At 38.5% G+C, this 144,179-nt stretch overlaps 11 protein-coding genes and 1 pseudogene across 19 annotated transcripts in view; 6 read left to right on the top strand and 6 right to left on the bottom strand.

The window, feature by feature from the left end:
• Positions 1-5,573: 5,573 nt before the first annotated feature.
• Positions 5,574-6,431, top strand: LOC310739215 (odorant receptor 131-2-like; the record flags this gene model as incomplete). The annotated part of the gene is made up of 1 exon (XM_083564939.1): positions 5,574-6,431. The coding sequence occupies one exon, from the start codon at positions 5,574-5,576 to the stop codon at positions 6,429-6,431; it is 858 nt and encodes a 285-aa protein (XP_083421065.1).
• A 9,531-nt stretch (positions 6,432-15,962) lies between these two features.
• On the top strand, positions 15,963-16,934 carry LOC310739470 (odorant receptor 131-2-like; the record flags this gene model as incomplete). Its single annotated transcript, XM_083565394.1, has 1 exon — positions 15,963-16,934. One exon carries the CDS (start codon positions 15,963-15,965, stop codon positions 16,932-16,934), a length of 972 nt encoding a protein of 323 aa, XP_083421520.1.
• A 2,942-nt stretch (positions 16,935-19,876) lies between these two features.
• Positions 19,877-20,734, top strand: LOC310739469 (odorant receptor 131-2-like; the record flags this gene model as incomplete). Its single annotated transcript, XM_083565393.1, has 1 exon — positions 19,877-20,734. One exon carries the CDS (start codon positions 19,877-19,879, stop codon positions 20,732-20,734), a length of 858 nt encoding a protein of 285 aa, XP_083421519.1.
• A 5,889-nt stretch (positions 20,735-26,623) lies between these two features.
• On the top strand, positions 26,624-27,595 carry LOC310738863 (odorant receptor 131-2-like; annotated as a pseudogene). Its single transcript has one exon. The product of its transcript is annotated as an odorant receptor 131-2-like (transcript).
• Positions 27,596-36,739: 9,144 nt separating this feature from the next.
• Positions 36,740-37,601, top strand: LOC310739562 (odorant receptor 131-2-like; the record flags this gene model as incomplete). Of its 2 annotated transcripts, none has more annotated exons than XM_083565553.1 (2): positions 36,740-37,309; positions 37,398-37,601. In XM_083565553.1, the coding sequence occupies 2 exons, from the start codon at positions 36,740-36,742 to the stop codon at positions 37,461-37,463; spliced, it is 636 nt and encodes a 211-aa protein (XP_083421679.1). In that variant the 3' UTR covers positions 37,464-37,601. The 2 variants fall into 2 exon arrangements, with proteins under 2 accessions (XP_083421679.1, XP_083421680.1); XM_083565554.1 differs by having other exon boundaries at positions 37,402-37,566.
• An 8,111-nt stretch (positions 37,602-45,712) lies between these two features.
• ppme1 (protein phosphatase methylesterase 1) lies at positions 45,713-54,003 on the bottom strand (the record flags this gene model as incomplete). Of its 2 annotated transcripts, XM_083563572.1 has the most annotated exons (14): positions 53,661-54,003; positions 52,364-52,457; positions 50,889-50,981; positions 50,692-50,749; positions 50,544-50,595; positions 50,291-50,445; positions 49,997-50,087; positions 48,951-49,016; positions 48,737-48,863; positions 47,440-47,569; positions 47,165-47,209; positions 46,969-47,033; positions 46,253-46,320; positions 45,713-46,143 (listed from the first exon to the last, which is right to left on the bottom strand). In XM_083563572.1, coding segments are annotated over exons 1-14 (1,131 nt in total). In that variant the 5' UTR covers positions 53,747-54,003. The 2 variants fall into 2 exon arrangements, with proteins under 2 accessions (XP_083419698.1, XP_083419697.1); XM_083563571.1 differs by lacking the exon at positions 45,713-46,143 and having other exon boundaries at positions 46,249-46,320; positions 53,661-53,952.
• Positions 54,004-56,279: 2,276 nt separating this feature from the next.
• On the bottom strand, positions 56,280-66,123 carry sms (spermine synthase). The gene is made up of 11 exons (XM_083563478.1): positions 65,943-66,123; positions 63,583-63,703; positions 61,817-61,904; positions 60,501-60,565; positions 58,191-58,366; positions 57,933-58,087; positions 57,662-57,751; positions 57,378-57,492; positions 57,145-57,224; positions 56,834-56,949; positions 56,280-56,539 (listed from the first exon to the last, which is right to left on the bottom strand). Exons 1-11 carry the CDS (start codon positions 65,986-65,988, stop codon positions 56,509-56,511), a joined length of 1,083 nt encoding a protein of 360 aa, XP_083419604.1. The 5' UTR covers positions 65,989-66,123; the 3' UTR covers positions 56,280-56,508.
• Positions 66,124-67,899: 1,776 nt separating this feature from the next.
• Positions 67,900-110,807, bottom strand: cnksr2b (connector enhancer of kinase suppressor of Ras 2b). Of its 4 annotated transcripts, none has more exons than XM_083565358.1 (23): positions 109,853-110,637; positions 98,565-98,728; positions 95,630-95,832; positions 91,322-91,409; positions 90,299-90,340; positions 89,257-89,376; positions 87,613-87,672; positions 86,182-86,250; positions 85,862-86,008; positions 84,738-84,871; positions 83,898-84,085; positions 82,541-82,630; positions 81,632-81,837; positions 80,970-81,018; positions 80,708-80,883; positions 79,703-79,776; positions 79,524-79,595; positions 79,333-79,400; positions 77,933-78,024; positions 76,312-76,816; positions 73,416-73,615; positions 69,941-72,121; positions 67,900-69,809 (listed from the first exon to the last, which is right to left on the bottom strand). In XM_083565358.1, the coding sequence occupies exons 1-22, from the start codon at positions 109,914-109,916 to the stop codon at positions 72,071-72,073; spliced, it is 2,862 nt and encodes a 953-aa protein (XP_083421484.1). In that variant the 5' UTR covers positions 109,917-110,637; the 3' UTR covers positions 67,900-69,809; positions 69,941-72,070. The 4 variants fall into 4 exon arrangements, with proteins under 4 accessions (XP_083421484.1, XP_083421483.1, XP_083421485.1 ...); XM_083565357.1 differs by having other exon boundaries at positions 91,322-91,427; positions 109,853-110,597; XM_083565359.1 differs by lacking the exon at positions 82,541-82,630 and having other exon boundaries at positions 91,322-91,427; positions 109,853-110,807.
• A 5,310-nt stretch (positions 110,808-116,117) lies between these two features.
• On the top strand, positions 116,118-122,297 carry nlrc3l1 (NLR family, CARD domain containing 3-like 1). 3 transcript variants are annotated; one of them, XM_083564755.1, is made up of 6 exons: positions 116,118-116,549; positions 116,783-116,954; positions 118,813-118,998; positions 119,102-119,204; positions 119,353-119,593; positions 119,855-122,297. In XM_083564755.1, exons 2-6 carry the CDS (start codon positions 116,803-116,805, stop codon positions 121,399-121,401), a joined length of 2,229 nt encoding a protein of 742 aa, XP_083420881.1. In that variant the 5' UTR covers positions 116,118-116,549; positions 116,783-116,802; the 3' UTR covers positions 121,402-122,297. The 3 variants fall into 3 exon arrangements, with proteins under 3 accessions (XP_083420881.1, XP_083420882.1, XP_083420883.1); XM_083564756.1 differs by having other exon boundaries at positions 116,772-116,954; XM_083564757.1 differs by lacking the exon at positions 116,118-116,549 and having other exon boundaries at positions 116,556-116,954.
• Positions 122,298-122,495: 198 nt separating this feature from the next.
• mrps12 (mitochondrial ribosomal protein S12) lies at positions 122,496-123,886 on the bottom strand. Its single transcript, XM_083564803.1, has 3 exons — positions 123,712-123,886; positions 123,499-123,557; positions 122,496-123,066 (listed from the first exon to the last, which is right to left on the bottom strand). The coding sequence occupies exons 2-3, from the start codon at positions 123,545-123,547 to the stop codon at positions 122,684-122,686; spliced, it is 432 nt and encodes a 143-aa protein (XP_083420929.1). The 5' UTR covers positions 123,548-123,557; positions 123,712-123,886; the 3' UTR covers positions 122,496-122,683.
• A 2,690-nt stretch (positions 123,887-126,576) lies between these two features.
• Positions 126,577-130,968, bottom strand: npas4b (neuronal PAS domain protein 4b). Its single transcript, XM_083564754.1, has 8 exons — positions 130,448-130,968; positions 129,990-130,147; positions 129,684-129,786; positions 129,293-129,584; positions 129,081-129,190; positions 128,832-128,967; positions 127,182-128,704; positions 126,577-127,081 (listed from the first exon to the last, which is right to left on the bottom strand). Exons 1-8 carry the CDS (start codon positions 130,620-130,622, stop codon positions 127,056-127,058), a joined length of 2,523 nt encoding a protein of 840 aa, XP_083420880.1. The 5' UTR covers positions 130,623-130,968; the 3' UTR covers positions 126,577-127,055.
• An 11,563-nt stretch (positions 130,969-142,531) lies between these two features.
• Positions 142,532-144,179, bottom strand: part of efemp2b (EGF containing fibulin extracellular matrix protein 2b) — a 10,568-nt gene continuing 8,920 nt past the window's right edge. Inside the window, exons 10-11 of the mRNA XM_083564768.1 lie at positions 143,552-143,747; positions 142,532-143,418 (exon numbers count right to left, since the gene is read on the bottom strand). Coding sequence (XP_083420894.1) covers positions 143,257-143,418; positions 143,552-143,747 — 358 coding nt within the window. The 3' untranslated portion in view covers positions 142,532-143,256. The remainder of the gene's footprint in view (positions 143,419-143,551; positions 143,748-144,179) is intronic.

Here is a 144,179-nt window from a genome sequence, read left to right as displayed (position 1 = left end):
GGACGGAGCGTAGCAGGAGAAGCATACGCGGAGAGAAGCACCACCGGAAACCTGCACAGAAGTACACACACACACGTACATGCACAATAACAGACCCCGTGAGGGTGTGAGTGTGGGGTTTATATAGGTGGTGTGATGGGCCACGGAAATGAGCCTCAGCTGCTCCTCATGAAGCCCGATTGCGAGCAGCTCCGAGCGGGCAGGGCACGCACGCGAGCGGGAGCGCGATGCGTAAGGGAATCCCGGGATATGACAGCCTCCGAAGGGGGCGTGGCAGGGGGATTCCTGACAATGTCATTCCCATTAGTCATTGTTTACAAACAAAATCATCAAAATGTTTAGTCATGTTGTCAGTATGATGGTGAACAGTTTCATGATTTCTTGATATGAAAAGTTTGGTTTAAAGTGGAGGTTGGATTGCATCAAAGATTGGCTCTGAGCCCTTCCCTGCTTGCAGTGGTGATGGACAGGTTGATGGACGAGGTCAGACAGCAGTCTCCATAGACTATGATGTTTGCGGATGATGTGATTTGTGGTGAGAGTAGAGAGCAGGTTAAGAAGAGTCTGGAGCACTGGAGGTAAGCACTGGAGAGAAGGGGAATTAAAGTCAGTAGGAGTAAGACAGAGTACATGTGTATAAAAGAGCGGGAGGGCAGTGGAGTGGTGCTAGTGCAGGGAGAAGAAGTGGTGAAGGTGGATGAGTTTAGGTACCTGAGGTAAACAATTCAAAGTTATTGAGTGTGTTAGAGAAGTGAAGAAAAGAGTGCAGGCAGGATGGAGTGGGTAGAGAAAAGTGGCAGGAGTGATTTGTGATAAAAGGGTATCTGCACGAGTGAAAGGGAAAGTTTATAGAACTGTGGTGAAACCTGCTATGTTGTATGGTTTAGAGACAGTGGCACTAACTAAAAGACAGGAGGTGGAGCTGGAGGTAGCAGAGCTGAAGATGTTAAGATTTTTATTAAAAGTAATGAGGATGGACAGGTCTAGAAACAAGATTATTGGTGGGACTGTGCATGTAGGACGTTTGGAGACAAGGTGAGGGTGGCACGATTGAGATGGTTTGGACATGTGCAGAGGAGGGACATGGGGTATATAGGTAGGAGAATCACTGGTTGATCTGATGCTGTACTCTTCCATTCTTCAGTGACATTCATCAAGATTCATCTGCACAATTCATTAATTCAATATACATTTACAAAAAAAAAAGTTTAATATAAATTTAAGCTTTACAAATTATGACAATTTAGGCTTTAGGAATTTAGGCTTCACAGATCATGACAACTGGATTAACCATTTTGCATTCAATGACTTTTCTGGCTTAGGTCTTCTTTGACTGATCACTATCAGTTTGTTGATGTAAATAGTGAGTTCTCCACACTCTCTGAGGTAAATTTTGGTGTTTCGCAAGGATCTGCTTTAGGCCCACTGCTTTTTTTTCTTTATATATGCTGCCTTTGGGTGAGATTATACATAAACATGGTATTTGCTTTCATTGCTATGCTGATGATACACAGCTGTATATTTCAGCAAAGCCAAATGAGAGAGATCAGCTTAAAAGTGTTCAGGAGTGTGTAAATGACATTAGAAAGTGGTTGCTTGATAACTTCCTTTTGCTCAACTTTTACTAGGACTACATGCAGCTAGAAGTAAACTTTCTGATTACGTAGCATCTCTGGATGGTGTTTCTATCTCGGTGTGAACAGCAATCAAAGACCTTGGTGTAATTATTGACCCTAGTCTTTCCTTGAGCTCATGTGAATATTATTACCAGGATTGCCTCCTTTCACCTTAGAAATATTGCTAAAATTAGAAATATTATGTTGTTACAGGATGAAGAAAAGCTAGTTCATGCTTTTGTTACACCTAGATTAGACTACTGTAATGCTTTACTCTCTGGTTGTTCAAGTAAGTAAATAAATAAATAAATAAATAAATAAATAAATAAATAAATAAATAAGCTTCAGTTAGTTCAGAATGCAGCAGCAAGGGTCTTTACTAGATCTTGAAAATATGACCACATCACCCCTGTTTTAATTAGTCTACACTGGCTCCCAATTTAATCTCACTAATAATACTAAATAATACTACTGATGTATAAATTAGTTAACGGTCTCACGCCGCATTATCTGAGTGAACTTCTGTACTAATATGATCCTCCATGCCTACTTAGATCAAAAGGTGCAGGCTATTTGTTGGTACCTCAAATAATAATGACTACAGCCGGGGGCTTTCTCTTATAAAGCCCCACAGTTATGAAACAGCCTTCCAAACAGTGTTCGGAACTCAGACAGAGTCTTAGTGTTCAAGTCATGGCTGAAAACATATTTATTTAGTCTTTTAATCAGTAGATTTTTCTTAGGTAAAGGAGCATATCTGGAGGGGATCATGGATATAGAGTGTTCGGTAAACTGGGATATTTGTATGCTGTCGTCCCCTCTCTCTCACACGTTCACTCAGGTTTGTTGACGGTGGTGTGGTGGGTCGTCTCTTATCCCAGAGATCCCTCATGTCTGTGTTACCTTCTGGTTCTCCCTTTTAGTTGTGCTGCCATAGCGAGTCTTGCTGGAGTCCCCAACTGTGTCCTTAAATTTCATACAACAATAAGGACACATAATAATCCATAACTTTCTCTTTTTGTCACCCCTCTCTCTCTCTCTCTCTCTCTCTCTCTCTCTCTCTCTCTCTCTCTCTCTCTCTCTCTCTGAGTCGATTTAAACATGCTTCTGAGGTTCCAGTGACCTCTGTTCCTGCCCCTCTTCCCTCTGTGAACCTTCCCACTTTGTCCAATGCCTGCCTCTGGATAGTGTCCTCTTTGATTGGAGGCCACTCTGTGCAGCTGAGGACGGTTTCTCATCAACACATTGGGTGATTCCATGATATTCTGGAGTAAGAATGGGAGCTTTGAGAATGGATTTGGACTGTAGTTAATGTTTAAAATTAAAAACAGTCTGCTACACTGACTCAGGACTACAGTTTGCTTCTGATCACCCTCACTGTACCCTGCAACATTGTTTATCTGTAATAAATGGACATTCAGTGCTACCCAGATGAGGATGGGTTCCCTCTTGAGTCTGGTTCCTCTCAAGGTTTCTTCCATATGCCATCTCGGGGAGTTTTTCCTTGCCACACTAGCCACCAGCATGCTTATTAGGGAAAAACTTAGACTTATAAAGAACATCTTATTTATTTTTACCACCACATTATCTGTGTAAAGTTGCTTTGAGACAATGTATATTCAATTTATAAAAATGAATTGAATTGAAATTTAACTCATGCCTACACGTTTTGGGGGATAAGACAAGTCAGAGATTATGGTTCTGTTAGATTTTTAAAATGCCTAATCAAAACTTCATATTCGGAGAGGTTTTCCATGCAATCTACGATGCCCGTGGTGTCTTTTCTAATCAGGGAAGAATCACACAGCACACAAAATGGCACATATGTTCTTCTTCAGTTTAATGCAAATAACAGACAAGAATATATACACACTGGTAAAAACCTGAGCTAAAACGGTTTCTGATTAGGTTAGAAGACATGACTAACGAGAGATATGTGAGCCCACAACTCTTCTCTGAGACACCTCTGCTGGACGCCCCTGTAGTGTCGGTGGCCTGTTCGGCGATGCAATGATTACGGTCGTGGAAAAAATCCAGGAGGTCAAGAAACAGTCTGTGGTGTTTCAAAGGTTTCTCCCTCACCGCTCTCATGGGGCTGCTTGGCAGGCGCAGGTGCAGGTGCAGGCGCAGGCGCAGGCGCAGGCCCAACCCCAGCCCTGTGGGTGAGCATCATGAAATTCAGAGACGGAGTGTTGCCACAAGTAATCCCTCAGAAACTATGGACACTGGGTGGCACTACAGGCAGAGGCCCAAGGAGAAAGGAGCTGAGAATCATCTTTAATAGATGGGCTTCAGCCAAAAGATCCTGACAGCCAGGAGTTTTTTTGGGGGGGTCTCCACTGGGGGGGCACCCTCAGGGGATTGGTTTGTTAACCCTTCCACGAAGAGTGCTTCAGGGCACAGTTATCTCCAGCATGTAATATTTGCAAATACGTCCACACTGCCGTGTGGAGAAAGTCAGACCAACTGCTTGTCTGCTACGGTCAAATAAATAAAGGGTTTTTCTGCCAATAAGCAGACCCTCAGTAGGTGAATTGTGGATGCTATCCACTTCCTTTATGAGTCCTCTGGTCTCCCCGCTCCTTTCGGGGTCAGAGCTCACTCAACCCTGGGCGTGGTGGCCTCTAAGGCCTTGTCCTCTAGGGTATCTTTCCAAGACATTTGCAATGCTGCGCAAACTTTGTCAGGTCCCACAGCCTTGACCTTAGTGTCACTCCTGGCCCTTCAGTCCTTTGACCTAGCTGTGCCCATCCACACTAAGCAGGGATCAGTATTTGACACTCGTTAACAAAGCGTTGTGAAAGGGAACATCTTTAGGTTACGTATGTAACCCTGGTTCCCTGAAAGAACGAGACGCTGCATCTTCCTGGCCACTCTCCCTGAATCCCTGCAAACACTTTCTTCACTTTTGAAGCTAGCGCTGTCTCTATGGCATGTGCTTTTATAGCTTCCTGGTCGTGACATTACCCGCCGGTGACATTATTCTTTTCTTTTGGACCAATTACACATGTTATTCAGAGCGCGGAAACTCCTTTCCAGGACGTCTCCTTGAACAGCAAAAAAAAATTATTTGCATTATTTGGTTTCATATTCTGTCAAATACTGATAGCAATAGCTATATAGATAATGATTTTTTTTTTTTTAAGTACTTGCAAATACAAAGAAACAAAACACAAAAAAACCTTAAAAGAAAATAAGACTCATAACATTTAATGTGTACAAGGAGCTCACTCATGATGTGCAAGGGCCAATGGGTAATATAATTCATAGCCTGGGAGTCTTGGTAAAAAGTTTAGTTTGTTTGTTAAAACATCTTTCTACATCCAAGATAACCAAAAGAAAAGAAAGAAAAAAAAAGGATTGATTTGACTGTATGCTAGCCAAAATTTTAGACAGCTATTTTTTTATAAAGTTTCTTACTAGGATGGCACTCGTTCTGAATGTAATTGAAAATCTGAAACACCTTAGGTATGAGCTACCACAGAAAGTCATCTAGTTACAGTACCTCCAGGGCAACTCTAGTTTCATTTCTAGTTTCTCTTAAATTTTGTTAAATTTTTGTTGAGGGGATCTTCACATCAGGGCAGGGAGTACTTTTTACACAAGGTGTAATAACATCGCTCTCTAGGGCTTGCATGGCATCTATTATAAACATTAGCTCACATCAATATTATTCTTTAGAGCTGGGCTACAATCAGGAGTTCTGCATCAGACTGCACATTAGTTCAAACATTTCAAATATTGACCCTCATTGTCAGCTTCTTTTTTTCTTTTTTTTACATTGTTAAAACCTGAATCCTGTATTAGTCATATCTGTAAATATTGTATGGTTCTATTTGGTATCATATTATGTCACTTTCTAATGATAGCACAGCTGAAGTCTCGCTTGTATATTCGCAAATACTGCAGGTTGTGCTGACTGAAGGACTAATATCAAAAGTTATATTTGTAATATTTATGTCTATGTTCTTTACTTATTTGAATGCTATCATGTTCTACACTCTTTGCAGCAAGTCTGTGTTTAAAGAGACTCCACGATATATTCTGTTTAACCACATGCTTATTAATGACTCTATTCAGCTCATTGTTACTGCTTTGTTGTATATTTTAATTCTAGCCTATGTCAAGTTAGTCATGGCTGCTTGTGTTTTTATTGTTTTTGTTTTAAGTACAACTTTCCATAACACCCCTTTAAACCTGGCTCTGATGTCTCTAGAGCGTTATGTGTCTGTACGCTATCCTCTAAGACATGCTGAAATAGCAACTCAGAAAAGAATGTATATGGGCATTGGAATTATTTGGTTTTTGGGTTTGGTGCACTTTATAATTGACCTGCTTTATGTAGCAGTGACAAATCCTAAAATTTTAACTTCACAAATATTTTGCACAAGAGATAGGTTTTTCGTAAAGCAATGGCAAGTAGATGTTTATCGGGGCTTTAACATATTGTACTTTGTGTCAGTGTCTTTGATCATCCTTTTCACTTATATCAGCATTTTGATCACAGCCAGGTCAGTTTCCTCCAATAAAGACTCTGCTGTAAAAGCCCACAAAACCGTAATGATACACCTCGTTCAGCTGGGCCTGTGTCTTACCTCCTTTCTCTATAGCTTTATAGAGCAAGCTGTAGCAATGGCTGGCAACAGCAGCCTTTTCAGAGACATTCGTTATCTAAACTATTTATTTTTGTTGATCTTGCCTCGCTGTCTAAGCCCACTCATCTATGGACTGAGAGACGAGGTTGTACGCCCTTTATTCATCTACTACTTTCGCTGTGCCACAGGCAAACGCAAGTCTGCAGGCAATGTACACTAAATTGGATCTTTTTTTAGTTGCTTATATATATTTAAACCTGTTCAATGATGTTTAGAAAAATGTCATGGACACAAAATTTCAAAATACAAATTTTAACTCAATATTCTTGTTGCTAGGGGTTAAACACATCTGACAACAAATCTCTGTTTTTGATTAAAGCTGAAACAAAGCATAAACAAACACAAGTTCACTGTCAATATACATTAAATTATGTACTTTTTTCAGATGTTAATGGATATCTTAACCTCTTTAATGTTGTGAAACTAAAATAATTCCAAAGGAAATTCAATGAAATATATTAAAAAATGATTATACACATTTACCTCCTAAATCAGAATTCGTGTTTCTTTTGGTTAAGCACATCTGACATAACTTTCAATGTTTTGAGTTCAACAATTTCAACAATGATAAAAAAAAAAAAAAGAAAAAAAAAAAACAGTCCTATTTTTTCACTCATGGAATTACCACCAGAATATCTGGTCTAAAACCATGTTAACTATCTGTTAACTATAATGTCATGTATTTGTTTTAGAATGCACTTTTGACTACAGTATATACTTCTGGCTAGTAAACTTAAAAGCATGTCAATAAACATACGTATGAGAGACACTACTAAAAAAATAATTTATAAAATGCTAATAGATATTGTTTGTTTATGTACTGTATAATGTTAATGTTTTTGTCAATTTAGACTTATATGGACAGCATACAATCGTACTGGGTATACATTCACAATAGTCTTACCATCCTGAAAACAAAGGTTTTTGTTTATTTAATTTAGACTTATATGCACAGCATATGGGACTACTGGCTACACATTCACAATAGAGCATTTGGCAATGTAGCGTATTCTTTATTAGGTAATAAAGGCAGATTTATTTGGGGATATTTTGCATTCATCTTAATGTTTATACAGGTATACAAAATAAAGTACATTAAATTTTCAATCACATATTTAATCTGCATCTACAATGTACAAAAATGTACAAACAAAGGGGAATCATAATAAAAATTTATTCTGAACTTTCTCTTTGTACTTTTACTGATAGCCTTATTGGTTTGTTTGTATATTAACATTTGTTGTTGACAAACAGGAAAAATCCCAGTTGATCAGCAGTTTTTTCAATATTCGAACCAAGGTATCTTGTTCCAACAGCCATGATGTAAGTAATTAATTTATCCTTAGCCACCTGGGCAGGATTCACGTCTGTCGTCTAGATAGGATTTACGTCTGTCTTTTAAAAAGGATTCTCTCAAATACAGCCTTTCCTCTCGATCTCTGCTCTCCTACATATACAGGGAAGTCTCAATGAAACACACAAGTCAGCTTTCAGAGAGAAGTTCCATAGCTTTATTGTGTCATACATGAATATATACAGTGGAACCCACTTATCTCGACCTCAGTTATCTCGACAACCCTATTAAGTCGATATTTTTGAAGTGGAACCGCCAAATTCTCGCTTTGTCTAAGCATTTTTTAATCGGTTATGTCGACATTTTTATGTTGCCGAACCCTAATATCTCGAGCACAAGGGGGGGCAAATTTGGCATTTAACGTCAATTATCTCGATCGGCGCTGTGCAGCCACAGAAGAACTCGCGAAAGTAGCGGAAAAATCAAGCCTTACAGATGTTACAGGTCTCTGTATTCTACTCTGTATGTAGAATCTCTGCTGTTAGTTAGTGCACATATGCCTTTTGTTGTTAAATGTTATGCGAGGAACGGGAGGCGAAAGCCGCGCTTGGTAGGAGCGCATAGGATGAGCAGCAAGAGCACAGAATTAACAACAGCAGGATCAGGGGAATCCGCGATGCGATTTGGGAAGAAAAGCGCAGCCGTTGAGAGAGTGCCGGTGGGAAGGCACGTACCGGGATACGCATGAGCGATAACAACGACCGCCGTGAAACAACATATACTAACAATAACGGACGGTGAGAGTGTGAAAATTTAAATAGGAGCTGGTGATGAGTGATAAACGAGCACCATATGTCAAGTCAAGTCAAGTCAAGTTTATTTGTATAGCGCTTTTCACAACAGACATTGTCTCAAAGCAGCTTTACACAAATCAACAGTTAAGGTGAATGGTGTGAATTTGTCCCTAATGAGCAAGCTGTGGCGACTGTGGCAAGGAAAAACTCCCTTAGATGTTATGAGGAAGAAACCTTAAGAGGAACCAGACTCAAAAGGGGAACCCATCCTCATTTGGGTGACATCAAGAGTTTGATCATAAATCTTTCAACAATACAGAACACTGGAGAGTGAGAACTAACATGATTACTGGAGTATAAGATTATAAGTGATGTTCTTTCTGCAGTCTTATACAGTCTATATGGTTAGTAGCTCCTAGTTTTATAAGCTCAGCATTTGTGATTATCACAGATCCAGCATCAGCTTCTCCATGCCAGAGCCTTTGAACACTCCAGGAGGTCCAATGTCAAACTCCACACATGTAGCGGGATCCAAATGGCACTGGTACGTCTCTAGATGGTTCGGGATGTTTGCGAGTTCGGCATCTACTTCTTCAAAGGTCCGTAATCATCACTAGGTGGGAGGTGACTGGAGCTGGCCAAACCTCAGGGTGTCTCGGGATGGGGAGAAAAAGAGAAGCAGTGGAGAGGAATTAGCGCAGCTGCTGTTCATGATATTAACAGCACAAGTTGATAATGTGCATGTGATCAGATGTTATGGAACACAAAGTTATGATATGTGATGTGTGTTATGTGTAGGCTTTGCTAAAAAGATATGTTTTTAATCTGCACTTAAACTGGGTGAGTGTGTCTGAGCCCCGAACACTGTCAGGAAGACTATTCCAGAGTTTAGGAGCTAAATGTGAAAATGCTCTACCACCTTTAGTGGACTTTGCTATTCTAGGAACTACTAGAAGCCCAGAGTTTTAAAATCTCAGGGAGCGTGGCGGATTGTAGCGTGTTAAAAGACTGGATAGATACATAGAAGTCAAACCATTTAGTGCTTTATAAGTGAGAAGTAATAGTTTGTAGTCTATTCAAAACTTAACAGGAAGCCAATGTAGGGACGATAGGATTGGGGTTATGTGATCATATTTTCTTGACCTTGTGAGAACTCTGGCTGCTGCATTCTGGACTAACTAAAGCTTTTTTATTAATGATGCAGGACATCCACCTAGTAATGCATTACAGTAGTCTATTCTGGAGGTCATAAACGCATAAACGAGCTTCTCTGCATCGGATATAGACAACATGTTTCTTAACTTAGAAATATTTCTAAGGTGAAAGAAGGCTGTTTTTGTAACTTGGTTGATATGATATTTGAAAGACAAGTTGCTGTCTAAAATAACTCCCAGGTCTTTTACCGTTGAACTAGTGGTTACAGAACATCCGTCTAAATGCAGGTTGAGATGCTGGAGCTTCTGTATACTAGTTTTTGGGCCAATGAGCAAAATCTCAGTCTTATCAGAATTTAAAAGTAGAAAGTTATGGGTCATCCAATCTTTATCTCCTTAACACACTTAGTTATCCGAGTTAATTGAGCTGTATCGCCTGCTTTAGATGAGATATATAGCTGAGTATCATCAGCATAACAATATGTGCGCGATTGAAGCCTGGAGCTTCAGAGAAAGCGGCCGAGAAAGCACCTGCCACGCCGAAGGGGGTGTGGCAGGTGGATTCCTGACAGTTAACAAACATGTACTGTATGTACATTTTTATAGCATGCCTTCATCAAACAAATCGCAGCAACGCTGTTGTGTAAAAAAAACCTCCAAAAACACGTGCATGCACATTCTCATTTATTAACGCACCTCATGTACATAAAGAAATTTCAAGCACGTTAATATATTGCCGCCATATTGATTTTCGTTTATTTCGATAATCGGTTATTTTGATGCTTTTTGGCAACCCCCTAGGACATTGACATAACCGGGTTCCACTGTACTATATGATAGGAGGGGAAGGGCTGACAGATGCAGAACAGAAGAAACGGTTGAACATGGCAACTCCATATATGATCATATTATACATGATAAGAAGAAGAAGCCATGAAAAACAGGCACCACCCAAGTGAGACAGAAGAAGACAAAGATAGAAATGTGTCGAAATGTTCTAGTCACACAAATATTATTCTCGTGACCAATGTCTAACTAATGCTTAAAGATATTTAACAATTCCCACACATGACATAGTTAAATTCAAACTCACCAGACCTGAACCCCATAGAGAATCTATGGTATATTGTCAAGAGGAAAATGTAAAACAAGACACCAAAAAATGTAAATGAGCTGAAGGCGACTGTCAAAGAAACCTGTGTTTTCATACCACCTCAGCAGTGCCACAGACTGATCACCTCCATGCCACGCCAAATTAAGGCAGTAATTAAAGCAAAAGGAGCCGCTACCAAGTGTTGAGTACATATATAGTAAATAAACATTATTTTTCAGAGGGCCAACAATTCAGTAAAAATCTTTTTCTGATTGGTCTTATGAAGCATTAACATTTTTTGAGACGTGAATTGATGGGTTTTTGTTAAATGTGAGCCAAAATTATAAAAATTAAAAGAAATAAACACTTAAAATTTATCAGTCTGTAATGAATCATCACTAGGTTACATATGTAACCCTAGTTCCCCAAGGCAACGAAATCTGCATCGAAAATGCTTTGGGAACTCCTCGCGTTGTCCACGCTCTGAATCACGTGTGAAATCCGGGCCAATAGGCAAGTCGTGACATCTTTGGTGGGCGACGTCGCGCAAACTTGAAAGCTACAAAATGGGAGCGACATTAGCTCCTGAAAAAGGAGATGATAAGCACTGCAGGGATGCAGGAAGTATGGCCCGTTGAAGCAGCTCTCAATCCCTCAGAGAACTGGGGTTACATACGTAACCCAGTGACGTTGCCTTTCAGGAACTCGAGCTGCGTCGACGCTTTGGGAACGAGTGTCCAATCAGGTCATACTGACTAGTCTCTGAATAGTGTGTCTGAGCACCATCTGCATGCAGGACAGAAGAGCCAGGAGTGGCTCTGATGTTAAGGTCGTAGAACCTGACAAAGGTCAGCGGGGTGGATCAGCCCGCAGCGGTACAAATGTCCTGGAACGACATCAGGGAGCCGTAGGCACAATAGGCACATACCCTGGTATAGGGTAACCTAAGGACCACCTCGGCCAAGGGCTCAAAGGGGAGGCTCAGATAGAGCTGCCAGCACAATGGCCAAGTCCCACACAGGCACTCTGGGTTGTGACCCGGGCCTTAGCCTCCGGGTGCCCCGTAGGAAACGTGTCATGAGGGTGGGTGTTTTCCCAGCGACTGCCCCACTAGCGGGGTACAAGAAGCCGTGGTAGCGGACACATAAACCCTCGGAGTTGACAAAGCCAATCCTGTGGCAAACAGTGGGATCAGTGACTGGTCTACTTTTACTCTCTTGACTGCAGTGAGGATGACTTCGATCCGGGCAGGAGACAATTGTGCCCACAACACAGTCGTACTGGAGAAAGCACACTCTTCGATCTCGATCTCGATGCCGGACCACCTGAAGCTCTGATCGAGCTAATTCCAACCAATCGTTGATAGTTTAGAATGCGGATGCATTCTAAACTATGCAGAACACAACTCGTTGTGGGACACAACTCGTTGAAGAGGGGAAGAGAGGACCTGAACTGAATCGAGCTGCCCGAAAGTCTGATCGGGGAACCAGCCTCTCGATGCTGGCTTCTGCCCCTTTAATAACAGCTGGGGAGATCCCCTGCAGCTGTGAATGCTTTCCAAGCAGGCCTGGGTCCCCTCCATCCCCTCCATCCCGCAGACTTCAGCACATCTGCGGCCACAGGACAGCACTAGTCTCTCACACTGCTCTGGTGAGATTTTGGTCCACTCTTCTTTCAGTCTCCTCCACAGTTCGGTGACTGTAGTGGGTTTCTTGGCCATAACTTTGTCGCCAAGGATTTTCCAGAGATTCTCTATTGGATTGAGATCAGGACTCTGGGCAGGCCACGCCATCATTACAATGTTTTCAGTTTCAAGGTACTGCTTTACCCGTTTTGCTGTGTGACATGAACACTGCGGGCTGATTGGGTGATGAACACAGGGAAGGAACCATATGTTGTTGAAGAAGGTTCTGATGAACATTTGCATTCACTCACTGCCATGTAGCTGTATAAGAGGCCCAACTCCTGGTTTGGAGCAGAAAACATGCTCCAAACCATGACACTTCCTCCTCCACTTTTCACTGACTTCTTTACACACTTTGGGTTCAGTCTTTCTCCAGTTTGTCGCCAAACATAATGTTTCCCATTAGACCCAAATAAATTAAACTTGCTTTTATCACTTAAGTGAACTTTGGACCAATTCTCTTCTGTCCACACAACATGCTCCTCAGTTATTTTGTGGAAAAGGTGTTCTGGTAGCATGGTATAGACAGGACAAAAACTCCCTCAACTGTTGAGCAGTGAAGATGACATTATTTCAGAATTGTTCAATTTTTATAAATTGTTCTCTAATTTTGTTTGCCAGTATATATATATATATATATATATATATATATATATATATATATATATATATATATATATATATACACAGTAAGGAAAATAAGTATTTGAACACTCTGCTGGGGTCTGAAATTGTCATCGTAGGTGCATGTGCACTGTGAGAGACATAATCTAAAAAGAAAATCCAGAAATCACAATATATGATTTTTAAACTATTTATTTGTATGATACAGCGGCAAATAAGTATTTGAACACCTGTCTATCAGCTAGAAATCTGACCCTCAAAGACCTGTTATTCTGCCTTTAAAATGTCCACCTCCAGTACATTTATTATCCTAAATTAGATGCACCTGTTTGAGGTCGTTAGCTGCATAAAGACACCTGTCCACCCCATACAATCAGTAAGAATCCAACTACTTACATGGCCAAGACCAAAGAGCTGTCCCAAGACACTAGAGACAAAATTGTACACCTCCACAAGGCTGGAAAAGGCTATGGGGAAATTGCCAAGCAGCTTGGTGAAAAACGGTCCACTGTTGGAGCAATCATTAGAAAATGGAAGAAGCTAAACATGACTGTCAATCTCCCTCGGACTGGGGCTTCATGCAAGATCTCACCTCGTGGGGTCTCAGTGATCCTAAGGAAGGTAAGAAATCAGCCCAGAACTACACGGGAGGAGCTGGTCAATGACCTGAAAAGAGCTGGGACCACCGTTTCCAAGGTTACTGTTGGTAATACACTAAGACTCATGGTTTGAAATCATGCATGGCACGGAAGGTTCCCCTGCTTAAACCAGCACATGTCCAGGCACGTCTTAAGTTTGCCAATGACCATTTGGATGATCCAGAGGAGTCATGGAAGAAAGTCATGTGGTCAGATGAGACCAAAATAGAACTTTTGGGTCATAATTCCACTAAACGTGTATAGTATCTTAAATATGTAATATCTTTAATATGCAATATCTTTGATCTGTGTTCGACTTTGTTCTGTGTTGCTGGAGGCAGACCAGATGGTTCTCGTTAAGCCAAGTATGAAAGGCCTAGTGTTAAGAACCATGACTGGGAAAATGAGACTGTCGTCCTTAAATCAGTATGAGTCGAAGTATAGTATATGATCCAGGATGCATGTCCTTTTGGGAGATGACCTCTGACCCGTTCATTAGATAATTAAGATGAATGATCTGGGAAAGGGAGCTCCGATACTTCTGGGATACATTAGTCTGGGCAAAGACAGACTTCGCTTTGTGTTAAAGCATTATTGCAGAAATGAGGTCATATACATTAATAGGCGGACCCAGAGATCGGGCAAAAGTATTTAACATGGGTGAAGCTATAATTCGGGAGTCTTCGACTCATCGATACGGCGGCTCCGAGCTGATCCAGGGGCTCGTGAAGATGCTGAATGTCTGTGTTAAATAAAAACTTTATTTACAAAGATATATCAGTGTCGGCGAGGATTCATTTCAAGAAACAGCTACACTCCATCCAGACAAGAAATATACATCACGTGTTTGGAGGAAGAAGAATGATGAGTACCATCCCAAGAACACCATCCCTACTGTGAAGCATGGGGGTGGTAGCATCATGCTTTGGGGGTGTTTGTCTGCACATGGGACAGGGCGACTGCACTGTATTAAGGAGAGGATGACCGGGGCCATGTATTGCGAGATTTTGGGGAACAACCTCCTTCCCTCAGTTAGAGCATTAAAATGGGTCGAGGCTGGGTCTTCCAACATGTCAATGACCCGAAGCACACAGCCAGGATAACCAAGGAGTGGCTCTGTAAGAAGCATATCAAGGTTCTGGCGTGGCCTATCCAGTCTCCAGACCTAAACCCAATAGAGAATCTTTGGAGGGAGCGCAAACTCCGTGTTTCTCAACAACAGGCCAGAAATCTGACTGATCTAGAGAAGATCTGTGTGGAGGAGTGGGCCAAAATCTCTCCTGCAGTGTGTGCAAACCTGGTGAAAAACTACAGGAAATGTTTGACCTCTGTAATTGCAAACAAAGGCCACTGTACCAAATATTAACATTGACTTTCTAAGGTGTTCAAATACTTATTTGCAGCTGTATCATACAAATAAATAGTAAAAAATCATACATTGTGATTTCTGGATTTTTTTTTTTTTTTAGATTATGTCTCTCACAGTGGACATGCACCTACGATGACAATTTCAGACCCCTCCATAATTTCTAAGTGGGAGAACTTGCAAAATAGCAGGGTGTTCAAATACTTATTTTCCTCACTGTATATACTGTATATATATATATATATATACAGTATATATATATATATATATATATATATATATATATATATATATATATATATATATATATATATATATATACATACTTATAGCATCTGTCACAAAATGTTAAGTGAAATTTCTAAAAACAATTACACCTAAGCCAAAATCTACAAAACTGACTACTTCACCAAAGACAGGTATTTTTCTTCCAGTAACAGTATATTCATGTTTAATAACTTGATTACTTGATTACTGGCTCAGGAACACAGGAACAATATAGCATCTTCCAAGAGGATAATATATGTTTGTTGTTGCTTGGTTGCTACTGCATATCCCCTTGTCTGTTTTGCACCACACTGGAGAGACCCCCACTGTCAAAATATGCTGTTAGAGACTGAAAAACAAATAGCAAATATTTGTGTGGGGTGGGGCATGCATTTCTAATTGGCATGCTGACTAGGAAACATTGACCCTTATGCTCCTCTTTACTGTATGCACTTGTCACATAAAGGTCTAGAGGTATAATTAGATAACATTGCACAAATGTATTGCACTGCATGAACATTAGACAATACCTTGCTATACAGTGAACAGAACTGAATGCATGATCATCACATTTGGTCTATGATTAACCCTAAGGCGTGTGCCATCATTACTCTCTGGGGTTTGCATGGTGCCTGGCATATACACTGCAGCTTATATAAGTATTACTCTTTAGAGCTGGACTCACATTGGAAAGTGGGTTTCAGTACCAGATGCAACAGATTTGTAAAACAAGTCCGTGATATCTGTAAATATTTGATTTCTATTTTGTATCATAGTATGTCAGTTATTAATGATAGCACAGCTGAGGTTTCTCTTATATATCAACAAATATACCTGGTGACACTAACTGAGGGAACAATTTTAAAACTTGTATTTATAATAATAATGTCTCTGTTCTTTATCTATGTGAATGCCATCATGGTCTACACTCTCTGGAGCAAACCTGTTTTTAAAGAGACTCCACGCTACATTCTGTTTAACCACATGATCCTTAATGACTCAATTCAGCTCTTTGTTACAGCTTTGTTGTATATTTTGGCTGTAGCCTATATCAAGGTATTTATGGCTGGATGTGCTTTTGCAGTTATTGCTTCAGGTGCAACTTTCCGTAATACACCTTTAAACCTGGCTCTGATGTCACTGGAGCGTTATGTGGCAATATGTTTTCCTCTAAGACATGCTGAAATAGCCACTCAGAAAAGAACTTACATTGCCATTGGAGTCATTTGGTTTTTAGGTTTGGTGCAGTATCTTATTGACTTGTTTTACGGTACTTTGATGAATCCTACTTTTTTATCTATACAAACGTTTTGCACAAGAGAGATGCTCTTTATAAAACAATGGCAAGTAGATCTTGAGAAGGGTGTTAACATATTTTTCTTTGTGTCAGTGTCTACAATAATCCTTTTCACTTATGTCAGCATTTTGATAACAACCAGGTCTGCAATTTCCTCCAAAAAAGATACTGCTACAAAAGCTCACAAAACCGTGCTGCTGCACCTGATTCAGCTGGGCTTTTGCCTTACCTCTTTTTTCTACAGCATTATTGAGCGAGCTGCAGCAATGGCCAGCAGCAACAGCAGCCTCTTAATTGAACTGCAATATATAACCTATTTATTAATGCTGATTTTGCCACGTTGTCTAAGCCCACTCATTTATGGACTGAGAGACAATGCTGTACGGCCCTTATTCATCTACTACTTTCGCTGTACCCCATGCAAATGTAGGTCTACAGTCAGTGTTCATTGAATTCAAGCCCTTTTTCAGATTCCGCTATTCAGATGCTTATGGAGCTGTTAATATTCATAGGTGTGTCTCAGTTACAGCCAACTTCATTTGATTTAAAATTAAATGTGTAAACTATTTAACTAATTCATCAATTTTACAGATTTGAATGGAGCTTATTAGACCTAATAGAGTGAGTATATGTTCTGCAACAAAGTTCATACACAGTTAATTAAACTCAAAACAGCAACTTAACAGTAATACTTAAAAGTCCATATTAAAAAAATGCTTGCAGCAATCATGTTTATTATATCCAGTTTTCCTATTGAAAATGTTTTTTAAACCTGTGCTTTTACAAGTAGGATATATAGAAAAAAATATTGATTTAGTACACATAATTAAAAATTGTTAACTGTCGTACTCCTGCCTGGGCCTTTACTGATTAACACTGTGCTGAAGCTTTTATCATTTAGACTAAGAATTTGTTTTTCTTTGGGGATGGTCAAGTGAAAATTGCTTTCTCTTTAAACAATTTGATTTAGCAATGTTATATGAAGCCAAGAAATCATGTCTGTGTAGTTACCACAAAAATTTTGATTATGTAGTTATAAGCAAAATATAAGCACTCCTAACAAAATGCTTTGTATGTAAAATAATTTTTTTTTTAAATGAAAAGAAAGGCAAATGGGCACATTAGTAGTCATTTAGCTTTAGATTTAATGAATTCTCAACCTCTTTTCTTAGTAGAATTATTCTAGTTGTATGATATTTTTGGTCTGTTATGCATTTACCACGTGTGTAAGATTTAAAATAGTAATCATTCTGCACAGTAAAATAGTTCACAACCACTACTATGTCATTTAACTCTTCCATCAGTGCCATAGTTTTATTAGATATTCCTTTGCCTTATAAATCAACTTTGTTGATATGTTTTTTAAAGACTACCTCTGTTTTGTAGGCATCTGATAAGAAAATTTAATTGATGTTGAGTGTGGGCACAAGGTTTGAAGAACCAGAGAATGTATTATACTCTATTGCTATGGGTACAAATTGCTGACTTCACTTATTTATGTTTGTCACTTAAAGCCATACACTGATTGTTTGTATAAGGCTACTATATTATCACTCAAAGAGGACTTATATTTGGTCTAAAGTTAAAAGTCCGTAATGTTTAACTGTTTTAACTAACTCATGTCATGCATACATGTTTTAAATTAACAATAAACTGCTGACCATTTTATATGAATGTAATAAAAAAATCCATGTCATTAACAATTTTAAGTTTATAGTTATTTTATGTATGACTTATAAGAGCAGCATATGTGCTTACTAAATGTACACTTAATGACTAATGTATATATCCTCACAGTTCACAACACTTCAGGACTTTGGTTTGGCATCTCTCATTTCATGTTAATGGTTGGTTTCCTTGTTTTTTACACCTGGGTTATGTTTGCACTATGTCTACTGCTCTGTTTATTTTCTTTTGTGTTCTTTTAAAAAAAACAAGTGAACACAGAGCTTGAAAGGCTAAGAATAGGTATTTCTATGGAAGATAGTCAAGTGAAAATTAGTTGAAAATGCATAATCCCATTATAAGCTTATAAGAGACAACCACTTTTAATTAGCAATTTAATTGTATGCCAATTTTGAAACAATGATAAGAAGGACGTAGTCTGTTCTAAGAGTCAGCATATTGAGCACAGACAAATAGCCTAACAATATTTATCATGTCATAGTCACAGTGTTAAAGGTGAACACAAAATAGGTAATATTATTAAATGTCCTGTCTGCTACCGCTTCTTCGGTCATAACCAACTAGAACAACAAAGACAACACAAATGTTCATGGGGCAAAGTGTGCCCTGTAATAAAAGCTATCTGCCAAATGATTAACATTCAGAAATATAAATAGAACATTACCTTTTATTTGTCCACTAGCAGCATTCATACCAGGTAATTAAGACTTAATGTGAAGTTTATTAGGAATAATGTACACCTGATCCTTTATTTTATTACATTCATGTGGCATTTTTAGTTTATTAATTTAGTTATTTAGTTATTTAGTTCAGTTAATGAAATTAACCACCTAAATGGAGAAAATTGTTATTTCAGACCATTAATAATATGGCCATTCAATAAACCAATAAAAATGTTCTAAATATTTTTGGAACTCCTAAACTTTTGTGATTTTCATGTACATCAATCATGAGAGTTTACAATAGAATGGTGATTGAGTGAACAAAGTAAAGGAAACCACACAGGCCAGTTAGCAAACAAACCTTGATGTCTCCATTCACATGTCAAAGCACAATTTACATTTTCCATTGTTGCACAGGCAAGTATTTCACAACACTACTTTTTTTTTTATTTTTTTTTATTTATTTTTTTTTTTTTTTATGAAATCTCAATTAATTTTATTCTATTTCATCATTCAAAGGCCTGACAGGTTGGAGTAGATCCCTGACACCAAGAGTACCTTGTACCCCCTTCTAGTGACATATTTGCTTTATTTGTAGTCATGTGTCCTCTCACTAAGCCATGGTTCTGTTGGCAGCAGATGGGAATGCCGACTAGGGAATGCTGACCCATAGGCTCTTCATTATGCTCTGCACTTGTCACAACAATGTACAAAAACAGTCTAGGGGAGCGTCATTGTCTCTGAAGATGCCATGGTGTCTTTTATAAACCTCAGCTCACAATAGTATTACTCTTTAGAGCTGGACTCACATTGGAAATTGGGGTTTCTGTACCAGATTTTTGCAAACGTTGCCAAAATCTGTAGGCAAGTGGTGGTAATTAGTAGAGACTTGTCAGTGATAAGTGTAAATATTTGATAGTTATATTTTGTATCATAGTATGTCAGTTATTAACAGTAGTTCAGCTGAGGTTTCCCTTATACATCAACAAATATACAAGGTGGCACTGACGGAGGGACCAGTATCAAAACTTATTTTTGCAACATTAATGTCTCTGTTCTTTATTTATGTGAATGCCATCATGTTCTACACTCTTTTGAGCAAGCCTGTTTTCAAAGAGACTCCACGCTACATTCTGTTTAACCACATGATCCTTAATGACTCAATTCAGCTCTTTGTGACAGCGTTGTTGTATATTTTGGGTGTAGCCTATTTCAAGGTATTTATGGCTGGATGTGCTTTTACAGTTATCGTTTCAGGTGCAACTTTCCGTAATGCACCTTTAAACCTGGCTCTGATGTCACTAGAGCGTTATGTGGCCATAAGATTTCCTCTAAGACATGCTGAAATAGCCACTCAGAAAAGAACTTACATTGCCATTGGAGTCATTTGGTTTTTAGGTTTGGTGCAGTATCTTATTGACTTGTTTTACACAACTCTGATGGATCCTAAATTTTTAATTTCACAAATGTTTTGCACAAGAGAGAGGCTCTTCATAAAACAATGGCAAGTAGATCTTCATAAGGGCGTTAACATATTCTTCTTTGTGTCAGTGTCTACAATAATCCTTTTCACTTATATCAGCATTTTGATAACAACCAGGTCTGCCATTTCCTCTAATAAAGACTCAAAAGCTCACAAGACTGTGCTACTACATCTCATTCAGCTGAGCTTTTGCCTTACCTCTTTTCTCTACAGCATTATTGCGCAAGCTGCAGCAATGGCCAGCAGCAACAGCAGCCTCTTTATTGAACTGCAATATGTAACCTTTTTATTAATGGTTATCTTGCCACGTTGTCTAAGCCCACTCATCTATGGACTGAGAGACAATGCTATACGGCCCTTATTCATCTACTACTTTTGCTGTACCACATGCAAACACAAGTCTAAAGTCAATGTTCACTGAATTACTGCCATTTTTTAGATACCACTTATCAAATGCTTATGGAGCTGTCAATATTTATCCATGTATATCAGTTACAGCCAACTTTATTTGATTTAAAGTTAAAAGTGTATAATGTTTAACCTATTAAAATCACATCAATTGTATAGCTATGAACGGGGATTATTACACCTACAGTAATAGACTGATTATGTTTTGCAGAAAAGTTTATACAATGTAAATTAAACTCAAAATAGTAATTTTATATGTTAAGTACATAGTTCTGAAAATTCCAGATTGAAGAAACACTTGTAGCGATTATGTATTTAGAGTTTATACCAAGTTTTTCTCTTAAAAAACCTTTTATGCTTATTTAAAATAAAACTCATACAGGTAGGATATGAGTTACCTAGATATAAATTCACACACTTTTATTTATTTATTTATTTATCAGGAAGAATTAATGATTTAGTGCACTTAACTGGTAATTCTTGGGAATTTATTGTATTTATATGCGTGTATATATTTGGCATCAAAGGTGAGTCAAAGCTTTGGAAATTTGTTAATTGTTGTACTCCTACCTGTGCATTTACTGATTAGCACTGTCCTCAAGCTTTTATTATTTAGGCCTCGAATTATTTTCTCTTTGGGAGTTGATCATGCAAAAATTGCTATCACTTTTACAATTTGGCTTTAGTAGTGTTTAAGATTTTGTAGTTATAAGCAAAATATACTGTAAGCACTCCTAAACAATTACACGTTTTGAATGTAATTTATTTGTCTTCTAAACCGAACAGAAAAGCAAAAAGTTATGACTAAGTTGTTGTCTTTCTTTTCAGAAATAATAGATTATTACCCGCTTGTCTTTAGCATAATTATTTTAATTATATTCCTGTAAGATCTAACTACATGTTTTTTAGTGATGTTCAGGTGTCTGTGAGGAACTTGACCAAAAAATTTGAGCTTGTGTTTTCAAAAATTGCAATCAATTCTGTATAGTAAAATTGTTCACCACTACTCCCGTGTAGGTCCATAGTATTATCAGGGAGGTTTTTTTTGTATTTATGCCCAACTATCTGAGAATTTTATTGACCTTGACTTCCACACTTCCCCTTAACTTGTGATGCCTGTGCACATTTAGATTCATATAACAATACAAACAATGCATAAAAATTAAATTAACCCCATTATAAGCGTGTTATAATGAGTGTCAAGCAAATGTAATAAATAATTTAATTGTATGCCCATTTTTAACCAAAGATAAGAAGAATGTAATCTGTTCTAAGTGTCAGCATGCATAGCACAGACAAATAGCCTGACAAAAATCTTAATGCCATAGTCACAGTGTTAAAGGTAAACACAAAATATATAATACTATGAACTGTCCTGTCTGCTGCATTTTTCTCAGGCATAACCACCACCACCAACAAGGTCATGACAAAAGTTAATGGGGAAGCGTAGGCCCTATAATAATAATAATAGCTACTATCTGCCAAATGGTAAACATTCTGAAATATGAACAGAACATGACATTTTATCTGTCCAGTAGCAGCATTAATAGTGTCAGGGTTCTACCTGCCATGCCCCCCTCGGTGACTGACATGCTGCCACTATCTCTGCCGCTCCCGGCTTAACCCACAAACACCTGAACCTCGTTACGGACCAGCCTTTATAAACGCTAGTTCCAGAGTCACAGGCTGTCGGTTCTTAAAGATCATGACAGAGATCTCTTGGTTCCCCGACTGCCAGCATTTCCCACTGGTCCCTCCGTGAAGTGTCTCCGCTCCGTGGAACATCTCCGCTCCGCTCCGTAGATCATCTCCGCTCCGTGGATCATCCCCGGTTTAGTGGATTACTCTCCTCCCGTAAATTACTTTCCTCATGTGGATTACTTTTCTCCCGTGGTTTACATTCCTTCCATGGATTACTTTCCTAACGTGGATTCTACCCATGCCGTGGATTTTCCCCGCACCAAACCCATAAGACACTCTTAACTCTCTGACTTCTGTGTGTGTGTGTGTGTGTGTGTGTGTGTGTGTCTATCACTGATTAAAGACATGATAGAGTTACTCCTGCTTCCGGCTCATGGACACCTGCTCATTTATTTTATTGCAATTATGTGGCATCTTCAGTTTACTAATTTAGTTATTCAGTAATTTAGTTCAGTTAATGAAATTATCCACCACAATAGAGAACATTTTTGACCTTTCAAATCCATCTATGGCAATGGCATAAAACATAAAAAATGACTGCTTTGAGTATTTTAGGAACTCCTGATCTTTTGTGATTTTCATGTACATAAATTATGAAAGTTTAACACGAATGATATCAGGAACTATAAAATGCACATGGAGTGAAGCCGGCTTCAGCTTCTGTAACCGAGAAGGAAGCGAAGGGAACCCCGGAGGTGTGGCATAGAGACACAGCGTCTCGTTCCCTCAGGGAACTAGGGTTACATACGTAACCTAGAGACATTCCCTCCCAGGAACTCAAACTGTGTCTGAATGCTTTGGGAACGAGAGTCCAATACCACCACACTGACCAGTCCCAGACTAGTGTGAAAGAGCACAGCTAGGTTGAAGGACAGAGGTGCCAGGAGTGGCACAGATGTCAAGGTTGTAAAACCTGACAAAGGTGAATGGGGTGGACCAGCCCACAGCATTGTAGAGGTCTTGGAGGGACACTCCAGAGAACCAAGCCCTAGAGGCTGCCACAAGTCGGGGCAAGTTTTCTCTCACCCCGAATGAAACTGGTAGACCAAAGGACCCGTAAGAGGACGCAATAGCATCAATAATCCATCTGCTGAAGGTCTGTTTATGAGCAGGAGGGCCTCTCCTCGGAGGGCTGTGGCAGTCCTCCAAGGACTTTAATAACAGTCCAGTGCTCGGACGGGACGGAGCCAGGTCAATCTCTCCTGGTCTGGGGTCTGGAATGGAGAAAGATTGCCTAGAGCCTGAGAGGTCGTTGGATTACCGGGGGCACCTTGGGGACGTGACCCGTGCAGGAAGGAACAGGCCAAGCCTGTAGTGAACTCCAGAAAGGAGAGGGCCACAGAGAGGGCCTGTAGATCACCTACTCTGCTCAGAGCGCAGAAAGCCAGCAAGAATGCGGTCTTAATAGATCGCATTCCTGACTATTCCTGACCCCGTGAGGGACGCATCCTTCGGTAGCACTATGCGACAACCAGGGACTCCCAACACGGGGCCTTGAAATAGAAACATCTCCCCACGCACCTAAGACACATGCATCACCGAATGACCTTGATGGTACAGAGGGGATTGCCCTTCTGTGAGAACCCATGGGCCCTGAGCCACCATCAAAGAGGTCCCATGTACAAGTGGCCAAGTGAAATGACATTGGACCCTGCTGCCATGAACCCGAGCAGTCTCTGGAACTGCCTGACAGTGAGTGACTGCCCTTCTCTGACCTTCCTGACCACCATAAGGATGGAAGCAATGCGAGCAGAAGAAAGCTTTGCGCGCTGAGTTGTCGAATCCCATATGAAACTGAGATAGGTGGTTCTCTGTGATGGAGAAATCACACTCTTCCCGGCATTCAGCCGAAACCCCAGTTCCTTCATGCTGGGTATTTAGTTACACGGTAGGGACGTAGTAGCGTCAAGCTATTACAGGCTTAGCGCGTCAAGGCGAAGCCTTCGAAGGGCTAACTACCCTGCGAACATCGGCAGACTAACGTGTTGTGACGAGTCTAATATTCTCCGTACTCAGCCATGTCGACGGTCATCCCCCCCACCAAAGGGAATGAGTCGAAGATCAGGGAGGCTGCATCCCGCCCGTGTCCATCATCATGTGGAGCAACCATCTCGGGCAGGGACCCTCACCCGATGTGTATCACGTGCATGGGCCCGAAGCACGCTCAAACGTCGCTCGCGGACCCGCAAGCATGCGCTCACTGCGCGTCATTGCCGGTGAAACATTTGGAGAGACGGCTGAGAGTAGCGGTGGCTAACCAACAGGACCCGTGTCTGTCTGGCGCCGCCGCGAGGTCTACGGCAGTTGAACATCAGCCGCGAGCTACCACGAGCTGGGCGGACCTGATGGAGGCCGAATCGCCGGTCATGCCGCCTCTGTTCGGCGACCTCCTCGCGGAGGATGAGGAAAGACCGTGCGACGAGGACGCGGATGCGAACTCAGACCTCCTCGACTTGGACATGGAGGACGAGGATGAGGACGACAGTGGTCCCTTCCCGGCTCAACAGTCGAGGCCCCAGAGCGCGGGCGATGCAACCTCACAGGCTGAAGGTAACCTGCACGAGGTATGCAAGCGAGCCGCGGCTAAGCTAGGACTAGCGTGGCCCGCGGCCCAGGACGCGGAGGGAGCTGTGAGAGACCTTTACGACGGGAAAAGGCTGCCGCCTGCTCAACCCGCTACTAGACAGCTCCTGCCCGCCGTGCCGGCTTGCATGAAGGAAATGGCCCGTTACTGGTCTAGCCCCTTCAAAAGCAAGCTTCCAGCAAAAGGGTGCTCCAAGCTGGAGATTCAAGGGATGGAGGAGCTGGGGTTGGCCGGACCCCCAGCTGTGGAGCCTTCGGTGGCTTATCACCTCCATCTGAATCGGCGTTCTATCTCTGCCTCCTCTCAAATTGCGCTGCCTGGAAAAATCGAGAGATTGACGGCGTCCATCCATCAGAGGATGTATAAATACGCAGCGCAGTCAGTGTGCTCGCTAAACGCGGTGACGTTGCTGTCCGCGTACCAGGCGGAGATTTTGGAGGAGATGGGACGACAGCTCGACACGGGAGTACCTAACCCGGTGCTTTGGGACGAGATCTGTGTGGTGAGCACTCTCAGGAAACAGGAGGATGAAGCATTCAACCTCTGTTTGCCTCGTAAGCTGTCTCAGAACCCGCCCCCTCAGCCAGCGCGACGGAGTTTTGCTGCAGCCGCGGCTGCGAGAGGGAGACCGATGAGCGCGAGAAGTGCGAGATCGGCTCCCGGCGGACAACAAGCTGGCCAACGTCCAGCGTGTTAGCGAGCTGCAGGCCCTGTCTGTCAGTCCATCCTGTTTGCAGTTTGCCCCTGGGCTCACGAAAGTTTCCTTTCGCCCTAACCCGGCGTTTGTACCTAAAGTGATGGATTCTTCTTATAGATGTCCCGTTACAGAACTTTTGGCTTTTCACCCTCCTCCGTTCTCATCACAGGAGGAGGAGAGGTTGAGTTCCTTGTGCCCAGTGCGGGCTCTCCGTACATACGTCAGGAGAGCAGCGGATTTCAGAAAGTCTGACCGGCTGTTTGTGTCTTGGGCTACCCCCCACAAAGGGAAGCCGTTATCGAGACAACGGCTGTCCCACTGGATTGTAGAGGCTATATCTCTAGCGTATAAATGCTGTGGTTCTCAAGCACCTGAGGGTCTGAGGGCCCACTCGACTAGAGGGATGGCGACTTCATGGGCCCTGCTTAAGGGAGTTTCTGTTCAGGAAATTTGTGCGGCGGCTGGTTGGGCCACGCCACACACATTTGTGCGGTTTTATAGACTGGATGTGTCTGAGACTGGGTTTTACAGACTGGGTGTAGCGGGATCATGTGCAATCCGGGAGTAGTCTAGATCTCCCATAGTGAAACACCGAGCGAAGTTAGAAAAAGAACGATGGGTTACTTAACGTAATCCCGGGTTCTTTGATAACAGAGTGAGGTGTTTTACCAGCACTTCCCTCCTTGCACGAGGACGGGAAGAAATCTCATTGCAATGATGTTAGATGGGGTCGACCTGAGAGATAAAGGTGGGGCGGAGCCTGATCTCAGGTCGACCTGTCTGTCAAGACAGACGTGGTGTCATAAGAGCTTCTGTAGTTGGTCACGCCCAAAGCGATTCCCATAGTGAAACACCTCACTCTGTTATCAAAGAACCCGGGATTACGTTAAGAAACCCATCGTTCTGTTTTGTATTATAGTATGTCAGTTATTAATGATAGCACAGCTGAGGTTTCGCTTATATATCAACAAATATACCAGGTGGCACTAACAGAGGGGCCAGTTTTCAAACTCGTATTTACAATATTAATGTCTCTTTTCTTTATTTATGTGAATGCCGTCTTGGTCTACACTTTCTGGAGCAAACCTGTTTTCAAAGAGACTCCACGCTACATTCTGTTTAACCACATGATCCTTAATGACTCAATTCAGCTCTTTGTTACAGCTTTGTTGTATATTTTGGGTGTAGCCTATATCAAGTTAGTCATGGCTGTATGTGCTTTCATAGTTATTGCTTCAGGTGCAACTTTCCGTAATGCACCTTTAAACCTGGCTCTGATGTCACTAGAGCGTTATGTGGCCATAAGTTTTCCTCTAAGACATGCTGAAATAGCCACTCAGAAAAGAACTTACATTCCTATTTGAGTAATTTGGTTTTTAGGTTTGGTGCAGTATCTTATTGACTTGTTTTACAGTTCACAGGTGAATCCTAAATTTTTAACTTCACAAACATTTTGCCTAAGAGAGATGCTCTTTATAAAACAATGGCAAGTAGATCTTGAGGGCATCATTAACATATTCTTCTTTGTGTCAGTGTCTATAATAATACTTTTCACTTATGTCAGCATTTTGATAACAACCAGGTCTGCTATTTCCTCCAATAAAGACTCAGCTACAAAAGCTCACAAGACCGTGCTGCTACACGTCATTCAGCTGGGCTTGTGCCTTACCTCTTTTTTCTTCGGCCTTATTGAGCGAGCTGCAGCAATGTTCAGCAGCAACAGCAGCCTCTTCATTGAACTGCAATATGTAAACTTTTTATTAATGGTGATCTTACCACGTTGTTTAAGCCCACTCATCTATGGGCTGAGAGACAATGCCATACGGCCCTTGTTCATTTACTACTTCCACTGTACCACAGGCAAACATAAGTCTACAGTCAATGTTCACTGAAACAAGGCCCTTTCTCAGATGCTTATTAATACTTAAACCTTGGGTTGTTGTTTTTTTATTCTAAGCTAATTGAGAAAATATACTATGAACTGTTGTATATACTGCTAAACTCTTTAAAATTGATCAGTGTGTGCCAGTTACAGCCAACTTGGTTTAAAGTTAATTGTTTATAATGTTTCTTCTTCTTCTTCTTTCGGCTGCTCCCATTAGGGGTCGCCACAGCGGATCATCCGTCTCCATACCACCCTGTCCTCTATATCTGCCTCTTTTACACCAACTACCTGCATGTCTTCCCTCACCACATCCATGAACCTCCTCCTTGGCCTTCCTCTTTTCCTCCTACCTGGTGGCTCCATCTTCAGCATTTTTCTACCAATATAATTCATGTCCCTTCTCTGCACATGTCCAAACCATCTCAATCTCGCCTCCCTCACCTTGTCACCAAAACATCCTACATGTGCTGTCCCTCTAATAAACTCATTTCTAATCTTGTCCATCCTCGTCACTCCCAACGAAAACCTCAACATCTTCAGCTCTGCTACCTCCAGCTCCACCTCCTGTCTTTTACTCAATGCCACTGTCTCTAATCCATACAACATCGCAGGTCTCACCACAGTCCTATAAACTTTCCCTTTCATTCTTGCAGATACTCTTCTATCACAAATCACTCCTGTCACTCTTCTCCACCCACTCCACCCTGCCTGCACTCTTTTCTTTACTTCCCTAACACACTCTCCATTACTTTGCACTGTTGACCCCAGGTACCTGAACTCCTCCACCTTCTCCACCTCTTCTCCCTGCAACCGCATCACTCCACTGCCCTCCCTCTCATTCACACACATGTACTCTGTCTTACTCCTACTGACTTTCATTCCCCTTCTCTCCAGCGCAAATCTCCACCTCTCCAGGCTCTTCTCAACCTGCTCTCTACTCTCACCACAAATCACAATATCATCTGCAAACATCATAGTCCAGGGAGACTCCTGTCTGACCTCGTCCGTCAACCTGTCCATCACCACTGCAAACAGGAAAGGGCTCAGGGCCGATCCTTGATGCAGTCCAACCTTCACCCTGAACCAGTCTGTCGTACCTACTGCACACTTTACTGCCGTCACACTGTTCTCATACATGTCCTGCACCACCCTCACATACTTCTCTGACACACCTGACTTCCTCATACAATACCACAACTCCTCTCTCGGCACCCTGTCGTACACTTTCTCTAAATCCACAAATACACAATGCAGCTCCTTCTGTCCTTCTCTATACTTCTCCATCAACATCCTTAAAGCAAATAAGGCATCTGTGGTGCTCTTCCTCGGCATGAAACCATACTGTTGCTCACAGATGGTCACCTCTTCTCTCAACCTGGCTTCCACTACTCTTTCCCATAACTTCATGGTGTGACTGATCAACTTAATTCCCCTGTAGTTACTGCAGGTCTGCACATCTCCCTTATGCTTAAAGATCGGTACCAGCACACTCCTTCTCCATTCCTCAGGCATCCTCTCCCCTTCCAGAATCCTGTTAAACAATCTGGTTAAAAACTCCACTGCCATCTCTCCTAAACATCTCCACGCTTCTACCGGTATGTCATCTGGTCCAACCGACTTTCCATTCTTCATCCTCTTAATCGCTGCTCTCACTTCCTCCTTACTAATCCTATCTACATCCTGCTTCACCAACTCCACATCCTCCAACCTTATCTCTCTCTGATTTTCCTCATTCATCAGCTGCTCAAAATACTCCCTCCATCTTCTCAACACACTCTCCTCACTAGTCAACACATTTCCCTCTCCATCCTTTATTGCTCTAACTTGCAGTACATCCTTCCCCGCTCGGTCCCTCTGCTTGGCCAATCGGTATAAATCCTTTTCTCCTTCCTTAGTGTCCAACCTCTTATACAGTTCCTCATATGCCTTTTCCTTGGCTTTCGCCACATCCCTTTTAACCTGCTGCCGCATCTCCTTGTACTCCTGCTTACTTTTCTCATCACTCTGTCGATCCCACTTCTGTTTTGCCAACCTCTTTCCCCTAATGCTCTCCTGCACTTCCTCATTCCACCACCACGTCTCCTTGTCTTGCTTTCTATTTCCAGATGTTACACCAAGTACTTTTCTAGCTGCCTCATCCCTCATCACTCCTGCAGTAGTTGCCCAATCATCCGGCACCTCTTCACCACCACCGAGCCCCTGTCTGACCTCTTCCCTGAACCTCACACTACACTCTTCCTCCTTCAGTTTCCACCATCTTATTCTTCTTTCAAACCTTACTTTCCTCCTCTTCTTCTTCGCCTCCAAAACCATCCTACAGACCACCATCCGATGCTGTCTAGCTACACTGTCCCCCGCCAACACCTTACAGTCTCCAATCTCCTTCAGGTTGCATCTCCTACACAGAAGATAATCCACCTGTGTGCACCTTCCTCCACTCTTATACGTCACCCTATGATCCTCCTTCTTCTTAAAATACGTGTTCACCACTGCCATTTCCATCCTTTTAGCAAAATCTACCACCATCTGCCCTTTCACATTCCTCTCCTTAAAACCATACCTACCCATCACCTCCTCATCACCTCTGTTCCCTTCACCTACATGCCCATTAAAGTCTGCCCCAATCACCAATCGTTCTTTCCTAGGTACACCATCTACCACTTCATCTAATTCACTCCAGAATCTTTCTTTCTCCTCCATCTCACAGCCAACTTGTGGAGCATAGGCACTGATGACATTTATCATCATCCCTTCAACTTCCACCTTCACGATCATCACCCTATCAGAAACTCTCTTCACCTCCACTACACTCTTACTGTACGCTTCCTTCAGAATCACCCCTACACCATTTCTCTTCCCATCCACACCATGATAAAACAGTTTAAACCCACCTCCAATGTTCCTGGCCTTACTCCCTTTCCACTTGGTCTCCTGAACACACAACACATCTACCTTTCTCCTCTCCATCATATCAGCTATCTCTCTCCCTTTACCCGTCATAGTACCAACATTTAAAGTACCAACCGAACCTCTACTCTCCTACACTGCTCCTTTTCCTGCCGTCTCTGTAGACGCCTTCCTCCTCTCCTTCTCCTCCTTCGGCCAACAGTAGCCCAATTTCCACCGGTACCCTGTCGGCTAACGATACCTGTGGCGGTCGTTGTTAACCCGGGCCTCGACCGATCCAGTATGAAATTTTCATTTGTGATCCGCATATTTGATTTGGCACATGTTTTAAGCTGGATGCCCTTACTAACGCAACCCTCCCCATTTACCCGGGCTTGGGACCGGCACTAAGAGTACACTGGCTTGTGCCCCCCTAATGGCTGGGTTATTGTTTATAATGTTTAACATCTTTAATTAAATAATGTTAAATAAAACCTTTTTTTTTTTTTTGCTTTATTACACCTAATATTCTGGCTAGCAGGAGAGTTCTTACAGAGTGAATAAAAATAGCAGCTTTTAATGTTCAGTACAGAATGCTGAAATGGCCAGATTAAATTAATTTTGTAGATACTGTGTGCTTAAACCACTACAAGCTTGTGTTTATTTAAAATAAAACTTAACTTACACTTAATTGATAATTACTTGATTTTTTACATATTTATTCACAGGTATTTATTTGGCAACGGATGTGAGTCAAAGTGATTTGACTGAGATTATGTAGTGGTGGGTAGAATATAACCTGACCAAATTACACTCTGTATGTAATCTTTTTTAAATTGATGCAAAAATGGCAAAGGCCTGAAGTTAGTTGTCTTTTTGTTCATGTTGTATGATTTTTTTTTTTTACCCACTTCAGGTGACTGCTATGACTTTGACCAAAAATCTGAGCTTGTGATTTTTAAAATTGCACTCAATTCTGCACAGTAAAATTGTTAACCACCACTTCTGTGTCAGTTAAATCTTCTATGCAGGTCCATAGTCTTATTCAAGAGTTTTCCGTCATGTTTATGCTGAGGTATATGAGAATTTTCTTGTCTTCCAAATATTACTTTGACCTCCACACTTCCCCTTTACTGTCATTTTTAACAACATTTCAGAAAGGGAAAGCTTCTTTGATGTCTTTAGATTAACTCTACAAGGGGTAAGGATGATTTGGAGGCATCTGCTTAGAAAAGCTTATGGTAATTGAGTGTAGACTTGATATTTGAGGAATCACATAATCATATCTTCAAAATGTTTAGCCTGATGATAAATCCTGACCTACCATATGAATCCTAACAAATCTATTAAAGTAAAAAATGCTACTAAACTTTACTGAAAGGGTGTCTGAAATTTTGCATATTTATTGTTTTTGGGGTTTTTTTTGTGAAATGTATTTGTTGTAATGTTCATTAATAAAAAGTAAAGCTTCATTATTATTATTATTTGTCAAAAAATAAAGAAAGAAAGAAAGAAATATTATATATATATATATATATATATATATATATATATATATATATATATATATATATATATATATATATATATATATATATATATATGGATGCCCTTCCAAATGTAAGGCTCCCCATTTATCCAGGCCTGGACCAGCACTAAGAGTGCACTGGCTTGTGCAACCCTAATGGCTGGGTTAATATATGGGTCTATACATATATTGGTATATCCAAACTGTACACGAAGTGGCTCGGCATCTACTTCTTTAAAGGTCCAAAATCTTCATAGGGCGTGACTGGAGCTGGCACAACCTCAGGATGCCTCGGTATGGGTTTAAGAAAGAGAAGCAGTGGAAAGAAATTACCGTAGCTGCTGTTCATAATTAACAAGCAAAAGTGTAAAATGTGCATGTGATCAGATGTACTGGAGCACAAGATTATGATATGTTATATGTGTTATGTGTAGGCCTTACTAAAAAAGATACGTCTTTAATTTTGCTTTTAACTTAAACTGGGAGAGTATCAGTGTCTGAGCCCCAAACACTGTCAGGAAGGCTTTTTCAAAGTTTAGAAGCTAATTGTGAGAATGCTCTCCCGCCTTTGGCGCACTTTGCTATTCTAGGAACTACTAGAAGTCCAGAGTTTGGGGATCTTAAGGAGCATGATGGATTGTAGTGTGTTAGAAGACTGTATTGATACATGTGAGCTAAATCATTTAGGGCTTTGTAGGTAAGTAGCAATAGCTTGTAGTCAATTTGAAACTTAACATGTAGCTAGTGTAGGGATGATAAGATTGGGTATATAAGGTCATTTTCCTCAACCTTGTGAGAACCCTAGCTTGGTAATTAATGATGCAGGACAACAGCCTAGTAATGCATTACAATAGTCTGGAGGTCATAAATGCATAGACGAGCTTCTCTGCATCAGATATAGACAACATGTTTCTTAGCTTAGCAATATTTCTAAGATGGAAGAACCCTGTTTTTGTAATATGGGTGATATGATTTTCAAAAGACAAGTTGCTGTCTAAAATAACTCCCAGGTCTTTAACTGTTGAACTAGTAGTTACAGTACATCCTTCTACATGCAAGCTTCTGTGTACTGGTTTTTGGGCCGATGAGCAAAATCTCTGTCTTATCGGAATTTAATTATATAAATGAATGCATCATCCAATCTTTTAATTCTTTAGCACAGTCAGTTAATTGTGCGAATTGAGATGTTTCATCTGGTTTTGATGAGATAAATAGCTGGGTATCATCAGCATAACAGTAAAAGCTAATCCCATGACTTCTGATAATATTTCCCAAGGGAAGCGTGTATATTGTGAAAAGCAGAGGTCCTTGAACTGAACCTTGTGGCACCCCATAATTTACTTGCATTAACCTGTGTAGTTCTCCATTTAAATCTACAAAATGGTAACGATCAGGCAGGTAGGATTTAAACCAGCTTAATGCCTGTCCCTGAATGCTGATGTAATTCTGTAAGTGATCCAGGAGATCATGATCTATAAGGTTAAATGCAGCGCTAAGATCTAGCAAAACTAACAGAGAGATGTAGCCTTGGTCTTAAGCTAAAAACAGGTCATTTGTGATTTTAACTAGAGCAGTTTCTGTGCTATGATGGGGCCTGAAACCTGACTGAAGCTCTTCAAAGATATTTTTTTCTTGTAAGAAGGAACATAACTGGGCAGACACGATCTTTTCTAAAATCTTAGACATAATGGAAGGTTTGAAATGGGTCTGTAATTTAATAGTTCATTTGGATCCAAATTAAGTTTCTTAATTAGGGGCTAAATAACTGCCAACTTGAGGGGTTTAGGGACATGACCTTAAGATAGTAAGGAGCAAATAATATTTAGAAAAGGCTCACCAGCTGTATGTAACACTTCTTTCAGCAGTTTAGTTAGAATGGGATCTAACAGGCATGTTGTTAATTTGGCTTTGGTAATAACATTGTAAAGCTCTTCCTGTCCTATACGTGTAAAGAATTTTAATTGTAATTATGTTTAGCAATTAGTTTTAGGTGAGACTGAATCATGAGATGCTGTCAGAGGTTGGATCTCCTCAATTGTGTTTCTAATACTATAAATGTTTTCAGTGAAAAAATTCATAAAGTCCTCACTATTAAACTTTGATGGAATGTGGCGGGCCGTGCATGTGGTAATTGGTCCTTCATTGGGGACTTACGAAACTTAATCGACCTCTTAATACCACCACTCTCATGTCACAATTATAGAAACCATCAATACAATACAAAACGCAATATAACAATGCGTGGAATTACAGAGAAAGAGACATTTTGTGTATGGAGGGTGAATACCATTTTACTAAAGCACGAAACCCAGTTAAGACAACTCCAAACTTCTACACTACCACTGCAACTGTGCCACCTACATAATCTGGAACAGTTCAAAATCAATATTTTGTCTGATAACATGACAAAATTAAAATTTAAACAAAATACAACCTACTCACCAGAGGTGCATACTTATAATTTGCACCACTCTTCAGAGGCTGTAAGCCAATAGTACCGCTTGTATTTACTGTTCTGGAAGTGTTGAACAATTTCTTTCCCGGTATAAGACAAACTAACTAGCTTCGGGGTTGGCCGACCTTTCCTCACGATGTCTAGCTTTTTTTAAAATGGATTTTTAAGTATATCCGAGACCAAATCAATTTCTCTTCCTCTGTAGGCATAAAAAAGTCTTACTCAGATGTATTCATGTGTGCAGAGCGCTACACACATGTTTTGGCAGTCGAACTTGGCTGTAACAGTTTACCTCTGACCAACCAACCAGAGGACAGAGAAATGCTGATGCTATTCTGGGCCAGCTAGTTGGCCCTGTGAGGCGAATTTGAAATCTGATTGGTCAATAAAACAAACCCATTGATTATAGAGACTATGGTAAAAGGGCCACCAGTACAGACTTTGAAGGCCCTGTGCAGATTAGATTGACATAGCAGCACATAGAGGCTGACATATGATTGGACAAAAAATCTAACTTCCACATACACGTACTGAAAGCATTGCAGCCAAGAGAAACACTACAAAAATTAAGACAACAATCTGTTGGAAATAAATTAATACAATTTCATATAACAAATATTAGAATTTAGGTTGTAAATGTAGGTCAGTGCTTTGGATAGTGTTTAGACCGCCCGTCATTAGTAGCCACTGTACTAAAAAGCCCAGGATTGTTTCTGTCAATTTTTATGAGTTTGCTCAGGTGTTTAAATCAAGCAGCATTTAACACCTTTTTGTAGCTGAGCATACTGTCTTTATACACAGTTCTAAAAACCTCCAATTTAGTTTTTCTTATTTTCTTATACGATGGTGCAGGTGTTTTTTCTCTAAACTTTTTTAATCGGCTGGGGTCAACAATGTCTAATGTACTAGTGAGGATAGTATCTATGTTGTTAGCCATTTTATCAAGATATTCAAAATTTAGGGGTTTAGTGAGAAGTTGAGATAAATCAGGCAGATTATTTGTGAAACTGTCCTTATTAGTCGAAACAATAGTCCTACCAAGTCTGTAACGTGGTGAGACGCAGCTAATTTGCTCTACTGGTAGTGTGTACAATATAAGGTATAATCTGTGATTTTACTCTGAGGTAAAATATCTATATCAGTGATGTCTGCTCCGTGGGATATTATTGAATCTGGTGAGGGGTGTACTTACTTTTGTGTGATACTGTATGTACTGAAGATGAAGATCACCAAAATTTCAAATGCCTGTGACTTAGCACTTAGGCTTTTTGTGTGTGGCCCAACAGTACCTCCTGGTGGAGAAAAGCAGGACCACACCCAGGCTAAAAGAAAATTCAAATATACAGTTTTCCTCTTCTTTTCTATAGAAAACCTTCTATTCTTTGAAATCTCTAGACAGAGATTTTTTTTTTCTTTCTTTCAAATTAGCCATCAATTACTGAACTCTGCAACACATTGTCCACCAAATAGTACTGTTTTCTGTATTTCACTTTGCTGTCTGGCCATTTCTCTGTTAGTCATATGATTCTGCATGAGGGAAGTGTAAAGATAATCCCAAGCATACTCATCCACTAAAACAAACACATCATAACATTTACAAGAAAATATATGTTTTTGATGCATAACCAAACAATAATGTGGATGTACATTTAATCAGTGAATACCTCAAGTAATCAATGGCCAAAATAAAAATAGTAGAAAAATTCTTCATTTGATCTGTGAGCTATTCAACAAATGAGTAATTAAAAGGTAAAAGCATTCTATAAAATTATATTTTTTAACAGAACATGGAAGATTGATTTTGTCTATAAGCAATGCTTTGTTTACAACAATTTGATCTATTTAAATATTGTTTTATTGTACTTGTTCTGTGTTACGAATTAATTTTGTAAATGTTTATGTTAGAACTGTTATTCAAGTGTGAATAATCATTTGTGAAAAATGTGTCAAAAATGTGTCATTTGCATAACTATTTTAGTTTCTGTTAGAAGGTGTGTCATCATCTCTCTCTGGGGGTTTGGTTGTACTTTATAAAGGTCCATTTATAACTGTCTTACTCTTTAGAGCTGGGCTCACATTCAAATGGATCCCTTTAATCTCACTTCTCCAGCACTAGATATACATTTATTTATGCACAAAAATTCTAATTTGTTATAAAATGTATATTGTGTTTGTACCTTGAGAACGTCATGGTAAATTGTATTGGCTGATACTGTTCTGTTATAAGTTTTATTGCTTTGGGTCTGTAAATATCATTGCATGCTCATGGTTTGTTCAAGATTATGGCATCCACTAATTATAGTACAGCTGAGGATTCGTTGATATATCAGCAATTGTTTCAGGTTGCACTGACGGAGGGGCCGATATCAAAAGTCAGCGTTGCAATAATAATGTCGCTCTTCTTTACGTATTTGAATGCTGTCATGGTCTATACTCTTTGGAGCAAGCCTATTTTTAAAGAGACTCCACGCTATATTCTGTTTAACCACATGCTTCTTAATGACTCCATACAGCTCCTTATTACCTCTTTGTTGTATATTTTAGGTCTGGCTTATCTCAAGCTAGCTATGGCTGCTTGTGCTTTTATGGTTTTTGTTTCAAGTACGACTTTCAATAATGCTCCTTTAAACCTGGCTCTGATGTCACTAGAGCGTTATGTGGCTATAAGATTTCCTCTAAGACATGCTGAAATGGTAACTCAGAAAAGAACTCATATTGCTATTGGAGTCATTTGGTTCATTGGGTCTATAAACTTCATAATTGATTTGCTTTATGGTGTAGCGATGGATTCTAACTATTTAATCTCACAAATGTTGTGCACAAGGGAAAAGCTTTTCATAAAGCAATGGCAGGTGGATGTTAATCGAGGTTTTAACATATTTTACTTTGTGTCAGTGTCTTTGATCATCCTTTTTACTTATGTCAGCATTTTTATTACAGCCAGGTCAGTTTCCTCCAATAAAGACTCTGCTGCAAAAGCTCACAAGACCGTGCTGCTACATCTAGTTCAGCTGGGACTGTGCCTTACCTCCTTTCTATACAGTCTAATGGAGCGAGCAGCAGCAGTGGCCGGCAGCAGCAGCCTTTTCAGGGACCTGCGTTATCTAAACTATTTATTTGTTCTGATCTTGCCACGCTGTCTATCTCCACTCATCTATGGACTGAGAGACGATGCTGTACGGCCTTTATTCATCTACTACTTTCGCTGTGCCACAGGCAAACGCAAGAATGCAGTAAATATACACTAAAATAAGGCTTTTTGTTCAGATGTTAAAACATGCAATTTAATTGTTATATGTACTGTTATTTGTATCCCAAGGAGTTATTTTGTAAAAAAAATAAATAAAAATTAATTAAATGTAGGAGTGCTATACATAATTACCCAGTAATTTAAAGGCTGTAGTTCAGCTCTGGCATTTGCCAGGACTTAGACCCTAATACAAATTATTACTGAAATAATTATTAATCTTTTTTACATGTGATGATCAGGTAATTAATTAAAATAAATATAAATTAAATTAAATCCATAACATATGTTCAGTTCGACAAATTTAAAAACAAATTCTAGAAATATATTCTCCATCTGGGAGTCCTTTATTTACCTTTTCTTCACAAGTACTTGTCAAAATTGAGCTAATTTAGAAAAAAAGGACTGGGTTATCCTGCAGAATGAAGGAATAAATTAATGCCTAATACACCAATCTGCTCATTTGGCATCAAATTGGTTATGATTGCATTATGGCAGTGTTAATCGGTGCATTTACTAATAATCCTTGCCAGTGCATTGCATCTGCGGTTGAGAATATGAACCTTTTGGGCCTCTTTGGGGAAAAGATTGTTGAGTGCAATCACCTTTTTTGCATTTATAATTGTTATATAAGTCAAGATTCCTTCTATTATCACAATGTTGGTTTCAGATGTTTATTAGCACACTATTAAACCTGTCTGTGATGTCACTAGAGCATTATGTGTTCTTACGCTTTTCTCTAAGACATGCTGGAATAGCCTCAGAAAGGAACCCGTAGTGCTGTTGGTCATTTGGTTTGTGGGTTATAAAAACTTAATATTTGACTTGCTTTCAAGACTAGTGATGGATTCCACTTTTTTAACCTCATAAATAATGTGCACTAGAAAAAGGCTTATATAATAAAATGGCAGGTAGATGATGCTTTAACATATTTTTCTTTGTATCTGAATCTGATCATCTTTTTTTTCCACTTATATCTGCATTGCAATCACAGCCGGGTCTATTTTCTTTAATAAAGACTCTGCTACTCAAGTCCACAGAACTGTACTGCTGCATCTCATTCAGCATTTACATTATCTAAAATATTTGTGCTGATCTTGCCTCACTGCATAAGACTACTCAAATATGGACTGATAGATCATGCTGAAAGGCTTTTATTCATCTACTATGTGCACTGAATTAAAAACTATTTATTCAGGTGTATAATCTTACTAATTGAATGTCATATTTACTGCTATGGATAACTGAGTAGAGAAAACACTGTAGGAGTGTTGTTTAACATTATAAAAGGATTAAATGTTTAACAATGTATTATTAAATCAATTCTACTACTGAGTGTCTGAGTGCATAAGACTAAAACAACCTTTGTGCTCACTAAAACATTTTTTTTTAAATAAAAAACTGGTTGTTTAAGAAAGCCATGCCTTGAATATTGCTTTAGAAATAAGCTCCTCATACATATTGCAGTCCAAAGTTTCCTACTGAAATTTAATGACAATGATACTTGTCTAGTTTTGCTAGTTGCTAATTTTACATTTAGCTCTTGCAGCTAATTCGTTGCATTTTACAACATACATATATATATATATATATATATATATATATATATATATATATATATATATATATATATATATATATATATATGTATACAGTGAGGAAAATAAGTATTTGAACACCCTGCTATTTTGCAAGTTCTCCCACTTAGAAATCATGGAGGTCTGAAATTGTCATCGTAGGTGCATGTCCACTGTGAGAGACATAATCTAAAAAAAAAAAAAATTAAGAAATCACAATATATGATTTTTAAACTATTTATTTGTATGATACAGCTGCAAATAAGTATTTGAACACCTGTCTATCAGACCCTCAAAGACCTGTTAGTCTGCCTTTAAAATGTCCACCTCCACTACATTTATTATCCTAAATTAGATGCACCTGTTTGAGGTCGTTAGCTGCATAAAGACACCTGTCCACCCCATACAATCAGTAAGAATCCAACTACTAACATGGCCAAGACCAAAGAGCTGTCCAAAGACACTAGAGACAAAATTGTACACCTCCACAAGGCTGGTAAGGGCTACGGGGAAATTGCCAAGCAGCTTGGAGAAAAAAGGTCCACTGTTGGAGCAATCATTAGAACATGGAAGAAGCTAAACATGACTGTCAATCTCCCTCAGACTGGGGCTCCATGCAAGATCTCACCTCGTGGGGTCTCAATGATTCTAAGGAAGGTGAGAAATCAGCCCAGAACTACATGGGAGGAGCTGGTCAATGACCTGAAAAGAGCTGGGACCACCGTTTCCAAGGTTCCAGTTGGTAATACACTAAGACGTCATGGTTTGAAATCATGCATGGCACGGAAGGTTCCCCTGCTTAAACCAGCACATGTCCAGGCACGTCTTAAGTTTGCCAATGACCATTTGGATGATCCAGAGAAGTCATGGGAGAAAGTCATGTGGTCAGATGAGACCAAAAAAGAACTTTTGGGTCAAAATTCCACTAAACGTGTTTGGAGGAAGAAGAATGATGAGTACCATCCCAAGAACACCATCCCTACTGTGAAGCATGGGGGTGGTAGCATCATGCTTTGGGGGTGTTTTTCTGCACATGGGACAGGGCGACTGCACTGTATTAAGTAGAGGATGACCGGGGCCATGTATTGCGAGATTTTGGGGAACAACCTCCTTCCCTCAGTTAGAGCATTGAAGATGGGTCGAGGCTGGGTCTTCCAACATGACAATGGCCCGAAGCACACAGCCAGGATAAACAAGGAGTGGCTCTGTAAGAAGCATATCAAGGTTCTGGCGTGGCCTAGCCAGTCTTCAGACCTAAACCCAATAGAGAATCTTTGGAGGGAGCTCAAACTCTGTGTTTCTCAGCAACAGGCCAGAAACCTGACTGATCTAGAGAAGATCTGTGTGGAGGCGTGGGCCAAAATCCCTCCTGCAGTGTGTGCAAACCTGGTGAAAAACTACAGGAAACGTTTGACCTCTGTAATTGCAAACAAAGGCTACTGTACCAAATATTAACATTGACTTTCTCAGGTGTTCAAATACTTATTTGCAGCTGTATCATACAAATAAATAGTTAAAAAAATCATACATTTTTATTTCTCAATTTTTTTTTTAGATTATGTCTCTCACAGTGGACATGCCCCTACGATGACAATTTCAGACCCCTCCATGATTTCTAAGTGGGAGAACTTGCAAAATAGCAGGGTGTTCAAATATTTATTTTCCCCACTGTATGTGTGTGTGTGTATATATATATATATATATATACAGTACAGACCAAAAGTTTGGACACACCTTCTCATTCAAAGAGTTTTCTTTATTTTCATGACTATGAAAATTGTAGAGTCACACTGAAGGCATCAAAACTATGAATTAACACATGGAATTATATACATAACAAAAAAGTGTGAAACAACTAAAAAAATGTCATATTCTATGTTCTTCAAAGTAGCCACCTTTTGCTTTGATTACTGCTTTGCACACTCTTGGCATTCTCTTGATGAGCTTCAAGAGGTAGTCACCTGAAATGTTCTTCCAACAGTCTTGAAGGAGTTCCCCGAGAGATGCTTGGCACTTGTTGGCCCTTTTGCCTTTACTCTGCGGTCCAGCTCACCCCTAAACCATCTCGATTGGGTTCAGGTCCGGTGACTGTGGAGGCCAGGTCATCTGGCGCAGCACCCCATCACTCTCCTTCTTGGTCAAATAGCCCTTGATGCCTTCAGTGTGACTCTACAATTTTTTATAGTCATGAAAATAAATAAGACTCTTTGAATGAGAAGGTGTGTCCAAACCTTTGGTCTGTACTGTATGTATATATATATATATATATATATATATATATATATATATATATATATATATATATATATATATATATATATATACTTCGTTCTACATAACCCCTGTCCTGTACATCTGCCTTTTTAAACCTAACCACCTGCATGTCTTTCCTCACCATAAACCTCCTCTTTGGCCAATCCTCAGCATTCTCCTACAGATATACCCCATGTCCCTCCTCTGCACATCTCCAAACCATCTCAATCGAGCCTCCCTCACCTTGTCTCTAAAACAACCTACATGCGCTGTCCCTCTAATAAACTCGTTTCTAATCCTGTCCATCCTCGTCACTCCCAACGAAAAGCTCAACATCTTCAGATCCGCTACCTCCAGCTTCACCTCCTGTTTTTTACTCAATGCCATCATACACCATAAACCATACAACATGGCAGGCCTCACCACGGTCCTATAAACTTTCCCTTTCACTTTTGCAGATACTCTTCTATCACAAATCACTCCTCCCTGCCTGCACTCTTTTCTTCACTTCTCTAACACACTCTCCTTTACTTTGCACTGTTGACCCCAGGTACCTGAACTCCTCCACCTTCTCCATCTATTTTCCCTGCACAGACACCACTCCACTGCCCTCCCTCTCATTCACACACATGTACTCTGTCTTACTCTAACTGACTTTCATTCCCCTTCTCTCCAGCGCATATCTCCACCTCTCCAGGCTCTTCTCAACCTCCCACCACAAATAACAATATCATCTGCAAAAATCATGGTCCACAGAGACTCCTGTCTGACCTCGTCCGTCAACCTGTCCATCACCACTACACACTTTACTGCTGTCCCACTGTCCTCATACATGTCTTACACCACCCTTACATACTTCACTGACACACGTGACTTCCTCATACAATACCACAACTCCTCTCTCGGCACCATCATACGCTTTCTCTAAATCCACAAACACACAATGCAACTCCTTCTTACCTTCTTTATACTTCTCCATCAACATTCTCAAAGCAAATAATGCATCTGTAGTGCGCTTCCTCAATCTACTGCCGCGCCGCCATCTTGGATCAACCTTTATTGCTCTAACTTGCAGCACATCCTTCCCAGCTCGGCCTCCCTCTGCCTGGCCCATCGGTACAAATCCTTTTCTCCTTCCTTAATGTCCAACTTCTCATAGAGCTCCTCATATGCCTTTTCCTTAGCTTTCGCCACATCCCTCTTTATCTGCTGCTGCATCTCCTTGTACTCCTGCCTACCTTCCTCATCACACTGTTGATCCCAATTCTGTTTTTTCAACCTCTTTCTCTTTATGCTCTCCTGCACTTCCTCATTTCACCACCACATCTCTTTGTCTTTCCTTTCTATTTCCAGAGGTCACACCAAGTACCTTTCTAGCTGTCTCCCTTAACACTTCTGCAGTAGTTGCCCAATCATCCAGCACCTCTCCACCACCACCGAGCCCATCTGACCTCTTCCCTGAATCTCATACTACAGTCTTCCTCCTTCAGTTTCCACCATCTTATTCTTCTTTCAGGCCTCACTCTCCTCCTCTTCTTTTTCATCTCCAAAACCATCCTAAAGACCACCATCCGATGCTGTCTAGTCACACGTCCCCTGCCATCACCTTATAGTCTCCAATCTCCTTCAGGTTGCATCTCCTGCATAGAACATAGCCCACCTGTGTGCACCTTCCTCCGCTCTTATACATCAACCTATGTTCCTCCTTCTTCTTAAAATAAGTATTTACCACTGCCATTTCCATCCTTTTAGCAAAATCTACCACCATCTGCCCTTCCACATGTCTCTCCTCAAGGCCATACCTACCCATCACCTCCTCCTTACCTCTGTTCCCTTCACATGCCCATTAAAGTCTGCCATAGGTACACCTTCTACCACTCCATCTAACTTACTCCAGAATTGTTCCTTCTCCTCCATCTATTAGAAACTCTCTTTATCTCCACTACACTTTTACTTTTACTTTTCCTTCAGAATCACCTCAAAACCATTTCTCTTTCTATCCACACCATGATAGAACAATTTAAAGGAGGACTCATAAGATGATGAGATGGCATCCACTTCCCACCTGAACAGAGTCTGTTTATTGGCAGGTAAACCTTTCCTGTTAGGGCAAGGGCAGACAAACAGCTGCTCCGACGTCCTCCATGGACTCGTCCCGGGCACAGCCGGTTCTGCTTCTCCTGGTCAAGAAATTAGTCCAACCGGCGGTGTTCACACCATACCGTGAAGTCTCCCGAGTCGCAAACAGATCCACCTGGGCTCTGTAAAACCTCTGCCATATCTGCTCCATCACCTCATGGTGGAGTCTCCATTCCCCAGGCCTCGGCCCTTGCCTCGAAAGGGCGTCCGCGCTCCAATTCAACCATCCTGGGATATAAACAGCTCTCAGTGAGAGAAGTTTCCCAAGGGACCACAGGAGGATCCGTCGCGCCAGCTTGTATAAGGGGCGAGAATGAAGGCCCTCCCAGGTGGTTGATATAAGAGACCACCGCTGTATTTTCTGTGTTGACCAACACATGACGGCCCCTAAAATCTTGGAGGAAGTGTTTCAGAACCAGAAACACTGCCATCATCTCCAGGCAGTTTATGTGCCACGAGAGGTGCGGCCCACTCCACAGACCCTGGGCGGACCCACCCCGTGAGGGAAGCGTCTGTCGTTAGCATTACGCAACAACAAGGAGTACCCAAAACGGTTCTCTCCACACATCCAAGGCTCAAAGGGCTCGCCGTGAGACCTTAAAGGTACAGTGTGGATTGACCTTCCGGAGAACCCTTCCTCGGACTTGATCTGAGACACGACCTCTTTGAGAGTGAGCATCCTGAACCTGAGCCTCATTAGTGAGCGGTTCTAGAAGCGCAGATCCAGTGTCGGACGCAAACCGCAATCGTTATGGTGGGACACACCCCGTTGAACCAGGGAGGACCCGATTTGAATTCGAGTAGCCCCTCTCTATAGAACGCAGGGCCCACTGAGACACGTCCAGCAGCCTTTCCCAGGTCGTCAGAAAATCCCTCAAGGGAACCAGCCCCTCGGGGCTGGCCTCCGACCCACTCGGAGCAGCTGGAGCAATGCCCTGCAGCCGTTGAAGCCTCGGGAGAGGTGGCAGGCCTCCCCCATCCACAGCGATAGTTCAGGAGGAAATAGAGGGAGGAATCCACTGGAGGGTGCCCTGAAGCACATCCTGTGACAGGGCTAACAGACCGGCCTCCTGTACCCGAACGGCTGGAGCAGCACCCTTGCAGCTGTCGGCGCCTCCTGCGAGGCGGCGGGCCTCCCCCATACACAGTGATCTTTTGGGCAGAGGTGGAGGGAGACACCCGCTGAAGGGAGGCCGTGCTCTCATCTTGTGTGCTCCTCATGTAGCACAGGCTGTGAGGAGTCCACGGGCTCGCTAGCGTCCATCATCTCATCCTCCTCGGAGGGAGAGATATGTAACACTGCGCTGCTCGCACTTGGAGAGGAAGCAGAAACCGTGCGTGCTTCCCTGTGAGAGCAGGCGCTCGACCCGGTAGGGGAGGCCAAAGAGAACTCTTCTCACTCCATGCCTTCTGCCAGATCGGCCTGCGAGCCCCACGCCTCTCGGGGAGCGAAGCGCGCGCATAGCCATGCAACTACAATGTAAACAATCGACTCTCGAGAGAGAGCTGATTGAGCATGCTCCACTCCCAAACAAACAACGCCTGCCCATGATGTCACGACATGCCTATTGGCCAGATTTCAGACGTAGTTCAGAGCATGGACAACGCGAGGCGTTCCCAAAGCGTTGTGACGCAGCTCGAGTCCCCAAATGGGGAACAACTCTTAATTAATTTCAAACAAACAAACACAAGACTTATGTGTTAACTGTAAAATAGACCACAAATCAGAAACCAATACAATACATTAAGTTACATTGATCACTTGGTTAAGTTCTGTGGAAGTGTTTTCTTAGGCCAAATCAAACTAAAAATGCTCTCAAGGTTTACAAGTTTCAGTAATGCATAGTTTTCTTCATACTCATTTATACATTATTACACAAATTTACTCTGCCTGTTTTTGGAAAAGTTACAGAAGTAGTTTTATAAATACTGTGTTCAAGCAAGTATTCTTGTATGGATATCATTGTACATGTTTTTGTATGTGAGCAAAATACATGCAATCAAAAATCCTGTAATGTACATCACAAAAAAAAAGACACTTTTCAAACATCCTTTTTTATTTTCCATCTTGAAAATTGACTATGAAGAACATATAGAACACATGTTGCAATTATTCTAACTTTAACAACAGACAAGCAAGGCCTAGGATGAAATGCAAATGAAGAAAATACTTATAGAAGAAAAGAAAATAAATAAATAAACACTGCCTGTTTCAGTGATTTTACAATCTTGGTGTAAGATCTGCATCTTCTACAGTCATGACCATAACAATAAGAATTATAGCTAATTACATAAAAATTAACAAAATATTTTCAAGAATGAAGTGCTAAGAAGGATTTGCAACAGGGATGTTGGCATGTTGGTGGTTGTACTGTAATTTCCGATGAAGAGCGACAAATAGAAGTGTGGGTTTCATAACTTTCATTGCACCAAGCTGATGGATGAAGTCTAGCAGGAGACTGTACATCGTCTACAAAACAAAGATAGAGAAAGAGGAAAAACTAACTTAAAAAAACTTTAAGATCACAAACATACCAAAATCACAACATATTTACTTTGCTAAAGTAGCCATCCCTTACCAGGGGTAGTCCTCCTTGAATTCGGTGAACTTATGCCGCACCATGAAGGTGGCTAAAGCATCAGCTACCTGTTAGAAAAAGAAATAAGCCACTGAGAGCAGATAATTAAATATAACTAAATGTCGTTAAAATTACACATCAATCATTTAGTAAAGGTGTGTGCTGAGGTTTACGCAGGCCTGAGTAAAAAATTATAATAAATCAGGACAGATTCAAAAAGTTTCAGGTATGCTGATTTTCTTCATATTAATAAAAGGCACTTAAAAATGTCCATTCATAGCATGGATACGTGCTATGGCATAGCATGGCTACATAGCATAGGCCTTTTTATGACACTCACAATACAAAGCTAAAAATGACAACTAAAATGTCAACGTGTAGCTCTTGATTGTGTCATGTGCACTAGATTTTTCAAGAAATACAGCTTAGCCACTAAGGCACCTCAACCAACACAGTAACACTTTATTCTTACATAGTATCCTATTACTTTTATAATGTCTTCCTGTTTTAATTTTAATATTAATAAAAAAATAATAATAAACACATCTGCAAATGAGCTAATGAAAACATTTGCTTGCATCCAGTTTGATAAATGAGGCTCAATGTTTTAGGAATTTATGAATGTTAAGTAATTTGTGATCATTGTAGAAAAGAAAATGAGGAATTTCAACAGGAGTCCAAGAAAAGAAGCATTTTTATACGTGCAACAACCATACTTTATCAGGTGCATCCTCATGTACAGCATGGCCACACTGTGGAAGAACCTGCATCTGGAACTTTCCTGCAAAAGATTAAAGATCATAATTTATAAGGTACTCTAACAGAAACATATAAATCAAGCAGAAACATTTCATACCACAGCTACTGTACTGTTGTTTTTTTTGTTTGTTTGTTTTTCAAATGAAGACATACCCTGCATCTGTCCGATGGTAAGGTCTTTATCCAGTCGGTCAATGCCTGTAGTAAAAAAAAAAAAATAAATAAAATAAAATAAAATAAATTAAATACCCCCCCCCCCCCCCCCCTTCAATAATACACTTTAAATCAACAATTAAAGAAACAATAGTCAAATATATTTTACACCCAAATTAGATCTATCAACTATATAGTAAAAACATGTTTAGCTAGTTTTTCTTATTTTATATTAATACATTCCCGTCTAGTGTGAGATAAGATGGTCTACTCACCAGCCAGCAACAGTAGCTTTGGCACAGGGCATGTGAGGAAGAGAGAAGACAGGCCTCTGAACCAGCCATCCCAATACTTTTCAGTCTTAGACAGCTCAATGCGCCAGGTGTACAGACTCTCCTTCTTCACCTAAGGATCAAATCCATAGTGATTAACATGATAATACACTGCACCCTTTCTACTGGCATGCTGGTGTTGGAAACCTGGAACTTATTTCAAGAACTTGCTGAGGCTTCCAACAGTTACAAAAGTCATGCTTGTACATAAGAGCTGCATTTCTAGTGCCAACCAAAGTCAAACCCTTCGAGTGCTAACATATTCTGTTTCAAGTGCCTATAAAAAAACAGGACATGTTTCATGGCTGTGGTGTTTATTTCACTAGATTAAATCACTCAAGCTGTTGCCGTGGCAACCATCTCATACTGCCATTTAGACCAAAGCCCATCTAAGGTGTCCCAAGTTCTCATTCCAGAGGTTTTTCTGAAATTCCTTTGTTTTGTAGTTTGTCTTATATGAAAGAGCACCACACTGCAATGCATATCTGTAATTGCAAGCATCCAAAAAAAAAATGTACCAAGGGAATGTGCAAAAGTTTCAGAGCCCTGATCAACTGAAAACTACTGCACCACAAACACACATCATATGTACATATTATTTATAGACAATAGCTTTTTTCAACACTAACATCTGGCATATTGCAATGATTCCAGACTTGTTATGTAACTGGGATATTAATAAATCATCAAACTGTGAATGTATTAACAAAGTCGTCTTCTTCTTTCGGCTGCTCCCATTAGGGGTCGCCACCATACCCCCTTACCTCTACATCTGCTTCTTTCGAACAAACTACCTGCATGTCTTCCCTCACCACATCCATAAACCTCCTCTTTGGACTTTCTCGTTTCCTCCTTACTGGTGGCTCCATCCTTAGCGTTCTCCTACCAATATACCCCATGTCCCTCCTCTGCACATGTCCAAACCATCTCAATCGCACCTCTCTCTCTTTGTCCCCAAAACGTACTGCTCTAATAAACTAATTTCCAATCCTGTACATCCTCATCACTTTCAATGAAAATCTCAACATTATTTATTGACTGAAAGTAATGTCTTATTATTTATGTCAAAATTAAAACCTATTTCTATTATGGATTCTATAGAACTATGGAGTAATACAGTAAGAGAATGTTGACTAGGTAGGGATAAAAACTGCAGACAGTAAAAAAAAAAAAAGATTTATGAAAATAAACTGGAATACTACATTATCAGGCCATTTCTATAGTAAAATGTTTATGTTACCTCTTGATCATCATCTTTCTTCCTTTTATAGTTGGACTCGCCATCTTCCTCTTCTTCCTCCTCTTCCTCAATGATCCCTTCACTGATACTTTTAGAAATGCCAGGGCTACTCACAGGCTCATCACATCTTAAAACAAAAAATAACTTTATACTGCACTTATTATTTTTAGTAGCTTTTTAAGCAGAATGTACCATAAATGTTTGAAGTACTTACTTTTTAACTTGTCCAACCATAGACACACGTGCAGACTCGATATTCCTGATCTGTCCGCTCTTCACACTGTCATTTAAATACACAATTAATAGGGAATTCCAGATATGCCATACATTCAGAAATTATTCAAATTACAAAAGAGCACCTGTATATATCAAATAGTATTTCACATTGTCATTTCCATAGTAGAAGTTAATTCACAGGCCTTTATTTTTTAAAGTCTTCAGTGCCAGTTACTTCAGCGGAAAAAAACTAAAAGAGATGGTGGTTCCTAATTCCTAACATCATCCTATCATCACCCCATTGAAAATGAAATGGGCTACAATTAATAGAATCGCATGGTGTTAAACTAAGCCTCCAAACCCTGGAGAGGTCTCTGTCTACAGCTCTGGAGGAGTCAGAACAAGACAGATGAAGCAGAGAAGCCTCATTCATACACCAACAGCTTCAAACTTCAGGCCGACAACATACCGGTGGATGCACCAGAAATGTCAGATGTTTTTGAGAAATAAAGCCAGAATTGCATAAGGAATGAAGTCAGAATTGCGAGAACAAAGTGTAATCTAAAATTTATTTTATTTATAATTTGTTTAATGTATATATTTTTATTTACATTTTGATTTAGCATGGCAATTAAATGCACTAAATGGGTTCAGTTTTCACATATTCTTGTATGCAATTTCATCAATAAAAATATACATTTTTCTAAAAATGGAAACAAGCCATTTGTCTAATTTAAAAAGACCTGTATTATTTCCAATTGTATATTTAGTATTGCTCTTTTTTTAAAGGAAAAGTACTTTTCCGATTACTCGAATAATCGCTGAAATAATCCGTAGAATACTTGATTACTAAAATAACCTATAGCGACCTTTAAAACTGTACATAGATAATGAGACCTGTACTAAAATACACATTGCCTTATTGACAGAAGTAATATAGAACTTAAAAACAATACAGTGCAAATGTTCTCTACATACATAATAGTTTTCAGCCAGAAAGATGCTATTATACTTAAAAATAATAAAATAAGTATTGTAGCATACCTCCATTCAATCGCATTCTCCACTGACTTGAAAGTTTTTGGTCGACTCCTTAAAAAATTCTGCATACTGTTTAAGGCATCCATCGCTGTACCTAAACAAAATGAATAAAGGGAGCGCATATTAAATCAAACATGCACTGACAGCTTAAAGAATGCAACATAAATAAACTTAACAAAAAAATGGGAACCAGAAGAGATTGTGCTCTAATTTCCTAAAATGCTTTGACCAATATCTAGCAGGAAATAGAATCATCTCTAAAAGGACAAAAAAAAAAATTTTGAAAAAAAGCTCTACCTTCCACTACATCAATCACACACAGGCCCATCAATGATGGCACGTGATTGGCTGCGGCAGTGTGGACCGCTATTGCTCCACCCATGCTGTGGCCGATCATCATTATTGGAGGTGGGTTTTCACCATAGAGAGCTTCCACAACTTTCCCAATATCCCTGTATGATGTTAAAACTCAAATATTGGTGCACAGATATACACAAAGTCCCATAATACTTGTATATATTTTTTCTTTTTTTTAAGTCTAAAGACTTACTTGGCCATTGTTTCAGCTGAAAGGTCTTCTGGGTTTTTCACTTTTGTGTCTCCTACAAGTTATTATAATAAAACAGAGCATGTAAGTACAATTGTATTTTTTATTTATACATTTATTTTTTAGCAAAAAGGGATTAGTTATTGCTTACCGTGTGCCCTGAGATCCATAGCTACAACCCTGCACTTAATCCTGCTACATATAACACCCTAAAAAAGCAAGAAAAACAACAAACAGAGACCCTTTAAGTCCATTTTCAATGCCACTAAACTGTATTGAAAACTATAAAGTATATCTTAAGGACACCATATGTATATAAGGTCTCTATGAGACAATGAGGACACTAACAGTGAAGACAGCCCAGGAGAGAGCAGAGTGGCCTCCTCCATGAAGCAGAAGCAGCACTGGACCCTGAGAACCACTGCTGTAGACTCTGAATGTGTGCACAGGAGTCAGGGAAGGGCAAACAGTTCAAAGCAGAAAATAAAGTTTAATCCAACAATGACACACAGTAGGTCTGGAAACTACCAATGCAACCATTCTAAAAATGTTCAGTGAATCTAAGTTAATGCACAAATAAAGCCTGAATATGAATAAACAAAGGTGGAAAAATCACGAACAGACTGCATATCAGGGCTTATTTTTTTTTTCCCCCGTTCATAGTTGCCTTACAGACTATAGATGTAGGGCTGCAGCTATCAATTAATTTAGTAATCGAGTATTCTACCGATTATTCCATTGATTGATTGAATAAGAAGTACTTTTTCTTTATTTAAAAGCAACACTAAAAAATACAAGAGAAAATAAGAAAGGTTACTTAAAATAAACAAATTTTTCTTTCTTTTTAGACAAATTAAAATTTTTATTGCTGAAATTACATACAAGAATATGTGTGAAAACTATGGCTGTCAAAATTAATGCATAAATAAAGCAAATTCATTTTAATGGAACTAATTATAGTAACGTGTGATTAATGCAGCGCTCATTTCTGTGACCACTTTTGATAAAAATATCAATAAATAAATATAAAAGAGGTCAAATATAAACCTTCAACTCCACACACATTTATTCATGATGTCCCTTCTTTACTCAAATATAAACAAAATAAATTAACTAGACTAAAAAAATTATTTTTAATAAATAAACATTTGTTTTAGTGATGTGCCAAGTCTCAAATGAAGCACCAAAAGTCACATGATGCACATATCCGGCAATTAAAACCGTCCGTGTGGAAACATAGAAAACAAAAGTTCCGTTTGGTGTTCTGATGACTTATGTAATTTATAATAATAATAATAATAATAATAATAATAATAATAAACACACATTTGCATTAAGCATCCATATTTGTCCATGCCAATGTTGATTAGAGTATTAGAAAACTTGGAAAGTATTAATGTATGGTATATTTAGAGCAGAAAAAAATTGGTATTATATTGATTGTTATCAAAAAACAAAGTTTTAATTTGAATCTAATTTTTTAAAATATATTAAATATTTTATATTTAGTTTTTAGTTTAAAACTTTATTTATCCCCTTGGGGCAATTAATTAAAGCTATCATGGTTTAATGAGGAAGAAACATTTGATTTTTACATCAAATTAGCTACTTATTATTAAAATTAACATTATTATTATTAATTTTTTCTGATAACCACGGAAATATACTGAAATGTGATGTCAAAAACTAGACGATATCTAGATAATTCATATAGTTACATATTTCAACCCATCTCAGCATCACATTTAGCCCATGTATTTCTTATATAAATGTATAATTCAAAACATCATATCTGAATGCAATTAAAATTAAATAAAGGATATGTCTTTGCTGTTGTCATTGTCCACTTCCACATCTTCCATGGTTTCAAAATACTGACTCCAGAGCAAGGGAGAGAAGTCACGCTTTCTTCCAGGTCTGTTGACACAACAGGGAAGAAAAGTGCAAGTGTCGGAAGGGATTATAGGAAGTATTAGTGGCTGAAAACATTTATTTTGCTCCAATGTAGAATTGTAGGCTTAATATAAAAGCCTTGAAAGAGCTAATGTGTCCCGTTTTGGCTGATCTAGACCCAGGAAGGAAGAAAGATAAAAATTCAATATGCTTATATTTTTGGTGTACACATGCTGCCCAACGTGGCTAAATATTGACAATTATCTTAATGAATGCTCTGAATTCAATTAATCTCAGTAGAATTCAATGTAAGGTCAGGGAAAATTGTAGAGGAAGAATTGATTTTAGGGACACTTCAAAGAGAGAACTGGAGGTTTAGGGTTAATAGGGTTAACGGTGCAATGATTTATAGTTGTTTATTCTTCATTTCTGCTGCTCCTGACAACACATTTTGAATAGACATGCCAACCAATCATATCATATAGCAGCATTAGTTTTGTGCAAACATTTTGCCCTCATTCTCCCCCATAAATAAATGATAGAACTGGATTTTGGGATCTGCTGTGCATGAATCTGTTTTCCACTGGATGTTAAGTGCAGATATAATAAATATAAAATAGCATATAAGGCTTGGAAGACATTTCTGTATTATAGAATAACTTCCAGAAAAGTAACAGCATAATTTACCATTAAATGTAGGGGGGTTTAACCTTTGAAATTTAGAACTGTACAAAACATAAAATAATCTGGTTCCAATCTGTATATAACCTAATTCTAATCTTGTTAAAATCATACAGATATTTTCATCAGATCGGCTGGCCATTAGATATAAAGCACAGGCTTGAAAAAGTAAGCTGAAGTAGACAGATAAAGATACAGTAAGCATGTAGCCAAATAGGTAGGTACGTAGGAAGGCAGGGAGATAAACAGGTAGATAGGCAGGCAGACAGACAGATAGTTAAGTAAGGTAGGTAGGTAGACAGATAGAAAGCTGGGTGGGTATGTAGATCTTTTTCAGTTCACACTGTGACAACTGAATTAAAGTCGTGACATTTAGTCTTTCAGGGGATGAGAGAAGCCGGCTAACTAAGCTAGCTAACGCACGCACGCACACACGCACGCACGCACACCGAACACGTAGGATCAACAACGCGCTGACACGGTTAGCTTAACAAATATGCAAATGTTCATGCTTGCGTATTTCTATTTCTTGAACATCAAACTTACCCCATTTTCATTTTTGAGCCCGACTGTAAACCCCCTGCCATCGGGGGTCTGGAAGATAACAAATTCAAATGCAACTGTCTTTCCATTCTGTGACTAATTTACCAAAAGCTCCTCAGCAAGAGCCGCTTGTCGCTGCACCAAATAAGTGATTATCCTTTTTTTTCTAAACTGTATGTCACTAGTTCAAACCTAGTTAACAGCTAGTTTTTCAAAGGTAGCTACGGAAATCTACCCAAACCTCGCACAAGCAAAAGCCACCACCCACCAGCGGGATTTCTCAGCGTAGCATTGTGGGAAATAGAGGCGGCTACTGCCGCCTAATTGAACCATCTATTTGCGCTGTGGTGAATAAAAACTACATTTCCCATAAAACACCACATTGGGACTGCAAAGACGTACAGAAGATGAGGTAATGCTCAAATGACATGCTGAGCGTGTTTTTAGACACGACACTGGAGTTTTGTTTTTGTTTTTCTTCACTATGCAGGATACATGCTGCTACATTTCCTTAAAGCTTGTTTATTAATAAAGTCGAATAAAATCGCTTGCTTCATTATAACTTTATGTCTAACAGTGACCTTGTCAGAGCCTGTTCCTGCAAAAATACTAGAGTGATGTGTCGATTGAGATTGAGTCGATTCTTTAAGCCCAGTTTTATGAGGAACCCGAATCGCATTTATGATGAGTCAAATGAAAACATTACTTATTTTGCATAATTATTGCAAATAGTTTCTATTCTAGGATCTAATGAGAACAATATACAAGTAGTACATGTACTTCGTATAGTGTCTCTAATATGACACATATGACTCACGTTCACACAGCTCCTGGGATGATTGATCAACGATTACATAAATTAAAGCGTGCATTTTGTTGAACTATATAAGTGATGGATGGGATTCTTAAAATAATACTATACTATTAAAATACTATACTTATATTAATATACAGATAGTTGAAGTGTATTTACAAAGTTTGTTGAACAGTTTTGAGCAGTGCAGAGTTATACTAAAAAAGTAATTCTAGACTCCAACTGATGGTTTTAAGTGTTATCTTGTGCAATGCTAATAATAATAATAATAATAATAATAATAATAATAAACTAAAATGTGAACGAGGTAACTATTAACTAGGGAAGTAGTAGTGAATAAGATGTTGGACTTCTGATCAGAAGGTTATGGATGCAAATCCCAGCACCACCAAGCCCTTGAGCAAGGCCATTAACACGCAATTGCTACGCTGTATAAGTGGGATAACTGTAAATCACTCTGGATAAGGGCATCTGCCAAATGCAATAAATGTAACAAAAAAATCTATAGTTCCCTTTGAATAATGCATAATGTCTTTTAACCTCTTCCAGGTTAAAAGACATGGCACAACAGATAGATGCATACTGACACGGATTTCAAAAATTCCAAAAAGACCTTATTTGATTTAAATGGGATTGGTCTATAGTCCAGAACACTACAAATAAATCCTTAACGGAAATTGTTTTAGAATGTGTGTACATGCATTTGGGGGTAAAATTTGAGCTTGCATAATTTGACTATATGGGATTAGTATTAATTTTGGATTTAATGGTTTTAATTAGCTATAAAAACGGCAGCTCATTGTACATGAAAATATGCACACTGTGATAAAACATTTAGAATGTAAATTTTTTTAAATGTACCCAATTACATTTTCACAAAAATTACGTAAGTTTAATCAAATATTAAATGTTAAAAATGACTCATTTGCCATGTAGTGAAATAGCATAGGTCATGGGTATATTTTAAATACAATATTAAGCGTTCCTTGTTATGCTCTTATTACATTTCTTTATAATTATGTTAATTGGATCTTCAATATAAAATACATATATGTTGAACATTACAGAAAAAAAAAAACAAGACCAAAAAAATTTCTCTCCAAGTTTCTTTAATAGATTTTTATCACTCTGATGACCTCAATGTATTTTCAGAGGAAGATTACTGTGTATTTGCTGAAATAAAGTCAAATAAATAAGGTCAATAAAGCACCTTAATATGAAACATGAATGTAAATATGCAGAAACTACATTCATACATACATAAAAGCCTCTTTCCTTCAAGCACATGTGCCAAACATACTTAGAGAATAAAAGGCGCTTAAAAAAACAACATTCACAGTACAGCAAAAGAAATCTAGAATGAACTTTGCCGCTAGAGAACAGTTTATCCCTTTTAAAACATATAATCGAACTTAAAGGATCATCCTGGAGCACCCTCAGCATCAGCACTGCTTTTAACTTTCCAGTGAGTCAACTCACTCTCAAAGCTCAATAACAAAAGGAAGAAGGAAAAAAAGAAAATAAACACCGTCAAATCAGTGAAGTTACAATAAAAAGCATAATTTATCACAAAACCAGAATGCAAACAAGCGGTTGTCTGATTGTTCGCTGCACTCAGAGGTGAAAAACATCCTTAATTACCCTCCAGGCTTCAGTGTCAGCTTCAGCATCACATCTTACACACACACACACACACACACACACACACACACACACACACACACACACACACACACACACACACACACACACACACACACACACACACACACACACACACACACACACACACACACAGCACTATAGTGCTTACTAGAGGGTCAAGACAGAACAAACCGCACAATAAACCATCTGCCAAACTAAAAAATACATACAATCATCGTGTGATTTTCAGGAATCAAATTAAAAACTGGCATCTAAAAAAAAAAAAAGGAGTGCACAGAGAGGCAGTAAAACAGTGCATGGAGAAATGTGTGCATGTCTGCCCTCAGTGCATCGAAGGGTGAGGCTTCAGCAAGCAGAATATAATGGCAAGCACTACTTCTTCCAAATGGTGTAGAATATCCACCTGAGGTTACATTGTTAAGGACACTTTCTAATAACTATTAAAAAAAAAAAAAGTAAATAAATACATTATCCCGTACTACAGGGTTGTGAGGACTCTCTGCAGGAAATTATTATTAGGTACACTCTTTTATTTGACAATTTACATTACTACCCTATATTTATTTAAACAGAATAAAATGTATTTTAATATTTAAATACAATACATTTTAATTATAAATCATTATATATTAGATGTACTGCCACACTCAAAGTTGAGCAAAGTTTGTGTAGGTAAGAAGTTGCTGGCAAAGGATACAGCTCTAGGTAGGAGGGAACACATACCACTTCTTTGGAGAAATCCACCTTGCTTGAAAGCTTTCTTAGCAACCCCTCATACTCGCTAAGTGCCTCAGTGAGATTCACACAGTTACCCTGCAGAAAGAGCATCGTCTCAAATCAACAAGGGGAGGATAAACACTTATTTCATGATTCTCTTCTGAGAGACTCAGTAACGGTGCACTAAATATCAGATTTTCATTTCTTTCAAGCATCAAGGTAAAAAAAAAAAGTAGGCTGTATAAATCCTATATATAGTGTTGATAACATTAACTTGCGTCATGCACTCACCTGGGAGAAGTACTTGCCGCTAGGCCGTAGAACTTTGATTGATAGATCAAGAATGAGCCTTAGGAATTCCCACGTTGACTCTGCAAAAAAAAAAGCAGATTATCAGAAGCTAAGCAGCTGTATACGTTTCGTGTTATTCCACTTTAGAAATCCAAACAGTTTCTAAACAGTTTAAATCTTTCAGCATTTAGTCTGAACTAGGTTTACACAAAGGAACACATATGAACACGAACCCTCCTCAGGTGCTGTGGAAATGGGGATTGCAGTTAGATCATTGATGACATAATCAAATGTCCTTCCCTCTTCAACAAACTTTTTAAGTATCGGAACACAGTCCTCTACCAAAACCTGTGAATGATGTGGGTAGAGATAAAAGAAAACAGGAAGCTACATATTTGACTCAGGTTTCATAGATAAAAAAAAATAAAAAAAATATGATACGAAATAATAATATAATAAATGAAGCTTAATGTTTAGTTCGTTCTCGTTATTCTCAAAACATATCATGTGGTCTTACTTCATAACAATCCCCTTTCAAGTTATCAAGAACATTCCCACAGGTTTTTCTCATATGCTTGCTGCATGCGTCAATCACCATCTGGTCTATGTACAGGCGCTATTAAGGAAATAAACACTGCACCTCTTAACTGCAATTAATTTTTGCTATTAAACCTTTTATTTTTTATGTTTGATTTATTATACATTTTATATTTATCATTATATTTAACATGTTTCTTAAATTCTACAAGTCAAGTATGCTTAAAATTAAACTGAAGTGTAAAGGATATTTCCACCATGGTGATCATCTTTGGTTTGAGCTTGACCGCCTCAAAAAGGATGCCTCCGTCTCCTCCACCCAGGATCAGAATCTCCTTCCCAGCATAGTGCTCTCGGCCATTGCCCATGATGGCCTGTGTGTAGGGCAAATCACTTTCTGCTAAATCTACAAAGATTTTAGACACAAACATGTCCAAGTGTTCATATATGTCTGATCAAAAAGTCATTATGGAAGCTGGAAAAACTAAACAGAGGCATGTGCAACGTACTAACGTCCCCGTTGAGGATGAGGATATTGCCAAACTGGTGTGAGTGCAGGATTTTGATGTTCTGGTAAGCAGAGTCTTTATCAAACAAGACTTCATCAATATCGTACTCTATGAGCCTGCCGTCAGCTGTCGGCCAGTACCTGTCCACTTCTCCCCCACGCCGCAATGCCGGGAGCCTTAGAGAAACATAAAAGAATTCCATACAAATAATTGGTAATGAAAAACATAAAGCAGGTTACAGGATATTATATAATCCTACTGTTATGCAAGTAATGGCAAGACAGTATTTTGCTACTGTTTTAAAAAAAATTTCAGCTGTTAGCCCATAATCACCAGTGTGTGGATTGAGATGTAATATGGGAGCGTTTGCTATCTGATTAACTTTGTCATGAAGGCTTCTTTAAAACCAAAGGCTACCTCTAAACCAAAAGCCTGTCTAAAGTCTTCATTCACAACAACATCTGGTGTTTTAGCAGAGAGACTGAATTGCTTTAGATAATGAAATTATAGTGACATGACTGGTTAACGGATTGATATTTATTATATATTATTGAAGTCCAACTATTCAATTGTTACATTGCTTTGCACACCACTCTGAACACAGTGAGTCACTAAGAATGTGGGGTAGAGATTTAATAGCCTGTTCTATGATGTGGTACAATTAATGAGATGTCTGGTGTTGTAACAATGATGACAGAGATGTTAGAGAACTGACTGGCTCCTCTCTGTATCTGGAGGACATGTTTTCCCGATATTTCATGCTTGAAATGTCCTTCCAATGTGTATCAGTTTTATTTGGCAATTTACCCTGCAATTTCACACCAGTCCCAGGCTATCGGCATTGATATAATTCCAGTAAAGTCAGGACCTGTCAGTAACCTACATGTCCGCTGTAGATTATAGCTGCTTGAACAATGGTGAGTAGATCATTTATAATGCATTCTAGGACTTATGTCACTTTCCAAGGGCCATTCTACAGCTGGCCGATATGTGCTATAAATTGAATCTCCAATTTTTTTTAATTCAATTTTCGATATTCAATATTTTAAATAAAAAAATTAAAAGTGCAATGTGCCAACATACTTTTGCTAAAAAGTTTTGTTATTTTAGAAAAACATTTGTCAATACAAAATAAAAACTATTTTTGGGATTAATAAAGTACAAACTTTCACCATTATTTAAAATTTTCTGATTATTCTAGCAAAATAAAGTAATATAACCAAATATGAGGGATTTGTAAAGTACAAACTTGAATCATTTTTTATAAAATAAATAGTTGTCACATGGAAAAAAAACACTGAAGAAAAACTATTTTGTAAATCAGGTGCCAGAGGGCATTTTACATGTTTTTAGGAAGGTGCTGGAATAAATTAGTTGTGCTGCTTCCTTTAGTTGCCACAAACTTCAGACATTTCCACAGCAGGCTTTGGTTCCTTCAATGTCTGAAGTTGCAAAATAGAACCATTTCCATATGACTGAAGGATCCACGCCTCTCTTGGAAACAAGCTCTGGTTTTGTCAGAGCACGCTGCCATTTTGTATTTCGTATTAAGTGAGACGGGGGGCATCGCAGAACTACGGAAGCTCGCTGTGCCAAATCAAAGTAAAATTGTAAAAAATCGATTTTCGTTTTTCAACATGGACATAAACCATGAATTCGAATTAATCGATAATAACGATTAATCGTGCAGCTCTAGGCCATTCCTTGTCCACTCAACTAAAGGGACACATGAATCATTCAGACCTGACCAGCCTAATGGGACCCTAAAGCCATCAGAAAAGGCATCAAGTTTCTTATTGGCCTCCTTTAGAATTAAAAGAAATGAGGGTCAGATTTCCCTGCTAATGGCACCTTGTATCATTTTGAATCCAGAAACAAAAAACAGAAAGCAAGTCCTGTAACATTTCAGTTGTCATTGTCCATATTAAATTTGGTACCCAAAGTTCACCTCTCCACCAGGGTCGAATATTTTTTCCTCAGGTACAGTGTGTGTTCAATCAAAACCATTTTTGCAGTAAACTCAATGTTTATATATTATTCATTTACTTGAGTGCATTCTGTTGAATAATGGACCTTGCAAAATAAAGTACTTTAGACAGTGCAATTTGTCTAATAGCTCCCATCTTAATGGGAAGGGGTAGAAGGCAGCTGCCAATCAGATTCATGGATGTCAACTCAGCAAATATGTTCTTCACTTGCTTCATTTCTCATACATTGTGGAGGATTTTTGTACACAAAACACACACAAATACACATTCAAAGTGTGTATTTTATGATGTAAATGTTGTAATATGAATTATAAAGTCTCACCTCTTTACCCTTTGGAGAGTTCCATGTAGTAGACTCCTCAGTTTCTTCTCCAGTGCATCCAGTAGCTGTAGAAAAACATTTTATCCGCAGTTAATTACATTCTGACAGTGTGATGGCAAAACAAATCAATAGAATTTGGCAGGATTAGGTGGGTTCAGAAACATTCGAATCACATCCAATTCAAAGGCCATTGTAAAAGCCAAGTAATAAGACTCTAAACACACAACAATTATGAGAATGATCGTGAGCGCCTTTTTTGTCCTGGTTTTGTTTGTAATAATGTCACAAGAGCCTAAAAAGTGTCAGAATTAGCATGGTAGTGTTAGGAGATTATTAAAACATATGTTTTACAAGTTTGGCTCAGACAAATCTACTGTACATTTTTCCAGCAAACTTTAGGAACACAGCTATATAAACATCACATCCTGTAGACAACAGTGTGTGTTTAATAGCAAGTCCCAGTAAGATCAATGATCGCTTTTACAAGAAAAAATCAGTCAAGGTATAGTAGCAGTTTTGATAAAATTCCACATTAAAGTGCACACCTTAAAATTAGAACACAACATACGCAAAACCTATTTAACACAGAGGTCTCTTACTAAAAGCAATCACATGCCTCCTACGCCACATTCTTTACGAGAATGTTGTGGCCAATTCAAATCCAATAACAAAGTTTAAATGCCAAATAAAGAAATCAACAAAATTCAGGATCCAGGGTTGTTGTATCAAAGTTCAAGATTTTATTCAGCAGAAATAAAGCCAGACTGTTTCATGGGAGCACCAAAAACACAGTCACCACACAGTCTTGATATACTGTACCCTCTTCAGCCATATGTGTAATGCCCACATTCCTCATTATTTTTTTAAAAAGTAGCATTTAATTCACGTATGCCCACTTCATGACCATCTACTGTACCACAACCAACTCCTGGCTATCTGTTCTTTTGACACTTTTATTACTCTTGACAAATCACCCCTCAAGAATAGGATCTGTTGTGCGCATTGCTGCTGCAAGTGTGCTGATTCTACTCAACCATTAAGCACTTCTTTGAATATACTGACTTAGCCATGTAGCAAGAAAATATATTTCCTAAAAATAAAACACACAATAATAAAAAACCTGAAAAGGTTTAAAAAAAAAATAAAAAATTCATACATTGGTATACTTAATTTATTTATACCTATTCCATGGCCAAGGTATAATAGCAAAATGCAATCTCTCTCTCTCTCTCTCCCACACACACACACACAAAACACCCCCCCCCCCCCCCAATGCAGTTTTCTCTGATGAAAAAATGTGACCAGTAATAACTCACATTGTCCACTTGTGCTAAGTCATCTCGTTCACTACATTGCAGGTCGAATGTCACCAGACCGTGCGAGTGCAGTCTCAGGATAGCAAGTCTGTTTAAGGACAAAATAGTAAATTCAATAATCTGGGCAACACAGGAACATGTAAATTACACCTAAACCTGAGTAACCAAAACAATATCAGGGAAAAATAATTCTGTACAAAGCAATACTTCATCGACCTCATGTTTTTTTTTTTTTTAACTGAAAAGAACACATGTAACAATTTTTTTAGATATTACTAAGCTTTCAGACTAAACATTTGTTGGAGCAGTGGCTAAAATCTCTCACTCTCAAAAACTAGAATTTAAATAATAATTAAAATGAAAAGCTGGTATTTGAGTAAAACTAAATCATTGAAACTCAAACAAATTGTTATATTAAAATGTATAGGTTAGCTAACAACTGTCTCTTTGCTAGTGTTCATACTGTATTGCAAAAACTGCAAGAGGAATAACATGTTCATTATGTATCCCCAAGATGGATATCTGCACATGGCACACTGCACCACTGGGACCAAAGAAATACATTTAGGCAAGTGATTTTATTTTTTAAACCTTTAGACTTAATATGTTATTGTTTAACTAAACAACATGAGCTTTGTGATCATGTGATGTTTGCTGTAAATCAGAGGCTTAGCCTACAATGTCAACAAAATAATCTTTTGACAACAATTACAATCCGCCATTTAAAATGTCAAATTAAAGTGATTGTTTTGTTTAGTGTATTCTCTTTGGTTTTAAAATAAAAAACATAAGAATATGTTGTTTTATTGTTTTGTATTTTGTTTTATTCATGATCCAGCTGTGTAAAAACACCATGCTGACAGGACCACATTAGGATGAACACTCAAAACCCTCAAAAACATTGATGCAATGGAGGGGTAAATTTGGAGGGTAAAATTTTCTTTGTCATGACCTTCCAGAAGCATGTTATCCCAAATAAAATGTAGGCCAGCTTTATACCAACTACAGTCAACACAATGGCTTGTCAGCTGTGTTACTATGAGTCACACACAAAACCGGAAGTGTGTGCCAAAGCCTTTAAGCCAAATACACAAAAGGTCCTAAAGTGGCTCTGTGCCCATCTAAACACAGTCCATTGTTGTCCAGAGGATGCACTTAACTGACCAATCATTGGTTTTACCAAAAATGGCTCTTTACATATAAGAACACCTGCTGTTCTTAGAGAAAAGGCATAGAGGACCTGAGGGCATTTGAACTTTGAGGCAAGTCTTCATTCAGGATACATTTCTTTCAGCAAGAGCCTAACATACAGATAAAATGCACCTACCTATGAACCTATATAGAATTATAAAATGAACCTATACAGAATTAAATGGGCTTAGTTTGCTTGCTGCTGAATAGATAGGAATTCAGACATCATAAAGATTCTACAAGATAATGACTCTTGGTGACGCTGGTGAAACAAGCTTTTAATAGTGGAAAGGTGCAATAAGGTGCTCGACTGCATTTTTTGGATTACAGCAATAACTGGTTTGAGGGTGTGTTACATGCCTTTCAAATCTTCAGAAGTTCATTCCAATGTACACCACTGCTGCATTTCATTTACTGGTTTTCTATAGATTTAATATACCTGGTGTTTGATGACAGATCCACTGACCTGCCCCGAAAACAGCAATGATAAAATCTTGCATCAGCTTCTACCTCGGGTCCTTAAAACCTCAAGTATAATCTGGCATAATATAACATTTGTTGGCAATGGTACTTACCTGCCATTCTTGCCAATAAATGTGGCTAAATATCCATGCCCTTCTGTGTCATGGACAGTTTCTGTCATTTCCTGCTCTTGAAATATAGACTGCAGGCCACGAACTGTTGCAGAATGGTCAGCTGGAACAAGAGAAGGCAAGCAGATGGAAGATATGCTGACAACATAGTAATCAGCCTAACTATTGTATGACCTCTCCCTTAGGAAGGAAAATTAGTGCTTCTGTCTTACTGACCCTGGGAGCAAATCCATCTTATCTTATACAGCTCAAATTACTTATCTGATAATAGAGGCTCATTACATAAGATGATATGTGTTGACAATCAACTGCTCCTTGACTGAGGTTCATTCTTGTGTTTGCATAAGGCAAATAAGGCTCTGGAATGAAATCGCACATCAATACCAAAACCCAGGAATGAAATTTGCATACTCTGACTCACTACATTTTAAACATTCTGTGGAATATTATTGCATTTCTTGCATTAATGGTTTTCAGGGTACATTTTGTTTGTATACAAAGCCATATTTAGATTAAATATCAAACGTCCCCTAATACTATACCAAAAGCCACCACTGCTACAGAACTAACATTCCCAGCATTCAACGGCAGGTGATTTCTCCCTTAAGATGTTTGTATTTTGGTGACAAAAGACGAAGACTACAATACATTCTGGAAACAAATTAGGGAAAAACTACATGTTTTATTACTGCTTTATTAAAAATTTATAATTGATTCTTACATAGAATTAGCCAATGATGTTCACCATACTGAACTTAAAAAAATCAGTTAATTTGTTTTGAAAGTATTAGATTTGTCTTTTTTCTTGTTTTTAAACATTAGGCTGCTTCTGTAACCTGGCTGTCTGTCTGGCGGCCAAACGAAGCAAAGTAAATCATGCAATTGTTTTCATACATTGCTGTTTACCATGTTGTTGTTTATTAAATACACAGTATCATATTTCATGACATTTAGGAAAACTGCAGTTTCCTTGGTAACCCTTCTCTAGCTTTCAACATTTTTTTTTTATTTTGACTTCATTGTCAATTAAAAATTTGATAGTGAGTTATTCTGTTAATTGAACAATTTCTTTTTTCCAGAAAACTCTACCACTGCTTTATTTTATCCACATTGCTTATAAAAAATATAAAAAGTTGGCTTGATTAGTGTTTTGCTAACATGAGCATTTTTTTTTTCAAGAAATCAATTATTTTATTCCCAAACCCATTTACTCTTTTCTATTGTACTGTATTTCTATTCATTAACTCTTCTATTCTTCGATAACACATTTTGCTATGCAAATGAGCCTGACGACACAAAGACATGCAAATTACTTTGTGAGAGTTGACTTGGAATATTATACTGGCTCTAGTCTGGAGCTTTTGCATGCGTATATATGCACATACATACACACACATATATACACACACACACACACACACACACACACACACACACACACACACACACATACATACATACACTATATATATATATATATATATATATATATATATATATATATATATATATATATATATATAGCATCAGACACATGAAGAACTGAAAGCAAAGCACAGTTAGTTGTGAGTATCGCCTCATGTAGGTACATTAAAGCAAAGTTTCTCCAGGTGCAGAAGATGAATAAGAAATGATCAAGCGTGTCTGCTGAGTCTACGTGCGATGCTTCTGCCACCACAAAAGAGACAGGGATTAAACCAGATTAACTGTCATGGACTAACTGACTGATTGACTGCTTAAATCCAGGAGATTCGACCAGTCAGTCGAGTTTGGGGTTTTGAGTGTTTTTTTTTTTTACACTATAATACCTTGATAAGCGTTATCTGATCTGTGCAGGTGCTTAATATAGCAATTATTCCTAAAAATACACGGCTGCTAGCAGTACGCTAGTTACTGCACTGTCTGTATTTTAGCACATTGTTACAAACGCATTAAAGAAAAGAAAAAAGAATTTATAAAGACATCCATGAGCTACTGTAGCATCCTGTTTTGCCTGGCGAGTGTGTGAATGTGTGTGTGTGTGTGTGTGTGCGCTGTAAATTCATTATAAGCATGAGAAGAATTAGCATTAGCGCACATGCTATGTCCTTAAGGTCAAGCAGCATGCGGTTCAAAACGCCGCATGTTGACCTTTTTTTTTTCAAAACAGTTATTTGGCGAATGTGCGTAAGCGCTTGCATGTGATTGCACTCGTCCATTCGACAAACAATAACACGGCACCGCGAGTGAAGAGGAGAGGAGAGGAGTGAAGTGGAGTGGAGAAGAGGCCCGGGTTTGTGCTGTCTAAGCACCGAGACGCCTCCTCCTCTCCTCCATTCATTTCCCCCCATGTCACTGCTTACCTGGTGCAGAGAGTTTAAAGTCAAGGGTGTAATGTCGCACTTCCATGATGCTACAAGGCCGTCTGCCATGCCTGGAGAAGGCGGCCGGTGTGGAAAAATGGACGAACGTGTAGCGGTATTTAAACGCGAACCGGAGGCGAGAAGTGAAAGTGGAGCGGTGGTGCTAGGGAAGTAGTACGCAGAGGGGGCAGCTCTCTCTCTCTCTCTCTCTCTCTCTCTCTCTCTCTCACTCACACACACACACACACACACACACTGCGGGACAGACCGTAAAGAAGACCGAGTAGTGCACTGCATGCAGCATGGACAGCTCATAGCTTTTGCCTCACAGTTCGATAAAGAGCAATGGGGTCAATCACAGAGGAGACCAAACACTGTCAACATTTAATAAACACCAAAAAAGAGAGGATAAAAAAATAAAAAGAAAAAAGAAAACAGTTAGGAAAACTGCAGTACATTCCGCTCTTATGCACATTTTCCCTGAACAAGATGCTTGGCATCGTTTCTTGCCTGGCAGTTCATTCATGTTTGGGGTTTTGGGCTTCGGTTCTGGTTTGGGACAACTGTCAGGATAGTGTGATGGTGTGCATCAGTGCATCTGGGTGTGCTTTTGTTCATCTTCAGAATAAAGAAAAATTGCTCACACAGATATGTACTGGCAAACATGGAGAGCTGGGGCATCATTTCAGGGATGAAGCTTGGAAACAAACATTGCCAGTTTTCATAGAAATATTTTACCTTGCAGGTTATATCAAAGAAATTAATGGATCTGCTGGAGTGTGACATTTCTTATATAGAGCTTTACTCCTGTGCTCGTACTTCAATCCAAGTGCCTACACTCCTGGTCCTTCAGTTTCCTCTTACCTCTGAAAAACATGAATATAGATGAATTGGCAACACATAATTGGCCCTAGATATTATTTTATTGATTTACTGATTGTGTGATTGATTCATTCCTTTATGCATTCGTTCCTCATGCAGGATGTTTACCAGATCCATAGCCTATCCCTGATTAGACAGGAATACATAGTGTTAATTTGCTGTCATCCAAGTTCCCTATGTATCACACCTTGCATTAAAATGCATCCTTGTACAGATGTGAATGGGTTAATTTCTTGAAGACATTGTGAATGAGTCCACATTCAGCGGTAGTCTCAAATGCATGTGGAAAGTGTGAACATAAATATAGCAATATAAAATGAACATTTGAATTTATAATATTTTTGTAATTATTTAGTACTTACATATAGAGAATTATTCTTAAATATAGATATGGCTTTTGAATTGATATCCATGCATTGTGTTGCATGACCATCATGTATGTAACAACAGCAGAAACAATTCATTCTACAGCTTATACTTTGTGTATAAGAAAATAGTGTATTATTATTGTAATTCTGTATGTGGGGAGAATGGCTGGGCTCTGATTAATTAGGGTCAAGGCAGGATCAAGCAGTAGCCTCTTTTATAATCAACTGTAGTAGGAGGCTTCTACAGGGCTGGAATGAAAACATGCAGATACAGCTGCCCTTCAGTGTTTTTCTCAATAAATGTTTTTCCAAAACCCCTTTTACATTCTCATATATCAGCACCTTACCCACAGCCAGCTAATTCTTATTATTCCATGTATTTAAGCCATTGTGTGCCTTGGTTTCCAACAACTGAAGAAGTTTATATATATATATACTGTGTATATATATATATATATATATATATATATATATATATATATATATATATATATATATATATATATATATATATATATACAGTATATATATATATACAGTATATAAATAAAAATGTTTTAAATTTATCAAATAAATGTCACCTTATATTTTTAAAAAGCATGAAAGGCAATGTATTAGCACAAATGCAATCATATAAACCTATGATTTGATAGGACTTTATGACCAATCAAAATCTAGTATCTTACAAGTGCTGTGCTATAAAAACATTTAACAAAACATCAATTCTTTTATTGTTAAAATTATTTTTCATCTCAGAGATACAGTACACCAGTATAATTGCTTATAGGTTTCATCCTGTCAAAGGGATTGACACCATCAGTTATCTTTCAAATAAGACACAACTCATAATATAAAACCACATACAAACTGGTGGATAAATATCATGCTTACAAAAATAGACAGCGTTTCACTGGTTAACCATTTCAGTTTAGCATTGGTGTGTAATTAACACTGAAACCTTAAATGTTCAACATGGTACTATGGGTTGATTCCAGGGTCAAAAGTCATAAGTCACACAGGAGACAGCCAGATGGAAGCAAGGACAATGATGACATGTTAGATATACAACCATCTTTCTTTCTTTTGTTTTACAACAATTACACATAGTCATTCCTTATGTTATAACTATTGACATACACGGTTTTACAGCTACAAAGATTAAAGAAAAGGCAATTTCCATTGAGAACTTAAACACACAAAATCCATATCTTTGACTGTAGCCATGCAAAGTAAAATAATAATCATAATCATAATCATAATAATCATAATAATAACACAATGAGTAGTTAAGGAACATCCATAGAGGCAATTCTGTTTTTCTTGTTCAGTCAGTGTTGAGGAGCTCAAAGGAAGTGCATTCACTTCTCCAAGGCCAATACGCGTTAAACAATACATAAACTTCAAAGGTTTCAACAGACCATAATTTACCAATATACAAAATAATGCCTTCATATCCACATATTAACATTGTGCAATTACAGAACCAAATCAATAAAGAGCAGGAAGACATGGCATAAATATGGCCGGTAAAAGGAGCTCAGAGGATATTAATAAAGATCTGATAAATACACTGACAATAAAATGTTTTTGAGCAAACAACTTTACATGAACAATTCTGATGGCACATAAGGATGCACAGCTGTATCAGAGCTTCAGGGTGACTGCTTAGTTAAAAGATTGTGTGCCATTTCACAAGTTCACAAGTCTATGTGTTTCCTCTGGGTTTTCCAGCCAACTCTCAATATGGTAAGTGTGTATGATTGTGTATTGGACTCCAATGTTTGTATTTCTGCCGCATACCTAGTTGAATTTCTGACCAGAGTAAAGTAATTACTGAAAAATAATAACAAATTAATGTCTATATTTCAGTTATTTCTCAGTTGTTCTGGAGCATTTCTCAAATCATCCTTAATACTGTATTTGCAAACCAGTAAGTGCATTTCTTAAAACAATTAGTACAAACAGCACAACACATTTCTTGCAAAAAATCTTTAGTTCATCTCTAAAAAAGTAAGTATTTGTGTCTATAAACAATTCATAGCCATTGGAAATAACATCATAAATACGTCCTTTTGTCATTGTTCACAAGTAAGACAGTCAAAATGTTTATTGTCAATATGACAGTGCATGGTTTCAGTATTTCCTGATATAAGCTACGGTCTGGATTACAATGATTGAAAAAATGCATAAGGCTGAATTTCTTCTCTATGGCATCTAAGAATTTCAGCAGCACACATTTATTTATTTGTTTGCATATTTAATTTATATTGATGAGACCAGACAGGATTTACAATTTTACTTTACTAGTGTTCATTAGTTTCTTGGTTGTTCACCCAAATTCAGAAATTGTTAATCCGTGTTTTGCTCTGTCTGTATATTCTTATTTAGTAACCAAATTACTAAATAATGGTTCATAAGATTCACCTTTGACCTATTTTGGAAAACTATTTGTTCACTGGTTGATCATGGCGCTGTACACTCTCCTTCATTAGTAAAATTTAAACACAACACATCTGCACAATTCTTCAATTCAAGTCACATTTACTAAAAAAAAAAGTTTAATAAAAATTGAAGCTTGACAGATTGACAACTTTTTGACCAATGCAATAAACTCATGCTTAGATATTTTAGCTGAAACTAGTATAATATATTTTGATCAACATGACAAACAGTTGATAATGTAACAGTAGACAGTTGTACACAATCAATTAAATGAATGTACCAAAGCATTTGGAATTTGTTCAAAGCAACAAGAAATGTTTATATGATGTGCACAAGTGAGTACATAATGTCGAGGTTTAACAACCAGTTTTCAGAATTTAATTTCTAATTTGAGAAACGCTCCAAAGCAAATGAAAAAACTATAATAACTTTTTTTTAGTTTAGAATCATATAAGAAATAATAAGAAATACATAAGTAACAAATGGTACCAGTAAACTGAGAATAGTTATAGTATATACAGTATCTCACAAAAGTGAGTACACCCCTAACATTTCAGCAACAATATTAGTATATCTTCTCAAGGAACAATACTATAGAAATAACACTTGGATATATTTTAGAGTAGTCAATGTGCAGCTTGTATGACAGTATAGATTTACTATCCTCTGAAAATAACTCAACATGCAGACATTATTGTAAACATTAAGTGAACATGTCAACACTGTGTCCAAAGTGTCAATATTTTGTGTGAGCATCATTGTTATTTGGCAGAACCTTAATCCTGGAAATCCTTAATCTCTAGCAGAACCTTAAAGCATGGAATATACCAGAGCAGCACAGGTTCTTGCTTGGATCCTCTTCCACTCCTCCATAATGACATCACTGAGCTGCTGGATGTTTGACACATGCTGCTTCTCCACTTCCTGTTTGAAGATGCCCCAGAGATGCTTAATAGGTTTCAGGTCTGGAGACATACTTGGCCATTCCATCACCTTTACATTCGGGAAGGCAGTTGTCATCTTAGCGTGTGTATTTAAGGTCGTTATTATTATGTAGGAAACATGCCGTTCGGCCCAGTTTCTAAAGAAAGAAACGTGTTCTGCTAAAGAATTTTACAGTACATGTTTGAATCCATGTTTCCCTCAATGAACCGCAGCTCCCCTGTAGCAGAAACACACATGCAGCCCCACACCATAATTCTACCACCACCATGCTTGATTGTAGGCAAGACACAATTTTCTTGGTACGCCTCAGCAGGGCATCGCCTCAGCACTTTTTATATCGACCTTTGTGAGGCCTGTTCCGAGTGGAACGAGTCTTGGAAAATCTCTGTATGACCTTGGCCACTGTACTGTGACTCAGATTCAGGGTGTTACTGATCTTATAGCCTAGGCATCTTTGTGGAGAACAACAATTCTAATTATTTCCTATATTCCAGTGGTCAGTATGAGAGAATTGTACTCAAAGCACCAAATCTTTGCTCCAACTACTCTAATACAAGATACACAAATTTGTATGGTACTGTCAAGCAAAGAATAACATGATTAATAGGACATGTCGCTTTGCATGGTTAAATGACGTACAGCTGTTATCAATTAGGGTGTACTCACCTTTGTTGCCAGCTATTTTGTCAATAATGGCTGTATGTTAAGTTATTCTCAGTGGACAAAAAATATATACTGCTATACAAGCAGCACAAGGACTACTCTAAAAATATATCCAAGTTTAATTTCTTTAATATTGTCTCTTGAGAAGAGATACTAAAATGGTTGCTGAAATGTGAGGGGTGTACTCACTTTTGTGAGATACTATATACATACATACATACATAAAGTATATTTCTGATGACATTTATTAAGTAATTTATTAATTCTTCGTATTTACCAATTCTGGTTGAATGACCATGGGATGCCAGACCACTACAGGGATTAAAATACATACACACACACACACACACACACACACACACACACACACACACACACACACACACACACAGACACACATTTGCCTGCAAATGTACAACCAAGAGCAATTTAAAGTAGCCAATCCACCTTCCATCATATTTTTGAAAGTGGATCTTAGAAGAAACCCTTATGGACATAGAACGCATGGGAAAGTCCACACACACACACACACACACACACACACACACACACACACAGTCACTATAGCTCAGAAATTAACTTTGAGCCCTGTAAACGCCAAACTGTGAGGCACAGATAATATTAACACTTCTAATACTCTTTAATCTGATAAGGAATTCTTTTTTAATATATTTTTGTCCAAAATCATTGACTGCCAGTTTACAAGTGAATCAGCCTCCACAATGTAGCAGAGCTGAAGAGAATGGAACTGGAGCAGAGTTAACTCTACTCTTACATTAATATACAATGTCTTTTTGTACAGATGTGAAGATTGCTGCTTTCCAAGCCTTACACATCCCGGTGAATGATCTTCGTCTCAGCCTCTTTGAGTGGAACATCCTATAAGAAGATGCAAGACGTTGCCTTCATTTATTTCTGTAAAGTAACTGACAAAAAATGCACTTCAGTTCTTTTAAAACTCTTGCTATTGGGTCTGGACTTGGTATAGATCCTTCTATCTCCTAACTACAGTATATATATATATTTTACATTAGCTTCACTGTAGTTAGTGAACATTCTGTAATAGTTATATCATTTTAACAGAAAATTATCATATCAAATGAACTAATAATTAGACAAATAATCTGTTTTTATTATGACTTTAAATATGTAAAAGGAGCCAAAATGTAATACAATCTAATAGTGATAATGCAGGTACATAGTGTATGCATTTTATTACAGGTAAGATCGTAGTTTAAAATAATACTAAATAGTTATCTGAACCGCTTCTTATCGGACAGCAATAAAAGTTCTTCATTAATATTTATATGTATTAATTTATAGGTTAATATACTATTAAAGATCAAGGTCAAGAACTGGACTTGATGATTTCAATAATCTCCGAAAAATCTGGCGAAACATGTGACATGAAAGTTTTGTTGCATTATGAAACATAACAGCCAATCATGTTCATGAAGATGCTAACCATTGAACATCAGTTTACTGAGGTAAAAGTGTGTTCGCAGTGTTTTTACCTATTCAAAGAATTGAAATTTCTCACATGCCATATAATATTAAAATGCAGTTAAAAGTATCTCGACATTTATAATTATAAAAACATGTGTAAAGAGAAATGTTTACGATTTGTGGGAAAGCTGGTCTCAATCCAGTACTCCAAGCAAATGCTCTCTAGAATAAATATGACCCAGCCATGTAAACAAGCTGCTGGTATTGCTTTACAAGTTTGCAGTTAGTTATCATTAAAGCTGGGTTGTTTGTGTAGATTCGATCCCACGGCTGCCTGCATTTAATTCTCCAGCACCTTTTGTGTTATAAAAATTATAGTCGTTTATATTTGTATGTTTGTCTTACTGAGTTGGCCATGGCGGTATAGTCACTGTAATGGTACACAGCAAATATGCATATGAAGTAATATTTTGTCAAATTTAGGTAATTTTTTTTGTGTGTATAGATAAGTAGTACTATTTTACTGCATAGGTATTAATGATAGCCTTTTTAGTTTATCCCTGGAAAAGCCCCATGTCCTCATTGTTGCAGGAAAAAGGGACAAAAACTGGTTCTGTTCTGAGGCCAGAAACCTTTACTCTAATATAGGATGTACACAATCTTATATTACTGATTAATGGGCTATGACTCTGTAAATCTTACCACCATAACCCAATCTTTGCTTTACCTTGAAAGTGTTTTGAAGTATGCGCAGGCGGTGCAGCTTCTCATTAAGCAAGGGGTCATTACCACGACGGACAAAAGAACGCTTATACTCCAGACGATTGGTGGGCAGGTGCTCATTCACAGGGGACAGACTGGCCCTCTCCAGAGCTCGATACAGGTCACACAGCGAATCGGCCTGATGCCTGCGTTCCCGCTCCAAACCTGCAGGGGACAGCACAGAATGAGTGTAATGAGCAGTCGGTGCTGAACAGTATGCGCCAGATGACATAGTGAGGTTATGTAAAACAGTGGACCTTTATTTACATGTCAGAGTGAAAATAGGTCACATAAAGGATGGGCCATGTGGGAAGCAAAGTTTTCCTATGTGTTACTTTTAAACCAACTGAAAACAGCAGGATGATAAAAAACAGGAATTAAAGATGATAGTCAAACAAAACGTAAATTATATGTTGATTGAAGTCATATACAACAATAACAGTGATATATATATATATATATATATATATATATATATATATATATATATATATATATTATATAATCTATTGTGTAGAAACCTAAATAAATTCTTGAAAACAGAACCCTTTAACATCATTTAACTGCACAAAGCTAAATCTTTTCTGATACACCACAAAAATAGTGCATACATGACAAAAAATTCATTTTATACTTCTTAATAGGTTAATTTAATATTTGCTTTAATATTGTGTAAGCAACTGTGAAACTAAGTACTGCTTGCTAACAGTATTGCTAACATATCTAACACCAGCTAAACTAGTAACAACACACAGCATTATATAATAATTTGTAAAGCTCACCCAAAGACTTCCTTAGTCACCAAGATTCAAGATTCAAAATTTAACCACTGAATTTGAAAAGTCACAATAAAATAGTGTTAAGTTGATAACATAGGGGATAAATCTTATGAAATGTTAGCAAATTAACAAACACCAAATAGCTCCATTAGGATCCTGAGTTAACTGTTAACTTTACCGAAGATTAGATTGATAATATTTTAATGTGTTAATTTTAATCATGAATCATAAATAATTATTTTGAAAAATATTTATGAGTTGAGAATAGCAATAATGCAAAAACTGCACGCCCATGATGAGCCCATGCAATGCCAAGACTCATATACAGCCAAAAAGAAAGGTCAGCATTGAGTCATGTGTGTAATCATATAAAGCACTATTTCATATCTTTATATACACTGTATTTTCATGTCTATTTATTTCATACATTTGGATATGGTTTCGGGGTTTTAGTGGGCCCATACTACCTAAACCTACCACAAAGGGGCAGTACCACATCTCTGAGTGGCAATTCTTGCATCATAAGCAACTCACATCAGCTACACAAAATGATTACATAAATCATTGTTTCATTATGCAGTAAAATACAACCCACCTTGGCAAGCTGTAAGAGATTTGGGGTGATTAAAAGTGCAGTATAAAGAACCTTCTACATTTGTTTTTTAGTGGGGTTTGAGAAAGGCATAGAGATGGAGATTAAGAGAGACATATAGGCCCTAGAGAGGGCATGAGTAGACATTAACAAAAGCTGAAAGTATTTCTTCATGTGCCCTAGGGCACAGTGTCTTTTCTGACAGTGTATGTGTGTGTCTGTGTGAGAGAGACAAAATATGCATGCACTATAGTTAGTTAGTATGTGTATTAGTAGGGGTATTATGGTAAGTATAGGTAGTCTAAGAGACATACAAGTGTAGCTGGTAGCAGGAGTCTGCAGTGAATAAGTAGTGTTTTTGGGAAAGGCAACAGGTGTAAATGACTAACATTGTACACCTGGTCCCTGTTTTTACCCTGTATATTACAATCTCTATTTCTCTCTGTCTTTCCCATGAGCTCTGAACTATTTGGCTGTGAGTAGAAAATAGCAAACAAATGATGAGCAAGCTGGAATGTTGCCAAGTTATTTGTGTTTCTTTACTTTGTTAAAAACCTACTATCCCACAGGGACCAGTGTAAGGGCATTATAACACCTGCGGAATCAAACTGAAACTAAAAGGTTTATTTGCTTTATAACTAACTCAACAAAATCTATTGGCTTATGGTAAAAAAGGGTAAACAAGTCTTTGGCAAGTGTGTGAATAAACCACACAAATCACCCACACACAAAACATGGATTAGATGTTGAATAAATAATACAACAATAATAAAACAATAAGTTTAACAATTTGTGGCATGAGTGAAATCTCTCTAAATAAAAGTAATTTAATTACAGATTGTACCTTAGTTTTCTCACTGTTCTGCAGTTATGTCATTAGATTAATCATCCATTAGAGCCAGACATGTCATGATAGTGCTAAAACATTTTAAGAAAGATGTCTAGCATAAAGTTGTGTTGTGCGTGGTCGCTTTTTTCTATATTTTATTTCTTTTACGCAGGTGTAAGGGGCAATTATCATTGACAGGATAAAAGGGCAGGTGCTTGGCATTATATTTATTTGGCAAAATCAAATCCTGACAATTCCTAATCATTGTCTGTAGCAGTGATCAAATACAGATATACAGGGTTATCAATCACCATAAACAAAAATATATACAAAATATGTACAATTTAGTCAGTCACAAGACAGCAGTAGAGAAAAGATAGAAAAAAACAGAAACAAAGACACTGGGCCTATAAGCATGTGAATGTAAAGGGGCAATCACCTGGCAAGCTTTTTAGTTAATCTATTGGTAATGGATAAAAGTAGTTCCTCTACCCAAATTTTCCGTCAAATATCTCGCATTGTAAAAATATGTACTTTCAAAAAAACAGGACTGACTAAAATAAACCAAATACAATTATTCTCTAGTAGCCTGAGTCAGGCCTGACCAGCACGGTAATGAGCTCATTAAGATTTATCTCTCCATTGTATCACAGATTAGTACCTGCATCTCTGGTGTATGCCTGGCCCAGCTGGTACTGTTGGACATCTCTGTGTTCAGGTGCCCCTGCTGTGGCTGCCAGGATGGCATGCAGGCCACTGTCACGTGGCAGCGTAAAGCTGCGGTGTTTTACTTCCCTTCCTAGTCGAGCTGTTTGAGGTAGTTGGTTGGGCGTCAGAGGAGCGTGGCGCTCAGGTGGTGGGCATCGCTGAGGTGGCAGTGTGGCCTGGCGCCGAAGTTCCACAGGCAAGGCTCCATTGGGCTCCAAAAATACAGCATCCTCCAGAGGCAGAGACTGCAAAAAGTGTAGACCTGAACTGGTCAGTGGCGTCTCAATCAGGTCCTGCCATGAGCGCCGCTGACTGGACGATTTGCGTGAGGGAGAGCTGGGGCCGCTCATACTAGCACACTGGGGGTCTTGCTGGAAGTCATCATGGGGAGATCTGGGCTGCACGGTCTCTGTGGATGGGGGTCGAATGTGTTTGGGTTCAGGATAGGGGCTCACCTGCTGCAGGATTACAAGTAAAAAAAAATAATTTTTAATTGCGAGGTAAACCATTGGGGTAATGTCAATGCTAGAACCTGGCTAGTATTTGGGTTTACATTGATCACAGAATCTAATTCTAATGATGGAGTTTTAAATTGCATCATCATTGTGTTAGCATTTTAGACAAATATGTCAAAATGTACCATGAAGACTTATTCTCAATATTTGCAAGATGGCTGGCTCAACACATACAGTATGATACTGCATGACTAAATAGTATAGGCAATAGTACTGCCTCCTAATTTCATTTTAGAATGTAAGGATTAGTAAAGATCAAGCTGGCTAACATTTAGCTATTTGTGTTTAGCAACTTTATGCTGGCCAGCTACAGTAGCCTATACCTTGTTTTATAATGATGCAGCTCCTTACTTTTTGAGAAACAGCTTGAACATAACAGAATGCTATTTTCTTAGTGCTATAAATTACATTTAAAAACGTTTAAATATTTGATAGTTGAGCTAATTAGATTTTTATTTCTCATAGTTTTACATTTGAATCCTGTTTGAGAGTGGTTGAATAGGCACAATGAGGAGGAAGTAAAGAAAACCAGCAACCATTAAAAGAAATGTGGCTTGCCTTTGTGGTGCCTCAGAGCTGTCACCAGCTATTAGTCTTTGAATTTGAAACGGGAACATGCACACACACACACACACACACACACACACACACACACACATAGCTTTTATGCATAGTATTATAAGTTGTCTGTTTTGTGTTTCTCTCAGTAAGATTAGCAGGGTCTGGTACCATGGGATCTCATTTAAAAAAAGCCCTTTTTATCTCAAAATCTGCTGCCACAAAGCTGGTCTCCAGAGCTTCAATAATTAATAAGTGCTTCAGCTGCCTTCCTTTTTCTCTTTTGCACTTAAGTTTTCATCTTTCATTTCTCTTTTTCCCCTCTATCTATTCTATCTTCTCTTCCCAACTGTTCACACATTTCCTACTACCTTAATGTCTGAAACCTTCTTGTCGGTCTGACAAGTCCATTAATGTAGAGAAAGTTTAAAAATAATAATGGTGCTTTTTTATCCAACACAAGAAATAAAAATAATAATAAAGGCAGCCTGTGTGACATACTAAAGCAGGGTAGGTGTCGTAGGGGGGTGGAGGGCTGTTCTGTTTAGAAGACAAGTTCTCAACATCCTCATGGTCGCTCTCACTCCAGTAGTCTAAGAGAGGAAAAGAAAACAAAAAATATATAAGCATTTATTTACAGATGGTATGATGGCCACATGGTATGCAGTAGCACAGTTTATTACTACAACACTCTGGAGAATAGTGAACATGTACTCGGATACACTGACCTCCTCGACCATTTTACCCCAGTGGCTACGCACTTAAATGAAATGTGCTAATGTTTTAATTTACCAAAATAGATCCATACATCTTCTATACTATTTATCCTGCACAAGGTCTCAGGAGACCCTGAAGCTCAGTCCAAGGACTCAGGGCACAAGGGTGGACAAGATGCCAGCTCATCACATGGCACAATTACACCGACATACTTGGACAATTTGAAAATGCTAATCAGTGTACATGTATTTGGACTTTGGAAGGAAACCAGTGTACACAGAGAAAACCCAAGAAAATCTGAACCCCTAGGGTTATATTGTGAGACCAAAATTCTACTACTAAGCCACTGTGTCCGCAAAATAAATTGTGGTTTCAAAATATATTAATTTTTGTAATACATGAAATGCTGTATTAAAATGTTAATGAAATACACTAATCCTATATCACATTATTATGCATTGTTGCCATATTTTTTTATTTTATTGTGCATTATTGGAATTAGTGTTTGTGATGTCCCAAAAACAGTACTTAGCCAGTTTTCATCAGGAGATTTGTCATGCTATAAAAGTCCTGATGAAAGGTGTCTGTTTAGTTATTGCGTGCTCCATATGACCCAGTGAAAGCTACAATTTCCCATGGTGATAGACAATTCATTACTTTGAAAGGTGACGTTCAGCTTTTGTTGATATTGTTGCAATTATTTTCTTATGATAGTAAGAATCTAGATGGCAGCTTCTTTACCACTAGAGGGGCCTAAACAACTGGCTACAACCTCAGCTATTTTTCAGTTAGTTCATTTAAAGCATATTATTCAGTAATGACTACAAATTATTCTGTAATTGTACAAAAAAAAAAAATACAATTTATGCTGCAACTAATAGAAGATACACCTAGCTAACTTTATTTAATGCCTTTTTTTGCATGAGTCATCAAGTTATTTAGATATATACATATATACAGTGGTGTGAAAAAGCGTTTGCCCCCTTCCTTATTTTTTTGCATGTTTGTCACACTTTAATGTTTCAGAGCATCAAACTAATTTAAATATTGGTAAAAGACATGGAGAATGTTTCAAGCATCCAATACACTCAATAGATTATAGAAAAGTTTATACACTGTTTAGTCAAGACCACATAGACCAGAGTAACTGAGATGATCATTAAAGTGTAAAGGCATCCTCTCACCATGATCCTGCCGAATCCTCTCCTGTTCTAAGTGAGCTGCTGCTGCCATGTTTAATCGACTCAGCCATCTGTGTGTCGACAAAAAAAACAAAACAAAAACAATCAGCTGCAAAGCTGCTACATTCTGCCAAAATGCTGAAATATAGAACTACTAAATGTGCTGTTATAGTGGGATTTATACTATGTCTTACCTGTTCATGTCATCGACATTATCTGCTGCAAAGTAGAAACTCTTGATCTTAGGATGGCATGCCTTAAATGCACTTTAATACAGAAAATACATAAAAATCATCAAAAATCTCTTGGAGATGCCACTGTCAATGCCAACAATTATGATTATTAATCCAAAGTTAAAATATAAAACACATACAACTTCTTGCGGCATTCATTTGCTTGGTCGATTTTGAATTCAGGGAGACTGACGAAGCCTTCGGCCTTCTCGTCCTGCAGAAACACAAACACAGTCAACAATTGAGAAACTATTGAGATCTCAGTATGAGCATGAAATGCGGAAACCTATTGTTATTGTACAAATTGTTTTGTTTTATTATTAATATAATTTTTATTATTAATATTTCCCCTAAAACTGATTGTGCAGACTAAACTGTAAGGCATAGAGAGTTGAAACGTGGCCAGATGGTAGAGCTCAATTTGGGGAGAGGATGACAAATTATCAACCCAGTTGGCAAAAGGGAGGGCGCTACAGTCGAAAAAACTTTATTTCACACATTTTTTGCCATAGCTCATACTAGTTTTATCGTAGGCTCAGAACTTTCAGATGCTTGGAAACCATGGGTCAAAACAAAAAAAGGTTATGAGATATCTTCACAAAACTTTGTATATGTGTCTATATGTTCAATCTTTGGTAAAAGAAAAAAAATTGCATAACTTTGCCTCTTGGAATCACTAAACAAGGAAATAATTACAAATAGCTATACCTACGCAAACGTTTATCTGATCGACTTGAGCCTTGGTACACAATGTCTCTGTCCAATGTGCCATAAGATTTTACAAGGATATTTGTGTATCTCAAAAAACATGGCCGTCATCTGCCAATTACTTGTGAGCACCTGTTAGACACCGGTACCAGAGGCGTATTACAACAAAACTCTTTGGGCATGTTCTTAATGTCTTGTTCATTATGACCTTCAGTATCTAATAGTACCCTCTAATAGCTGCAGGGGTTCAAGCAACTTAGGTACTGAAGATCAAAATGAACAAGACAAGTGTCTTGGGTCCATATACCGAAATGAATGCAGATGTATGAGTTCATGTGAATGATTTTCCATCACCCAAAGACACAACCCTGCAGTCTGCAAGCAGACCCTTCTAAATATTCTCAAAAGACTTTTGATATTTTTAATCAAACCCTCACCTCCTCGTTGATGTACCAGTAGAGACAGGTGTCTTTTAGCACCACCCAGTACTTCTTCCACTTTTGAGAAAAGTAGCTTTTGGCATCCTTCTTCTTCCAGAGCCAACCGGCGCAATCTCCCTGTCCCAAGTCTTTACAGGAAATTCTACGCTTACTGATAGATGATAGTGAACCAGCTACAAAAAGACAAAAGAGAAAGAAGAAGCTATTTATATATGTAAAAGTTTGGGATGTGCGATTAAATCAAGCTCATGTGTCTCACCTCTCAATTTCTTTTTGGACTTGGTCAGCACTGAAGACTGATCAAATGTCTGCAAAAAATAATGCACCCATGTATGCTATAAGCAATAATTTATGAAAAACAAACTGTGACAATTTCACCTAAAATCATTGCAAAAATATAGGTCTGAATTTGAAATTAATCACTTTATCTATCACTTTATATATATAGTTTTTTTAATAGCACAAATAATGTGTATTTGTTCATAATAAAACTATAATATCGTTTATTTATGCATATTACTCCTAGCAGCTCTAAACTTCAGGAAGTTGTCTGTTGATATGCGATGAAAGAATAAATATATTTAAAAATACATTTCAACACAGTGAAATTATTTCTTTGCATATCCCAGCTTGCTCAGAAGCGCAGGGTCATCCATGATACAGTAATGTACAGGTGACAAATAAAGGCTATTCTATTCTATTCTATTCTATTCTATTCTATTCTATTCTATTCTATTCTATTCGGGAGGTTGGAAACATGGCTGGCATTATAATTAACGTTATAGCTGAATTCTATTTTGTTTCTATTTTTCTACAATGTGGTAGACATTACTTTGCCCAGAACTACTGAGTAATTCCTTTACATGTTAGATAAATAAGTCAAATTTTTAGAATATAAAATCATTCTTTAGTTACACTCACAAGGTAAATGGAGGAGGTGTCTGAGGTGGGTGTGGTTATTGATTCCTGTCTTAGCATTTCCATCTGAAGTGCTGGAACCAAGGCGTAATGGGCGGGGCTACTTCCTTTTTCATTCTTCCTTCTGCTCCGTCTGCTGCTGCTGCGTGCTATTGCATACTCTTCAGAACCCACCTTATCTTCTCCAACATAACGAATCATGGAGTTCTCTGTGTGCACAGTGATGTGACAATTAATTATCATGAATTATCGCAATGTGCAGAAACACCACTGCCATGTTAAATCTAATAAATCTGCATATCGCATCGGAAGCCACTGATGGGTGATATAAGTAGTTATTGTGTACTAATAACCAAAAATAATTACATACTCCTGGCTTATAAAGGTGCCTTTTTCCCTCTTTACTCTCTTCTCCTTCGCTAATGTACATTTTCTATTGCACAAATGTAGAATTCCTAATGTCAGTGTACAACTGTCAATATCATTTGTAAACATGACGTAAATCTGAAACTTTATCCTTGATACCTACAGTCTCCAAATGTGAGTAAACAGACTGAATTCTCTCTGCACTAACTCACTTTGTCATTCAGCCTTTCTCTGTGAATCAAATACCAGCATCTTGCCAAGAGTTTCCATGGCAATGGGGAAGCACAAAATTCAGAATTCTTCAGACAAAGAAAATTACACTCATGCAAAGAAATAGCGAGGCACACTGAGGAAAACGGGAGAGGGCAGGGAGGGAGGATCGACACAGAGCAAAAACCACAAATTACAAAGCACGATGAGAAGAAGTACGAGGGTCAGAGGGAACTGGATGGAGGAATCCAAATCATTATTTATATTTTAGGTCCCAAAAAAACAACCACCCGCTGCCCTCCTACTGCTTCTGTCTCTCCCTCCTCCCTCACCCACCTCTCCTGAGCTCTTTCTTCATCTTGGCTGGGTCTTCATAGTCGCCCACCCAGTTATACTCCACCGGCATTGAGATGGGCCTCAGCCTTCCTGGCTCACACATACCGACGAAGTGAATCAGAATCACACCACGCTAATCAGCACACTGCACCTCACACAGTACAGAACAGCACCTATTTTTCTGATAAAGAGGAAATCTATAAAGGGATCAGAACGGGATGTTATCTGGAGAAGTGTGGCCCAGAAATGTTCAATCAGGGTTACTTTGAATGACAAAAAGCAGATATAATCCAATTTTCCAATTTAATTTAAGAAAGAAATATGTGGGTTCAAATCCAATTCAATCCAAATTCCAGACATACAACTATAAAGTTCTTTGTTCCTTTTTTGTCATTCAGTATGCTGTCTTTTTAAAGTCAAAAACGGGCCTTTTTTGCGTTTCCTAACAGCATTAGAACACAAAGCCAATGGTTAAGTGGCAGCATAAAAATCACTTTGAACATTCTCAAACTAACTTTGCTATTAATTTGTTTGCATTTGTTTTCTTTACCCGATTTGCTTCCATTTCAGTAATAAGCAGTGGACTATAGCAGTGGACTATAGTCCGAGAAAATCGATCAAATTAGTCAGTTGTAATTTGATTGTAAAATCAACTCAGAGCACTTTAACACTTTTTACTCTTTTGCTCTTTTTAATCCTTTGGTTGTTTGCTGGCTCTAAATCAAAGAAAAGAATAATTAGTTGTATGTCATATAATTTGGTTGAGTTTTAAAACCACAAATCGAAAAGCAAATAAAACAGTGTGTCTAAGGGATGTGTAGGTTCTCATTGCTTAGAAATCACAATATATGATCCAAAAAACAAAGAACAGGGATGATTATATCATTCTATGAATAGATTTTGTTTATCACATCCAGCATTTTTGTGTCATTCCAAATATTCAGAACGCATCACATTTCTGCGATGCCATGCCTGTGTTTGGCTCAGTTTAGCAGCTCGTTTCTACCAAGAGTATTACAACCTAAAATATACAAAGTGTTTTGTTCATGTCCTGCACGCGGGTCGATTCAAGATCAAAACACAGAAATCGAAACCCTACAGTTCACTTGGATCTGTATGAAGAATGCTTCTTTCAGACTAGTTATTTTGGTCTGTGCACGAATGTGATTGCAGTATCCTCACCTGCCAAAACCGCCACACCAAGTGGAAAAAAGCACCAGGGTTCAAAAGTTCTAAACAACTAAATGCTGCACATGTAAAGGCAACCCCAGAGCTTTGCCAAAGGGGTACAAAATCCATAGCATCAAGCCAAGCCATGTCAATCTGGATTGAGTCAACAGAAGTTCAAAGCACGTACCATATGTCATAGTGCCGTCCCTGCGCACAGGAGGAGGCCCACGGTTCGGATCATACTCATAGCAGTAGAGAACCGCATCCTCTTCCATCACAGGAAACTGCCGTCGGCACTCCTGGTCGAGAAAAGAGTTTGGCGACTCAGAATGCTTAGCCACCTCATGCTGTGAAGTGTCACTGGCTGTGCCCTCTCTGCAAGGAAAAATAAAGTGTTTAGTGCTTCTCTTTTCCATGGGTGCATTTCGGGAATATTGTGCAATAAGTGAAATTCTGTCTATTGCACTGTGTTTATAGTTTGTCTAGTGCCATAGATGTAATGGTAAATCCTAGACACAATACCTCAAATGTAGCGTTTAAGATAGGTGAAATTATCATTACATTTCCACTTTTTAACATTTAAAGCATTTCGCAGATGCCCTTATCCAGAGCGACTTACAATAATCTCATTCATACAACTGAGCAGCTATGGGGTTAAAAGCGTTGCTCAGGGGCCCAGGATTTAGACTCGCAACCTTAAAATCCACAGTCCAGTGCCTTAACCACTAAACTACCACCTGCAGATATGCTGCTAAAACAGATTATAAAAGCATTATAAAAGAGACAAATTTACTTTAGAAAAATTGATCTAATTATGATAATGAGGAGCAACGTCCTCATATGGATAAATCCCACATCACCATCATACTCTTTACCTATCAGTATGTTATATGCAGTCTGCAAATGTTCCTCCATATAAGGCTTTTTCCCTGCTGGATATGAGGGGTGTGTATGTTCCTCTGTGTGTCTGTGTGTGTGTGTGTGTGTGTGTGTGTGTGTGTGTGTGTGTGTGTGTGTGTGTGTCTACCTGGGTGCATATGGCTCGTCCGGTGGTGGGGGAAAGTAGAGGTCCTGTAGGGCACAGCTGTCTCGCTTGGATGGTGTGCTGAGGGTGCTGGTGGGTGTGGCTGCGCTGCTGCTGGGGCTTGCTGGAAAGACAGGCTGAAGGAAGAATGTTATTTTGTAATATACATCATGCTGTTATACGTTTTACACACAATCTGTGTACAATCTGCATTTGTGTCTGGCATCCTGTCATCCTGTTTGTCATGTATCTGATAGTTCGCGAGAAGCCGTGAGTGGCTGGAAAATTTGGAGTTTGTACTAATAAATTACATAACAATGTTTGTAAAACTATTTTATTATTGTATTATTCATTTAAAGTAGTAAATAAAACATTTATGACAAGTAATTCACAATTTTTGTAAAGTTTACAGTACAGTAAATGTACAATTCCACTTGAGAAAAGGAACTATCAAAAGGAGAGAGTCAAAACCTTGCGATTTTTTGTTACTGTTACTCACAAGGGGTCTTAGAATGTAACCCCTACGAGTATAGATATACTGTATATATAAAAGCATCCCATATTATAATTCAAAATATGGACACTTCATTGGGTACTGGCTTTTTTTTATATAAACTCTTCTTTACAGAAAATTACAGTTCACTGTGCTACCATTCTGACATTTAATCTGATAATACTGACATTTAATCTGATTTCCAATCGCCTTTTATAGCAATTTATTGGAATTACATTTAAAGGAAAAGAAACTGCAATAAATATTGTACACACAATATAGTGAGAACATGTTCAACACACAAAGGTTTTTTTTTTTTTTTTTTTTTTTACGACTGACATGGTGATTTTTTTCTGCTTGTTTAAATGACAAAAAACACAAATAGATTTTCCTTTGAATTACAAAACAGGCAAGACATGCAGAATTATCTAAAAAGATAGATCAAAGTAAAGAAAGTAAAGTAAAGGCAGGAGGAGGAGAAGGAGGAGAAAATTTTGCCATGCGCTCCAGTTGGTTCGAGCCCTTAGGGTGGAGAGATGACTTTTAATACAACGGGCTGGATTACTGTGGATCATAAATTTGCACATACCACTTAAACAACACTTCTATCCACTGACACAGAGCCAAGAAGTACCTGTAGGGCCAGGGGTTTCCATCTCATGTTCTTCAGTAAGGCAGGAGTGGACGTGAGAGTGCTCTGAGGACGTTTCTTTAGTGTTAAGGACACTCCAGCTGGGTCACTACGCAAAGAGTTGACTAAGTTCTTTAACTGCCAGCCAACCTACACACCCACAAAAATACACAGCTTTTTAAAAATCTGTTACAAACTCATTGCCATGCATGAATGAACAAACAACTGTACTGTATGTTTGAAATGTGTGTTTTGTGTGGCACTTGAAACCCAGAGAGTGAACACAGTAGATGCTTAAGTTAAAATATAAACAATAGACAAACCACTGTCTGATGATTGACTTGAATGACCTCATCGCCGGCGTGAATTTTCTTACAGCGGTCTGCTGGAGACTGAAGTAGATAAAGAAACAGAATGAGTAACAGTGAAAAAAAGTTAAAGGGTAAGATAAAAATATATTATATAAAGGGGTTTTATTCATGGCTCTGCATATCCTGTAAATTCATGAAAAATCAGGTGTGTCAACAATTCCATACAGGGACATTGTGTTTCAATGGCCACTTTACTCTCTCTCTCTCTCTCTCTCTCTCTCTCTCTCTCACACACACACACACACACACACACACACACACACACACACACACACACACACACACACACACACACACACACACTTCTTTTATATTTAAAGTCCCTTTTATTTAATGCACAATTTTCTGAGCAGCTGATCAGGTTCACATTTCACTGCAAGTTATATTCTGTATATATGTACTATGTTTGTGACAAATAAAATCTTAAAACATGCATGAGATGTAAAATCATCTAAATGATATCATAATGATTGTGCACCATTTAGTGTTTTCATAAGCCTTATGTGTGTTCTTCAAATACCAAAACTGCACCCATGTTTCACTTAATTTGTTGTGCCTACCATTTATTTGAAGCTCAGTAATATGCCAGGGGGGGCAAGAGGTCTCTAATTGTATTCAGAATGCATCCACATGCCAAAGTACACTTTAATTAAAGAATTTTAATTTATAGCAAAAGCTTAATTACAACTACAAATTCTGGCTGCGTATTTATCTTTTGTGTTAATGCCATGAAATACTAAGTGTCTGCATGTCTTGAGAAACACATCTTTCGTGAACAAATTAGTTAATAAATAAATAAGCAGTTTTCTAGTTTAAAGTGCAAAATACATGGCAGAGAAAATGCAAAATTATGTCTAAATGTGTCATTAAAATAATAATTGCATGTGCAAATACATACAAATATTTTGTAAAAGTATTATTTTAAAAACATAATATATATTTTTTTATATTACATTAACAAACAAAAACAAATTATTATTTTACCTGAAGCTAAACAACAATTAAACTGGCCTTTAAAAAATCTAGTGGAACATCTTATAAGAGTGGAGGGAATTATAAGAGCAAATTGGGACTAGGGTTGCGATGCTCAAAAAGCAAAACATTTGTCAATATAGTGTATTTAGAGTCATTACAACAAGCAAACATCTCATCCACTTGTTTTTTCCTCACTTCACATTCACACAGTTATTCATCTGTAACATATCTACTAACAGGACAAACATTTTATTCTCATGCTCATATTATTTCATATTATATCTTTTACCTCCACATGTCACAGATTAGTCTCAGTGTGAGCACAACGTTATCAATTCAGCTTGAAAAGCCTAACCTGTCTGGCAGGTATGTCATTGCTGAAGTATTGTTTAAAAAGTGGGCCCCTACCCCCTCTGTGGTCCCTGTGATGACATGTAGGCCATCATATGTTGACTTGATGTACATGCCCTAAGGAAGGGCACAAACATTTCAGAGGAGTTACTTGAAAATCTTTGTAACACACAGACAATAGACACAATTGCACACTGTAACAGACTTTGATACACAAGCATCAGAATGGGTAGAGGGAGAAGGAAACATTGTGTGTCTGAGAGTTGGTTTATTTTTATCTGCCTTTGCTCTGTCTCCATTCAGCACTGACAGAAAGTGCTGCAGTGTGTGTCTCTATGTTTGTGTATATGTTGGTATATACGTGCATGTGTGGGCGTGAGCATTACTGCTCTAAGCTTCCCTAAGCCACTACATGCAGCATACATCCTATGAGTAGGAATGTGTAGCTCTGCCTCTGTGACATTAGGACTGTCATGCTGTGACTGTCAACATTTTAATATAATATGATTTACAGCTGAAATACAATATAGTGAAATTAGACACAATTTGTTACTGGTTATTACATACTATATCATTCATTTATTTTCAGGAAATGCTTCATTCTATTGATTGTCGTGGTAGATACTGGGCTATCTAACACACACACTTGTGAAATAAAATGAGTTACCATAATGGGCATGTTCCCTTTCCAGGGGCTGACAAATACAGAGTTCATGCCTCCTTCACTGGGGGTTATTGACCCAAAGAGTCATGCCTCTTTTACAGTAACTAACATGAAGAGAGGCAACAATTCCTTCCCTAAGAATCGAGGACACATAGGCAATTTCTTTTTTTATTGTAACTATTAAGCATAGAGGCCTTGCCTTTTTTTTTTACTGGTACTGACAGGTATAAAAAACTCACTGTGACTGACAGGCACATAGTTCATGACTCCATAACTGTGCTTTAGATATGGGCAAATGTACATCAAAACAATGTATATTATAATCAGAAACACATCAGAAACACCTATACAGATTTTACAACCAAATTTCCAAAAAAGTTTAAACTGTGTAAAATGTAAATAAAACCTGAATGCATTGATTTGCAAATCTAATTTTTTTCTCAACAGAACATGGAAAAGAGGAAGAGAGAAAAGGAACCATCTGGCTTGATATCAGCTCTCAGTTTGAAACGCTGCATCTCTGATGGTATGGGAATGCATTAGTGCCTATGGAATGGGCAGCTTACACATTTGGAAAGGCTCCATCAATGTTGGACAGTATATACAGGTTTTAGAGCAACAAATGCTTCCATCCGGAAAATGTCTTTTTTAAGGAAGGCCTTGTATATTTGTGCAAAATTTCATAGTAGAATAGTCCGGGTGCTGAACTGGCCTGTCTAAATATGACAGAGGACATGATGCTACACAGTGGTAAACATGGCCTGTTTTGACCTGTTGCAACCATCAAAACTTTTTTCTTTAGAATTATAAATATTTTCAGTTTAAACATTCGACATGTTTTTGTTTGTTTGTTTTGAATATGAATATGAATTGATATATAGAATATGGATTTATGAGATTTGCAAATCATTGCATTCTGTTTACATTTTACACAGTGTCCCAACCTTTTTGGAATTATGGTTGTACCATAATACACAGTGAAAGTGATAAGAAATTAAATGCAAAATACAGTGCACAAAGTGGGTCCTGACACCCACCAGCCCCTCTGTTGATTTGATATTGTCCAGTTGCACCACCTCCAGGTGAGCAGCCTGGGATACCATAGGGTCTGAGGAGAGTGTGATAATATGGTCACATACATCAGAGAGCATCTTACACTAAAGGGAGAAAGACAAGAGACAGACAAATTGTTTGTAGATGAGGAAAATAAATTGTGAAAGAAACTTCATTCTCTTAAAAGCTTTGATTAGACTTTTAGCCATATCATCATATATTATGATATAACCTTAAACACATAAAATATAGCCTTGATATAACCTTTAATAGCTTAGTTTTTTTTTAAACCCTGCATTTTCACAATTTAAAAAGTAAAGATTTCTTAAATAATACATATAAAGAACATTCTAATAAACACAAATTAAATATAAATTATAATCTGGTATTGTTTTATATATGTGAAATTTAAATTATATGATTATATGGACATACATGTGATAATAGTCATTTTGCTTGTTCAGCTGATAAACCGAGCAGTTTAGCTCTTTCTCTCCCTCTGCCACAATCAAGACCCCTTGCTGTGCTGCAATATGCTTAGCTTTTGACTGCATGGTCACTGTGACACCCCTCAACACCATCTGTGCTGAGGATAAGAGATTCTGTGTGATCGCAGCATCGTCATGAGACAGACTGCCTGCATTACATCATTACATCTCTTTTCAGGCTACCACAGACTTGTCCTCATACCGTTACCTGTTCATCCATCTCCCTTTTGTCACTTTTTGTCACAAATTATTGTGTTTTCATGAATGAAAACACAATAGTTAGATGAGAAAATCCTTGGTGCAGCAGCTAAAGATTTCTTTCTGTCTCTCGCAGAAGGCACGTGGTTCTGTCATGGTATTTATAGCAGAAGAGGGCAGCGGTGTCCTGACCAGCACTGCAGTGTGGCACAGATGAGCTGCAGAGCTCTTAAATCACATGCACACACACGCACACACACACACAAGCATGCATACACGCACACACACACACACACACACACACACACACACACAGACATACATATACTTCTTCTCTTACCACATGCAGTATTTTATTCTCCGTTTCATACACCGTGTTGTCCTGAAAAAAAGGAAGAACAAAAACATTTGCATAATATCTATCAACATTTTCTGCATATTGCAAAAGCAGTCAAGACATGTTTGGGGCATGGTAAGAAAAATTTATATCACAGATGTGTCTATATGCAAAGTTATACATTTTCATACTACTTTTAATGCATCTGTAAATACAAGTAGAACTGACTATGCTCCTGCAGCCAACAGGAAATCCTAATCATTTACTAATGAAAGCAAGTGAGGCAGGCCAGTATGTGTGCTGGTGCCAGTCTTGTAGCCAAATCATCTCTGAGGTGCAGGCGATGCCTGAGTTCCCTCTCCTCCTCAGACAGATGAGTGCGGTGTAAGTGAGTCAGCCCTCCCACACTATGCCTGCGCTTATTCCTCTACACCTCCTTTGCTCATTTCTTTCTCTTCTCACCTCACCTTCTCTTTTCCTTGCACCACTCTGAGCCGACTATGTGGGTGGTGGCGACCACATTCTGAGTGGAACTCCGCTGTCCAGCTTTAAAACGTTTTTATAACTAACAGGCAACAAATTTGGAGTGTTGCTTAGCCGAAGCCTTGCAGTAATTAGGATTATTATATAACATATATTTTCACAACATGCATGTCAGTCAGTTTTAAAAATACCAGGCATCTCCAGCACACACACGCAAGCACGCACGCGCACACATACACGCACACCATTATGGCCTAATTCTAAAATGCAAAAGTTCTGGGACATCAGTTTTTCTTTCCTCCCACAGGAACTTGGCTGTCATCATGCCCCATACTGCAGATACACTATTTCAGTCCAGAGCACAGAGCTGTAAGTGAGAAAGAACATCTCTGTCCTCCTTCTACAGAATCCTCTGGCCTGAAATAATCATCCCACTCGCAAACCTGTGCCCTTAAAAATCTTGCCAATTTAAAATACTTTGCAAAGTCAGTAAAAATAGAAGATTGAGAAAGCTGAGCGAGCTGTAGCTCCGGTGTTGCGTACCTGTTGCACGATTGTGGTTAGTTCTAGACAAAGCTGGATCACGTTGTTCCTGGTCAGGGAATAATCGGCCACTGCGGCAAAAGGAGACCTGAGGAAGACGTGACACCTGGAATTAACCAGTAGATCACTCTTACCCACAGCCTCATTAAAAGGAAATTACACTCAAAGATTCATGACATGGCGCATCTATGCTTACAAGTTAACTGGGATTTTAACCCTTAAATGCATTGTTTAAACATGAAAAACACATCTGTACAAACATAAAACAAAAAAAGATTTCCATAATAGTGTAAAATCATTCTATTGACAATATCCAACTAATCAGCAGCATCTTGTGACCGTAGATTTTTGTGGGAAGGACAACAATAATAATGGCATAGTTTCAAACAAAATAAGCTGATAGGCTATAACACGTTCGGAATTTGTAGAGACCCCATAGAAGGCAGCTGAGAGTTGGCATTATATTGTCACCCATTCATACAGTTCAACAACTAATTTTGAGCTGGTTTAGCCATTTTTTCATCTTTGTTTAATACAGCAGGTTTTAGCAGTTGGTTTTAGAAAAAATAAAGAAAAAAGAAACAAAGGTCCCGCAAGAACATTTGTCTTCTTTTTCTCAGTCTTTGCATGGTGCACACACATTTCTGACACTGGTACAATCTGTTCCATAATCTGCCTTTCACTCTCCCATTCTTGGAAATGTATCTTAGAATGGAGATAGTTTTGTAAATCAATTACACTGTGTCTTACACTTTGTCTTTATTTGTGGGTATTTGTTACATTTCATTTCCAATTGTTTGCTATGAACCAGATCTGGGCAGCTGTAGATTATTTTTAAAATGCCCTATTAGCAGAAAACCTGCCAATGCTGTCATTAACTGTGATGCCTGCGCTCCTCCTCAAAATCCTGCCCCAGTGGGCCTTTATTGGGGCTTACTGAACTTCTCAGTTTTGACTACTTGGTGCATTACAATAAAGGTATGCAAGGCTCTGAGTGTCATTGTGCAACGTATAGAAAGGTGACAATGGAAAATCACCTTACAAAAATCATTAGTTACTCTGAAGAGATAAATGAGGAAGTGGGGGATCAGCAGATAAGATGTTGGGCTACTGATCGGATGGTCATGGGTTCAAGTCTCAGACACAACAATCTGCCACAGCTGGGTCTTTGAGCAAGGCCCTTAACCCTCAATAGCTTAGCTGTTTTAATGAAATAACTTCGCTCTGGATAAGTTCATATGCCGCAAATAGAATGTAGATAAATAATATTTTACTGAAATTTCAGATTTATGGACTTGTGAGTGGGGATAATTTTGTTGAACACTTGATATTGCCTGAGGCTCTGCCCAACTCACCCTTATGAACAAGCCAGTCTGCAAGCCAAGCCATATATAATACTAGCCTATAAGAGATTTTATTCCTGAGATTATAAGTGACCTAAGATATGCATTTCACCACGCTTTAGATTACAGACTTAATAGGAGTGAATTTGAATAAATAAGAATTTTTTAATTATACACTAAGAAAAAGCTCCAAAGGTCAAAACTCATGAAATGTCTGAGGACAGCTGATGGAACAACTTATAATGTATATCCTTATACAGTATAAGGACAAAAATATGTAGTCAAAAGACCATGACACCCATGTGTTTCTTCCCCACACTGTTACCACAAAATTGTACTGAATGTTTTTGTAAGCATTTGCATTACAAGATTCATTCATTGGTTTTAATAGGCCAAAACATGTTCCAGCGTGACAATGCCTCTGTGCTAAAAAAAAAAAACACTCTATGAAAACATAATTTGTCAAGGTTGATGTGAAGAACTCAAGTGGGCTGCACAAAGTCCTGACCTCAACCCCACTGACCATCTCTTGACAGCAGTGCCTGACCTCACTAATGCTCTTGTGGCTGAATGAGCAGAATTCCACAAAGCCATGCTCCTGAATCTAGTGGAAAATATTCCTAGAAGAGTGGAGGCTATTATAAGAACAAAGGGAGATTATATCTGAAATAGGCTGTTTAAAATGCTTGAATCGGTGTGATGGTCAGGTGTTCACAAGATTCTGGCTACAAAGTGTATGTCAATGAATATTTATATGACATACGTTACAGCTGGGGAAATTAATTTACCACAGAGGATTTCAGGACAAGCTTGAGTTGAAGTAGCTGGGGTGACACAGCTTCATAATTTCCTAATCATTATTTGTTTCCTCTCCCTGCAGTGACTTGTGTGGGCTCACAAACCTCCACAAAAAAGCAGAAAATAATATTTAAGCAAACATTTCTAAAGAAGATACTTTGCTGTGTAGCACTAAATTAGGTTTGCAAATAATTATCTACATTTGATATGTGGTTTTGTGCAGACAAATGAATTGAATAAGAAATTTGCTTCCAAAGAAACGGTAAGGAAAGCTTTTGTCATTATGTGCTATAATTGAAGTTGAATAGAATCTGCATTACAGGTAGTCGTCGACTTACGACCTATGCAACTCACGACCATTTGATCGCTAGCCGCTGCGTACGACAGTGCGTACCAGCTTCCAACATAATTTCACAGCACTGTACATATAGCCTACTCTACTTACGACCAAATCGTGTTACAACCGATCTGTCGGTCCCAATCGTGGTCGTAAGTCGACGACTACCTGTATATAGTCTCATTTAAAATATTTATTATAAAAATTTATCAACTACCCTTCATGTTCCACTATGTGGTTTTCTTTTTTTTTTTTTTTTTTTTTTTTTTTTTTATTAAACATATTTTCTGTTATTTTCACTCAGTATGGACATGTTTAAATGATTGTTCATTGTTTTGCATATATACAGGGTTATTCAAAAAGTATGAACTGATATCATGACGCATTGCTTCAGTTCTCAAGCATCGTCATGGAATGAGTCAGTGACCAAATGAAATTTGTAAGGAATCTCAAGCACTCCTCTGCTCATTAGGATAATGACAAGGAGTTTTTATTACTTTTCCTTAATAAAATATTGCGTAATGAAATCGGTTCATTCTTTTTGAATAACCCTGTACTACAGATGTAGTAAATAAAGACATATTACTTCAATGGCAAACTGTGCATTTATGAGAAATAGAGAGAACGCAAAGTAAAGGCTGAGAAAACACTGTGGTGTTTTCTTGAACCACTGCACATTTTTATTGACGACAGGCCAGTAGAATAGAGCTCAGTGTGTGGTGGCAATTATACAAATCACAGCCATTACAGTAAGTACCATTTTGTCACTAGAAGAGCCCATTTTCAGTGAGGACAAGTCAGTAGAGAACTATAATGACAGGATTTCAGTGAAAAACCTTAAAACAGCAATAACTAGACATATGGACATAAAAATCCCTAAACAAAACAAAGAGTAAAATCCAAGGCTCTATATACCAAATAGCCAGCTTGCAGGTATATTATTAAACTGTATCACATCTTGTTATTTGCACTATAATTTGAACACACATCTATCTGTCATAACCCCAAACCTAACCATCCTCCTCTTTCCCCGTCTCTCCGATATTGTTGTGGTTCCCATGGCAACAGTCGGCACTTGCTTGTGTTGTCATTTTGTTTGCGATTTAACCGTTTCAATCCTTGACATTCCAGTGTATAATTTTGCCCTATCTGAGCATTAAACTATGTTGCTGAGATCTATTTTAAAGTGGTAAAGGGGAAAACACAATGAGTCACTATTTGTACATTTCTGAAACTTACGGTACATGACAAAAAAACATTTACACCAAAGGATCTTCATACCGTGAAATTCTTACTGTAAGGGCAGTGCCTATAAACAGTAAAAACTCCTGCTGGCATTATATTAGCAGTAAACAGTAGCCGAATAAGCATGAGATCCTGCCTGGCTAGCCATAATTAAGGGGCACAAAGCAAGAAATTATCTGCTCTCTGGAATTATGGGGATGTGCATTTAGGCAGAAGAGACAGGGGCTTAAACTAACGAGGAGGTGTGTCTAACTGCGAGCTGGAATGAGAGTGATATTAGGGCACACACTCTAACACAAACAAAGCTTTAAGCTCAAAGCTGATTCACGCACTAATTTCTAGGCCAACTCATCCAAACGCCTTTATGTAAGCGCTTCAGTCTTTTGTTTTGCACTTGTTTCTCAACTGATTGCACAACATACACTTTACATAATAAAAATGAACACAAGTGTCATTAACCTGGTAAAAATCGCATTACATGAGTAGCAACAGATAAGAAAAAAAATGAAGATTGCTTTGATAACACATTGTACAGACATGATTATAAATAATTGTGCTTTAATGTGGTGTATGGGCAGAGCTGACCTGTCTAGCCAGGCCAGTAGACTTTTTGCAGCAGCTATTAGATCCACCACGGAGGTGAGGAAGTCATTCGGGAGCTTGCGTGTTGCTCGGCCATCATAGTGACCACCTCGTCTGCGACCTGTTATGAAGTTCTGTAGGTTTTTAGCAGAGGCGTTGAGCTTATGGGACAGAGTCTTCAGATTCTCTGTCTCTAGACCATAGTTCTGACAACAGACACAAGAATCAGTTACAGAATCACTGAAAAGTTACATTTGAAAATTAAAAAGGCATAATATAGCTCATGTAAATCTAAGAAGAAAAGGAAAACATAAAAATGTACAAAACACAATGGCAAATTTGCATAATATTACTAAAGAACTTATAGAATATTTAGGAAGATTTCCATGTCCACTGTATATCCTGCATTGATAGTTACATATATGTACATGCCACAAAAATGTATACTGACAACCACCAATGTATATTTCATTCTATTTTTAACAATATATTTTATGAATCATTTTTCTTGTTTCCAGTTGGACGATGACCTGAATAAAGCTTGGGGTCAGGAAGAGAGAGGAAAAATCGATGGGAATAGACAGACAGGAGCAGTAGTGATAAACTAACTAGGGAAAGAAACTGTCAAAGAAAATGATTAAGAATGCCCTGTAGAGTTTTCTGTCAAGGTTTCTATATTCTGTGACTGAGTATACTAGGAAGCTTTATTTCAAAACAACAGTGTTGTTAGTTTTTGTATTTATTACCTTCCATTTTCATTATAAAGCCTATATGATTTTCTGAGAACAATTTTAAAGGTTTGTTAAAGAAAGATGAAATAACCTGAACAATGATTTCAAGCCAATTTCGAATTCGGATCATGTAAATGCACTTTGCCTGCAGGAAAAAAAAAGTTTGTACAAGCTGTCAGGAAATCTGTAGAGTATTTGTGTCTGACATTACATTATATCCTAAAGATGAAGCAATCGCAGCAATGGTAGCCTGTGACATTTTCTACATACTGTAAAACATTCCACCAACCAGATTTGAAGTTTGTGGAAATTATCCCTTTATTCATGATATAACTGTATATGGATTCTAGAAATCGTATAAAAAATAGCAAGGCCGACACTTATGAGTTATGATGCTGATGTGATGTTAAAATACCTAAAGCTTCCTAAAGAAGTGTTGTATAGATAACATAGGTGATTAGCAACAGTCTCTCTCTGCCGAACAGACTGTAGTTCAAGAGTTACTCATGCAAAATTAACAGCCATGCTGGATCACACAGTCTCACAGATGGGTATACACTGATGGATGCATGAGAAAGCCTGTAATAACTCCAGGCAGAGCAGCAACACCAGAAGATCACAGGATCACTTTTATGTAGGGATTATGGAGGGAATTTTACTAATTCGTTGTTTTCATAGTACCTGCAAGCTCCACCCCCAGCACCCCCACCCCCACCACCACCACCATCCCTGATAAATGTTGGCTGTCATCATACTGTACATGTGCACAACATGACTTCACACCCAAAAAGCTACACAAATGCGAACCCCTGTAGGCATGTGAAAGACTCAATACTAAGGGAAAAGAAATGAGTAATCATAATAGTACATCGTGCCACGCTGGTCCAACTTGAAACGGCATTGCATACCAGGATTTAGTAAAGGAACCAGGATAAAGCACATGACTAATGAACGGGAGGCCAAACTGGCACATCCACATTCTCATGTGTTTTTTCATTCTCTATTCTTTGCAAACCCTGATCATTCACAAGCATATTGCTTTCTCAAGCACTCCTTGTTTTTGTTGTTATTCTTCCCTCATTCCTATTCTTGCCGCCCTTTCATCGACTCTCCCACGCTCATGCGCTTTTCTTGTCAATTGTTTTTTCATTCTTGTCCTCATTTCCAAACGAGCACACAAGAGAGTAAAAAAAGTGTGGAGGGCTACAGCAGTTAATAAGACATGGGATTTAAAGATCAGTAGACTTTTGCTAATATTTGGCTAATATCAACGTCTTCAACGTCTCCTGACTAGTAAGTACTTTTAAAAAAAGGAAAACTGCAGTCACAGTTGCAGGGCCTTTATCCAAGAAAATGACAAATAAAGTGTTCCACAAACATCCAACATTTCAGGACAGGGAGGCATCTGTAGTTGCCAGTTAATCCATTTCTTCTTTCTAACTAGCTCAAACTGGAGGTGTACATGGTTGGGGGCATGGATTTAAAGGGGATATTAATCATTAATCATTGTATTTCAGTCAATTTTTTTTTCGAGTGACTGAAAGTTTTTCAGCAGTGCACAGAATATTAAACTTTTTTTTATTAAAAAAAAAAAAAAAAAAAAAAAAAAAAAAAAGCTCCTGGCTCCATCAAAGCTACTGGCTTTGATATCAGGCAAGACCCCCTATGTGGATAGTTCCAGCAGCCAGTCAGCATTTAGCAATTCTGTGGTGAGTCACACTGCATTAGCAACAGTCACTGGTGTTCTCAGGAAAGTTGTAAGGACACTAATGTAGGGGATACTAGCCAGTAATCAAATCCCACAGCAGCTAAAGCTACCTATTCACTCTAGTTTTCATAATGCTGTAATGGCTAGTCATGTTATTAAAAAGGAGGCTAAGATCCAATGTCTATCAGTAACAATAACCCTAAAGGCGGTTACATATGCATGTATGAATCTTCAGCCTGGGCTAGAAAGAAATCAGCACCAACTTAACTTTTACCATGTCCTGGGAATTTGTATTGCAATGCCCACATTGGGGCGCTGTTCAGAATTCAGAGTTCAAAATAAATAGATAGAGCTTCTAAAAAACAAAAACAAAACAAAAAAACAAACATCAGAATTACCTTGGCTAATATGTTTGATTAGTGTAGAGCAGGGGTCAGCAATTAGATTAGTTAAAATTCACACCAAGCAAATTTGTGTATATGTGTTTGTGTGGCCTCACCAGTGCACACAGCAGGTCCACAGCCTCCAGGATGAGCTCCTGGTGGCCAATGCGAGAAACTCCTAGATCTTCCAGCTCCTGATGGGTGATGCGCAGTAGCTGCTCACCTCCCACCTTCTCCTGCTCAAAGTTCTTAATGTACTGCTGCAGACAGTCATCCAGACCTGTGGCCAAGCAACACACATAGATGGCACATGTAAGATAAACATAACACTGACAATAGTATAGTTGAGGGCATATTCATGTCTTTTTAGAGAGTCACCACCATAAAATCTGTTTGCTTGAGTATTAGACAACATTCTGTACGCTACTACAAAGGAGAAAAAACATACAGCTCTGATTTCATCACAAATACAACAACAAATACTACTGATGTTAGCTAATAACAATAATCTGTAATTTTCTCACTTTATAATGCTAACAGTACACTATTAGATCAAATTAAGGATCCGATACAAGCAAATGTAAACTATATCAAAACAGATCAACAAGTGACAAGCTTAAAGACATTAGGCTAACATTTTAAGTCTTAGAAAGGCTAAAAAACATCTATTTCAAACTTTCAGAATAATTCATGTTGATTATCAGATTGTGGAAATACATAAAGGGATGAAATTATTCATAGTAGAACTGTAGACAACCAGCTTTCAGACAGTAAGCTAGTCAGAAGCAAGTAGTTAGCATGTTTTACTTTTTTGGATCTTGCCTCACCCTGTGTGTTTCTAATTGGAATGATAACATTTTAAGTATGCTGCTCAGCAGTTATTTTCCTTATGAATTCTTAACCGCTTTTTCTAGGGAATGCTTGGTGCTCTGTTTTATTTTACCTTTTCTAGCCAGAAGTGCATAGCAGATTTATAAAATAAAACAGTTTTAAAAGAATACACAGTTCACATCACATGTTTTAATATATTTAAAATAATTGTGACATTGTATAAGCATCATCTCAAGACATTATACTGACAGATATTTTCAACAACCAGGACATACTTCTTCCTAAATCTCAGGCTGATAGGAAATGTTGAGGTACAATACTGCAGTCACAAACTCTTTTTGCTATCCATTCAGAAGCCGAAAGAAAGTTCAGTGTTCGCACATGGATGTTATCTTATTATAATGGAAATGAATGCAAAGCATTTTAAGATAAAAAGCAGTGTAAGCAAAAAAGGTGACCATGTTGGCTGGATTCGCATGCTTCTGTTATTTTAGCACTGACATTATATCTTACTCAATTCTACATAACTTTGAGCCATTTTACAGTAATTTGCATAAAACCAAATTATATACAGCCTGTTAAGTTTAGGATACATTTGAACAGTTTATTAGGAGACTTCATTTAAAATAAATACATTGTGATGGGAGAGACTAAGGTGAACCAAGGTAAACTGACAAAGGTTGTGACTACAGCCAGCTTTCAAGTACATCCCAGCTAGTCAGAAGTTGCTAATTAGCATGTTTTACTTCAGACCCTGCTGCAAAACAACTTGGATGGCTTTTATCATGCTAATGAAAAAAGTATTGTATTACAATTAGGTATGCAACCAAGCATCAGTTCACCTAATCAATGTTTTTGTGAACTTGTACTGTTTTAATTAAGATTTATTTTACATTACTGATATTTGGTGCATTTTATGTGCAATAATTCCATACCAGCTATACATAGAACTGACAGTAAACTAAAGATCTTCTGTCAATAATGCTGGATACTATGCATTTGTTACATCACAGCAATTTCTTTGTCTGTCATACATTATTTATACATTATACAGTATATCATATGTACTTTACTATATGTACTATACTATATATAGTGGTACACTACAGTGTAAAAATACATAGTAGAAATGACAATAAAAGCCTAAAAATGACTTGACTTGATATATTTATTTTTAATCTATGGGAAGCCCTTCTGCTTTCATGTGTGTTTCTTTTGCACTTAACCACTGACCTAAAAGTACCATTACCTCCAAGTTCACAGGGCAAGAAAATTGCATGGGTATACTCTGCTAATGGCATCACTGTGAGTCTCAAGCATATGCTGACTGTGTGCTGACACAGACAACACTCAGAGGAACAAAATCTTGTGAAGCGACTCAAACTTCATGGCCAGACAGACATCTAATGTGGGAGCTTGTGTAAGTTTATGTTTATGTGTTAGTGGCTGCATTTGTATTGTCATGCAATGGCACAATGTTGTTAAATGTACATAAGTAGAAACTTGGACACGATTGCATGCAAAGACAAGCGCATAATATTGCAATACACAGCACAGGGTTAGTTGTGAAGAAAGCAGCTGTTCAAACATTCACAGACATTAGATAAAGACGTGTACACACACACACACACACACACACACACACACACACACACACACACACACACACACAAACACACACACACACACATGCATACACAGACACAGACACAGACACACACACACACACACACACACACACACACACACACACAAACACAAACACACACAAACCTCACATAATGAAATGCCTAGGTGTCAGAAACAGATTTCCATGGATTTAAAGGACTATTGTCATTATTAAGGGTACAAGTGCTTGGCAGAACCTCATGGTTGTCAAGGAAACACCCCCACAATATCACCACCTTCTACACACTGACCCTCCTAAAGCATGTTTTTCTCTCGCATGCTCACTAAATAAAGACAATATTTTCAACAACTCTATATTTACACACATACCATATTCTGTGAGCTTTCCCCACGCAAATTGAAATAAAATAGGAAACTGTAATATCCTTGGAACACCACACAAAATACTTGTTGATAATGAAAAGCAACTGAGATTAACATTTTATTGTAGGCATTAAAGGATCAAATATACACCAACACACATACACTATCTGTTACTCCACTATTCCTCAAGGTTCAGGATGTAACAGAATATGAATATGTTATTTGGATTCAATATATAATGTTCTAAACGGATAAAGATACTATTAAATTCAGCAGTGTTTATGCTGACAATTGTGCCATTTGTATTTCTGTTTATTTTCCCCTTTGTTTTCCAGTCTTTCTGGTATAGACTGGTAGTCTTCAAAATTAAAAGAACAACAAAACAAAAAATCATCAGTTCAAGTTCAGAAACTTAAAATATTTACAGCAATGAACAGATGCAGCTATAGATAGTGGCACTGCATTATACCATTGTTATGTTTACTGTTCACCTTCTCCTCCTCTCTACCTACTTCTTATTCCTGCCCCATACCCTTCTTGTTTTCTCAGTGCCCCAAAATCTCTAATTCTCTTTCTTCATTTCTCTTCCTAAGAAAAGCAGGGGGCTAATCTAATAGAATAAGCCACGGAACAGATCACTGTAATCAAACCTTAGATGTGGTACTTAATCCCTTTTAGCATGTTCGTGAGCCAGACTAGGGCGTAAAGAAAACCAGTAAAAATCCCAAAGTGAGAATTTGCAGCTTTTATTCTGATTCAGGGTTGGGAAGCTTATTTTAACCCGATCCAAAACAAAGAAATCACCTCGGTCTGTCACTGTAGGTTGCTATAGAAACAGTACCTGGACAAGTAACTTTGATTAAGACCTCATTATACACTAAATAGTAATGTGCATGTGTCTGTGATTTATGCTTGATGGCTGAGTAGTTCAGCAGCTAATGAGAGCTTTGGCATCATAAAGGTCTTGCATCAGAGGGTTATTTAGATGGATTTGTGCTGTTTGTGTTGGTGGGTTCAGGCAGAACTGCTTAAAAAGCTCAGTACGGCAGGTTTTAAAAAAAAAAAAAAACACCTACACGCATCAGCAATTTCACTCAAATGTCAAACATACACTGGAATAATCACTTAAAATCTTTTTTCCGATTTCAAAAAACCAAGGACAACCTTAAGAAAAGTCTGACACACAAGTGGACTGTGTAAATCCATAATATATTCAAATGTTTTATATAAATAAAAAAATTATAATAATAAAATAAAAAAAAACTTTGTCATTAATATTAATCAATTAATCATTATTAATTATTAATATACAATGTAACATGCATAGTATATGTACAAAATTAGGTCAAACATATTACTTGTTATACCAGCATTTAATTTTTTAATACTTTAAAACACAAAATCAGTGAATATTAAATTTACAAGTGCTTAACATAATAACACATCAGCCAGTCAGTGTCAATATTCACTTATAAAACAATTTATCTTATGTGTGTTAATGAGCCCTTGGGTGTTATTTTGCTCAAACTTTCTGCTGACTGCTATAAATATATTCGAGACGAACAGCAAAGCTGTTAATTACATTTAGATTAACTTGTTAAAGAAGAAAACGTTTCGCACTGAAAATGTGTCATCCGCATTTTCAACTGTGTTTATACTGACAATTGTCACGTCTGCTACACGTACCAACAGGAGCTCCTATTCCTAAAATGCACACTCCCATAAATAGAGCACATTTTCATTTAATCTTTGTGAAGTCACATATCATGCACTCTAGTGACCTTACTGGGCCTTGTGGTGGTAAATTTGTTTTCCTGGCCTTGAACTTTCTCTCTATTACAATTAATATCTTTTCCATTATACTTTACCTGTTTATCACCTTATATTGTTGCCATTTATTTGCACCATTAAGCAAAACCATGCATCTGATTTCGAATTCTCTCTGGGCTTGACAAAAACAAACATTCTTAAATGCGTCATTATTTCTAAATACATAAGGAGTATCTTTATGTAATGTATTGTAATTCATTATTGCATAGCAGGACACCCATCAAACAGAAGAATACATTATTTAAATTGGATATTCAGTATTACCAAGAAAGTATTACAGAAAATGACAAGTCGATGCTCCAAACTCTAAAGTGAACACAAGCCTAGAGAATGTGTCTACCTATCAGGACACTTTGGGCAAATACAGGCTTGTTAAGGATTTAGGGGGAAAAGCTGAAAGTTGAAATAAAAAAAATTCTGGCCAGCATTGACAAGTAGCTGCATTGTACCACAACTCTGACTCTAAATGCTGATCCATAACCTAGTCACAAATGTGTACAGTCCCTCATGAAGGGCCATCATATATAATCTCATCTCTGACCTCATAGATTTTGAGGACATTGAACACCTGGTAATTGTAGCTACTCTGACAAAGCTATTAATCAAACAGCAGAGTGTAGTGTGTTAAATGAAATCATTAATCTCTTTCAAAAGACACATAATGATTAGCCATCCAAAGTCAAAGACATATAAGCCATTGAGTAAGCAAAGGAGAAGGTGTGTTTGCACAGAGGATTCAGAACCTTTTAAAGAACTGAAGTGATGCACATAAAAATTAAACAGACACTGGATGTGTCAATTAATAAAAAGCACAGAAACACAGTGCACATAGAAGAGACTGAGAATCCACATGGGGAAAAACTGACATTTCATGATAGCAGTGTATTGTACATACAGTATCAATAGGTTGAGGACAAATATAATTTTAGGTCAAATGAGACCATAACCCAGACACTCCAGACACTATGTTGCAAAATTGGTAAATTTGCTGATTAGCTGGTCAATGAGAGCAAAGAAAACTGAAAAGTCTTTACCACTTTAATCCTAAATTTAATTTAATTAAAATGATCAATTAAAATGTTGTTTAAAAGTTTCTAAGAATTGAAGTAGATAAAAATCATAAAGCCAGTATCATTAGATGTATCGTTACAGCGCTACTTAACAGATATGCAAAAGATTGTTTAAGATTCCACTCTGCTAGTATAGAGTCTGTTGAGTGGACCATACATGTACATAGAAACTGGTCTAGACACATTCTGGGACAATACCAAAAGTTTATTATTATCTTTAGATTATGCAGAGCATCCACCAAACAAACGTTTTTGTGATCAGGGAACTTTTGTTTGTCCTCTAAGATGTTGCTATTGAAATGGTAACTTATTCAAAATAAGTACATTGATATAAACCTGTGATCTGAATTGCAGATGGCAGAGCTGCTATTATGTAGAAAATAAAAAACGGCACAAAAAAAATGCACAGCAATTATACCACAGCAATTGGTCAATGATTACATTACAATGTTTACTTTATTATTGTTATTATATAACAGTTTATAGTTGTATAGCTGTTGTTGTCAAATGTCCAGGAGACATTAGTTAGTTCCTGTTGTCTCTTATAATAAAGTTACACTATATTCATTCCGACACAAGCCTATCTTACTCTTTCTTTCCTAGCACAAACACACACACACACACACACACACACACACACACACACACACACACACACACACACACACACACACAAAAGTGGAGCCTGTCATTTTACAAAGAACCTGGAATGCGTGACCAAGACTGAGAGCGCTTACAAATGAGACTCCTTCTATAAATGTTAGATAAATGTTTTCTAACAAAATAAACCTCACTATATCAATAATTATAATAGTTACTTTGTTAAACAACACATTTTAAAGTCTGATTATTCTTTGCCTTTAAGTATTTGAAGTGTCTGGCATTACTATTAGAAACAATAACATTTCAGAACGAACATATATCAATACTGTTCAGGTAATCTGATTCATACCAATCAGATTAGGAGAATCTGATCTCAGTGTCAAACAAAAATATATTGTAGGAATCAAGAGAATCCCCATGCTACTTTATAAACTTCTTATTACAATCATAAACTTTAAACATGCAGTGCATTTTTTGGTGCTTTTTTTGTTCTACCCAGAATTCCAGGGGGCCAACTAAGAGAAAGATAGAATTGAGTTTTTTGTGTAAAGATCATGGGCCTCTGTCTTTGCCAAACCTGCTGTTTGACTTTCTGTGACCCCTTGGGGCATCACCACAAAGCTATATGCTAATGACAACGCAGCAGCATGATAATTGTTACGCGTTTAGTGCCAAAGAGTGTGAGTTGATGCTGTGCATCAGTTTCTAGTGTTTTTGTGAGATCACACAGAAATGTCGGAATCTGCAGAGATTTGAGTTTGCAGTGATGATGTGCTAATTACCATTCAAACACTCAAATGCTTATTAAAGGCTGTTTTCTAATCTTCTGAGCTCATTGTTATCTCACCTATTTTCTGTTCACTGCGAAGTTGTGCTGAAGGGATTTATTTAAGTCGAGCAACAATGAGAACGCTTTGAGTCACACTGAAGCTTAACTCTGTTGGCGGTATAAATGTATACAGTGACTTCAGTGACTTTTTAATCTTCCTCCCTGGCTGCATTACCTCTTATTTCCGCTTTCACTTTAATCTTTTTTTCTTTCACCTGCCTTAAAGGGGGTCACCGTTTAATGTTCCCTATAATTAGATCCCAAGCAAGCATTTAACACAGACAACAGATAAATTAATGTAGCATGCCTTGTGGCTAGCATGCTCACCATCTAATTGTCACATTATTGAAAGCCTTAAAGAAGCAGTTTGAATATTACAGTCCTCTGCTTCTTATGGGTCAAATTATAATTCGAATGCTATCAAAGCCTTTAGATTTTTCAAAACACATGCCACATGCAAAAAGAGGGGAAGAGGTGAGGGAAAGGGCTATTTTCATGGCTAAAAAATAAGTTTAGTGTAATAGGAAGGCCCAAAGAATCACACAGTCAGAAATCAAGTCAGAGAATGAGCTAAGCATAATGACACATGGGATGTTGTGGCAGATCATATTTCATCACTGTTTTGGCTAAAAATATTTGAATCAGCACTAGAACAGATGGTGAACCCTATCAGCATTTCAGCAATAATTAAATATGCACATTTGCCTCCACACACACATTCATCTTCCTCAAAATATCCCAGATATCTAGGGCATGTGAGCAGCATTACAACACACCCTTTGGGCATGGCTGAAACACTGTATGAGAAAATGTAAGGTGATTATGCACCCAACATGCATAGCCACAGAGTTAGCTGTCAAAAGACATAGAGATTAAGATTACCAGTGAGAGAGTTACCAATGAGCCCAGTGAGAGCTGTTCATGTTTTTATTTAATTTAATTTCCTGTAAGTGTGGAGATTCCAGTGTTTAGAACAACCCTCAATCATAATGACAAAAACTAAAATAAAACATAAAAACATAGAAAGGGAAAAACACATTTAAAGAATAGTTTTGGCCAAAATTTATTTGATAGAATTCTTCCTTTCATTAGACTTGTTTGGTGTTGGTGTTTAATGTATGCGTCATTAGTTTTGCACTTCAAGGGAAATCTGTAATCGAGGCCCATCTAAGCCATTGTTTTCATGCCACAGGTGAGTGTTCTTTCACAATAAAAATTTTAGTAAGCTAGTTTGCTGCTGACATACAGATAGGTAGCTCTGCGAAACTGATTCGCTTGCAGTGAAATAAAATCAATTATGTTAATAACAGATCATATTTAACACTTTTGCTAAAAAATATACTTGCAGATGTGCCTTTTTGTATGCGAATACCTACCGCGCGATAAGGCGCATTAGGCTGCAAGGTCCTGATGGCTTACTTGCCGCTTCTGTAGCGATTTTGTTACGTAGTCGGGTTGCTAGCTCAATGCCCACCCTCATCCTTTCGCAGCCAGGCTTGGGACCGTTCATGTACTTCATCCCCATTTACCCAGTGGGCCCAGGAGTAGCAGCCTGGTATGGCTGGGACTTGAACCCACAAAGTCCAATGCCCTAACCACCTCCCCCTATTGTATGCAAATAAAGACAGTCATATAGATTCTTCTTACTCCTTTTCATTCTTCTGAACTCTCTGAAAGTAAGAATCTATAAGACCAGCACTGATACCAGCTAAGCACACCACTGAAAATTTCACATATAAAATTGCAACTGTTATTATGTGAAGTATTATTATGAGGTTCTTTGCTAGTTTATTGCAATATTACAGTGAAAGTATCATGGGCAGTTCACATGAGCCTGAATTCAGGCACTCTATAAGTATGTATGGCATGGTATGTGTTCAAGTATGTGCATGGAATGTAGTGTGTGTGGATTCATTGATAAGTCTCAACCAACAGCCTGCCTCACCACAGTGGCTTCTAAATAAATTCTTTCCCACTTTAAACACACACAAATCTTTCTGATGAGAAGAATGCTAAATTGCATGTTCTTTTGCTCTTCAGATGACAATAAGCAGAGCAGACACTGGTCATGTCTTCCGAGAGCAATCAACCTGACACAGAGGCATTTTGTATGAGCAGCTGGATTCTATATCACAAGCATTAAACCAAACTGAGAGGATTCTACCATGTGACCTGTTTAAATGTGTATAAGTACATATAATAAAAACCCATTACTTTAATCCTGATAGCATCAACCATCAGAGTTTGACAATTTAATAAGCAGTACATATTTCTGAACCAAATATATACATTATTTTAAACCCTTTGCTGCTTACAAAGCAAATGACTACTGCAAAAAAACACCGACCTGCCCCATATTACCTTTGTTTAAAAAAGGAACCAATCTAGATCAGCTATTTCTGAAGGAATTTTCACCTAATTTGTTCATTCACCCACTAGCTCTTCCCTATTACACGACATCTCCCAATAAGGGGTAGTAAGAGCTAGCACATGCTTTCAGGAAGACACAAGCACATGTTGTTCAAGCTGCATCAAAGAGAAAACACTTGCTTATGTTATCTGCAATATTCCATATACACCAGCTCAGAGAAACTCATAGTGATTATGTCTGTGTCATATCTAGGGTTAAACATAAGATTTCCAGGCAACAGGGTAAATGCGTTTCTGCTGTAACACATTTTAATCGGACAGTTTTATCGGACAGTTTATTCACATTTGAATGTGAATATTGGCACAATATACTTGACACAATGTAGACCCCTAATTTGTTGTATACATGGTCTCTTTTAAAATGCTTAAAAAGGTCAGTAAATAGTTAAAGGGGGAAATCTCATTTTTATTGATTGGCAATATAATCTTGTCAAGCAGGCTAAGTTTTGCCCCAGGGGTGCTGCTATTTGACCTTTGTTTAGCCAATCACAGACTACAGACTTACTCTGACACAATCTCAGACTTAACAATTTCAACGTAAGAAACAATCAGCATGACAAAAAGTGCACTGACTCTGAGAACCTGGAGAACACAGGCTATTGAGAATGATACCAAGTTCTACCTCTGTATTTATAAGCCATTATTATTGTTAATTTAAGTTGATTGGGCAATTAAAATCATAGAGGCTGATTAAAAAAGTCTATATATCCAGCGAACCAGGCATCAGTGTGTGAATCTTCTCTGACGGGATGAGGATATTGATCCACTTTATTCACAAAAGTAAATCAAAGCAACAGGCACTGGCGTGTAACGAAGAGAAAATGACCAGAAAGACAAGAGTATGATGAAGTTTTCTAGCTATTGGACTACACATGCAACCATTTTGTTTTACTCTAGAATTCACTACTAATCACCTTCTGTGTAATGTCCAGTGTGTATATGTGTTATAAGGGCAGACAAAAACCCTGGTGTCCTAGCCAAAGCCTAGCAATAATCCAGATGGATTTGAAGCAGCCTAACTTTAGTTCTAATGCTCTGATTTGTTTAAAGCTTGAGTTAGCACCTTATCCTGGTCAGGGTTGTGGTGGATCCGATGGTGATCAATGGAAAACTGGGTGTGGTGCGGAAGAACACCCGGAATGGGACACCAGTCACAGGGTTCCATCATACATAGCCACACAGTCATTCCCCACCTAAGGGCAATTCAGCATAGCCATCTTACCTACTGGTATGATTTTTTGAAGGGTGGCAGAACCTGGAGAAAAACCAACACACATGCGAAACTCCACACAGTCACCAACCCAACCTTTATTTCTGATTAAAAATTCCCAACCTGCTGGAATTCTAAATGGACTGCCAGAAGTGTTTCCTCACACCTGACCACGTCATTTTTAATTTCCAGTTAATCAGTCGGTTAATTGTGTGCTTATTTATATGATAATAAATACAATGCAGTTGTGCTGTCCAGCTCGCAGGTTAAGCCTGATTTCAACATACCACACCAATAGCTTCGCACACGTTCTCGTTGCGTGCCTAGTGTTTTGCAGTGTGTGAAATAATATTAGCTGAAGTCATAGCCGCCATGTGTTTCAGGCATTGCGTCAGGGTTTCAAACTGTAAACACTACCCGGTTTCGAGCGCGCGTTAAATGCGCATCTGGGGGTGCAAATGATACGCACATAACATCACAATGCAATACCAATCCTTTTTGTGTGTGTGTGTGTGTGTGTGTGTGTGTGTGTGTGTGTGTGTGTGTGTGTGTGTGTGTGTGTGTGTGTATGTATGTATATATATATATATACATATCCCAGTGCCTTACCCTTCATCCAGTCCACCACCTGGCTCGTTGTCCACTTGCTTACAGGTTCCATGACCAAAGCCATCCTAGTGGAAGTTGTTGTTTTTTTGCGGTCAGTGCCAAACAAAGGCGAAAAAGCAGCGACTCAGATCGCGCGATGAATGCTCAGATCTAATCACTATATTCAGCGCGTGCTCCATTGGCCATGTGTACGACCAGAGTACTCAAAGAAAAGAGACGAGGATCTGTCAAGTCCAGAAATCATCCCTGCCTGTGTGTGTGTGTGTGTGTGTGGGTGTGTGCGTATGTGTGTCTGCGTGTGTATGTGTGCGCGCGTGTCTTCGTGTAAAACTGTGTGTGCGCGCGTGTGTGAGAAAATCTATCTGGTTCAGAGAATTCCTCCGCACTTGTCCCTTTCTTAGAGCCCAGACTGATTTCTTGGTTTCTCCCGAGCTTAAGGTTCGCTGTGTCTAGTCAGGGTTTTTTTTGTTGTTGTTGTTGCATAGACAACAGCTCTGCAAGTCGCGCGCGGTGGGGCTGAATTACGTCAACACCGGATCGCTGGATGTGCCGGAGCCGTCAGCGATAGTAAACATCTAGCGCGCGCCTCTCCGCCTCTCCACCTCTGCTGCTGTGCTTCGGATTTCGCGTATCGCTTGTCTTGTCATGTCACCTGGACCAACAAAAGGGGATCACACAGTCTTCTAAGATCTGTGCACTGGACAAATCCGTGTGTGTGATATTATAACAATATGACAGGTGAAGTGAATAACACTGATTATCACTTCATCATGGCACCTGTTAGTGGGTGGGAAATATTAGGCACCTAGTGAACATTTTGTCTTCAAAACTGATGTGTAAAAAGCAAGAAAAATAGGCAAGTGTAACGATTTGAGGGACAAATTGTGATGGCTAGATGACTGGGTCAGAGCATCTCCAAAACTGCAGCTCTTGTGGGCTGTTCCTGGTCTGCAGTGGTCAATATGGTTATGAATAAAATATATATGGGTGATGAATATATATATATATATATATATATATATATATATATATATATATATATATATATATATATATATATATATTCAGTTTCTCCCAAAATGACAAAATGTTAAGATTTTAGTGTTCTTAACAACAAATTACTGCTCTGGAATTTAGTATCAATCAAATCCTGTAGATTTTTCCTCTTCCTGTTTTATTAATCCTGCTTCCATTTATGAGCTTGCTATCAGGACCTTGGTTGCGCGGACTTTGAGTTGAAGCAGATAACCAACTAATGAATAATCATTAAGGAACACATCTCAGATAATATTGCTGGAGAAATCTGTAAACACAAAAAAGACAAGTGTTCATTTTTTTGGTGTTCATTTTACATCAAAAATTCTAATCATAATGATCAGTCTGCTTTCACCTACAAAAGATTATATATTTATGTTTCTAGCTAGCTTTAGATGACATTATTTTACATTAGCTCCAGCTTTATTGTAGCAAATGTACACAAGTAAATGGTGGAGGGGGTATACACACACACACACACACACACACACACACACACACACACACACACACACACACACACACACTCTGCATGGTTTGCTACAGTCTTACTTTTCAGCTAATTTTTCTCATTCACTGAGCCACGATTTCTACTTGTTAAACAATATTTTGCATCAAAAGTGGAAATGCCATAAGGTGTGGCATCATATAATTATGTAATAGAGAATGTTGCATTTAAAGAACATCTGAATTGTTCTATTAAAGCAAAATAAATAGACATATGATTAAAGTAAAGTGTTTGCTCTTATAGTTCACGTCCATGTGACTACAAGGCAACTCTATGTGGAGATGATGTGCTGTATGAACATCTCTAGACATCGGTTGCATGAAGTAAAGATCTCTAGCCAAAACAGTTTCAGGGTTTAGAGGTCTATCCAGAGCCATGATTACTTTGCATGTTTGCAACGTGTATGTTTCGGTTACCTCTGAGATCTCAGGTTGAAATAAAGCCTAATTGCACTTACCTGTAAATGAGGGTGTGATTGTGTGAATGTGTTTGTGTATATGCATGTCCTCATTCTCATGTTCCTCGAACCATCAAAACCCAGAGAATTTGTTATATACCTCGAGTGAGTATGAGAGTAACAGACCTCTAAAAGATGTGAAGTTTTGGAAAAGAGTCTGGCTGCGGATGTTATTTTAGCCCTTAATCACTCCATCCTAGGAAATATATAAAAATCTTATATTTACATTTATTCTATTTATTTTTAAACCTTTTCCCTCTTTTTTTTTATTCTTTGTTCAGCTTTATTTTTTAAATGTCAAATGTAATGAGCCAAGACATGAAATTGTTGTATAAATTTCACACTGGAGCTGTTAGGCAAATGTAGTTAAAACAGAATTAAAGGTTATAGGTTTCACTTGTATCATTGCATCACATATATAAACTCTATGGATCAAAAGATTTTGTAAATGATGAAGATAAAGTTATGGATAAATATGAAACATCCACTATTTAGAAAAAATATCGCCTCAGATAAAGACTACTTGCATTACATGTTGACGTAATGGATGCCAGTTAAATGCTAGATTCATGTAGCATGTTATGATCATTAAAATTTGACAGTAAGTACTGAAAATGCCATTTCAATATTGAGTTAGTCTAGAAAGAATTATGGTAACTACATGGGCCTGTATTAAAAGTTTTATATAAAATAAACACTGATTACAAGGAGTCTGACAGCTAGAAGGTAGATGTCCAGGAAAATTTTACACACTTATAAAAGTACAGACAAATGTTTTTTGTTTTTTTTTTTAAAGTGAGAAGTACACAGCAAGCTATCACCCTCCATGATGTAACCATAACAACAATTATATAATGGTGGCCTGCTGATATGTGTGACAGCACTGGGCAGGATTGGAAAGCTAGAAATCTGAATATTATTAAGATAAGCTGCTGTAACTGAGATATATTATTAATTAATAATAGGAAGATACAATTTGCATTGATTTTTTCAAGTATCCATTTTATTAATATGATAGGACCCAAAGAAACATCTCAGCATTGGCAGATGAACCAGAAACCATTCCACATATTTTTAATATAGAGAGACTTTGTTTTGGGATTTTATTTCTTGCATAACTAGTATAAATAATTGTAGGCTTTGTAGGCTTAATCTTAAACTGTCTGGTTGCTGTGGTTTATTTTGTTTGCTTCGCTTTTGCTGTTGCACAGCTGCCACATCATGCTGGTTCAGGCATATGCTGGGAAGAATTCGAGATCGGATTATCGACAACAAAGAATTAAAAGCACCAACACGCCTACGTCTTTAACACACATAATTCCCTGCAGGAAATCTCACTATCACTTCAGTTCAGTTTTCAAAAGAACCAGTTGAATTATGTCTAAGAGTTATACACAATATCCACTGCTTGTGAGGGTGTGCGTGCGTGTGTGTGTGTGTGTGTGTGTGTGCGTGCATATGTGTGTGTGTGTGTGTGTGTGTGTGTGTGTGTGTGTGTGTGTGTGTGTGTGTGTGTGTGTGTGTGGATAACAGATGTTTTGATCTTTACCAGTCTCAGAGCATTGAAGATTTGAAGAGCGGCTTCTGTAGAGAAAGGGATTGGTGGGGGAGGAAAAAAGTTCAAGACCTTGTGCCCCTAATCAGTCTTTCACTATTCACTCCTGGCTTTTTCACCATCTGTGGTGGGTGTGTGTGCGAGCATGAGGGAAGTAATTCAGGCTCACAGTTCTTAAGTGATCATGATAATCATGATAAGCCTTAGTACTTCTGAAGACTCCAATTTTTCACAGTGAGAACTCTGAAGTGTTCCCTGAATAGGGGTGAAAAGTAATAACCATTTGAAAGACACTATAATGTCATCATAGAAAATTTTTACTTTGCAACTTACTTTGCTCAGATTTACCAAGGGTGTGAATATCAGTAAAGGGCACTGTAGACAGACAGACAGACATGATAGATAGATAGATAGATAGATAGATAGATAGATAGATAGATAGATAGATAGATAGATAGATAGATAGATAGATAGATAGATAGATAGATAGATAGATAGATGGATAGATAGATGGATAGATAGATAGATAGATAGATAGATAGATAGATAGATAGATAGATAGATAGATAGATAGATAGATAGATAGATAGATAGATCGATCGATTGATCGATCGATCCAGCTGCACCTCCTGTCTTTTATTCAATGCCACTGTCTCTAAATCATACAACATCGCAGGTCTCACCACACTTTTCCTTTCACTCTTGCAGATACCCTTCTATCACAAATCACTCCTGCCACTCTTCTCCACCCACTCCACCCTGCCTGCACTCCTTTCTTCACATTTCTCTAGCACACTATCCATTACTTTGCACTGTTGACCCCCAGGAACCTAAACTCTTCCACCTTCTCCACCTCTTCTCCCTGCAACCGCACCACTCCACTGCCTTCCCTCTTATTCACACACATGTAGTCTGTCTTACTCCAACTGACTTTCATTCCCCTTCTTTTCAGCATGTGCCTCCACCTCTCCAGGCTCTTCTCAACCTGCTCCCTACTCTCACCACAAATCACAATATCATCTGCAAACATCATAGTTCACTGAGACTCCTGTCTAACCTCCTCCGCCAACCTGTCCATCACCACTACAAACAAGAAAGGGCCCAGAGCCAATCCTTGATGCAGTCCAACCTCCACTCCTGTCGTTCCTACTGCACACTTCACTGCTGTCACACTGTCCTCATACATGTCCTGCACCACCCTCACATACTTCTCTGACACACCTGACTTCCTCATACAATACCACAACTCCTCTCTTGGCACCCTGTCATACGCTTTCTCTAAATCCACAAAAACACAATGCAACTCCTTCTGACCTTCCCTATACTTCTCCATCAACATTCTCAAACCAAATAATGCGTCTGTGGTGCTCTTCCTTGGCATGAAACCATACTGTTGCTCGCAGATGGTCACCTCTTCTCTAAGCCTGGCTTCCACTACTCTTTCCCATAACTTCATGGTGTGACTGATCAACTTTATTCCTCTGTAGTTACTGCAGGCCTGCATATCACTCTTGTTCTTTGTAATAGCACACTCCTTCTTCACTTCCTCCCAATCACCAATATTTTATTCCTAGTTACACTGTCCACTACTTCATCTAATTCACTCCAGAATTTTCTACTACTTCCATGATAGAACACTTTAAACCCACCATCAATATTCCTGGCTTTACTCCTGTTCCATTTGAAGCAATTAAAATACCCACCCTAACCTCCACTTTCCACTTCTCATTTCTCTGCTGTGATGCAGCAAACAGTAAACTTTGGCAAACAGTAGCCCAATTTCCACCGCTACCCTGTTGGCTAGCAATACCTATGGCGGTCTTTGTTAACCCGGGCCTCGACTGATCCTGTATAAAGTTTTGAAAATGTAAAAAAGGCATTTCTTGGAAATGAACTGTAGCAAGAATATATCTGATTCAGTATCTGTAAGTGTACACATATTTTAAAATCGATAACACGATAAAATTAAGTAATATATATTGATTAATTACTGTTTAACATCATTGATTAAATGTATATCATAAATGCTCTTTTCTTTCTCCCTCTTTTCTTCTGTATAAATCAAAACCGAAACAAGCACACAGACAGATTATGACCTCCTTTACTTCTTTACCTTTATCCTCCAAGAAGTCATATTTTGATACATAAAACAATTTCGATATGACAACCCAACCAACTATTATATACAACACTTAATTTATTTGGTTCATATCCTAATGGCTTAATGTTAATGACGTTGTCTCTTTTTTATCTGGAAGGATGACCCGAGATGTTACATAGAGTTAAACATATACAGTTAGTTTCTGTCTTATATAAGATGTTATATCAGAAGTAGTTATGACTGGTGACAAAAAGGCTTGATATAACAATCCTTATAAAAATCCTTAAAAAACTGCTAAATAATCCTAAATCCTAAATAAAACTTTGTTTTTATTTCGATAATAGAAACTATAGGGAGATGGTTATAAAATGCAAAATAATAATCTATATAATTGGCGGACTCTTTGCAGGGCTCTTTTTTTAACGAAGAATATTATAAATGTATACAGTAGGGGGCGACGTTACTTCTATTGTGTAAAATAATATCATAAAAAGAAGAAGTAAAGCAAGCCGATACCCCTCATGTTGCCAGATTTTTCTGTGTCTATATTTAATCTCTGTCTAGTACGAAGGTGTACTGCAAGACTAGGCTCCATCCTGTGATGGTTCGCCTAACTCGAGTCGCAACATATTTCACGTGTTATACATGCCAATTTGCTGCACCTATTACATCAATTTAGAAGGAAATACATTCGGATCTTTTTATTAATAAAAAATCTAGCCTGTACCGTTATTGAATCATTTCTGAATGCTTTTTGTTCTGTACGTAACTCAGGTTTTGGCCCGCGGTGGTTTTTTGTGAATATCTGGCAACCCTGCAGGTTAAAAGCGAAAGCTACTAAGTAGAGACCCGGAACTAGTGATCGGTATTTATATTTTTTCATGATATTATTTCACTATTGTACAAATTTTATTAAGAATATTTAAAGGCACAGGGGATAAATATGACTAACTCGGCTTAATATAGAACCTGAGTAAAGTCAGAACTGTGGAACACTTCAGAGTTAATAACTCGCCACTCGTGGGAGTGTTTCTGAGAAATGTAAGTACACTTCACTCTCCAGCTCGCTGTATGAACATGTCTGTGCAAATCTCAGTAATATAACACTGTCTGGTGTTTGTGCTGTTTATTATGACACGGAACTGAAAATGAAATCGTTGTGAGGGGACAGGGGAAACCGGAGCACCTGTAATGCGACACCGTGTTACTTTTCTTTTTTTTCTGGGCACGAATGATACTGACCTCTTATTCGGTAACACCAAGTTTACCTACAGTTTAGACAGAGTGGTGTAAAATGGACGATGACGACGCGATGTCGGATAACAGTTTGCCTTTCGGCTACGGAGCTTCAGCGTTCGGCAATGAGGCAGAGGAGGAGGAAGAAGAGGTCGCACTCCACAGAGAGCGCGCGCTCCGGTACATGGACTGGAATACACCAGCAAACAGGTACATCATTATATCACTACATCTACATATATCACTACTTTTAATTCCACTGCGTGTAGAGTTTGGACATTGGACATCTTTGAATTATGAAAGGCTCTGGCATGGAGGAGTTGGTGTTGGATTTATGATGATCTCAGATGTGGAGCCACTTTATGAGATGCTAAGTAGCTCCTGGTTCAACATCAACTGACTGTAAAATACTGTAGAAAAGACATAACTCATAATCACACACTCCGGTGCTCATTGTAGAGTAATCACACCCTTGATATCACCCAAATGAGGATGGGTTCCCCTTTTAAGTCTGGATCCTCTCAAGTTATCCTCCTCATTCATCTAAAGGTTGAGTTTTTTCTTGCCACAGTCGCCCCAGGCTGCTCATCAGGGATAAACATACATAATTCACTCAAGTTCTGTAAAGCTGCTTGGTGACAATGTCCATTGTGAAAAACACTATGGAAATAAACTTGAAACTTGAACATCACATCATTACATCACAGCTTCATAACATCACTACATTATTACATCATTACATCACTGCATCCCTACATCAGATCATTATATTACTGCATCCCTACATCACATCATTACATCACAGCATCATAACATCACTACATTATTACATCATTACATCACTGCATCCCTACATCAGATCATTATATTACTGCATCCCTACATCACATCGTTACATCACAGCATCATAACATCACTACATTATTACATCATTACATCACTGCATCCCTACATCAGATCATTACATTACTGCATCCCTACATCACATCATTACATCACAGCATCATAACATCACTACATTATTACATCATTACATCACTGCATCCCTACATCAGATCATTACATTACTGCATCCCTACATCACATCATTACATCACAGCATCATAACATCACTACATTATTACATCATTACATCACTGCATCCCTACATCAGATCATTACATTACTGCATCCCTACATCACATCATTACATCACAGCATCATAACATCACTACATTATTACATCATTACATAACTGCATCCCTACATCAGATCATTACATTACTGCATCCCTACATCACAGCATTACATCACAGCATCATAACATCTCTCAGTTATTACATTATTACATCACTGCATCCCTACATCACATCATTACATTACTGCAGCCCGACATCACATCATTACATCACAGCATCATAACATCACTTAATTATTACATCATTACATAACTGCATCCCTACATTACTCAATTATTACATCATTACTGTTCTGCTTATTTCAGCATACTTTAACAAATATCTTCATTCCATCCATCCATCATTCATTCACTACCTCGATATGCAAATTGTCAGGGTTTTCTGTAAATATTACCACAAAGAGAGTTTTGGGAATTTGAAGAACATTTACATAGACATAGAAAACATACATAGAAACTTACATAGAAAAAACAACGGTGACCAATAATTGGTCATTGGAAACATTAGTGATCAGTGATTGGATGTTAGGAATTTCCACTCATATAAGCATAACTGAGTCAGGCTTTATTCATGGTGAGTTGACTAAACTTTGACATTGCTGATGTGAGCTGGAGCGCTGTACTATTGACCCTTTCTATTTTTTATTTTTTTATTTTTTTATTCAAGTAATTTTTTCTCCCCGTTATACAGCTACACGAGTTTCTACACAGCATAGCAGAGGAACTAATCAAATGCAATAAAATTATTTTGCCTTTTTGCTCATATCGTATAAACAGAAATATGCATTTATCTGAAGAGCATTTTTAATACTCATATAGTACAATAATTATTATTTATGTACTACACCTGATGTTGGGATGGTTCCATACTTGTGTATGCTTTTTTCCCAGCTATGACGTGGAGCGAGCTGCATCACCTACGTCCAGTTACGAATCAATGCACAGTGACGATTGGACAGACGCAATGGCTGATAATCAGTGTAGGGTCCAGCTACATAGACAGGATTCTTCAGTGTCGAGCTGTGACTCTTATTCCCGTGAGGAAAAGTTAGAAGAAGAGCCCAAAGAAGTTGAAATGTGAGGACAGCTGTCTGGTTTTGTACATTTGTCTGTTAATCTCCTTGTGCGGTCTGATTTAAGGATACAAATAAGCCTTTTTTTTTTCCGTTTTTAAACACAGGGCACAAGAACAACCAAGTGATGCTCCTCCTTTAAAGCCAGAGTTATTCGTCGATCCTAATGAGCAGCAGCACCCGGCACTGACTGTTGATTTCACCTTCAAGGTGAGACACATTTCAACACAGCTTCAACATATGTGTGTGAACATTGTGGTTATATGAGGAGTGATGTTTTTTATTGTTATGGCAATATGATTTTCCTTTAATAGATTTTTACTACATTCTACATTACATTACATTTCTACATTTTCAGGTACTCCAGAGCAGCCTGGAGCAACTTTCAGAGGAGAGTTTCAGACGCTTTAAACGAATCCTGTGGGAACGTTACCCAGAGTGCTTTCGGGACAGGCTTGACAGCTTGGACGTATTAGGAGCAGTGGATAAAATGTTGGAGCTCTGTGGCCTACAGGTGTCTCTGAAGATCACACTGGCACTCCTGAATGACATGAACTTTAAAAATGTTGCTGAGCACCTGCAAGGACTGTGCAAGAGAAGTAAGCCTCATAAACGCTACTAAATGAATCATCGTTCAATGTTTTAATGCGATTTAGAAACAATGTGATTTTGTTTCACTCTAAATATTGCCTTATTTAAATATATTGTGGTCTTAATTAAATATTGCAAAATGGTTTTGACTTAAATACCTTACTTCAAAGGATAATGCCGATACCAATTACATTCCTGAATTGTTTACATTGCTAATTGTTTTCAATTGGAAAAACAAGCACAATGTTCTTTTCTAATTCTCCCCACAGATGAAGTCCGTTATGAGTTGAAAAATACTCTGAGAAAGAAGTATGAGTATGTTAATGAAGGCCTGACCCAACAAGGACAACAACAACTATTTGAGAAAGTTTGCACAGACCTTCATTTAACAGAAGGTGGGAATGCTGCAGTGAACAGCGAGCATGAATTCAGGCAAATAAAGGATCTGCAAGAGGACGGCCGTGGCAAGACAAGCCAGCTATTTTTTAATAACATATTTGATCCTGAGCATGTTGAGAAGAGACACATAAGGACAGTGATAACTAAAGGAAGTCCAGGGATTGGCAAATCATTTCTAGTTCAGAGGTTTATCCTAAACTGGGTGGAGGGAAGATCACATCAAGACATCTTTTTTCTGCTCCCTCTGCCATTCAAACAGTTGAAACAGGTGACAGAGGAAACAATAGGCTTCATGAATTTAATCTACAGACTATATCCAGAAATGAAAGAAGTTGATAACCTTGAGTTTGAGGGGTGCCAGGTGATGTTCATCTGTGATGGCCTGGACGAGTACTCTCCCCCCATTGACTTCCGCAACACTGCATATTGGTGTGATCACAACGATCCAGCAAATGTTAACGTTTTAATCGCCAACCTGATCAGGGGAAACCTGTTGTACTCTGCCTACGTGTGGGTAACCACACGACCTGTAGCGATCAACCTGATTCCTGCAGAATGCATCCACCAGTTATTTGAGGTTCGTGGGTTTTCAAATGAACAGAGAGAAGACTACTTTAGGAAAACCATACCAGAAAAGGAGGTTGCAGAACAAGTCATTGCTCACATCAAGTCCTGCAAAACGCTCTATATTATGTGCCATTTGCCTCTGTTCTGCTGGGTGGTGCGCACATTGTGCGAACATGATCTCAGAAGTGGAGAACTTTCCAAAGCTCTTACCCATTTCTACACCAAACTTCTCCTTGAGCATATAAATGTGCAAGGCAATAAACTGCTGTCAGAAGACAAAGATTTCTTCTTGAAGCTTGGGAAGATGGCCTTCCAACTACTTGAGAATGGTGTGTTCAAGATTGAGAAAGAGCAATGGAATGAGTTTGGTCTGGTAGCTGAAGATGCCGTGGTCACTGCGGGCCTGTGCACGCAGTTCTATCGGGAGAAATTTATGATGTACCAGGAAAAAGTGGACTGCTTCATCCATCCAACGATGCAGGAGTACTTAGCGGCTCTTTATGTCTTTCTGTCTTTCAAAAACCAAAAGAAGAACGTTTTAGAAGGCCCAAAGTTTAAAATGTTCCAAGGCTCAAAACAGGATCTTTCAGAACTATATAAGAGTGCTGTGGATAAAGCATTACAAGCACAAAATAACAACTATGACCTTTTTCTATGCTTTCTCTTGGGCTTGTCAGTAGAGGCCAATCAATCTATGCTTAGCATCTTGCTTTCCAACAAGTGTTCCAACCAGCAAGCTCAGCAAGAGACAGTGCACTACATTAAAAAGAAGATGAAAGAGTATCCTGGAAGGAAGGAAATTCTTCAGAGATGCATAAATGAACTCTTCCCTCATCCTCAAAGGCACTGAACTATCTTTTGTGAATTGGACATGGCAGCTTGTCACGGCTGAGTGTTTAATGTTTCTGATTCAGTAACATGGTATAATGAGACTACCTGCGAATGTACACCAGGTATAGAAAACTTGCCCCTGACTACTGTGAAACAACATTGTGCTTTTGAAGATTGTGTCCTTCACCGGGGATAAACACCACTGCCTCTTTGCCATTGGAGAGACGAACCCATGCACATTTATGGTTGGCCGAATTGGTCTTTTTGGGCTTCCTGATCATGGTCACTACGGCACTACGGCCTTCAGCTGCCATTAACCAAATGTGGCACCAAGCTTTCCATATATAGAAGTATTGACTGACAAAATAACAGACACACATGGTATTTGCATGATGGTACATACAGTGCTGCTTTGAGTATATCAGGAGGAGCAGTATTACAGGTTTTTAGGCACTACAATATCAATGGGTGCTTGTGGAACAAAAGTAACAGCAGCACTGAGACCATAACTGACATTCTGCATGAACAATTCACCTGCTTCTTCTGTTGCATCTCCTTGTTTCATTTCTGAGAAGGCGAGGAAAGGATGCAAGAACAGGAAATGAGGACAGAAAGAATCGTAAACAAAGATTATTAATGTCGAAGACTTTTCTAGCTTACTGAAGCATCACGTTAAGTAGAATTAACTTATGTAAGTGAAAAGACTTACTGATAACATTTATTGCACATTTAAATATATATTTTTTCATTGAAGATTTTTATTTCTACACATTGCTTACATAATTAAGATAATTAATTCTGCTATGTGTGGTGCTAATTGATTGTTTATTGGAATTAATCGGTTTGAAATATAGTTTCAATTTATATTACAGGCTTAAATGTCAGACCAAAATAAAATGGACTTCATCACTGCAATCCTTTGCATGTTCTGTGTTGAACCAAAAGGTCTCCGTTTCAAAAAAATCTTCCTGGTAGAAAGTGAAAGCTCTTGAGTAAGTAGGCCAAAATATTAAAGGTTTTTGAATGTGTACGTTACCTATTATCATTTGCACATTCTACTACATTCTGCCTGTTAAACTCTAAATACTTACAAAATATTCCTGTACATACAGGTTACTACATATCGTTCAAGATTTATTTAGCTGAATCATTAATATCATTTATATACTCCAAATGAAATAGATCAAGAACAGAGATGCCTGGTTATTGTCGACAAAAACAATAACAAAGCTTGCCATGAAAACAAGCAAAAAAAAATTCAGAAGATAAAATATTGGACAGTCTTAATCTGATTGCAGGCTTTACTGTTTCTTCTTGACAACATGGGCACAGTCATATTTTCCCCTGACTACTGTGAGCTTAACACCTGGCAGATCCTGTGTCCTACCCCCTTGTATCAACACAACATTGTGCTCCTGAAGATTGTGTCCTTCACCGGGGATAAACACCACCGCCTCTTTGCCATTGGAGAGACGAACCCGTGCACATTTACGGTTGGCCGAGTTGGGCTTTTTGGGCTTCCTGATCATGGTCTTCAGCACTACGGCCTTCAGCTGCGGCCGACCAAATGTGGCACCAAGCTTTTTGGGGGGTGGGGATGGTTTTCCTTGGCGATGCATCTGATTAAGTGTAGCCATGGTCCTGGTTAAGAGAGGTCCATACCAGGGCAGGACACACTGGGAGGCTGCAAAATTAACACCAGAACATGGAGCATTTATTTATATTCCTCATTCAATTGAGAGATGTGATTTGCTTCAGATTTGTCACAGAGGCAATATTTCAAAAGCTTTCCCATTTGTTCAGACAAAGACAAATAGGAAAAGAGATTAGGAATGACAAATTACATGAACGTGTTTAAAACTACATCTTATAGATAGATAGATAGATAGATAGATAGATAGATAGATAGATAGATAGATAGATAGATAGATAGATAGATAGATAGATATACTGTTATAGGTGTGTTCAAATCGGGGTCACTGTGAAACCACGTGACATCGTATTTTATGTAATAAAATTTATGAATACATTGAAAGATGCATGAAACATTTACAGGATGAAGCAGAATTGGCACTTTTGGCTATAATGATCATATTCCACGCCATGTGACACTCACCTTGCAAGACTGAAGACAGCATCGGCTTCAGATTCCCAAGAAAAGCCATATTGTTCAGGCTGCAGACAAAAACAACACAAATTACACAACATTAATGTTTACTGAAATCACTACAACACGTGCATAATGTAAAAGTAGGAGAAAGCTCGGTCAGCTAATAAGCAACATGATTTAATGAGACTAATAATATTCCTGCTAAAGGGTGAGACATACCTGAGTCTGGGCTGCTAACAGACTTCCGAATCTGTAATGTTAAAGGCGTCTTTACTTTCCCTTTGCGTGGACTCCTGGACATGGGATAAATTTTGACCTTTTTCTGCGTTTAAGTTACAGCCAACATCGCCGCCATGTTAAAAATGACGTCAACACGCACGTTTCTGTATTTTTTCTTTCCGTTGACGCAGCACTGAGTAAAAATAATCACACTTCCCTCTGGCGGAAAAGAAAAGAATTGCACCAAAAACCATTCTATCTGTATTAGGAGATTATAATCTCCATAATTGATGCCGATGCGATTCGCATCTTGATGCATATTAAACGCAATTCTTACCACAAAGCTGGAGGCACATAATTGTATTGGATGCCTTTGGATAAAGTAGCATTAAATTACAGTAGCATTATCCAATTCACTTGAACTAGGAGACCCAAACCTGTTCCAGCATGACAATGCTCCTGCACAAAGCCAGCTCCATGAAGTAAAACATCTCGAGTAGGCTGCTATAGAGCTCTAATCTCATCCTTATTGAAAAGCATTTGGATGTAATAAAATGTTGACTGCACAGCAGGCCTCCTCACCCTACATCGTTACTTTACTAACACCCTTGTGGTTGAATGAACAAAAATCTCCTCAAACACGCTCTAAAACCAATTGGAGCATATTTGCAGAAGAGTGGAACTAAATGTGGAATGAGGAATCTTATGGCAAGGTATACACAAATACTTGTCCTAATAGTGTATATTAAAATAGTGTAAATAGTGTATATTAAAATACAATTATTGCTAGTGCAGTAAAAGTTAAAAGTATTTGTACATTTAGCCCATTGCACATTGTGATAAGTAATAAGCTTCTGAGTTACCATTTATCATACTTTTATATTTTAAAATACACATATACAGGATACACTCAAATACAAATAAGTTCTCTTCAGAAACAATGTCATCGTGAGCAGGGTTGTGATGGATCAGGTTTCTATTATGGGAAACACTTGTTGTGAGACATGAACACACCCTGGATGGTGTGTAAGTCCATCACAGGGCACAATTTATACACACACACACACACACACACACACACACACACACACACACACACACACACACACACACACACACACACACACACACACACACACACACACACACACACACTCATTCACATGTAGAATATATTTTGTGAGTCTACTGACTGGCATGTTTTTGGGAGATGAAAGAAAACCAGAGAACCTTAAGGACACCCTAAAATGTAATCCAAATTAAGGATTGAACCAAGCAATGTGACGTGCTGTTCCAACTTAAACATATTTAATATTTATGTATCTTATTTGTAAGGATTGTAAGTCAATTTAATACTTTATATATGTCCTGTGCAGTTCATTTGGTTAACCACCAGATGTCAAACTGATGATATGTAGTCACAATCCATCATGAGGGTAATGCTAATAAAGCCAATCTTGATGATCATTATTGATGATGAATTTTGAAACGAAACTTAAGGGATTCACATACCATTAAATTCTGGTGTTGTATGTTTTTTATGTTTTGTTTTATTGCAGTAATTTTATGGCATTATTACTTAGCAATTTATTCTCTATCAACCAGAATATGAACTAAGCTGTGTTTATGGCTGTGTTTATGATGTTGTAGAACACTATGAACTTTAAAACTTCATTATTTGCTTTCGGATAACCACATGAGTAGGCTTGTATATGGGTTGTCTGTGTGGCTGGAGGATGCTTAACCAGAGGGTGATAAACACAGGAATGGAGTGAAGGAGTGGAGAGCGAGGGACGAATGCAAAGGGTGAGGGTGACTCATAAGGAAAGAGGGGACTAATGAATAAGCAGGCACAGATGTGTGAAAGAGGGGGATGAAAAGAAATGCATCTGATTGATTGCAGGAGTGGGAGGAAAGCGAGAGGAGCAAGCGGGCATCTGAAGTCCTTGTGGGCCTCCATACCTCATCTCTTTTTTTCCCTCCTCTTTTCAGACCTGTCTATTTTGGTTCCTCTTCAGCATTGAAAGCCTATTGCTCGCACAAGGACAGGAGGATGAGACAGGGAATGAGAAAATCGTGGTGGCCAATGAGAGGTTGCGAATAGGTTTGGTGATATTTTTGGGTATGTGTGGGAGTAGGTGGGTTGTGGGTATGTTGGACACTCTTAATAGACAGGAATTGAACTGAATAAAGTTGACATGTTAACAGGGCCATGGAGGTGGAGCCTGTATGTGTAGGACCTAAAATGCCTCAGCAACAGGAGTGTAAATGAAGCCAGAGACATTTCGAGAAAGTGGAGGCATAGGCTGACAGGGAAAGTGAGAGGGAGGCAGGAAAAACCATATAGGGTATTATCATGCACTGTGTAGGCTGAGTGAATGAATATAGGATGCGTGTGTATGTGTGTGTGTGTGTGTGTGTGTGTGTGTGTGTGTGTGTGTGTGTGTGTGTGTGTGTGGTGTGTGTGTGTGTGTGTGTGTGTGTGTGTGTGTGTGTGTGTGTGTGTGTGTGTGTGTGTGCATGCGTGCGTGTGTGCGTGTGTGTGTGTGTGTGCTGGAGTGGGAAGCTGATTGTCTCCACCATGCCTCGAGTCAAGAGCATACGTCAGGAAAATAGCTAGTGCCTCATCATGTGCGTCAGTCAGCAGCTCTCAGGTCCATGAAACCATGGAGACACATAAAGAGGCTCTAAATGAAAGCAGGAAGTAAAAAAAAAAAAACCCACTAAAAAACCAATAGACATTTTGGGGGCCACATTAATGAACTCATGTATGCTGCTTACTTTGATAAAGTTGCATTCTATTTAATTGACAGCCGCAATTTTTTGTAACACAAAAGTCATTTTAGATAAGAAAAACGATGACAATGAAAGGAAGTAAGATCTTTATTATCACTGATAACATTTTGATAGAATAAAATATTTTCAGGTTTTTATAAAGTTGCACAAACACAAAACATTTCTTGTGAATAATAAATAACAACAGTTTAGGAATCAATCCTCTACTTTGCTGTAGACAATTCTACATTGGTGTATGGGTGCAATAGAACCGATACAAATAAGTTTCAATATTCTTCAATATTATCCTTGTGTAAAACACAGTCTTCACTATAAGTGAATACCAAAGTGGCACTTTGCAAAGTCGCCATTACAAGAATACATTTAATTATTTGTTTTCTCAAAATGACAGTCCATGAATTGAGGTGCTCATCTTACATTCATTTTGTTGAGTAAAAACACAAAATAAATCTTTTTTCATTAAAGTATAATTTTTTTTGTAATCTGCAAAAAAACAGCGAAAGCTCTGACAATATGCCATACTTCATCAATTAAGTCACAGACTTATTTTAGAACATGTGATCACTGGTTCCATCTAAAAGAGAAGATGATATAAAGAAACAGGTTAGTATATTTAAAGCCAATTAAAATGTAATAAAACAAATATAACTTTAAAACTTTTTATTGATCCTCACCTTGATAATAGTGCTGTGGTGACTCTTGAAAAGAGAGTTGATACAACTCAGATTGTTGCCTCAAGGCAGGATTAACTGAGGCTGCTGCCTCAAACACGGGTTCCATGTTTACCAGCTCCTCCAGGAGGGACTGGGCACAGGGTAGACTTGGAGTAGGGTCATTTTCTGGAGCAAGGGTAGATTGTGGGGAGGCTGGGAGAGTGATTTCCTCATCCATCATGCACTCCATTACAGCCTTTCCCTCATCCTGGGCCCCTGACTCCAGCGACCTTCCCCCAACCGTGCTGGTACGGTGCGTCGACTGGACGCTACGAAGGTGCTGCACACCAACAAGGGCCTCCTCCTGAATGTATCCCTGGGAGCAGGTGCTTACTTGGGCAGGAGGAGTATCCTCATTAGAGGAGTGAGGAATAGAAAGTGGGGAAAGGGAAGAGAGATAGGAAGGGAGAGGGCTAGTAATTTTTTCTTGCGGTATAGATATTTCATTTTGATCAAGTGACGAGTGAGATTCTCCACAGCACATGGTGGGTGGAAAATCAGTAGTAAGAAGCTTACAGTTCTGTTCCGGTAGGTCAGGGGAGGAGGAACATATGGATTGGGAGTGATCTTTCCAGAAGCCCTCAGCAACTGAACTGAGATACTGAGCCAATAGTGAGATTTCCATTTCCGCTCTATCATCTCTAGCTTGCTGAGAGAAAAAACCTAGACAGCGCTGTTCAGTAGGAGAAGCCTCTGGGGTCAGGAGGCCCTCAGGTGGACCATGGTGAATGGAATGAGGGACATCTACATACAAAGGCCCTCTGATCTCTGTTAATGCCATAAAGACACATTCATCATTAGCTGGGCTATCTGGGGTAGGAGGTAACTTCTCATTTAGAGCCCTGCTGCCATTTTGTACAGATAGTGTCACCCCTACATCTGTTGAGTGGGAGGTAGAATGATTGGCTGAGTGCATGGTTTGGGTGAGTGTGCTAGCTGAATCTGGTGTAAAAAAATCTTCGCCGAACATGAAACGACCGCCTCCGAATCTTGGAGTATATGGAGGAGTGCAAAGCAATTCCCTTATGCTGTTTGGTTTGGGGAAACAGAGATTGGAAAGAGGTAAATGAGACACAGGGTTTTGGGTAGCTGGGTCTGCCATATTAGTCATAATGGTCTGAGAGGAATGAGGAGTAAGAGCTGACCTTGTGGAGAGCTTTGTGCTCCCTGCTAAGAATATTTGGTGGCCTACGTTTTGTTGGGAAAAATCATCTAGGGGGAAGTTTGGACAGGGACCAGAGCCTTGTGGCAGGCCTGAGTGAGAGGTAGAAGTTCCTGGGAGTTCCTCAGAGGAGCTGCGCCCAGAGAAAGTAAAGCTAAAGTCAAATGACTGAGCAGACAATCCACTGCTGCTGGGTGTGAAGACTTGCTCTGGACTAGACAAGGGATGAGAGATCTGTTGAGCCACACCCTCCTGGTACAGGAGAGCCAGCTGGTTTTGCTCAGAGTTCAGTTGCTGACGCACAGACCATGCTTCAGACTCACTAATAGATGGAAGAAAGACAGGTATATCAGAAATCTGCATACCAGCACACAATTCATTATACAAGAAGACTATTCAAGGTGAAATAGACTTATACTATAATAGAACTACAATAAAAATGTTTGTACCTAATCACATAGTTCTGGCATGTAATGGGTTGTTCTCCATTTTGGAGCTGAAGGACCATATAAAGCCAGACCCATGAGTGGTCAGCTGCCTCTACTTGAACTACCATCTCTACCTGCCCCTCTCCTCCTTCACGTACTGGAAAGAAATAAAGAAATACTTTAGTTATACCATTTCTGTTTTTTTCTGCTAGCAAGAATCACTCAAAGTAATACGCTAGATTTACATGTAGTATTGACTATAAAACTTACACAGGGCACAGTGCTGTGCAGAGGCATGAGAAAGATCTCGAGGATGTAGCAGGCTGTACCAGGAGCGAGAACGTAGTGTGTCCACATCATAGCCCAAATAGACACTGACACTGCCATGAAACAAAAAGTGAAGGAAACAGCCCGTTTTATTTACCACTCCTTTTGGCTGATAATCACTGTTTCAATGTGTAAAGAATCATTTAAACACTCACCAATCTTGAGCTGTCTGTATTCTCATATCACGGCTATGTTGAGAATGGAAGGAGGTTAGCTGGAAAACTTGCTCAGCTGGTGGAGTAGGGAGCGGGTTTCTGGTGCTGGCTGGGTTTGATGCCTGGTTTTCCAGAGGTGAACAAAAGCACACCCACACTGCATTGGATGTCCAGTAAGATGATGCGTGGTAGGGTAATGGAAGGCAGCGTGCTCGTACCAGAGTCACCTTGTTACCTGTGCCCTGCCTTCTCACAAACTTTGAAGTGTTGAAGCGACAGCGAAAGAGGCGCTCTAGAAAATACATATTAATAGAGATTAGAAATTATTTAGTTTGAGCATTTTGGGCATAAAATACAAAGACAGTTAGAATGATTTAAGGGTATCCTTTACCTGTATCAGGTGTAGTAACTGGCACAAGATTGTTCCTCATCACAAAGTGATCAGATGGATCAATTATGTCATAGACACTGTCACTCTGAGAGACGAGATCTACCTGTAATCATTCGGGGAAAAAATGTAATTTACAAATGATGCAATTACTTGGAATCTTGAGTAATTTGATGAGTAATTCTTAAAAAAATATAAGCTTATTACGTTAAAAGAAAGATCATTTTAAAATAACATCATCAAGATTCATATTTGAACTTTAAAAGATGCTGTTTTTTAAGTGTGTGTGAAAATATTAATGTTTCTCACCATCGAGTGCCCGAGGTGTTCTGTGACGTTGTCGGACAAATAGAGCAGTTTGCCCTCACTTGTCAGCAAAAGAAGGAAACCTGGTAAGGTGTTCATGAGCTCAGAGAGTTCAGGTAGAGATATGAAGCTTACATCCTGGCTCCTGGCTGCAGTTACATCTAGACACAAAAAAGAAGAAGTTAATGTTGACCATCCTCTAAAGCTTCAGTTTTGATTGAAATTTAATAATGAGGTTTATATTGTTAGAAAAAAATATTCTAATAGCATAATCAATTCACAGATTAATAACTGGCTCAAAAACAGCAAACTGCTGGAACAGAATTAGACATCAGCACCACGGACAGCAACTTCTATAATGTGACATTCTCGGACTGTGTGCCTTTGTTATTACACTGAATATTGGTTGAAAAGAAACGCTCAACTTAAATAAAAAGCATCTGATCAAACGCAGTGCCTACCTTGAGAAAAAAAGACAGATTTTCTTGTGTACATGCAGGCGAGGGACATAATGTGCAGATAGGACAGGCGAGCCTTGTCTGAGTCCGAAATGGGGAGCAGGTCTTTCAGGTTGCGGATTTCGGCGTTGATCTGATCTCTCCGCGCTTTCGAGGCGCCTTTCGTTGAGCGGTACATTTTTTCCCCCGCCGGATGGAGCCTACAGGTGTCCTCAGTCTCACCGCCGACGTGTGACGGGGAATCGAGCTCAGTTTCAAGGACAGACTGTAAATGTAAGAGCGCCTATTTAATCATCGGGACAACTATTCAACAGTGGGAAAAGTAGCGGAATAAAGAAAATGAAAACTTCATTTTTGCCGTAAAAAAAGGCGCTTCTAGGTAGGCTAATATTATTGAATATGATATGACTTCTCCTGGCTGATGTGTCGGTTCTGGTGGAAATACCGCATCCTGGCCCTTTTTATAGAGATATAGTCTGAGATAAGGAGCGACGGGGGCGTGCACTGACACATCGGATTCAGTATTCTCATGTGTCTCTGCATCTACATTCACTCCCTGATGATGACGTGAGAGGACGATGGGAACCCCTTCAACGCACATAGCCCGATATGGACAAAAAATAAGTCTGCATGAGGCGGAGACAGTGGATTTATCTGACTGTCCGCCCGGGCGTTTATATAACTCTGAGATCTGAGGGCCAGGACAGAGCGGAGGTTAACTCTCAGTCTAGAAGAGGGGACATGCAGAGAGACATATGATGGGTTTTAAAGTCTCTTGTCTATATAAGACAAGTGGACAGTAATTATTTTCTGCTGATATCAAATGTATTTTTTCCAGTCTATGGAGGGCCATAGTGGGTTTAAATTTGCTGTCCACACGAAAGGACATTGTAGTTTTGAATCTTGGATAATCTTTTAATAGTGACATTGGTGGTTTTAATGTTTTGTCAACATAGAATGACAAATTGTGTTGTAGTGTTTTGTTGACATTGAGAGACACACTGTGTTTTAATGTTTTTGCCACATGGAGGGATATAGTGGGGTTTAGGCTTTTCTGTCCATATTGAGGAAGTGGGGGTCAATGTTCTATCACTGTGAAGAAACAAAGGTGGCTTCCTGTCAATTTGGAGGGACATAGATGGCTTAACTAAATTTTTAGATCGAGGTGGAATATTAAGATTTTCAAGTCTTTGGTTTAATTGCATTTGTTTCCCTTTTTCCTTTCTTCCTTTCTTTCTTTCTTTCTTTCTTTCTTTCTTTCTTTCTTTCTTTCTTTCTTTCTTTCTTTCTTTTTTTCTTTTTTTTATTATTCATTCATTCATTCATTTTCTCCCGCTTATGCGTAATTCGGGTCGCGGGGGCAGCAGTCTAAGCAGGCCCCCGCCTTCGACTGCTGCCCAATCCTCACAGCACCGTCCCTTACGGTCCCTCCTGCAGGTGATGAGCCCTTTTTTTTATTAATCTAATAATTTTATATATATATATATATATATATATATATATATATATATATATATATATATATATATATATATATATATATATATATATATATATATATATATTTTTTTTTTACATAGGCATTTAGGTAGCTGGTAGGAGACTGATAAAGTTTCAGCCACCATGTCTACCCATCACTGCACACACACACACACACACACACACACACACACACACAGAGAGAGAGAGAGAGAGAGAGAGAGAGAGAGAGAGAGAGAGAGAGAGAGAGAGAGAGAAAGAGAAAGAGAAAGAGTAAGAGAGAGAGAGAGTATACTACAATAAACAATAAACTACAATAAACTATGAGTTCATTATTGGATCACACATCCACAATATGATTAGCTGAATTTATTTAGCTTCTAAAAAATTAACAAAGGTCATAATAGAAGCGTTTTTAAAGCCAAGCGGCACATTTACAGAAATCAGAGATCAAAAGCCTCTTTATTATTACAAATGGCAGGATTTTAACATACAGAGCTCAAATTTATTGTTTGTTTAATTGATGTTCTAAATTAAAGGGTCCAATCTTAGAGCATTACTACAGAATAAGTTTAGGCAGATGTGAGACTACTTTCTCTGCTGTCCATTGAATCACTTAAGCCCTGCTGCTGAACTTTATACCAATGAATGTGTGACATGAATTTAAACATTTTCTTATATAACCAAGCACATGAGGGACATGCACACACAAAATGAAGGACACTGTTTTCATATCTTCCTATCTTTTGTGTTCCTGTATATTTTTAAATCAAGAGAATCAAGGTCCTCTGCTCCGCTTCTTAAAGGAAAGATAATTTCTGTTGCTTGGCAACTCTCCCACTCAAATGCTAAGATAACACAACATGGACAATGTTGTTGAACCTGATGGTCTTCTAATTCCTTTTCCCTGGCTGTATACAATAGATTTTTTTATGTTTCAATAAATTCTATTTGCACAGGCTGAGGCATTATTGTCTGTAGTATAAACATTCCATAACTGGAGCTCGGATCTTGTCAGAAGGTGTTGATTAAAGTTCTGTAACTACATGTATGACAGTATTATTGGCTGGATATAAAATCCCTGGTTTATATTAATACATTTTAATGTATTTTTGTTTCTATAATAACAACACATTAGAATCAGACAATTTTGTCAGTAAAATTTTTTTCACAGGAGGCTTGAGGAAACAAATTTTTGGAGGGGCTGACAAGAGAATATCTCTATTATGATAAATGTATTATGATCAATTATTTTGGGTGTTTCACAACATTATATTGAGTTATTTTTTAATCATTTAAAAAAATAAATTTCCCAAATGCAGAACAAAAGCGTGAGGGCATGATGCAATCTTGATGGCAAGAGCAACAACATGTCTCAATTGCTTTTCAAGTAAAATTTCATTTTACTTTGTCATATTTATAATTTTTTTTTACTTACATAATATAATACATAATTACATAATAAAACATAATATGTTATATATGATATTGCTTTTATATAAAACTTGGCACCATCACTTTACCAACTTTAGACAAACAGACTGTGGACTAGGATCAGCTGTGGTGGCACTGTGTGACACTTCATCACTTCCATGAGCTGTACTGTCTGCTCTCAGTATGCTGCTTGGTGTGAGATGAGCTGTTCTCTCGAGTCTTTTAACAACTGCATGTAAGTGTGAAAGAGAAAGTCCAACCCAAGAAATATTTGTCTCTATACACAAGTTGTGAGAGTACATGTGTGTTGAGCATGTGCTCGATGATCGTCTATATGTGTTTATGTACATGAGTGCGTGTAAAGTTTAAAACACACACAGAAAAAAACAACAATCAATGATTAGTTGAGCAGAACGAACGCCTTCACATTTCCCTCCTCCCTACATCCTTCTGTTCACAAAGCTTGTGCAGCCTGCAACCTTGTGCATGTTCCTTCTTTTCTCTTTCTCTCTCTCTTTTCTTGGTGGTGCAGGTTTATTTTTAGTATTCAGCACAAGGACCTCTTTGAATTCACCCATTTTTATATAAAAAAAACCTATCTAAATAAAGAATCTAAGATCAGAGAGAGCAGCATCTGCAGAGTGCAACTCTTCACTTTAAAGCAAATCCAACTAAGCAATTTGATGCATTCATGCAACATCAAATTATTATTGGTATGCGTTTTGAGCTGCTAGGTATAGTCTCTGACATTTCTTTGTCTAAAGTTGATGTCATTCTCTATTATATAACTTTATTTTTTTTGTATATTTGTCATCTGATCTTTTTATGTATTTCTTAGCCGCCATTATTACAACTAATAATGTTTTTGTTTGCCATTTCCCTTCCTGTAATTTTGGTTATTACTGATTATGTTTGACCCCACTCACAATAATGACTATGCAATGATCAATGGAAAATGAGAACGCTGGGAGCCAGAAAAGGGTATAAAGGTAAGGTCATCTGCAGAAATTCTGACAAATTTCATTATATTATCACTAGGCCTTGAGATTCTAGAAGAAAACTTTTCTGGCTCCTCAAAGGACTTGGCCCTTGGGGAGAATGAGTCATTGAGACCTTCCACTCTGACCCCCGAGCTCCCACCTGAAGCTTTTTGTGATTTTTTTTACGTGGGTGGCGTGGCCATCTGCTGAAAATGGCGGTGGGTGAGCTTCCTTAGCTGCTGACTGATGCAGGCTCCCAGAATATGAATAAAATCTATAAGACATCATCTGTGCATTTCATGTCCACCATTTTGTCCACTCAAGCTGCATGACTTTATTGCATGTGATATATATGATACATATAATGTGGATGAAGTGGCATCTCCTATCAGTCACAGTGACACTAGCCAATCACAAACGCTCTATGAATTGTCAGGCTCCATGTATGCAGAAGAGGGTGGCAGGTGAAAGTTAGCTATTGGGCAGGATTTGGCAAAACCAAACTGGGAAGAAAATAAAATATAAAATTTACTATATGATTTTACATATATGAGATTATAGAATAATATAAGTGCAGTGTTCGAATATGTAAAAGGTAGAATTATTCATTCATTCATTTTCTCCCGCTTATCCGCAAGGTAGAATTATTTTTACTGAAATGTAATGGGTAAAAGTCAAAAGCATGTGAACACTTGATTTAAAACCAGTTATCATTAAAAGGGCAAATTACATCATGTATTCCAGCATAAAATCTGTCTTTTTCTCCTTTCCACTCAGTCCGTAATTGTCATTTGTTTCTGGAGGGAACATTTTATGCTTGACTATGCGACCATGGCAACAGAACTGCAGTATCTTAGTAACAAAATATGTTCATTGTGAGAGACTGGAGGAGAGATTGTTTTAATAGCACAGCAGGGATGCTATCCTGAAATTTAAGTAGTACTGAACCTTTTTAAATAAGGAACAGAATGTAGCAAAGTAGTGATAGGGTTAAAAGAAAGAAATGTGCTGTTTAAACCCTACATTTTAGGGGTCAAGACTGAAGCATGTGTTTCAGGACAAGCACATCACAGAGCATATTCACTTCACTTTTAATAGTCTGCTTTAAACAGGATCTTGACAATTTCTCTATTAAATGTGTGGTTTTAAACTCTATTCTTTTGATTGTGGATTGAATAAAAAAATTATAAAAATAATTTTTAAAGAAAGAAAAAAAGAATCTGCACAAGGTTGATGAGGTTGATTAATGATAATAATGATGATTCATGAAAAAGGTGATTTTTGTTCAGCAAAAGCCATAAAAAATAAAATTATTCCACATCTGCTAAAAAAAAATTATTTGGTATCTGGCAAAATCTGGTAATGAGCGAGAGACACAAGCATTTCAAAGAGCATTTGACTGAATACAAATTTGGTAACCAAACCCTGAAGCAATATCACCAGGTGCTGGAGTAATATTTAATACAAACTACAAGGGTCATGCAATTACCCAATCAGCCAATTATGTGGCAGAATCACAGAGCTAAACATTCTGCACATACAGGTTAAGAGCTTTAGTTAATGTAAAATGTGATCTCTGTGACTGGGGCATGGTTGTTTTGTATTTTAGAAACTGTTGATTTTTCAATTAAAGCAGTCTTTACACAGGATGGTGTAAAAGACAAAAAACATTAAATTAAAAATGATTTTGTCCAAATTTATACGCCATACTCATTAGAGTTATCTAGTACAAAATAAGTCAAGTTTGTCAGGGCTAAGGGGCGTAAAAATTTTTGACTTTATAAATAAACCTAATCTGACCATCCCAGCCTTTCTGTATACAATAGAGTGGTACTCTGCCATGCTGCCAGTTCCAGAAATAGGATCAAGTAAGTATGTCATTTTACTCAAATTCAAAAGGAAGTTATTTGAAAGGGGCGAAGTGACACCATTCACAATTACTCAACTACATGACTGCCTTTTCTTTAGCCACCATGTAATCACTGCAGTCACTGGTAGAGATTTGTTCATCATTCACTGCTGTTAGAGGGTGTTCATTGATGATGTTTCTAAAAGCCTGACAACGATGCACTCTATGAGCGGGTGGAGAGGAAATTACTGTGTCTCTGACCTGGCCTTTGTATTTGTACAAAAATAGCAAGTAATACCCTTGTTTTATTATTCCAGATACCATTTTTAATGTTTTACATCTAAAAATATGGAATCACGAGTGACATTTTTGCAATTCGTGCCGTTTGTTTGTTTTCTTCCTAGTTGTTGTTTTCAAATAATAAATAATGACAAGTGCTTATGTAATTACTATTACAATAAAACAAACCAGCTAGTGACCTAGTGTGATGAGCATATTGAATTATGGGATTCTCCTTTTGCATGTTGTTGTAGTTAACCATTTTGATTTAAGCCAATAAAACTCAATAAAAAAAATATCCAGTAAGCAAGCAAAGATGCTGAAAATGACAGACCTCAATCAAAAATATAAAAAAGGGCAGCCAAGGAGAGAAAGGAGAAGGTTTGTTTTACTCTGAAAGTCACATGTCCGCTACCTCCCACATTCTTCCATCTGCTGCTCTACCCACAAGGCCTCTGTTGTGCCAGTACCAGCCATGAGTGAGGTCATCTAATTCAATGCTGGAGACTATAACTACTACTACTACATTTATGTATGTAGTGTATAAGAGTGTGTGGTTCTTTGGGCTAATTTATCAGGTGCAGCAGTGGAAACACCTTAATGTCACTGTAGAGTTGAGAGAAATTAGGCCAAACAAAAATGTCCACTTAACTGCAGCCTTTGAATCAGGTGATTTGAAGGGAAAGGATGATAAACCTACACTGGAATAGCAGCTGTACACAAGGATAGCTCACACAAGAATACTGCTGTGTTTGATGCACACATTTTTGGTGTGCTGGGCTATGCCTTCACCACCCAAATAACATCAGTGATAGTGTCAAAGTAGTCCCTTTCAAATAACAAACTTTTTCCACCAATTAATAGCCTACAAAGTATATTTACAATATATTATAAGCCGTATATAACAAAGATTGTACTGTATATACTAAGAAATGATTGATATTTGTTTGATTGTATTTCAAGTTATTTTGTATAACTTTAAAAACATTAAAACCTTAAATTAGATACTTGATTTGTATTAGATTGTTTTTTATAATAGCAGGTCTATCAGTGGATGTACCCATCAGGGAAGGAGTTATATTTTAGAACATAGCTTTTGGGATTTGTATGCATTCAGATCCTAAAAACCAGGCAAAAGTTAGCCAAATTCCAAAAGTGTTCCTTCCCAAATGATTTCTTCATAGACCTGGATTTGTGCATAATTGTAGTGTCATGTGGGAATATCCAAAAAGCTACTGGATACAACTACACAATTGAGGAATATGGCAAAAATATTTGGTTTTAGAATAGAATCTGCTATTTCAAGAATGCAAACTACATGCAAGATTATAATTAGTCTTTAAGTTTATCAGTTTACGTAGAAGAATTATCCTCAAATGGATCTGGAAATAAACTGTTAGGAATTAAATGAATAGTTTGGAATGAAATTATATCTTAAAAGCATGTAATTATTTTTTAAAGATGGCTTGCAGTTTGTTGAAAACAGTTTCAGTTTCAACTCAATTCTTAAATCCCTATTTTTATTTTGCATTCCACATATGCTAAAATGGTAAACAATTCCAGTGTACTTGCACATGGAGAAAAGATTTTGGGTGGATATTCCACTAATGATAACATTATGGCAAAGTACTGATCTTTTTACAAACTCACCATGTTTCCCTTTACAGTGCTCGGATTATCTCCCAATTCTCTTGGTATCTCTCAGAAAATGAGTCTCACACTTATGTTCCACAGCTTGTGTTTGTGTTACACTGTCACCCTGTGGAGGCTGCTGATTAATGCAATCAAGGTATTTATAACCAAGGCATCTTGGGTGTATTATGTACACCCAAGATGCACACATAGATAACTGTTGCACAAACATCTAGCAATATGGGTTGCTTAATCAGCATTTTAGGTCATGTTCCACTTTACAAACCAGTTTTTTAATCCTTAATCAAAATTGAAAAATGGTCACTGCAAATGGTCACAGTACCCTCATCAAATTCAGGATTCCGTTTAGCCCGTAAGTTTTGTAACAGAATCACTCTGATTTTGTGCCACAGTTGGTTTTGTAAAGTTCTGTGTTTTGTGTTGCTTTTTGACACAGTTACTTTTTGTGCTGTTTTGTTATTTTGTAGAATCTTGGTCCTCAGGGAACGTTGTTTTGTTTCACTGTGTACTGTACTGTACTGTACTGTACTGTATATGTTTGGAACTACAATAAAAGACTAATTTAAATTTACTTAACTTGGCTCTGACAGTAATGCTGGTTGCAGGGCAAATCACAAGTTAATATAAACGTCATCATTTGAATACATTAGAACATAGTAATGATTAACTCAACAGATTTGAATGGTTAAACCAAACCCAAGTGTAATGATAAACAGAAACTTGCAAATATATGTGTATGCATATTAGAACATTAAACATTAGTCTGTTTAAATTTTGCATATTCTGCACAACAGAAAACCGTGCACTCTATTATTGGGACATCTCAAGTTCCCCTTCAGGATCTCAAGCTGCTTCAACAACGCTTTGAGAACACTTCTGTCTAACCATGCTCTGAACCACATGTGTAATCTGTCCAATGGAACTGCGTGACATCACCGGCGGTGTGATGTAGCAAACTGGAAGCTATTAAAGCACGTGCAGTGGAAACAGCGTTGTTGAGAAAGCGCTCTGTGTGTCTGTTTTTCTTTCTCACAATGTGGGCACAGTTGAGTCAAGTCAAATTGATCCTCATGCCTGTCAAGAGACTGCTGTGTCTGATGGCAGCTGTGTCCAATGTGGTACCGCTTGGCCTCCTGCACATGAAACCCCTGCAGTGGTGGCTCAGGATCAGAGGGTTTTTCCCGGAGGGGCATCCCGCTTCGCATGATCAAGGTCATGCGGTAAACTTACGGGCCTTAGACATGTGGAAGAAACCTGTGATCCTGTCACGGGGTCCCGAGATGGGAGCCCCTTGTTGTAACATAACGTTAACGACGGATGCCTCCCTCACAGGCTGGGGGGCTCGGCCCAAGGCCCCCATTTCTTGTGGCACATTAACTACCTGAAGATGCTGGCTGTGCTTCTAGCGTTGCAGCATTTCCTCTCAGACCTGAGGGGCAATCATGTGCTGATTCGTATGGACAACACATCCGTGGTCCCTTACATCAACCTGTGTGCCCAAGGAAAGCTGCTTTCACTGAGAGAAGTATACATCCCAGGGCACCTAAACCAGGGAGCAGACGCCTCTTCGAGGCAAGAGGCGAGGCCCGGGGAATGGAGACTCCACCCAGAAGTTGTGTAGCAAATAGAGAGGAAGTTTTACAGAGCATAAGTGGCCCTGTTTGCCACTCGAGTGACTGCGCACTGGCCACTCTGATTCCCTTGCTCACAAAGCTCCTTTCGGTCTGGACGCCATGGTGCAGGCATGGCCAAGACTACGCCTGTGCACTTTTCCCTCATTGTGCTGCTCCCGGGAGTTCGGGAGAATGTTCATCGAGATGGAGTCTGTCTCCTTCTGGTAGCCCTTGCTGAACAGACCGTCCATGGTTTGCGGACCTAATAGCCCTTCTCAGAGTTGTGAAGGCTGTGGCTGTGTCCCTTGAGGGGGCACAGAGACCATTCTCCAGTCCAGGTTGTAGAGACCATTCTACAGTTCAGAGCTCCCAGGTTGTCTCCTTTCACCCTACAGGCTTACATGTCAGCTATTGTGGCACATCATGGTCCACTTGCTGAACAGTCGCTAGGCAAAAACTTTTTAGTGACACTCTTTTCTCTGTGGTACCCGGAGGCTGAGACCTCAGGTGCGACCTAGAGTGCCTTCGTGTGATCTGGCAGTGGTTCTGATGGCCCTGTCCTAGCCTTCCTTCGATGCTTTGAATGAGGTGCCCTTGAGGTGCCCTCTGTTGCCCTAACAGTCCAATTATTCTATCCTACTCTCCTTCTGGCCTCCGACCAGAAGAAGCTTAATTTAGTGTTTGTTTGTCAACAGAATTGCCCTGAGAAGGAAGCTGGCCAGCCAGCCAGGGCTGGTCCACAACTCTGACCATTGTCAGGTCTTACAGCCTTGACATTGGCACCACTCCCTCAGTCCTTCGACCTAGCTGTGCCCATCCACATTAGGCAGGGATTTGTCAGTCTGACGATGTTGTACTCCTGTTCCCAAAGCGTTGTTGCTTGAGATGGAAACCTCTCTAGGTTATGTATGAAACCACACTCCATGCATCCCTGCGAATGCTTCCTTCACTCTAGATCCTCAGCAGGTGGATTGTGGATGCAACGCTGAGGGCTGGTCCACAACTCTGACCATTGTCAGGTCTTACAGCCTTGACATTGTCACCACTCCCTCAGTCCTTCGACCTAGCTGTGCCCATCCACATAAGCCAGGGATTTGTCAGTCTGACGATGTTGTACTCTTGTTCCCAAAGCGTTGTTGCTTGAGATGGAAACCTCTCTAGGTTATGTATGAAACCACACTCCCTGCATCCCTGCGAATGCTTCCTTCACTCTCCAAAAGTTAGTGATGTCTCTCCTGCACGTGCTTTCATAGCTTCCTGATCACTATGTCACCCCGCAGGTGACACCATGCGGTTCCATTGGACAGATAATACACGTTGTTCAGAGCATGGTCACGCAGAGGTGTTCCCAAAGCGTTGTTGAAGCAGCGTCTCGTTCCCTCTGGGAACCTGGGTTACATACATAACCTAAAGACGTTCCAAATGCGTAAGAGATTTCTTACGACATCCCTTTCACGGCCTTGGGGCTGCGCTGAGTGCTCTGAGGAGCTCCAGGGCGGAACGGAGCTGTTCTGGAAATCCGGGAGCGGAACTGAGCTCGCCTGGAGACCTTGGAGCAGAGAGGAGCTCTCGGGGACGCTGTGGAGCTGAGAGGAGCCCTCGGGGACATGCTGGAGCTAAAAGGAGCTCTTGGGGACATGCTGGAGCAGAGAGAAGCTCTCGGGACGCTCTGTGACAGAGAGGAGCTTTCTATGGAGACCTGGAGCGGAGCTGGGCTCTCATGTAGGTCCGGGGGCGAAGCTGGGCTCTCATAGACACACTGGAGCGGAACGGAGCTGTCCCGGAAACCCTGGAGCGGAAAGGAACTTTCCTGAAAATCCTGGAACGGAAAGGAGCTGTCCTGGAAACTCTGGAGTGGAACGGAGCTGTCCCGGAAACTCTGGAGCGGAGATATGCTCTCAGGGACACACTGAAGCGGAGAGGTGCTCTCTTGGAGGTCTTGGAGCAGGGTGAGGATCTCCTGAAGGCCCGGGGGCGGAGCAGAGCCGTCCTGCAGGACCTGGAGCAGGACGGAGATCTCCTGGAGGTCCTGGGGCGAAACTGAGCTCGCCTGGAGTCCTTGAAGCTGAGAAGAGCTCTCGGAGACATGCTGGAGCTGAGAGGAGCTCCCGGAGACATGCTGGAGCTGAGAGGAGCTCTCGGAGACATGCTGGAGCTGAGAGGAGCTCTCTGTGGAGACCTGAAGCGGAACGGAGCTCTCTTCAGGACTCTGGAGCGGAACGGAGCTCTTGTCAGGACTCTGGAGCGGAACGGAGCTCTCTTCAGGACTCTGGAGCGAAAAAAAAGTCCTCCTGGAAACCCTGGGGTGGAGCCTGCTTAGAATCGAGAGGGTTGCAAAGCAGATACGCCGGATTCATCCCAAACATCCCCGTGAGAAGCTCAATGAAATGAGTACACGAGCGGAAATCCCCTCAGAATGTGCTTCACAGCTTACTGGCGAGAGAGAGAGAGTCTCCAGACAAGAGGGAGATATGGAGCCTGATTTTAGCTGTTTCAGTGGTGTAAGAGAAGGGATAGAAACACATGTTTACCCACGCTCCATACAAAAACGCTCCACTCCATGAGTAGCTTCAGGTGTGCGTGATTAGGCCTGGAGCTCCAGAGAGAGTGGAGGCATGAGTGATAACCACGCACACCTGGAGCTCTAGGAAGAGCGGAGGCATAGAGAGCCACCAAAGGGGGCGTGGCAGGTGGATCCCTGACAAATGGCTTAGTAGTTAATGCTTTGAGATCGGTACACTTTAACTGCTCAGCTACAGATTATTGGTAAAATATACAAAAAATATGGAAAAACACAGACTAGCACCAGGTGACACTTTATTTCCATTAAAACACGTATGTGTTACAACTATATGTTTTAATATAACCAAATATTTCAACAAATAAAATATTATTTTACATAAACCGCTCTGGAATGATCTTGTTCAGATAATGATAGTTTTAATTATCAAAAATTAGACCCCATATAGGCTTTTATGTGTGATCATTAGTCAAAACCAAAGTGTTTCTTTGGTTTAATGTACCTCGTTATTTTAAATATTTGTTCCATACTGTATATAAAAACCAAGAAAGTAAAACGAATAAAAAAAACTCAGGGAGATAATTTAATACTAAATAGACTCATTCTGAATGAGTCCATGTACAAGAGTAAATTAGTGTTTGTGTATGTATGTATGTATGTATGTACCTGTGTGTGTGTGTGTGTGTGTGTGTGTGTGTGTGTGTGTGTGTGTGTGTGTGTGTGTTTCCTCAGAAATGTAAAAAAACAAAAATGTAAGTCTAAATAATGTATTAATTTTAGTAAACTCTCCATATTTAAACAGCCAAAAAGGACATGGTATTTATGTGCTATTTCTGTATCTACAAAAAAAAAAAAAAACATGTATTATGACCCTGTTAAAATCCTGAAAGCAAAATTTTATTTTGGTAAGATATAAGGAAAATGTTATGCAGACCTCCTTCAATAGTGTTTTATCTATCCCACCCACCTAGATAACCCATTTCATCCTTGGTTTCTTTTCTTTTCTAAAAAGCATAAGGTCCAACATAGATAGACAGGCGGAGGGTTGAGCTACTCTGGTAGCTCATCACAGGGTTGACAGACACCATCTCCAGATCAAGGGAATACTCTTTGGGTCCAGTGACTTCCCGAGCCAGAACCAACATGGCACTGACGTTATTGATTTGCTAAAAAATGCAGAGGAAAATCACTTCAGACAATAATGCACCGATTTGCCCACATGATCTTTGAAAGTGTAAAATGTAAACTGTGCAAAAAATTTTTTAGTAATGATTTGAAAAAAATTTAATCGTCTCTTACTCGGATGTAAAAGTCTCCCCTATCATCCCCAGACCGGATGTGGAAAGTGTTGTAGGCTCCAGGGTAGACACTAGTGGCCTGGATTTGGAATATATCAGATGGCACAGAGCGTTCAGAGGTAATGCTCATGTAGCGATGAACGATGGAGAAAGGCAGGTTACGGCATTCTGGTTTCGAAGTTGGACACACGCATCGACTAGAGAGTTTGAAAAAGAAGCAAGATAGAGTCTGAGTGAGAGTGGGAGAGAATGTTAGGAACAGATTGGGTGCTAAAAATTTGTCTTCTAACCCTGTTGGCACTAATGCTTCCTGTCTGGCCTCTGTTAAATAAAGAAATACTCCAGGGCCTTTCAACCTAAGCTTTATCCATCATATCTGTTAAATAGGTGCTTCCCATAGGTTTTAAGAAAATAAAATTTGCGAAATTTCGTTTAGTCAGAATTCACTTATATTGGAAATTTGTTGGCCGTTTTTAGTCAATATTTAAAATAACTAAGTACATAATGAGAATTCAATAAAAGCTTTAGGCAGATGTCAAGACAGATGTACGAGTCATGTCATAGCTTTTCTTAATAGTTTTGTCATTTTCATACACTGAAAGATTTTTTAACTCACACTACTACATTGG

This window comes from Silurus aristotelis, assembly GCF_946808225.1.
Source record: "Silurus aristotelis genome assembly, chromosome: 16".
NCBI classification, from domain to species: Eukaryota; Metazoa; Chordata; class Actinopteri; order Siluriformes; family Siluridae; genus Silurus; species Silurus aristotelis.
Note: the sequence above shows the minus strand (reverse complement) of the source record. Positions and strands in the feature narration are given on the sequence as shown.

Bases quoted from the DNA above. Each gene is read 5' to 3' on its own strand.
- nlrc3l1 (XM_083564755.1), top strand. From the start codon at position 116,803: ATGGACGATGACGACGCGATGTCGGATAACAGTTTGCCTTTCGGCTAC. The intron at 118,999-119,101 runs GTGAGGACAGCT...TTTTAAACACAG, and splicing joins GAGCCCAAAGAAGTTGAAAT to GGCACAAGAACAACCAAGTG. The intron at 119,205-119,352 runs GTGAGACACATT...CTACATTTTCAG, and splicing joins CTGTTGATTTCACCTTCAAG to GTACTCCAGAGCAGCCTGGA.
- npas4b (XM_083564754.1), bottom strand. From the start codon at position 130,622: ATGTACCGCTCAACGAAAGGCGCCTCGAAAGCGCGGAGAGATCAGATC. The intron at 129,585-129,683 runs GTAAAGGATACC...TGTATTTTCTAG, and splicing joins AGTTACTACACCTGATACAG to AGCGCCTCTTTCGCTGTCGC. The intron at 127,082-127,181 runs GTGAGGATCAAT...CTTCTCTTTTAG, and splicing joins ACCACAGCACTATTATCAAG to ATGGAACCAGTGATCACATG.
- cnksr2b (XM_083565357.1), bottom strand. From the start codon at position 109,916: ATGGCTTTGGTCATGGAACCTGTAAGCAAGTGGACAACGAGCCAGGTG. The intron at 86,251-87,612 runs GTAGGGGCCCAC...TATCTACTTCAG, and splicing joins TCACAGGGACCACAGAGGGG to TCTCCAGCAGACCGCTGTAA. The intron at 78,025-79,332 runs GTGAGAGGATGC...TTCCTCTCTTAG, and splicing joins GAGGATTCGGCAGGATCATG to ACTACTGGAGTGAGAGCGAC.
- sms (XM_083563478.1), bottom strand. From the start codon at position 65,988: ATGGAAGTGCGACATTACACCCTTGACTTTAAACTCTCTGCACCAG. The intron at 58,088-58,190 runs GTACGTTGCACA...AAATCTTTGTAG, and splicing joins CATCCTCAACGGGGACGTTA to ATTTAGCAGAAAGTGATTTG. The intron at 56,540-56,833 runs GTATCCTTTGCC...ATGTAACCTCAG, and splicing joins GTTCCCTCCTACCTAGAGCT to GTGGATATTCTACACCATTT.
- mrps12 (XM_083564803.1), bottom strand. From the start codon at position 123,547: ATGGCTTTTCTTGGGAATCTGAAGCCGATGCTGTCTTCAGTCTTGCAA. The intron at 123,067-123,498 runs GTGAGTGTCACA...TTAATTTTGCAG, and splicing joins GCTGTCTTCAGTCTTGCAAG to CCTCCCAGTGTGTCCTGCCC.